Raw genomic sequence first — 144,179 nt, 5'->3', positions numbered from 1 at the left:
AATCAATAGAAAAAATCAAACCTTAAGTAATCTGAGCAAGTACACAACTACAGATGATACAGAAATCTTAACCACAAAGGGTTAATCTCTGGATTAATATTCTTTAAGATATGTGTGTTATTAGAAAATTGAACCATGTCAAGGAGGAAGTAGTTACATGCTAAGACTTAGAAAAAAATAGCCTGAGAGAAAATGTAAGTGGTGAGAAAAAGTGAGATGTGAATCATTACATCAGTAAAAAAAAAACATAAACTACAAAATTGTGTTAATTTATGCTGGTTTGAAATGGGAAAGTATCTGAATTTAGTTATTTTATTTTCCAGTTGTTCTGAAAGATGGTATGAACCCTACAGTACAAGGTGAGAGAGATGTTATAAGACATATAAGTATGTAAGGTTGTTTAAAATAGTAAATAGATACTGTTTGTAATAGTAAGCAGCCTTAGTTGTTTGCAGACAGGGGTCTAGAAGTTTAAGAGTCAGCAAAGTACCACACACAGTGCAGGATGAGGAGCAGCACAGTTGTTCCTCTATTAAAATTTTACTTCAACCTGAGAAGTTGTGGTGCTGAGACAGAGGACTTATAAATAACTTTGGAAAAGGCAAGCTGCCACAGCCTCTGCAGTCATTGTAGAAAATGCTCATCAGCAGCGCCCAAAGGCTGGGTGCAGGAGGCTAATCACTGAAGCTGTCAAGATGATATGGGAGATGCAGAATCACAAGAGCTGACCTGGAGAAGACCCTGAGGGTTCAGTAACACATGCAAACATCTGTCACCCAAAAACCTCCAGGGAGAGTCACATTCAAAGTCCTCCAATCTCAGCTGAGGAGTGCTAAGCAAGCTTATATTGTCGAACACCAAGCAAAACAAGGTTTAATTTGGAAGCCTCCATTAGCTAGTGTTCCAGTGTAAGAAAATTTTTGAGTCATCTCTCAGCTGTAATGTTGAATATATCCTAATATGCTAATGGCCTCTTCATAAAGCAACTTTTCAACAGTTCTGCATACTATAAACTTTCTTAAATTGACGCAATCCCCTACAGTATCAGGACACAGAAGTAAATTTTACTTTATAGTTGTGCAGATGTATATATATGGAAACTAGATCAAAACCTAAGAGAGTATATAGTTATCTCTATTCAAGGAATGGTGTTGCATTTTCTTACACTTTCTCAGAAACTTTCCTTCAATCATATTGATTATAGACAACATTTGAAATTATACCTGGCCATATGTTTTGGGCCAACCACCTTTCCAGCAATACATTTTATGTAAATAACTTTGACATTTTTAACATTTGATGAATTGTTATAACAAGGAGAAAATGCACTGATTTCTACTACTGCGTTTGTTACATGGTTCACGGAAGTTATGTCTGTGAGTTATTTATACGCTGTAGTTCCACTAATTGCTGTGGGTGGTGCGATCCTCTAAATCTGATAGTTTGTTTCTTCTCCTATTAGGGAGTCTGAAATGTCTTAAACAGAAGTACAACAAGTATTGATTGACAGATATCAGACAATGAAATACCCTTCTCCAGCACAAACTAATAGATGAACGATTATTTGTTCTGTTATTCTTGAAACATGCTGGACTTAGCAGGGCAAATTCACTGCCTGTTGTCTGCAACATCTTTTGGAAGAATTTGTTTAAATCATGGAAAAGGTCTAATTTCAAGTATAATATCTTCTGTTGCACAGAGTTTATAAACCAATATTGTTGACTGAGGGTATCTAAATAAGCAGAAGCACATATGTGACTATTTAGATCTGGTAAACAACTTTCGTTTAATTTTAATCACATTTCATTCTTTAAAACTGCTCAATTTTTTCACACTAAAGGATAAGATGAATGAACTTCTTGACATGACTAGATCTGTTCTTTAGTATAAACATTATAAATGCTTGGTCTCTACGTATAATTTAAAAAGGAGCAATTTTGGTCTATTTATTGTCCCATTTATATCTACCCCAAAGAGAAGAGACAGGGATGAGACATGGATTTCAGCTTCTGAATGTGCATAGGGCAGATCCTCAAATAGGGAAGCTCAGAAATATCTAGTGGGAGATGCACATGACTGAGGTATACTCCTACTGGCAGGTACAACTAGTAGGACCCGTTCTCTCAAGTTCTGAGAATCAAAGATGAGAAATTTTTTTTCTTATGTGCATATCACAAGTGCCAAAGAGTAAGGCATTGAAACTAATGTGCTCTGATGGAGCAACATCTCTCCAAGGGTCTCCTTTGTCACTAGGTCACGACATGATTTGGCAAATTCACTTGCTTGGAAGGAGATTCTGTTCATCACTTTATCTGCTGAAGACAAATAACACAGAATATATGATATAATCTTATGATATGGGGAAAGAGGAAGAGACTCATGAAGCCAAGATACTGAAAAAACAACATTCTTTTTGGATTAAAATGATGTGACAGTTGTTCTCATAAGGGAATTTGCCTTAACAGTCAACCAATATTTTAGTTTGTCCTTGTGATAGCTGAAGTTGCTGTTTTGCCAGCTTCTTGACCTCTCAGGTATGGCTGAATCTCAATGTCGATAGAAGTGAATCCAGTTTGTAAAATGCTGTGAGATCATTTGGGTTGAAAGATGATATACAAATATGATTTTTTTAAATAAATGTACTGTAAATTATGGGACAGCTTTGATTTACAGCTACTTAAGAGGTTTTAAATGTTACATTTTGTACAGTCACTTTGACAATTTGGATGCTACAAGACTTAGTAGCCCCAGAGCAATACAAAGCCAGAGGGAGGGGAAATTAAAGGCCTGTGATTTTTCTTTCTTTCTGTTTGAGGATATGGTTCAGCAAAACTTACATTTAAAACAAAATGGCTTTTTCATTGGTCAGTCATTTGAGGAAATAAAAGCAATTAAATGGCACATTGATTTTAAATTTCCTTCTTCCGCACTTCAATTGTAACTTCTCTAGGAACTAACAATGAAATATAGTTATTTTACATCCACTTCTATCTATGGCGCAGTACTTCACAAACCATGCTTGTACAGCATTATGAGGCGAATTAAGCTGACATCCTATTCACCTTAAGCAAATAAAGTAGTGAGGGGTAAGATGACATTTTAAGGATAATTGTGTTTGGGTTAAGCTAGGGACAGGCAGCTCAGGTAGCTTAAATGTTGTGTTGAAAAATTTGTTGAAACAGATCTTCTAAATAATGATGTGCACTAGACTTCATCTTTTCTCTCCTGTAGCAAGGAAAGTATCTATATGGACCCTGCCTAGATTAACCATAAGGCCAGAGAACAGCTATATGCAGTCCAGAGGGAGCACATGGGTGTGCCCAAAGGAGGCTGTGACCCCGTGGGAAGCCCACACTGGAGCAGGCTCCTGTCAGGACCTGTGGGCCCATAGAGGGAGGAGCTCATGCTGGAGCAGGTTGGCTGGCAGGGCTTGTGACCCCATGGGGGACCCACGCAGGAACAGTCTGTTCCTGAAGGACTGCACCCCATGGGAAGGACCCATGCTGGGGCAGTTTGTAAAGTACTGCAGCCCGTGGGAAGGACTCACATTGCAGAAATTCATGTAGGACTGTCTCCTGTGGGGGACCCCGCACTGGAGCAGGGGAAGAGTATAAGGAGTCCTCCCTCTGAGGAAGAAGGAGCAGCAGAGATGTGTAATGAACTGACTACAAACCCCATTCCCTGTCCCCTGCACCACAGGGGGGGAGGAGGTAAAGAAAATCAGGAGTGAAGTTGAGCCCAGGAAGAAGGGAGGGGTGGGGTAAGATTTATAAGATTCAGTTTTATTCCTCATTATCCTATTCTGATTTGATTGGTAATAAATTAAACTATTTTCCCAAAGTCAAGTCTGGTTTCGCTTATGAAGGTAACTGGTGAATGATCTCCCCCCTGTCCTTATCTCGACTCATGAGCCTTTTGTTATATTTTCTCTTCTCTGTCCAGCTGAGGAGAGGAGTGACAGAACGGCTTTGGTGGGCACCTGGCATCCAGACAGGGTCAACCAATCACAGTGATAAACAAAATTTAACTTTCCTTAGATATAAGTGAACTATGATCTTCAGGTTATAAAAACAGCTTCCAACTCATTTGCTTCTTATGTGGATGCACCCCTGAACTCAGATCAGTTCGAACACTGGAGTGCAATCATAATTGACAGACTTGTGATGGATACATGTCTCTGCATTTTCAACCGCAAAGGTTGCTCTGTCATCAAGTATGATACCAGCTTGCACTCTTTGACAGACTACTTTGGGGTATTCACTTCCACTGTAGGTAGACAGCTCAGATGATTAAGGAAACGCTACTGTGTGTGAGCTATCAGTAATCAAATCCTTCATGTGCCCTTATTGAACAAAAATAGATTTTTAAATTCAAAGTTAGACATGAGGAAATAAAAAAGGAGCAATGAAATCTCCCCCATCCTCATAGTCAGAAATTCAAGTTTAGAATCATTATTTTGTGTTTCCTTTCCCATAAGAGAGAGGAAAAATATAGTTATCATCAATAAACACAACAGTAAATCCAAGGAATTATACAATGCTCTTCATCTCAAGACCCTGAGTAGCTTATAATCACTAATTAATTAAGCCTTGCAGCATTTCTGGAAGGGATATGCAACTTGAATAATGCATTTCTCAGGGGAGCTAAATTGTAGGATTTTTGTGTGGCCCACAAGTTAACTGGAAAATTCTGGATCCAATGTATCTCAAGACCTAAGATGTTAATGTATTTTTAAACTCTTTCAATTCCAGTGAAATAGTCCCACTGTGACACCTGCCCCACAGAGGTGGAGGAAACAGAGTACAAACAGGGCTGTGCGGTTATAGCGACTGCAAAATAATAGAGAAGGAAAGTGATGGGAATTTAGAACTCATTTCACTTTACTCTACATGCTCAGAATTTCGTTTAAGGTTTGGTTGTCAGGTGTGTTATTCCAGAGAATTTCTTATCGTGCAAAGCAGCCCTGTAAAAATATCATATGATGATTATATGTGTCCCACATTCATTACTTGCTTCCATAGATAATAAGGTATAACACAGCAACTTTGCACCTAAGGGTCACAAGTACTCTTACAGATAGCATGTTTGCGATATCAAAACTCCAGTCTGATGTAGAGTCTTCTGTCACTTACATGATCATTAATCTAGAATTACTTTGGTGAAGTCATTAAGTGGGTTCAGATCACCACATATGAAGTCTAGTCCAAGTGTAAACTGACCATATGAAATAATAATAGTCTCTGAGAGAGAGGCAGAAAAAATATGAGTATTTGTGGCCTAAATACCAACAAAGACATTCAGTAAACCAATCTCTGATGCCCACTCAACAACTGGATTTTTTTCCTTTCACGTATATCCAAAGCACAAACATGCCTCTAAGGTTCTTCGTCTATCAATACATCTAAATTCTGCTGATGATTTCTAAAATACTTCCATATAGTTTAGACTACTTACAGGACTATAGATCCAAAAGTGTACAGAAAGATTCCCTGAGCTGCTGTTACAGTAGAAGTAGACATCTCTTTCACTTAAAATATTATCAGATCTATCATCAGAATTTGAATTAGAGTGTTAAATGATATAGTGATGATCAGTTTGTAGTATTGATTTATAAAAACTTGAACGACCATCTCAGAGGCTGGCAGAAGGGAAGATTTATGTAAAATTATTACTGTTCTAGTAAAATGTGTGCTAACCAGGAAGAAGACAATACACATTTTAAACACTGCACTGATTAATACATTACAGATTATAAAAGGGAAAAATAAAGCAAACTGTGAAACTAAAGGAGTGATCTGGATTCTTCTCAAATTAGATACATGACACTTGAATGGTATTTTCTCCAGGTTAGCAGAAGGAAAGTATCCTTCTCTGGTTTTATACCTGGTCCTCACCAAAACTGATTAACCTAAGGAAAACTCATACTTTGAGGAAGCGATTGAAAGTTCCAAGGTAATTAAAGGTAAAAAACAAACAAAGAATCAAGGATGTTGACTGTTTATTAGTTTATTATTTAACAGTCCACCAGTACATAAGTAGGTGAGATAATCGGTTGTGTTTGTTCTGTTCAATATATCTCCATTTTGCATGAATCCAACTATGATCTGTAGGTCTCTTGGATTCATCTTATGATAAACTTAAAATTTGACTTTTTTCTTTAATGTATGTGTTAGCTACATGCATGGCTGCATCACTATGCTTTGTAGAAGCATTAGCTTGAAACTGTCCCAGTCCTAATACACTTTCATGTTAAGTAATTGGTATACAATTACTGCATGCAGTCTAGTCAATCTATTTGATAATCCAAACATCATCCTAATTTTATTACTCTCAGATCGGGATACCTTCTCTGCATATCCAAAACGATATCAGCCTCTTGGCAAGTGTTCGGTATGCTCCTGTCCCCCTCCCTCTGTTTTAAACTAAGACCAGACAAAGTGTCTTAGTTTGGGCTGAAATAGAGTTAATATTCCTTTTCAAGGACAAGATGAGTGCTGTGTTTTGGATTTAGCTTTGGGTTTGGTATGGGAAGAATGCTGATAGCACACTGATGTTTTCAGCTGCTACCGAGACTTCAAGGACTCTCCGACTCCCCATGTCCTGCCCATGCGCAAGGGCACAGGGAGCAGGGAGGGAGCACGGACACAGCACCTGACCCTAACTGGCCAGTGAAATATTCCATATCATGGAACGTCATGCTCACTATATAAAGGAGGGGTGGTTGGGAAGGAGCTCTCTCGCTTCCGGGATTGCGACTGTGGGATCTTGGTATCTCGGGGTTGCTGGCTGGGAACGGGCTGGGTATTGGTTAGCGGGTGGTGAGCAGTTACACTGTGCATTGCCTGTTTATATATTTATTTTTGTTTTTCCCCCCATCATCATTATTGTTCTCGTTTTATTGCCATTATTAAACTGTTCTTATCTCAGCCTGCGAGTCTCCCTTCACCCCTCTAATCCCCTCCCCCGTTCCCAGGTGGGGAGGGGGAAGGGAGGGTGATTAGCTGCTGCATTGTGGTTGGCTACCAACCAGGCCTAAACCATGACACAAAGAAAACCACAGATATGTACTTTGGAAAGGTCAAGTTCTGCTCTCCATGACAGCAGCATACTGGAATATATATTTAGGACCTAATGGCTGCTGTCTGTCAGACTCTCTGTTGTCTAAAAATGGCAATAATTTCTCCCTTTCAGTAGTTACTGAGTTATAAAAAATAACATTACAACAAGAAAAGTGCTGCTGCTGAGTGAAGCTTTGATTATAAGGACATAAATATGTTCACATTGATCTAAATACAAAAGTAGTAGAAGAACAGTGATAGTGAGTATACCAACACAGATGATGCCTCATAGCTTGCATAGCATATCTTTGACATGTATATCCCATAGTATATTTGCATAAATAGAAACAAACACATATCATTGTACCTCAAATTTACTCTGAACTAGACCACTTAAAGGCCACCACATCGTGATATGGTTGTGACTGAGTTAAACCATCATCATCACAAACCTCTGTAGAAGACATTTAATGACTTGCTTTATGCAAATCTATTAATTGACTTCGTTGCATAAAGATTTTTCTTCTTGTTATTGCTGATATTTTGCGAATTCAGATATGATTTATTTATTTACTTCTCCTTAGTCTTGCAATATTGAAACAGATTTAGGTTTTCTCTATGTCTGTGTTCTGTAGAAGCTTTTGTTCTAAACCAGTACATTTCCATAGGCCTCAGAGCACCATTCAGACAAGAGACAGCCGTGCCCTCTGCTAAAATGAAATCATACATGTCAGTGCTTTTTCAATGAAAGTCAAAATAAGTAAAAACTAAAACTGTGAATTCTTTTTTATTTTTGCTGGGTCTGGCATTTATGCATACAAAGCTTAGAAAGTATCAGCTAGGGAAAAAATGTGAATAATCAAAAAAATCAACGTCTATTTTCTTTTAATGTCAGCTAAATGTGAAATGCATCTTCTGGAAGTAACTCACAACAGGTGAAAAAGGTACTTTAAATTCTGTGAAAGAATCAGACATGTAACCTGAAACTTGGGGCTGTGAGATGAAACCAAATGGAAAGAAGGGATGCATAGGTCTGATTCTAGATGGGGGTAAATTAATGAAGCTCCTTTGCAGTAGGCCTATACCAGAGGAGAGCAATGAGGAATGTAATGACATGATGACATATGGGGTTTGCTATATGACTTCTTTCTATGCAAGATTTTTCTATAGAATTTTATGTATTCTTCTGTATTCTTCAATTGAGATATTTTTAAATATGGTTATGCTACTATTTTATTATTCTTATTTATGTCATTGTTTGTATTATGTATTACCAGCAAGATCCAGATGGGTTGGGACATCACTGGTTGCAGGCACTTCAGGTTTCATAAACCTGAACTGACTGTTTTCATTCATAAGAGCTGTTCAGACAAGAACAGTATTTGGTTTGGGGAAAGGTATATAAGGTATATCCAGAGTAAAAACTATGTCTTGGCAATGGAAAATTAATGCTTCTCTGCTCACGCAATTAGTGGTATTGTTATGCTGTCTCTACTCAATTTTTTCTAATATTTTGATTGGCAGCTTCTAGAATTTTTTTCTGGGCATGTGATCACACTATTTTTGAGGTAGGCTGTCTGGAAAAGCAGACTGCACAGTCTGAAAGGGGTTTCTTGGATTTTATTTCTCAATTACAGAGAACAGTACCTCTAGTAATATCAGGATTGTGAATATGGATTCCTAATCACTGTTTATGTTTAATGTTTTGTATTTACCTCTTGATGTATCTACAGGTTTCAAAGTGCATTGCATCCAGGATGCAGGAGTAGATCAGTGTGCAGGAAGTAGGAGCAAGCAGACCCACTTATAGCTGTCCTGTGCCACCTTGCATCTACCCAGAATGCACACGCATGAGCACATGGTACTTGCCTGTGTATTTATGGTAAGAACCCATGGCTTTGCTCAGTAATTGGGGTCATAAAATGGTTTAAAAACACTCTTTGAGGGCCTTCAAAAAGTAAAAAAGAGAAGTCTTTCCCACTCATTAAGTCTTTGTTTTCCAATCTCAGCAGGATGTTGGTGCAGAAAGCTCAAAGAAAGAAGATGAATACTCCTGCTTGATACTGTGTATGGTTTGGGTATTACATGGTCAAGGAACAAAGGCAGTTGCAGCCTTTAGAGCTTGAGTATGCATCCTGCATGATTTTAGGTACTTCCAGTAAATCCACAGTGCTGTTCAGGTTCTCCTGTGTATTCACCTACATGAATATTCTTTTGCTTCTGTTTTGATCAAACCTAGGTGTGCTTCTGTAGGGTCATCTGCAGACCCTGACTGACTGCAGGATTTCCTATGTTTCAGACTTTGGACTTTCTACCTGATGGACTTTCTACATATATATTGGTGCTGGAAAATTAAGAGGAATGTAGCCCCGATATTTAAATGTCTTGATGTTGCATGCACACTGTCTACAAGTCAGGGAGGAATTGAAGCACACCCAGTATCACCAATATTGTGAAGCTGAGTATTTATTCAGAAGAAAGACTTATATTCCTGAAATTGCCAGAACAGCATTTTCTCACCCCTAACTAACTTAGTTCCAGGAAAAACAGAAGAGTTTTTGATCAAACTTTGCTGGTGTTGAAAACAACATATAAAGAGCAAATTTGAAAAATTCAAATTAAGCAGGTATACTGTGATAAATTTACAAGCAACTGAAACAAGGGTAATAATGGAAAGTGATGGCCTCTTAATGTATCTATTTCTACCAGCTTCAGACATACTCTAAAAAAAACCCCAAAACAGATAAACAGATAAAGTCACTCAGACAGCTTTGGTCTCCATCTGGGCTTCCTTCAAGTTCTCTGAGCTCTAATTGAAACAACAAACAATTGCGTTAGTTTCCAATGTGTCACTTATCTGAAGTCACAGAAACATCATCTTCACTCAACAAACTGTACTTTGCTTTTGAAAATCTGTTAATTGAACCAGATGATCTGTTGCTGGCAAGACTAGATGGAAAAGGATTTCATGTGCACAGTATCTAGTTGTTCAAAAATACATAAAAACTCATTTATTTCTATTGCTTAAACTGTTCCAAATATTTCCCATTCACAATAACATTTGAAATGTGGAATAGAAAACATAAAACTTCAGCTTTTTCCAGTTTTCATAATTTGGTGTAAGCCTCTGTATTGCTTGCCTTACTAAAAATAGAAAATACTGAAATGATGTGCATTACAGCATCATGGATTTGTCAAAAGGCCATGAAATCTTTCATTGATTTAAACAAAGGGAGATTATTTGATATGGGTATTCTTTAGGCACAATACTATTTGCCTAAAATTGCATAGAGCCTGAAAAGCAATTCCATAGAAGCAAAGAATTTATAATCATAATTACAAAGCCATACCTCAGAACATGATTAGTCCTCAAAGTGAGTTGCAAATTGAAAAAAGCAAATATACGAAAGGCATATTTATTGATTATATATTTATTTTATATTGTGTTTTAAATCTTATACAAAATTGTTCCTTAAAGTGTATCTGACAGTAAGAGATCAAAGTTTTTGTGTCTTCTTTTATAAACTATATTTGTGATAAAGTCTTGCCACAGCTGATAAGAAGGAACATTGAAAAGACCTTAGTACCTAGAAATAAATTCAGCCCTGTTGTATGGAGTAGCATATTTCATGTGGGAGAAATAATACTCTATTTTTAGTTCAGCTGTACTCCTAAGAAATGCACTTTTCCTCCCACAGCAAAAACTTATTGTACTTTCACACCTCAGTGGACTGTTAGTAAAACATTTCAAGCACAAAATCCAGTAAGATTCAGTCAAGTGTACTACAGACTTGAAAGTCACTGAAACTTGCAGATGCTCTGTATGAGTTAGTTAAGTCCAGTTCCTGATTAGTACAAATACTTCATCTCTTTCTTCTCATTCTTTGGTCAAATCCCTCATGTTCAGTATAAATCCCTTTTTGTTTGTTTGTGTTTTGTCTTATGATATTAAAAAAAATCATTCATTCAAATTCTGCTTGTTTCCAACAGCTTTCTGTAGATAATATGTAGCTCAAGCTAAGCTTTCACATACCATGTTATATCTGATGAATTTTATACAGAAATTTTTCTACTTCTAGCAATAATATTCTCTCCTCAGATTAAATTAGGCAGTTATTTTTCACATTGGAAAAAACCCAGTAACATCAAACATTTTCATCATATTAACTCTTTCTGAATTGCTTATAATGGGCATAATAACTATTTGAAATGAAAACTTATGATTGCATCAAGTTGGTTTTGGGGGTATTTTATTGAAAGTAGTTTCTCCATGGTGAAATATACAACAATACAGTTCTGTCAAAATTTAAGATTTCTTTAGCTGTTTTTTTGAAGAAGATAAGCAACTTTATGCTTTGGAAGATGTGTTTTTGAAGCTGGCACAAGCGTAATCCTAGAGAAAGTGGGAAGATAATCAAACAAGATTTGGTCAGGCTGCACTTCTAGGAAAAACATCCATTTGCAGAAGTTCAGTACTTGACCACATGTTTTTTGCTGAAGTTCTCTTCAGGTTTAACCAAAATCAGACAATCTGCATGATCTTACCAATGTTAAAAATTAAAACAGCACTAGACTACATCTGAGCAGCAGCAGGCAATCGGCTGTGTCCTCTCATAACCCACATTCTTACAAGAAATTCATAGGAATGGCTGAGTTTAGCACAGGTCAGGGATGAGTCCCATATATATAGAAAAGTTGGTGTTACTCTGTCATGCTTCTCCAGACAGATTCCCCAGACATATCTTAGCAGGCCTTGCCTGTTCACATGCACATGCAATCCCAATCCACCTGTGGGAGTGCCGGACATGCCCTCATTATTTTCCATGGCTGAGCAGGCAGGGAAAATGTATGATCAAAGGAGACCCTCTCCTCATCATGGAGGCTCTCCACTGGGCTTGTTCCAGGAAGTCACTGCCTGGCATGGTGTCCTGGGTTGAGTGAGTGGTGGAGTTTTTTGGTGGCAGGGGAGGGGGATATTGGGGCGGCCCCCTGTGAGAAGCTTCTCGAAGCTCCCCCAGCTCCACATCAGCTCCACTTCTGTTTGGGAAATTGAGCCCATCGGCTGCGCCTCTGCGACAACGTATTTAAGAAGGGATGTGGTGACGTGCAGTGGGACTTGGGAGGAGGAGTTGCTGCAGCTGTGTGAACACCAAGGTCAGTGGAGGAATGGAGGAAGAAAGGAGGGGGGAGGTGTGTTGGAGCAGAGACCCCCCTGTATCCTGTGGTGAGACGGCAGGGTGGTCCCCCCCTGCCACCCATGAAGATCTACGGTGGAGCAGACAATGATTTATGTCCTGTTGCTCCTGCTCAGCTGATCAAGGTTCTGTGCCCGAAGAAGGCCGGGGTCTTATAGGAAAAGGCAGCCCCCCTGCTGGTATTCAGTGCTGGGAGGATTGCAGTATGCGGGGGAGTCCCACGCCAGAGCAGCTCGGGAAGGGCTGCAGCTGTGGGAGAGAATCCATTCAGAGGAAGTTAGTGACCCATGACAGAGCAGTGTGGGGAACGCTGTGGCCCATGGGAGGAATTCAAGTAGGAGAAAGTTTGTGGAGGACTGTCTCCTGTGAGAGGGGGACCACAATGGAGCAGGAGGAACAAGTACCAGAAGCTCCCCCCACTGAAGATGGAAGAAGTGGCAGCGCTGACTGCACCCCTCATTCCCTGCCCCTGCGCCACTGGGGGAGGAGGTAGAGATATCGGGAGCAGAGCTGAGCCCTGGAAGAAGGGAGGGGTGGGGGGAAGGTGTTCTCAAGATGTGGCAATGCTTCTCACTGTCCTACTCTGTTATGTGTTGTTAGTGTCTGTAATAAATGTATGTTCTTTTTTCCTTCCGCTAATGAGTCTGCCTTTTGCTCATGATCATAAAAGGGTGATTTTTCCCCATCCCAGTCCTATCTTGAACCCCAAGCCTGGCTCTCTGTCCCTTCTCATTGCCGGAGGGGAAGAGAGAGAGAGGTGCTGCATTGTGGTTGGCTGCCAGTCAGGCCTAAACCACGACACATGGACTGGCTGGGAAGCCTAAACTGGATATGGTCCTCCCAGCAAGGTCTCAGATCGGCCAAAGAGAATCAGCTCGCTTGAGTTGCTGGCTACACCCTAGTCACCCACAGTGCGAGTATCCTCCATCATCATAGAGGTGCACTGTTAACTTGTGGTCAGCTGCTTCTCCACCAGGACCCAAAGGTGTTTTTTCTGCAAGGCTGATTCCCACCCAGTCTGTTCACAGCCCACAGTGCTGCATGAGGTTGCTTCATCCCAGGTGCAGGACCCTGCTCTTGCCTACCCACCTCTTTCATTCATGTGTTTTCAATAGTCTGCAGCCCAAACTTTTTTCAGTCTTCCACAAAACCACAACTTCCATTGCCTTCTCCCGTACCTGATACATACCTTCCCCTACACCCAGTTCTTTTTTTTTTTTTTTTTTTTCCTGGCATCTGCCCCAGTTACCACTCTCTAACAGAGCTTTGTAGAGTCCATATTTGCAAGTTAGGCAGCAGGCCTCTGTTTCATCTGTCATTTAGGGCTCAGGTCCTCAGACCTTCGGATAGGAAAGGCTCAGGGTCCAGAAATGAAGAGCAGGAGAGGTAAATTTGATTGTGGACTCTTCATTAACCATGGACTCTCCTCTGCACCCTCCTTTTCTCATGAATCATAGTATTCATTGTTATTTATAGAATAACAGCCCTCTCAACAGCCCCAGGAATTCAGAGGTGCTCTGAGGTGTGTTGGCAGTGACAGTGAGCAAGGTTCTCAAAGGGCAGCCTCCTAAACCTTACAGGCAGGTTGATGTGTCATCAATGGGACAAACAAGAAAGGAATATATACTCTTAAGATGTAGGTGTCAAGGTCAATGACAACTAACAGAGTTATGACAGGTCAGTGACTTCAAGGAATAATGATTTTAACAGCCCAGGTGTGAGCTATCAGCTGCACCATGCCAATTAACTTCAAGAGCAGAGAACCGTTTTGGACACGTTTTATTTACTAGAGTAAACATAGCGGGAGAGTTCCCATCCCCAGTAACTTTCCTTTATGAAAACACTGGTTCAGGGCATATAACAGCAGAAAACATTTTGTTTTGAAGTTGTACTTGGTTGCACGTCTTGAGGACGCCTGTTAGTCTCAACTTGTACAGTAACTATTCTTTACTTTGTGCATTTAGTTGTCCTTTTTCTAGTAAGACTTCACATCGCTGCCTTATAAAACAAATAAGAATGTAATTTATGTGTTAGAAAGAAGGTTGAAAATTAATAAGAAAGTAAGACAATCAGTAGTTTGTGCAAAATTATACTTTCTAGTGTAGAAAATCTAGGGCTCACATAGCCTCAGTGCCTTTTGGGATGAATGGGGCACAGTTTGGAGATTGACTCTGTTCTCTGGAGTAACATAGTTCATTCCTTCCACAGGTTCATTCCTACCCACTTTTCAGTGTTTCTCTGATCTTTCACCAGTAGTTTCTACATGGTTAGGAAAGTGGGGCATGTCCCCCTCGACTAGTTAGTACTGGTTAAAGGTAATACTACACCTACTATGTATTTGAAGGGGATCTGTGCTGTATTAGGGGCTTGCACTCTAGTCAGCTGATAAGAATGTGTTAGGAAATTAAGGCAAAAGAGACTTCCAAGTTCAATGAATCCAGTCTCCTGATATTTCTGGCAACTATGGTGATAATTTGCCTAACTTGTCATTGATAACCATTAAATTAATTGATTATTTTTTTTATATTTTTTTTTTTTATTCTTGCTGCATTTTTGGTTTTGGTAATTTCCTGTGGATGTAAGTTCCTCAGCTTACAGTTAATGAATGAAAGTTTCCTTGAATAATTTTTTAATTGACAGCTTTTTAATGTCATCATATTTCTTTGCATTTGCATTATGAGACAAATTAATAGAATTTTCTAATTTCTAATGCTTTTCTCATATAATGTACTTCTATCATGTCTCTTTCTTCTGTTTCTTCAGTGATCAGTTTCTAAATGCTCAGTTTCTTTTCATATGCAAGCACTTCCAGTCCACTGGTCATACTTCTCAATATCCTAAGAAGTAACTGAAATTCTGCAATGTCCCTTTTGGGACAGGTGATCAGCACTGTGCACTCCAAATGAGGTCATATCATTAATTATAAAAAGTCATTATATGCCAATGTTAATTACCCTATTAGTCTTCATGTAACCTAACTTCTTGTTAGACTTCCAGCTACAGCTGCATATCAAGCAATCTATAGCAATTTCCAGGTCTGCTGTAGGAGTTACTTCCATAAATTTAGAGCCCTCTGAGGAGTTGAAGTATGAACTTTTCTTTTCAATGTGAAATGAAACATTTATTAAGTTGATAAGTAAACTACTTGAATTAGTTTTCCCTAAAGTTTCTTTCAACCTCTGTGACCTTTCCTGACTTAAATGACTTAGTGATATCTGCAAATTTGAGTAAGTAGAATCACTACCATCCTACAGTTTTTTTGAAACTACTGATAGACATTAGACAACAAAAGTTTGAGTGCGGTAAAGTGCTTGCTGTGTTTGGGTGTTTGGTTTGGTTTTTAACTGGTCACTTGATTATGCTCTTTGGCCTTTTCTTCATGACAATGTTGCCACTCCTCTCAAGATTATTCTGTTTCATAGAATCATAGAATATCTGAAGTTGGAGGAGACCTATAAGGATCATCGAGTCCAACTCCCTGCTCCCTGCAGGACTACCTAAAACTAAACCATATGACTGAGAGTGTTGTCCAGATGCTCCTTGAACTCTGACAGACTTGGGGCCATGACCACTTCCTTGGGGAGCTTATTCCAGTGTCCAACCACCCTCTTAGTGACGAACTTTTTCCTGATGTCCAATCTGAACTTCTCCTGATGCAGCTTCATTCCATTTCCTCATGTCCTGTTGCTGGTCACCAAAGAGAGGAGATCAGCACCTCCCCCTCCACTGCCCTCCTTGGGGAAGCTTTAGACTGTGATGAGGTCACCCTTTAGCCTCCTTTTCTCCAAGCTGAACAAACCAAGTGAGTTCAGATGCTCCTCGTAAGTCTTGCCTATGAGGCCTTTCACCATCATGGTTGCCCTCTTCTGGACACACTGTAATAGTCTGATGTCCTTATAGTGAGGTGCCCAAAACTGCACACAGTACTCAAGATGGGGCCACACCATGCAGTGTAGAGTGAGACGATCGCCTCCCCTGACTGACTAGCTATGCTGTGCTGGATGCACCCCAGGACATGGTTGACCTTTTTGGCTTGTTTCTTCTATAGAATCTTATTCAGGACCATGTCAAAGGCTCTTTAGTAGTTTTATTAAATCATGTGAACTGGTTCTCCTTCATCTATCCCTTTATAGATATGTTCAAAGAAAGAAAAAAAAATATATTAAAAAAGATTTTCCTTTGCAGAAACCATGCTGGTTTTATTCTACTACATGATCTCCTAGAGACTTTACTTTTCTCCTTTGGTAAGAGTCATTTCAACTAATCTGCTAGGTACAGACTTAGGCCTTAATTCTCTAAATATTTTTAAGAGCTTTTTGAAGAGTAAAATTCTTATTATGAATACAGTCGTGCGGCTAGTCTAAGAATTCTACTGAAAATAGAGGCTCTACCAATATAAGACAATTCAGGTAATTCCTAAAAGAGTAGTAATGATGTGATGGCTTTAATTCAAAATAGAAGAAGACTAATTAACCTAGAGAAGGCTCTGTGCTAGTAAGTACACTAACTCAGGCCTTATTCTCTCTCGCATTGCTTGGAATAGTTGTACCCTGAGATTTCCACTACTTAATATGCTTTTATCTCTGAAGAAGAAAACAAGGACAAGAAAATCATTGTCTTAAAAACTGTAAATACCTTTTTCCTAGTATAAGAATTGATCATACCAAAGGTTTATTGAGCTGAACAGCTATGACCACGGTCAACAGAAGATATCTAACACAAAGTATAAGGACAGGACAAATAAGCAGTGATATTTCTCAAAAATACTTAACAGCTTTCAGAAATTTGTACTTACAGATTTCTTCAGCTAGATAGCATAACTGTCTGTTTAATAACTCTCAGTGGAATTTTCTATGATATTGTTCAGTCACTCTAAACTTCTGTAAACTTTTAGCATCCATATCATCCTTACTAGCTAGAGATTAGGTGCTAAGTTCATCAACTCTGCACTTTTAAGTTCAACCCTTCAGTGAATCTCAACAAAAGTAAATTAAGTTTTGTTTTGCAGAAGATGTTCAAACCACTTTATTGATGATAGAAATAATTTAATAAAAGAAATACACCTTTTTTCCAGCACAGAAAAGACCTTAAGATTTACAGTGTAAGTCTGCCTTGTAGGAGGGGTGGCTTCTTCTGCCGTTAATGACTATTTTGCACTTGGAATCAGCACAGAATCAGTCCATTAGACATCAAGGCTTCTGCAGAATAAATTATAAGATTTCATTATTTGACCATTAGAGCCAGTATATACACAGAGGTGCTTATACTCTTTTTAGCATCAATTTGCATATATTCCTCCTGCCTGGTATAGTTCCAAAGGTGATTAGTCTTCAATATAGGCACTGAGTAGCAATTTTAGCAAGGCAGAAGAGGCCTCTATCATATTCACAAAGCAAACCTTGTACAAAAGGAGAAAGAGTGGAAGAGCTCAAAGCTGAATATTATACTGTAATAGCATCTGGTATAGTTTCACTGCAAATAAATTTTCCAATTTTAGGGTCGTGTTGCCCTCAATTAGTATGTGAAACTTCAGTTGACACTTTCAGTGGTGTCAAGAATGTCACCTTTGAGGTATCAAGAAGCACTTTCAGTTATGTAATGACAGCTTCACTTGGCATCAAAGTTTTGTTAACCAGAATCCCTCCTGTCCTTGCTTCATAAACAGACAATCAAATCAGACAGTTCTTGACTTTCTGAAACTGAGACCCACAGATTTCTTCCTTTTTGAGAACAAGAACATCTTCTAAGATTTGACCTCATTTTTGATGGAGGCGATAACAAACAAAAGCAAACATTTAGTTAAAAATAAAAGATCCTGACATGCTCTAGAGAAGTGCTACCAACATGATGGCAAATCATTTCACTTCTTTTGCCTTCTAATTTGAAACCTACAAATTGGCAAAGCTGTTGCTTAAGACATCTTTCCATGTAAATTGCTTTAAAGTAGCTACATGTAGAGATTCACAGAAAGAATAAATAGTAATTATCGTTGCAGACAGCTCAAGCTGAAGAGAACTCTGCACTTCACAGCAGCAATTAAAGAAAGCAAACTTGGTAAGATGGATAATGAACAGGATATAAAGCACACAAGTATCACATTGGAAATCAATGGACCACTCTCTTAAGATTTGATCCTAAAAAGGATGAAGAAACAGAGAGTGTTCAGAAACAGTGAGAATTATTAGGTGTATGGCATATAGAAAACTGTTTTACAAAGAGACATTATGAGATCAAGAATGAGTAATTTGGGAAGCTGATTCATACAAGCTGCCCATTTAAACGTATATCACAGAGAACCATAGAATAGTTTAGGTTGAAAGGATCTTTGGAATAATCGCTCAAGACCCATATTCAATCAGGGTCAGCTAAAGCAGGTTTCCCAGAAGCACATCCAGTCAGGTTTTAAATATGTCCACAGAAGGAGACTCCACAACCTCTTCAGGTAACCTGTTCCAGTGTTTGACAAACGTCATTGTAAAAAACAGAGGGGAGGAGTGAGAGAAAGATGTATATATAAATAGATAGACATAGGTAGATATATATATAGATATAGCTATATAGATACATACACATCTAATATATCTATTCATCCTTCAGTCCCACGCGAATAGGAATGGTATGTGTGGGCAGGCAAGATGAAAATAAATTTATGTAATAATTCCTACTTACTGAATCTTTGTTTCTTCCTGCTATTTTATATGTGAAATCAGGCAAAGAGGTTATCAGAGCCTGTGAGTTTGCTAAGAATTTACTTTCAAGTTCCAGTACCTATAAAGAAATATGAATTGGTTGAGGTGTGTATTAACTACATGAAAATGTGATTGCTTGTTTAACTAATTCTCGAAAGATAACTGAGGTCAGAAGCTTAGTAGGACACTAAGTAAAGTAATTGCTGATGTTCTTATTTTAAATGGACATTTAAACTTATAAAGAATATGTCTTTCAGAATCATATGTAGAATGTTTTTCTGTTAAGTATGAAAATATTTTTAAGGAATACTTCCAAAGATAGGAATATTTTAACGCTAAAGCAGATTTCTCTGTAACCAATTATTGAATGATTTCAAAATCTTTCCCTAAAATATCAGCTACACTTTAGGACCAGAGATTTGCCACTGTACCGTGAAAATGCTGTCTCTGCTCTGTTGTAGTCATTCCTGGGTAAGCACAAACATTACTGGATTTTTCCAGAAAAATGTTTTGAAATATTTTAACATTTCTCTTGATTTCTGCCTGTAAATAGTAATTTTAAAAATATAATTGTAAATTTTACATAATGTGAGAAATATCCCATGTCCACCTACCAGCATGTTTTCTCACTAAATGACATAGAATGGTTTACCAAATAATACAAGGAAAGTGTGCTTTTTTCCAGAATATTTAAAAAGAAAATTTTACAAATCCTTTTCCTTTTTTGGTTTAGGTTTCTTAGCTATCCAAATTTATCTGGCCAAAATTAATCTTTGCAGCCCCTTCTATTATACCCATGTTCTATTCTGATCCCAGAGAAGTGAACATTTCTCAGAAAACAAATGCTTTGTTTACAGTGCAGAAAAATAGGAAAGTATCTTGGGGCATTTCCTGTATATTAATTATAGCCCTGGTTGGTTTCCAGGAACAACTGTTTTAGAAAACTGCCTGTGGAAAGCAACATTGATGAAAGAATTTGTATTGAAAATACTTATTAAAAAAAATCAGATGGATTACTTTCAGACAGAAAATAGAGTAGTGGATGCAGGGATTTAGACATAATAGTCATGGAGAAAAAAGAAGGAAATAAGCAAGTCAAACACTTGAGACATCTTTAGTGACATAGCAGGAGATATATAGACGTAAAACGTATACATAGACACACACAAACACACACACACACATCCTTCCACTTGTTTTATTCTCTGGGCATTGATTATTATCTTGTCAAACATTACCTGCAAATCTAATACAACATATTGAGTACTAACCTATCCTCTGGTACAGAACTGTGCTACGTGACTTGGTCACATATTAAAACTTTTCCAGAGCAGCTTCAATTTTTACATCTGTCTCAGATTTTCAGTATGATGTTTGAGTCTGATTTAAAAAAAATTGAATATTCTTATCCATAGCTGGAGAGGACAGCAGCTGCAGAACCCTAGAGGTGGATGAGAAGTAGACTTTTATTGGGCATCAAACACAGGCTGAGAAAAGAAGAGCTTCTTGACCCACTGTGCCACGGTACTTGAGGAGTGCATGCAAAAACCACTGAGTTATCAGCTGATATTTACGAATTACGGATTATGTGGCATAGCTAGACATAAGAAAGATTTAGCTCCACCACACTCAGAAATTGCTCTTAAAACATCGAATCAACTATTCTTCCCTAATGTAATCATCAGGTTAACTGGGAAAGGTTATCCCTTTAAAGTGCTTCCCATTACAACAACCACTAAAATATTCATCTCCTTTGATACCACACTGTTTATTAAAATAGTGGTTCCCTGGTTTGCAAAGGGATTTGTACAAGTTGCAGTTTCCAGCATAAAGCTATGAGACCCATTTAAACTCTGTCTTGACTGTTGTATGTTCTTGTGCAAAAGAAAATGGCATGATCTTGCCATGTCAAGGTAGACATAAAACCACAGATTTGCCCAGAAGCTGCAGAGTGTAGTGCGAAAGGATTACTGACACTGTCCCATAGGCTCTTTCTGAAGAACTCAAACATTTTATGCTTCACTCATGATTGTTCAAGACTTTTTTCTGGGATTCAGAATAACAATTAGCTTTCATTTTAGGAAAAATTCCCAGTCTCTCACAACTGCTGGTTTCAACATTGCTGGATTAACACCATTGTTGCAAGACAGTTGCAGTCCATGAAACCTCTGGTGACAGAAGGACCACAAGGATGGTGGTTTACCATAGTCAGCTCTGCTGCAGTAGCATGCACCTAGCCTGTAGGTGCTTATTTTCTGTAACTCACAGTTTACAATGGAAGTACCAAGTTCCCAACTGTTCAGTTTGCTTTTTGTCTAAACAGTTAAGAACAGAGTACTTTTAATCACCTTATACAAGTAAAAAATTATGGCCATCTTTTGTTCTGTTTTCACTTCCATCCTATGAAAAAAAAGTTCTTGTCTGCTTCTTTGAGGGAGGATGAAAAGGCATTTTAGTAATTAGTGTTTGCAAAGTTCTAAGAAGTAGAAGTCCTAAATTTCAGTCACCAGGATCAAAAGAATATGAAAAATTCTGTTACAGAACTTCTCTAAATGTCCCCAAGTATACACAGCCTTTGATCAAATGATCAAGATGGTTCTGATACCATTACTCATGTGGAGTAGATTATTGCACAACATAAATAATCCTATAGACATCCCAATGGAAGTACTTGTGATTTGCCGTAGTATTCAATGCATGTGTCTACTACTAATTGATAATGTGTAAAGAAGGTCCACCTCAATTTTAGTTAAATCATTAGGAGTGTTTCCATTTGTTTCACTGGACAGGTGCTTTTCCTTTTTTGCAAGCTTTTTAATAGTCCATTTGAAAATATGTTACTCTCTAGTGAGATCAAAATGCATCCTGTACTGTCATAACAGAGCACATTCTCACTGTCATTCTTCGGATCAAAAAGGATTTTCAATGTGGCTGCAGTCATTGTGCTATCTTACAGAGTGTAACATTCATGATGTTTAGCACTTCTTTGGTCATTTGTGTGCCACTGAAATAATGAGACAGACACACAGTATGGCATGCAAATAGTAAAGAATGCTTTCCTAAACTATGGAAAGTATAATAATATGTTCAGCCCCTGTAAATAAAAAGCATCATGTTTTTAACCACAAAAGAATAGGAAGGAAAAAAATATTTTTGTTACATTGAGTAAATAATGTAAAGGATGCAGCACCTCCACACCTGTCCTGGTTGGGGCTGGAATAGAGTTCCTGTTCGTTTCAGTAGCTGGAGGAGTGCTGCAACACTGAGACCCCAGGGGCTCCCCAGGTCCCAGTGCCCTCACCTGTGTGCGGGGGCGGGGGGAGCACAGCTGGAGGGCTGGGCCCGGATTGGCCGATAGTCCATGTCATGTGACATTGCGCTCACTATATAAAGGCAGGAGAGGGCTGGGAGAGGTTGCCACTTCTGGGAGTGTGGCTGTGGGGCCTTTGTGTTCGGGATTGCTGGCTGGGAGCGGTTGGTCGGTGGGTGATGAGCAGCTGTATTGTACATCACCCGCTGATAATGCTGTCACTGTATTGTTCTGTTACTGTTATTAAACTGTTTTTATCTCAACCCGCGAGTCTCCCTTTGCCCCTCTGATTCCCTCCCCATTCCCAAGTGGGGGGAGGGTGGATGACCAGCTGAGTGGCGTTCAGCTGCTGAGTAGGCTCAAACCACAACAACACCCTAGAGAGTTATTAAAACCCAATAGGCCTTGGAGCTTGACAAAGCTTCACACTATTTCAGTACATGGTCTTTTTTTTAACTGAAAAAACCTTGGAACAGACTCATTAAAGTGTATGCAAATACTCAAATGGAACCTTCACCTAGTAGAGTTTTCTCTTTAAAATGTAAATGATTTGCCACTTATAAGGTTAGCAGTTTAGAAAAACAAAACAAAGCCCTTGAACATTTTTAATAAATATCTCCATTATCTGAAAGTGATTGAGGTGGATAGTGCTCAGAAGGAAAGAAACTGATGGCTTGTATATATGCTAATATTTGTGCTATTGTAGCCTATATACATTCCTGACAGCAACTGTTTATGTTGTCTTCAGACTTGAAGAGGAACTCTTTGTTTTTTGGGGCCATGTTGTGAAATAATGCCTTGAATTCTATTAGGCCAACCATGCAACTTCTCACTACCAGACAACTACCTGGCTAACATTTTTTAAAATAGCTGTATTTTCACAGCCAACAATTTCTCTATTTAAGGTTAATTATTATGACCCTGAATTTTAGTTTGCAATATATGGAATACAAGGCTACTAGAAACCTACTGAGGTTTGCTCATTTCTAATTTAAATAGTGGACAGATTTACTCTTCCATAATTGCTGGAGTGAGTCACTCAGTGGCCCAGTGTCACTGAGGCTATACACATGTAAATGAGAAGACAATTTGGCCTGCCGTCTGGGCTTTGCGGTCTTCATCTATGTATGTTCCATGAATAAAAATGAGTACTGCTTTCCTTTTGTTAAGCAGGCAACATACTATCATAGTTATTCATTTAACAGCCTCACACTACTGTCTGTAGCAAGCAAGTAGTTTTCAGTGTCTTTTGAACAGATTCACATAGCAGCCAGGCTGCAGTTCTTGAGCATAAAATTTGAGGAAAAAATATGCACATGATGGGTACATTTTGTGCATGAAGTCTATGTGTAAGTAAAAATGTTGTAGGAAAGAAGGTTGAAGTTCCTTGAAAATTTTAGGAATTTTTTAGTATACTCCATGAATACCAATTCCAAGTTCTAAACTTGTCTGCCTATATTATTTTGGTAATCTAATTTAAAGGTTTTTATGTTATATAAGACCGGATTCTACAAAGAGACAGCCTTAAAAAATGTGAATGCACTGTTTGAACTCAATTGAACTAGATTACTGAGAATAATAACTATAAATGCCTTCAGGAAAAGGAAAAAAAAAAAAAAAAAAAAAAACAAAAAAAACCAAAACCCACAACATTTCCTTGATTTACTTTGTTACAAATATGCTTTTTCATAACTGCAACTAAAAGCAAAGTCCTTGTCACATGCTTCCCTTGAGCACTCTAACAAACAATGTCAATATAGGTAATCCTTTAAAGTGGACAGTGATAGATCAGTTTTTCTCAAGACAGCACGGGTGATATCCGCAGTTCAGTGATGGCACTGTAGGACTTCCAACCATCTATGAAATCCATCTGAAAAACTTGAGTAGACTCTCAGGTGAGTAACACACTCTCATCTCTGTTTTCTGCAAAAACACAGCTAACCAAGTTAGTCTAGGTATATTTACATGAGCTGCAGGTGTGCAGTATAGAAAACTGGATCTAAAATATGTAAGTATGTGTGCAATATTATTTTAAATTTGTTGTGAATTAGTGGTTTAGATGGCTGAAAGAAACACCATCAAATATATTAGCAAAAGTGATTTTAATGTGAATTTGTAAAAGTGTGACTTAACAAAATTTGATAGTAAATGCGATCATGGTTTAACAAGGTTTGATGGCAAGGCTCACTTGATTTTTACTGCATGGAAGACAGAATCAGACAAAACTGTCAGGGAGACCCCTCCTGTTGAGTCACAAGGTCCAGAATGGACTCCCTTGTCTTCTAAACTCCTTCTCAGAGAGGAGTCTAAGTTCAGCTGGATCCACTCCTATTCCCAGATTCAGTAAATGGTTTATGTCTAATGGAAAGATACAAACGGTAAGGAAAACCTTCCGTTAAGTTACTATACCAATTAATACCTACCAATTAGGTAGGTTATACGTGCAAAGGAAGTTTGTTCTAATCAAAAATCACTTAATACTCTGACAACATTAGCAAACCACAGGTTCAGGATGTGAGAGGAGTTAGTTACTGCACAACTGACTTAAGAATTCTTAAGCTTTAGAAATGCTGACCCAAACTGCACAAATCACTCACCTAAAAGACAGGGTTCTCAACCTCAAGGAGTTACCTTGGGTAGCATCCCAATCCAAGGGACAGTCCCCAACTGCAGACCTGCTTCTCTGAGGAGGACCAACTTCATTTGCCCTCCAGTGGAACCTCATTTATACCCTAGTCAGATGTGATCTCTGATCAAAATATGGTCATGTTTGTCCTCTTTGGCTGAGGGTCTTAGCCTTCAATAGAAGTGTGGGTCTAACAATAGCCACTTCTGCAACCTTATTGTAACCAAAATCAGCAGATGTTGTGGATACCCAAGTCAGACCAAAGTCAGCAGATATTTGACAGAAATAGCAGATATTTTTATAATTTGCCAGAGACCAAAGTCAACAGATGTTTTTATATTTCACCAGAGTTAGCAAATAGTGTGGCTCAACGGTCTTGACATTAGGGTGGGTGCACCTGCCACAAAATTACATTCAGAAATCTGAAATAGATTTTTGAAGCTGCTCTGCTGAATTTGATATTACTCAAACTATGTCTCCTATGAGACAGAAGACAAGCACAACCCGAGTTAAAACAAATGGGTTTGGTAGGTTTTTGCAGTTATGGTACACCAAACTCTCTCCACAACCAAGTATTGCAGAGCTTATAAAAAAGGACTCTCTTTTCTTTGACAGATTGCCACTGACTATTTCTTTTCCACCTCTCCTTAAAATTGTATTTGCTAGATCTTTAAACCTGTAAGAGCCTACTAGTTGCAGCCCTGAGGGAGACATTATGTATTCTCACAATTTAGTGGTGGAGCCTGTGATTTCTTTTCTCTCTGTCCACTAAATGTTTGGCCTTTTCATGGTGGTGGTTGGTTCTTGTCTCCAACTGCTGGTAACTATTTGTGTCTTGATGTAGTTGTTTGAATGTTTTGGAAAAGGATTAATTTTTCCATGGGGTGATTTGAGGGCTTTGGTACTTTGATGTGTTTGGGGTGAGTTTGATGAGAAGTTTTTCCCCAGGTGTTCGTTTTGCCTCTGCTACCCTGAAGCTCATACTGGAGACAGCAGGGAATGTCCTCCTGACCTGTATGTGTATAGCTTGTTCTTATTAGAGGGGTTGTATATTTGCTCTTTGTTTTATTATATGGATAATTTACCTTGGGCTAAAGTAAACTCCAGGTTAGCTCATGATCCTACATGTGCAGGGGGAAGCATTTCATTGCCCTCAGGCTTCTGTGGGACTTTCTACAAATTCAAGATAAGGACATAAACTATATCTGGTGTAAAGAAGTTACTACTTAGAAAACTTAGAAGTGTTTGTAGGCTGATGGCTGAATATTTATGACTGAATTCTCTTGGTGCCATACAAAAGTAAGAGTAGGATTAAATGAGATGTGTTTGGTACAATTCTTTTCTTCTACTGTCTGCATCTCCTTTGTATTTTCTCTTTCAGTTTAGTATAGTTTACCGGGTTGGCTTGGATATAAGTTTTGTCTTGATATGTCAGGTTCTCATTTATTGTCCTAATATAATATTGATTGTGTTTGGTTTTTGTCACTTTACAAATACTCAATGATTTATACAATATAAGCAGTCAGAAGGATGTAGAAAAAGAAATCCAGCAACACGGGCAGAAACAGAATACACATATGCCCCGTATGTTTTCCACTGGTAAATCCTCTGGTAGCAGATTCTATAACTAGTGGGGGCAGTGTTCTTAAGTTCAACATAATTTTATTTTAGAAATAACAGGAATCTTGATTTTCAAAACATATAAATAGGAATTTTAGTTGGCAGAGTTCTACTTACTACCCTAGGACAGGCCCAGCTATAGTCTTTTTTCATTGAGGAATTATATATTTATTAAGCCATTACAAATAATTGGAAAGTGTCTGAAGAACTGCCTTAAATTACACAGTCAGTTTAATCTGGCATATGTTTGTGCTGCTGCTGAAAAGGTCATTTCTACTCTTGTCTTTGTGCTGGAGCTAATGTTCATGTGGCCTCAGCATGAACTGATTAAAATGAGGTAAGGTGAAAACTAAGGCAAGGGTTGGTGGGGGGAAGTTTTCTGGGGATGAGCAGCAGTTTCCTGAGGAAGTTTGCTGTGTGGCTGCAGGAATGCCAGCCCTGGTACGTGGGAACATGGAGAAGGAGCTGCAAGAGACAATGGCTGTGACTGCTTCTTTGGGCACAGCCTCTGCCAGATTTAAACCTGAACCACTGAAAGACGGCATTTTGCTCTGTTTCCATAGCCTGTTCTATGCTGCGCATCTATTCCTCTGCCTCAGAGATGTGACTAAGCTTCTTTGTACTGACCCACTTAAACATGAAAACAAATAGCACCCAGCCAAGAAGCAATTTCTCTGGCAGAAAAATAAAATGGAAATCTTGATGTAATGCACCATATTCCCCAAACCCACAGACTGGTTATGCTTGTAACCTAGCAGACAGGGTTCTATGTAATTTTTATTAATTTAAGTGATTTCAGACCATGTCAGTTTTGTTTGATGGTAAACTAAACATATAATTTAAGAGTCCAAATAGAGGGAGGGTCTGCAAAAGCACGGCTAACATTACTGTGAATCTTCGTGAAACAGTGAAGATTCTGTGTTCTAATGTGAGACTCTAATCTGAGATAACACTGTCTCTGCCCACTGTGTTTATTCTTCTTGAACTGAGCATAACTGAATTTTAGCTCTAAATTCTTTACAAATTACAAGCATCTTCCTTTGACAAATATTTTTGGGTTTTGTTTGGTTGAGGTTTTTTACATTTAGACTGAATCAATGTGTGTTCATTTTCTAAATCATAATCCCATTCCTTTCTCCAATTTTGGGGTTGTTTTTGTCCCCTGACTTTACAAAAATGTAATTTCAAAGACTCTGAAGAGGTATTAGAAAAGTGTACTGTTCCATACATTAAAAAGTACTCCCTTTATCTTCTATCTAGGTGATTTATAAGAACAAAGAAAAACATCTGTTCACTACACATGAAAATCTCTAGTGAGTTAAATATTTCCAGTTAAAGTGCTGGTTTTGAGTGATTTATCATCTATGATGCATGAGTGGAAATATAAAAACAACATTTAAGAGGCTTGTTCCAAAACTCAAGCAACATAAGAGACACTCAATATGGATTGTATATGTTAGATGTTGTGGTCAGTATTTAATCTTATGTGTAACGACACATTACTTTATGACAGTAGCTGATGTCAACATATTTTGACTCACAGAAGTAAATTTGAGGGGTTTTGTGCCCACTATTCCAACCAGAGTTTTCTTTTAAGTCTTGCAGGAAGAACATATTTCTGGCTGTGCTCACAGTGGAGGTTTTGTGTTTAAGTTAAATTGTGTGTATGGTGACGATTGGTGAAATGTACATAGTTTTTCTCTGTGGCAGTGTCTCATGCTTACAGGCATTAAATGCCTAGTGATGGCTCTAAAATAAAAATGCAGTTCTGTTCCAGCTTGCTGTATGTTGCTTTTGTTAGACTAGGGACAGCCTTTCATTACTGCTTCTGCACAAACCAGTAACATCTTAAGTGTATTTTCATTTTCCTTCTTGATTTACAGCACTATGAATGGCTAAGTGTTTCTGATTGTTTCTACATACATATGTACGTACTTCCCCTTCTTATAGTTACTTGTGACATTATAGCATGAAATCAACAAAAGTAAATGCTTTTTCCACTTATCTTCTAGAACTGATGGTTAAAGCTTTATCTATGCTTTTAGTGTCAAGAGATCGTATGCCATATTGTCTCTATTGCATTGCACATTCTTTCTTCTTTTTAACACAGCCACACTGAAAAGAAGGGCAGGTAGCATAGTAAATGCATGCATAATCATTGATACTTGAAAGGTGAGAGGCTGAGTCAAGACAAAGAACAAAATCTTAATCTATCGATCAGTTTTAATACATATTTATTCACACAAAAGCTTTATAAAAGCTTTAAAAATAACAAATGACACATCGGTGATGGCTATTAGCCTGTTCACCCAGACTATACTAAAGTAAGATATCCTGTGGTGCTACAAGGCTAAAATCAGTGAGCACTTTTCAGTCCTCAAATAGGAGGTGCCGTGCAATAGCAGTATACAATATCAGATGTTATACCTTTGATGTACCTTTTGACATTGATAATTTTGTGAACCTATCACTTTTGTAAGCAATTAAGCTTACAGTTTGTTTCTAACTATGTCTGCACACAGACACCTTGGGTCCAATAGAAGTGATCTGCTGAAATGTAGTCCTACGAAATTCATTAGAGCATGAGTGAAGCTGAAGAGATGGTGAGTTCTTGTATCGACCATATGAACTGAACCTTTAGAAGCGTAACAATTACAAGATGGTAATTGGTATTTCATTGATGATGCTATTGAGACAAGAGCTCAGAACAGAATGCGCTTTCACATACCCCCTTCACTTGAAACACTACTGATTGGGAAATAGATTGAAGTGCCTATAGCTGAACCTTGATTTGGTCCCATACTGAATGCATGTATCATTTGCTTTTGTATTTAGAATACAGTTATCAAATTGCCATGTATAGATGAGAGTGGTACAAGCATGGGAAAGAATTACCCACTTAATTCCAGTCTGTGAACATGATCTGAATTTAACAGAAAACCTTGCTCTCTTGTAAAAGTTCTCAGGGTTGAGGAATTTAATAGAGCCTCCGTACAAACATCCAAGATTCTGAATTTGGTTTCTTTCTTCAGGATTATAGACAGAATATATGATTATAATTAAAATTTTCTTATTCCAACTGTTAAAAAACCCTCCCACTTCTACATACTTGTGATAGAGATTTCATTTTCAGAAAAACAAGGCTCTTTAAATGCCTCAATAGCAGATGTTGTTGTTAACAAAGTATCCCAAGGTTACATGCATTATGAAACAATCACCTGGAAAGGATGTAAACTGAGCAAGGGAATTTCACTGCAGATTTGTAAATATCTCCTTCTGCAGAGAGTAACTGGCTGTTATTGCTATCTATATAAAACTATGGCTGTAACACAGAAAGAAAAACAAAAGTAAAACAAATCAGCCATAGGCACCTGGTCAATGAGAAGAACTGTTGTCAAGGCTAAATCCACTAAAACAAAGCTGCACGCAGGTCAAGAACCCTTCTAACAAGGCAGACCTGACAAGCCTTAGTCCTGAGGCCTTGCAAACTCACTACAAAGTACTGGTAACACTGTATTACAGGGCTACTTGGTTACATATGTAATCATATTAATGGATGAAATTTAACAGGAGAACATGTAAGGACTGCTGGATCCTTAATGAATTAAATTAACAGATTAATATTCCGATATGTAATTTTACTTCTTGTTAATGGCAAATGTTAAGTCTTAAACGGATGCATGTAATTCTGACCCTATAGCTATTACTATAGTTGATTAACTCCTTACTGCAAGTCATGATCTTTCTTAAGTCTCTCTGGATATTAGTGAGTGATTTTGTGTTTTGCATTAGCACTGCTAAAATGTTTGAGGTGAAACAGAAGTCAACCCCATCTGTGTTTCAGGATATAATGAAATAAATGCATTGCACTTGTCTGAACTTGGCCTTGTTTATAGGTTTATAACCTGCAAAGACAGACTGATCTTCCATGGCCTTTACAGAAGCAGAGAACGCTGGGGAAGCAATAAAGAAACCAGTCCTACCTAGGCAGCCAGGAGGAATTCAAAAGAGGATCTGAATGGGAATGCTGATTTAATCTCATTAGCTTCTGTAATCTCTCAGGTCCTTCATGAGCTCGTGAGTTTCTCTTATTCTGTAAAAATGAGTGACATTTCTGTAAGGAACCTCTACCTCCATACACGGTTTGCTTACAAAACCCTCCATGGCTGTCAACAAGGAACAATACTATATAAAAGCTCTATGATGTGAGTTGCTCTTTTCCACCTTTCATTTTGCCTTTCTTTCATGTGTGTGCTTCATAGTCCAAGTCCATTAGTTTCTGACAGAAACCTCTCTTATAAATTCTTTCAAAACTGCAATGCATTCAAATAGATGCCAATTTTCCTCCTACATTTTGGGCACATATTAAGTTGCCAAGCAAGTGCTCTTGTTTTGGTGTTCTGTGGTCTGCTCAACTCTTCCACATGAATAATTTCAGATTTTACATTAATTTTCTCAATAAACATCAAGATCTTAGCCTCTATCTCTCACAGTCTGCCTTTGGGACTTCTGTTTTAAACCTTTCACCATCCCTTCTATTTTGATATCAACTCTCTCCAAATACCTGCAACTTACTGCTATATCAGTGGCTCCAATTTTTGAGCATTCTCTTTGCTAGGACTGTGTATAACTAAAAGTCTAAATTCAGTGTTACAGCAGCAGTCTTAAACCCCAAAGCACAATATGTTGTGTCGGGTTTTAAGCAGAAGACTCACTCTTCCGCCTGTTGCCTTGTGCTCCCCTACCATGTGGCTTCTGGTGCACTATCTCTGCCTCTTCTTGCTCTGGGTCTTCTTAAGCTAAATGAAGGTCATTAGCAGATCTGTCATGCACCAACCAAGTGAGGCTGGTTCAAGGAGTCTGAAGCAAAGCGGAGAAAGCTGAAAGGATATTTTAAAGGAAGCCATACTCCCTAAAAGTAGCTTAACCTTGTGAACCCAGGCCCAGATACGATACATAAACTCATATGATACACAAAGTCAGTATATAGTTTTTCTGCAATAAGACATCCATGACAAGAGTTGAAGGTCAAGTCTCTCAGACTACTTACTCTTCCAGTAGTTCAAGAAGCATTGACTTCTCTTCAGTCCTCTAAATGGAACTGTAGTAGCTTTAACTCAATGAGTAATGTATGAGTGCTTCTGTCATGCTTTAAGAGACTAATTTAATCTCCTGTACGGGGTTAACTCATCCTTTCTCCACAAGAAACTATTATGTTTGAAATAGGGAACCCCTTGCTGAACATACGTAAAATGGAAGTACACAGAAGGTGGAAACAGGGGTAGGCTGCCCAGGAGCAATAGAGGAACATTGCCGGAGCATGCAGGGCAGGTGGTATGGACCTGTGAGAGGTGGACAATGTCATCAAAAGGCTGCTGTCTATCATCTTTCAGAAGTCATGGCAATCAAGGAAGTTCCCAATGACTGAAAGAAAACTGCTATAACCATCTCCAAGAAGAACAAAATAGAAGAACCCAGCCAGCATCACCTCAGTTCCTGGGAAGGCCATGGAACAAACCCTTCTCAAAGCCATTTTTAGCTCCATGAACAACAAGGTTATTGTGAATAGTTATCATGGATTCACTGACAGCATATCACACCTGGCCAATCCTATTGCCTTCTGCAATGAGATGAATGTCTCTGTGAATAAGGGAAACAGTATAGCTTGACTTTAGCAAGGCCATGGTCTTCCATAGTGTCCCTAGGGCCAAGGAATTTTTGTCTGGATAAGTGGACAATAATGTGGATGGAAAATTGGCTAAACCATCATGCTCAAAGGGTGTTCATCAGTGTCACAAAATTCAGCTGGTGCCCTATTATGAGTGGCATCCCTCGGGGATAAGTACTGAGGCCAATAATGTTTAACATCTTTCTTAACGACCTGTGTAATTTTGTAAGTCTGTGAATTACACTAAAATGGGGAGGAGGAGGTGGAGGAGGGGGTCTGATATGCAGGGGGGAAGGACTGCTATTTAAAGTGTTCACCATAAGGACACATTTTGCTTAGTCAAAATTGTCCAAGGTCCTTAGTTTTTAATTTTATAAAGCATTTTGGCTGAGTCATGATTTTCCAAAAGCAGATCTCTGAGGATTTTATGGAGAACAGCGGCATGGGAAAACAGCACTGCAGTTTGGTGAAAGCTGACTCTAAAATAAGCAGCAGAGAAGTCAATCCATTTCTAATCCCTAAGGAGCTGTACCAGCAATTACTGATTTGGCCCTAAGAGCAAAGAAACTATCCTCTTCTTCTCTTACTGTATTTTCTCCACCTGATGATGAGGGGGAGGAGAGAGAAGAACAATAGTAATCAAGACTCATTAATTCTGAATCTCAGGGGAATTGTCTCACTTTATTTTATCCCATGACCCATTATTTTTCCTAGTCTCTGCTAAGAAGAATCTCTTAGATTTAAAAACAACAAAATCTCAATTGAAAAACCTGCAGAAAAATGTGACCTATTATTAAGGATAAGAATACTCAGTGTTCCTAAGATAAGTTGGGGATGAGAAGACAACCTGACTGGCTACATTTATAGTTTTATGTATTATATCAGCTTTGCTTAGTTCCAGTTTAATTAAATTATTTGTGTTTATTAATAATCCAGAAGAAACATTTGAAAACATTTCCTTTAAAATTGAAGCTTTAAACAGAAGAAAACATAGGTGCTTTGATCTGGGGACTGTGTATCCAGCACTGTGCTAGAAGAATGCCCAATCCATTACAGGATGCTTATTCAGATATGAAATGGTACCATTTGCAGCACAGTTTTATTACATGAATTATTTTAAGTCAATTATTATTTACTCTTGGAAATTAACACTTAGCTGAAGGCTCTGAAGGCAGCCTCTGGAGAGCTGCTGCCTTTACTCCACTCGCTTGGTGGTTGCCTACATTTAAGATAATCAGCTTCTAGCAAACACCGTGGCAAAAACAGCAGTAAAGGATTCATGACATGTAGTTGGGCAAAATTCCAGCCGTGCTTAATGTCAGCAAAGTGATGTATTTGGGAATCAGCACAGTCCCTGGGTATAGACAACAAAGCCAACAAGTGTTTAGGAGGGTAAGTATGCAAAGTCTGGGAGGAAGTTTCTAGATGAGAAAATGACATATTTGGTGGGGAAGGGAAGTTACAGACACTCTCTCTGAACTGATGACAGTCTTTGATTTAGTGATAGAGATTATAATTTAAGAAATATGAGTCAAAATGAGACTGTAACCAAAACCCCAGGGGACAGCATGGGGAGAGTGCATCATCTAGGCAGCAGAAGTAATTAGCATCATCCTGGCCAGAGCCTGCAGGTAGGAACACGCCTCTCAGGAGCATGTCAGCAGTGGGTGCAGCAGCACGATGCTCAGAGCAGCTAGACTGAATGCAGCAACACTCTGGACACACTTACAGATCTGGTTCTCATGAATCTGTACAAAAGGGTACATAGTAAGAATTTATTGAACTCCTGGAGGTAGTACCTCCAGAGCTGTGCAGCTGATTTAACACTGTCTTCAGAGTGGTGACAACTACACATTGCAATGCAGCCTTCAGTTCTGTGTGCATATGTACTTGGAGAAAGTTAAACACTTTATGTTTGTATCAGTGTTTGTCCTGTGTTGTACTTTTTCAATTTCATCAATTTTGTTGTCATGGAATGGTAGCAATTGAGCAATCTGACTTGCTCTGTTCTACAACCTAAACAGCAATTCAGTTACTCTTGTAAGACTGGTTCTGTGTGGTGTGGGCACTTAAAGCTGTCACTTATTTCACTAGGGGAAAAAATATCCTCATTATCTATCAGAATGTGTCCCTCTCATTGATTGTCTACCCTTCTGCATTTGATTTTCTAATATTTTTCTTACTGCATAATTGAACACTAAAGCATATTGTAATACGATTTTCAAATGTAATTGATGGAGTTAAAATTAAGAACTGGCTTCAATGTGCAAAACATATGCAGTGGGTGAACCTGAAGTATTTTCAATTTCAACAATCTCTTTTCGTTCCAGTGATACTTAGTCCAAATCACTAAATTCCTCCTCTTGGTTATTAGAATCTTCAAATCTAATAGTTTCCCAAAACTGATAGAATCTAGCAATATTAAATTGCATTCTACTTAAGTCAATGAGTGGAATATTTGTTTCCTTATCTGAACACAGTATGTAGCAGAATATTTCTCCTGTGACTGAACTTGATGATTCAGGTCAGGTATTTTCGCACCTGTATCATCTTTTCAGATATGTGCTCCATGCAACTTGCTCCCTTTCTCATAACCAGTGCTTACAGTGGCATGAAAAGTGGTGTCAGCGTTGGTGCCAAAACTGCTGTGGTTTGGAAGCTACTACATCACACCTGTGTGTGTGTGTGTGATGCTGCTTCTGCCTGAAAAACCTCCCTGAGAGCCAGGAGCTGCTGCCACATTTCCAGCAGCACACAATTAACCCATGAGAAGTTACTGCCACAAGCTGCAATCCAGAGCGAGCATTTCCAGTATCGCTGACTCATTCTGAAGACGATGAGATAATTCATCGTTTCATAGCACGAGATTCCCTCTCCAGCACTATCTTTGGTTAAAGAAGTAGGAAGCTGTCTGTGATGCTGTCAGTGCCAAGCTGTGGTTCGAAGTACTTTCTACATCTCTGTTCAGAACGAAACAAACTGTTTTTTGGACCGCAGAGCTGTTGTCCTGCAAAACAAACTGTGAGAAAGAGGAAGGAACCTGGAATGGACCCGATAGGAAGGAAGCCTTTGGGTGGAGCAGAACAGACAATGGCAGGCCAGTGGGAGTTAAATTAAAGAGAGGTGGGAGGAAGAAGAAGGGAAGGATGCCCAAAAGCTAGTTAGACAGATGGACAGTGTAAGTCAGCAGGGAATCTTCCTCGGAGATTCAAGCACCCTTGCATGAGAAACAAGAGAACAGGACTGACATGTAAAATACATTAGTCACTATCCTGTTTCCACAGATCTCTATTATTCTGTTTTTTTAAGGATTTGGACAAACCTGCAAGGACATTAAGCAAACTGAGAACAGTTCTTTGGATAAACATAGAGCTCGGAGGTTAGAAAAATCACTACTGACCATAGCTGTGCTTCTCACACTCTCCAATATGCCACATTACCTGTTCTCCCTCCTACTCCCCAGGCTTTAAAACTGCTTCAACACCATCAGAATGGGTTGCATTATATCAGAGCAAGGAACACATGAAGATTTCAGGCTTTTGATTTTTGTGGGGTTTTTTGTTATCTTTCTTTAAAAAGTCTCTCCTCATTGCTTGAAAATGTCATTCTAACCACAGATCTTCTATAATTAAAGAGCAAAACTGTCCAACTAATTAGAAGTTTTCTCTTGCCCTGAGCATAGCTCTGGGCATAGAAACAGGGAGTTTAAGGCAAACTGCACAGCAGTAGGAGTAATTGAATTATTTAAAATGAATGTCTACTTTCTAAACCATGTTCAGTGGGAAAAACAAAACAAAACAAAAAAAAAAAAAAACAAAAAAAAAACAAAACAGCAAGATCAGGAAAAATAGAAAAACGATAGGGGACTTTCTTTAGGAAATTAATCAAAGCAAAAGTTACAAAAATCCTCTCTAAATTGCATTGAAACAGCAGGATTTTGTGAAAGCCACTGACTGTCAGGCCCCTAGGGCTTCTGGCCTTGATTATGCAATTTCTGCACAGGCAGGACTGGCTGCCAGCAGTGGCTTTCATATGAATTTCCTGAAGAAGATAATACAATAAAATACACGTTTAGGTGTTTTTCATTCAGAAGATATTGCCTGCAGTAGAAATCCTTGGGTTCCTTCTCATTTTCTGATGATGGAGGGAGAGAAGAGACTTGTCTAATTAGGTATATCTTATCCAAGATTCCCTCTTGCAAATCTCCCATCTCTGATAATGAGGTGTTCCTGCTCCCTCTGCAGGGGCTAAGCAGGCTGCAGTCATAAAACAGCCAGCATTTGCATGCCTGAGAACCAGGTAAAGGCACAACCCCACCCATAATTGTCCTCTCATTAGTGCAGCATTGAAAAATTTGTTCAGCTGAATATCTGGGGCAAATACTATTTGGGGTATTTTAGAACTGCGTTTCTCACTGTTTTTTGCAGTGTGATAATGGCAAAAACCTAAGTTATTTTATTTTGTGCTTGTGCTGATTGCATTTTCTTTTTTGCTAGGCTTGTTTTCAGAGTATGGGTTGGTATGGAATCCTTAGGGACCAGCAATTTACCTTCTTTCACTAGTGGAACATCAGTGCTATCAATGCTGCTTGGTAGAGAGGAGACAGTTAAAGGTGACACAACAAAAGAGAAGCAATTTATAAGCACACCTGTGCTAGCTGCCTCAAAAGTTCCTTGTAGCAAACTTTGAACAAAACTCTTCTTGGTGTGCAGTCAAGGTCCTGGACTGCACCCATGCATTTCAATAGAGTTTCATTCCTTTAATGAAGCTGCACTACACTGATTTACCTTAAAATACATATGTGGCTGTCACCCAAGTGTTTGAAATACCGATAACAACTACTCCCTTTTCTTCTTCCTTGGAGACAGGAGAAATGGCTTGATTAATTTATTACAAGTTTTTGTTTGCTTTATGTTTGTATGGATGACTGGGCACAATGTGCTGGAGACTGGGTGGGAATAAATTTTCAAAGGCAAGCTGTAGCAGAGCTGTAAAAAGCACAATCTGTGTATGTTCATATCACCTGAGGGTGCTTTCCATAACCTGAAGTCCTTCTCCTAGTGAGTTCTGCTACTAATAAGATGTATTGCTGCATTTGCTAACAATTTTGAATTTTCAGGCTGTTTGGCTTCATGTCTATATTTTTTTTGCTACTATCAGTTCTGGCAACCATCACCCATATTTTATTAGTTTATCCTTTTCCTCATAACACTCATCACAATTTTTTGCCACTTGAATTCTTTGAGCAACCAATCATGTACATACTCTTAGACTTTGTAGAAAAAAGACTTAGAATTAAATTCTTATTTTCTATGATGTAAATATAGTATTCTGGAACAGAGGATAGAAAAAGGTATTCTTTCTTTTAACTCCTTAGCTGTGACAACTGGAAGAGGAAATTTATTTCTTACTCCCCTCCATGGGAGTGGAAGAGGAGACTTCCAATAGAGAATGAAAAGATGCCCATCTCCTAAGGGAGATTTTAGCTGGAAAAGGGAGATTTGAAAATGATCTTTAAATGATGCTCCACAATTATTTGGGCCCAAAATGGTGGAATTTTGTCAATAAACTCAGTGAAAACTTCATCCTTGGCTTTGAAGAAGGTTTCTTCATCCAAACCTAATAAATCCCTTTTCAGTGGTGAACAGGATGTAACAATGCCTCTAGGGTGAAGAGAAGCATAAACAGGCCAGAGAGGCCTTTCCTTATCAGACTGTAAAGCAGTGATGGGGAAGAAGGGGGGAGGCATCATGATAAACCACACTGCTACAAGGGGGACTTACCTGCGCACAGAAAATTATGTGAATGCTCGTTCTTGACATCCCTGATGCCTCTTTGGAGTATCATATGCACACCACACACAACTATCAGCCAGCTGCGCACAAGCAGCACTAGAGACAAAAAGCCTAATCTGGCATCAGGTAGAGCCTGGAAGCAACTATGTTAAAAACATCATGTAAATTTAAGGCCTTGGCCTCTTGGGGTTTTATAACACTTTAATGTCCCAAACTGCATTCACCTAAATGTCTGCACACACATTTCACTAGTGCAAGATTTTAATTGTTTCAGTATTCGTCTAAAAGCTGAGGCAGAGAGAGGAACTGGTAAATGCTCAGTGAACTCTCATGTCCGCTTTCAAAGATAGCAAAGATGACTGAGTAGTATGAAATTAAATTGTGCAATCATATTAAAACCTAGAGATATTGTAGACTGGCTTATCTTTGTATTCAAATTAGCCTGTGATTTCCTTTAGTTCTTTAGTTCATCAATGGGTTTGTGTTCACCCTTTCTGATTATGTTTTCAGCTGTTCTTGCCCCTGCTCCAATAGAATACATAACATAAACAAACACTGTAAAATCAAAAAATTTACAAGACTAAGAAAACAGGCAACCAACAAGTTAATTTGGAAGAAGCAGAAAGAATTTAAAAGAGGAAGGAAAGATAAATTGAAAGACGACTTTATTGCTAAATTTATACAGGTACTTAAGAAACAGATTGTTATTTTGAAGCAAACAAACCCTCAGACTATGGCCAAAAAAAAAAAAAAAAGCTAGTAATTTATATGAAAAGGAGATACCAGATAAGTACAGAAGTTTTTAGGGATAAGTGGCTAGAACCTTCTGAAAGGTTAAAATTTGGTATCTAGATATTTAAACACTAAATAGTTATGAAATTTTCAGACCATATTTGTATGATAGGGTATTATTATTATTTTGTTTATGGTCTATAAGTGAATTGGAGAAAACTATTTTGGGTCACATAAGATTCTCTGTTTTCCACAGTCAGCCTTTCAGAGCTCAGAGACATATCCCAAAATTCAGGGTGCTCGTTCAAACAGCCATGTAAATTTTCAGTGAATATATCTCAAAGGACCGGAGATCTGCATTAACTATGTATTTGAACCTCTTTGTGGAGATTCTAGGCACTTTATTTCTGTTACATTTATTCTTCCCCTTGAGGAGTCAAATGAGATCTATAGATCTTTTGGGGAAATGGTTGACTTTATAAATTATTGAGGCATAACTGCAATAATTAGCTGGCTTTTGTGAGCATCACACTCCATATATAGCAGAGCTGCTAATCTTTTACTGGTTTTCAGGGCTTTTGTCTACTTAGTAGATTGTATCTGTATGATTGGTTTTGATCACTTTGTAATGAATATTGAATCACAGCATGCTAAGTAGACTAGTAACAACATGTAACTAACTTCTTTAGGATTAAAATGTATGTAGGTAGTTTTAAAAGGTATTCTCATTGACTGGAAAAATGTGTGTTTTCTAAACAATTAGATTCTGCAGATTAGGACAGTCTTTGTTTGTAACGTGATATTACTCTGATGTTACTGGACATAGTAAATCCAAGTGAAGCTGTTTCAGTTCTAAATTGGCTCACAAAGACAATTCATCACTGTCTCCATCCTGAGGTGTACACAGCCATGGTGTGCTTCAGGGGATGGTTAGCAAGTATTTTAATCCTACTCTACAGATATAAAAACTCTGCTATGAGAGCTGAACAAGTTTATCAGACATCACAGCACAGGCCTAGTGAATAAAGAAAAGTAGCTATAGGATACTCCAATGTCCTAACTATTAGAAGTATGGGGCCTTCCTAGAAAAGTTGGATAAAGATGAATCTGCATTTTATTTAATTACCTAGACTCAACTTTTGAGAACTTCTGGCTGAAAAAATGAATCCAGTTTTTTTCATCATGCTAATAGCTGCGTCTCATGCAATTCACTACATCCACCCTCCTGGCTTTTCTCCAATGCTCTTTGTGCTTACACAGTGTTAGCTGGGGTTCACTTATAAAAACTCCAAGGGCACGTACTATTTCTTTTCTGTGGCAGACGATGTTATGTTTGCATGTTGCAGGACCAATGCTGTGAAGTGATGATCTTGCTGAGTGTGGCCTTATAACAGTCCAGTGGTTTGTTTTTCCAGTCACCATGCTTCAATCGGTGATAGAAAATAGCTTGGGCAACCTGTTGGCCAACCTACACACTGAAATACGGTAGAAGGTAGAGAATCAAATGGTAGATATGATGCCCGGTAGCCCCCTGATGCATCTGGCAGATAAAGATGAGGCCCACGAAACATTGGTCAACGTGTGCTGAACTGAGCCTACAACTTCTGTACCTGGCTTGGATTCTCTTCTAGAGTTGAGCAGACATCAAGTCCCAAACGGCAGAGCCATTTGTCACCACCATCCGAATCATTCTTTCAATGCAGATGGCCTGTGAAATGAATCAAAACACTGCACTCAAACTCTTGAAAGCATTTCACACATAGAGCATTGCTCTGCTTAACACATTTCAAACTACAGTAGCTGCTAATAAGATAAAATCAGTGACAAATCAGAGAATATCACCTCCAACAATCATGCATGACTTACCATGGCAAACACATCCTTGCTGAGTGAGGAGAGTGCTCAGCGTCTGTTGCAGGCCTCCTGCTGCAGCCTTTTATTCTTTTTATTTTTATCCCGTTTGTCAAAATAACAGCCCTTTATCAGTGCTGATTGCAGAGATTTTGACTCCTCGCCTGCTGGGTTCCCCCTTTTCTCCATGGGGGTTTTCCTAATTGAATATTTCCCTGGTGAATAGAAAAGCTTTGAATAAGAACAGGAAAAAAATTAACAGTCTTGAAATCTTCCCCAAATCTTCCACCCCAGTCCTGCACAGAAGCTCCTTTTCTCTCCCCAAAGTGTAGAATATTATTCTTTCAGTGAGCAGCCTCAGCTCTTTCTCTGAAGGCATCACATTTATTATACGTTGAACACTCTAAATTAACTGCAATAAAAGCCTAGCAGGAGGAGGAGGGGAAGGAGAGAGAGATATTAATTCAAAATAAGTTGTAAAATGTGTCTGGTTTGTTTAAAGTCACTAATGTCTCATTTCTCACATTTGTGAGCCAAAAGCAAGGAATTGTTTACTGCTTGTGTTGAAACCTGGCATTAACAATTTATTCCCATGTCTTGGTGGATGCCATAGGACTTTGAATTCATCGAAGGATGAATTGTAAAGTCTCTTTTCTGGCACTATTATTCCTACTAAAGCATCTGCTGGCTGCATGCTGTGGTTCACTTGAGGAAGAACCAAAATCTTGTGTTTCAGCTCTCAATGTGTGTGAAAGCTGGCACTTTGAATTGGGACAAAAGGAGGACTTTATCTGCCAAGTTCTTACCCTGACCATGACAGCTACTGGAAATGCTCATGTCTACTTTCTCATCAGAAGCCACCACTCAGGTGTTCCTGCTGCATCCCTCAGCAGAGGAGGCACGAAAAGCCACAGCTTCAAAGCCACCTATGCGGCGCGGAAAATGTCTGGCTTGTCTGTGAAAAAAAAAAAAAAAAAAAAAAGTCAATGAGGCTGTTGTGCACATCTGGCTTCTTCAAAGCAAGGCAGGCTTTTCTACAAAATGGAGGCTCTGCTGTATTGTTCCCTGAGATTTCTCAGCTAAGTGTTTCCTGAGTTTCAGGAAGCTCCCTACACCTCTGCAAACAAAATAAATAGTAAAATGGAGGGGGAGGATGTATGCAAAAGGAAGGAATCAGAGAGGATAGATAAAAATAGGAAGGACTTAAAAGGGCTGAAGGGAAATATTTCTCTCTACATCCCTGCTTCTTCAGCATCTATGTCATCACGGATTTTTTTTTTTTTTCTTTTTTAAAGGGGGATTTGTTCTTCAGATGTTTGTGGAAATATTCTCACAAATATATTCCTTGTAATCTTCAAATTGCATTAGCTCATAATAATGAGAAAACCTGAGGTTTTCCCACTCTCCAATTTAGGCCAGTTTTATACCATCAAGGGAGGGCAATCTGCACATTCTGCTCCCCACCTCCAGGATTATACAAACTTTAATGCCTTTTCCCATATCATTTCCCCACTTTATGAAGCCAGTTGTGAATCCATTTATCTGTTATCCAGCTGCACATGCTGCAAGAAGGTTGCAGCTGAGAGGTATCTCTCCTAGTGAGATTGAGCAAAAGGGCAACCCTCAGTACCTGTCATCTGTTCTCCTATCAAGTGACCTACTGTCAAATTTCAGCTTGGAAGCAAAATTATCTTGAGAGGAATGCCTGTTAGGGATAGTTAACTGGACTCTGGTATTCTCGTAGATCAGTAACAAAATTAATTACGTTCTAATTCCTTGAACAAGCCAGATGAAAAAAGTGAATTTCAGCAAGCTTCCCTATGTGCACATTGGCCTGCAAAGCCAGTGCTGGTGCAATCAGAAAGGGAAGACCCAGAGAGACCTGAAACCACTGCAGACCAGGCTCAGGTGTGTTCAGGCAGGTAGGCAACATGGGATTCTGGTTGCAGGACAGATTCAGACATCACCTGAGGAGGAGGATGGGCTGGGTGGGATGACCAAGGTAGGAGGGGTCCTCTGGCATCAGGCTGAAACTGCTCTGGACATCAGGTTTAGGGGAACTCCTGAGCAGCTGAGTCTGCTGCCTCTCCCGTCAACATGAGGGTAGGAGACAGGTTGTGATTACTTCTGGGGAGCACTGGAGGGAGGCTGCCATCTTATTACCCAACTCTGCTTCTGTCTCTTACCTGAATAAGGCAGCAGTGGCTCTGGATTTGTAGGGTGTATGAGCAATGGGGAGAACAAGGTCCTGCAAATTTAGCTGCCCCTGAGAGTTTGCTGCCAGTTCTGATTGTGCCTGGAAACAGCTCTGGTGTCAGGCAAGAAGAAGTAAATCGTTCTTTTGTAAATGAAGCAGTTTGATACATCTAAGTACAGAGACCAAAGGTGAGACCAGAGCTTTGAATTCCCACAGGTGCTCTTTAGAGTAGCACGCCTCTTCTTATGAGATCCCACCAGGTATGTGGAAGAATATAGTAAATGTGTTTTGCACTGTGTAACCAAATACATTGAGTAGTAGAAACATGGTTAAAGGCCATAGCAGAAGGGCACGTAGGGCTACATCCCTGTGGTTCTTCTGGCTGTTCACAAGTTGCCCAGTAAGTGCAGCAGGGGGGAATGAGCTGCACAAGGCAGCTCATCATGGTTGCACAGTGAAACACCGTAATCCTAGCACAAGGGAATATGTGAGCCATGAACTGTAAAGGAAAAACTTCAGGCACAGAAGACAGCCTTGAAACCATGTAATATTTAACAAAAGAGGGAAATAATATGTTTAGTAGAGGCTATTCATGAAGCTACAGAACACCCCTGCATTAAATAAAATGTATACAAAGCCTTGCACCTGAACCAGAGAGCAGAGTGTCCCAACTCACTCTCACAAACTCTGTAAATGTTTTTGTGAACAGATCAGTTAAAGTGTTTGGCACACAGGTGCTTAATAAATACTATATTTTGATACATGTCCATGTCTTCATTAGAGTTCATGTGTGGTTCTACAGCTATGAACTATTTCTACAAGTCATATGCTTTTAGAAATTGTTGGCAGAAGAGTACAGGCCTGAATTTCTATCAAAAACATTGATAGAAAATGCATACACGATCAGTTTGACAGTGTCCTCAGATAGTAATTTCCACTGGAGTCTGCGATAAAATAGTACGTTTTGGTTATTTGTACATGCCAAACATTTACATAAGCACACATCTAATTTTAGTGCATAAAGTGTATTCACAGTTTCCTGAAATTACCAATGCTATGATCATGACTCTCAGGCAAGAATAAAATCCTATTAGCACATTCCCACAGAGAAAAACAGTATGTTTTGGAATAACAGTAGCTACTGAAGGCCTTGAAGATATTATATGTAAGACATAATATTTGAATAAATATAACAATATTTGTATGTGAGTATTATGCAGTATATTTATGAAGAAACCTTCTCTGTTAAATGTTTATACCTTGATTACATCCTGTAAAAAATGCTAAGTATATTTCCAGGCATATTTCTATTACCATTTTACAACATTTGGATCACTTGTCTTCAGAAGGTATATAAATGGATCTAGCTGGGTCATTCTTTAGCTGATATTTCTAACAAATAAAATGCCATGGGACATTCCTCCTGTCAGAACACATTCATTTTATTATCTAGATGATTAAGGCTGTATGTTTTCCTCACATGTTCTACCCTGATGATATGCTGAATTCTCAGATTTCCAACAAACGCTTACAATGCAATTATTTTAAAAATAGTGTCATTTATGCGCAATTTTCACAGACCTTTAAAATTATTAAGTTTCTACCAAAACTACCAAAGTGAAAAAATTGGTTATGGCCCTTCTACATAGGTGGAACTATCATTGATATTGGGCCAAAATATTGTCATAAATATTAAAAACATGTACAATGAATTATGCAAATGCTCACACACAGAATTTAGAAAAGATAGAGGTATAGGCTATTTATTTCAACATTTCCATTTAATTAAGAATAATTCCAATTTATATGAAATGTTATTGTTAAAGACTTTGTTTTAGTTCAAGATATGGAACAAAAATAAAAAGCAACTCATACTTTAAAAATGGGGAGTTGAATGTGAGCCCTCGCCTTCTCATATGTCTTGCTAATCAAGCTCTAGTGCCATTTCTATTACTGTTTTAACATGAACAGTCACTGGGAAAACAAAATAAGAAGGTATTTGAAATCATGTACCCCACATTCTAGCTGATTGACTTTTTAGTTGCAAGGCTAATAATTATTTTCTAATGGCTCTCATTTGTTTTGCATTCTCTCAGCTTTCTATTAAGGCTTTATCAAAATTGTTCTTTTTATTTTTAGTTTTTATTTTAATTCACTCTCTCTCCAAATGCATAAACATTAGAGTTTGAAAAATAGCCTGGCTAGGAGAGAAATATATTTGTAGTACAGAGTGTAAACTGTCTTGGATAAGGTTTCTCAGAGGAGAAAGCACAGGATTATGAAAGAATAAAAAAATAAGATATACCAGAAGCAGGGTCTCTCTGAGTCACCATGCTCCACTAGAAATAGCTTACTTGCAATGAACAGGAAAATAGATGTAACATAAGTAATTAATACCAAATTCAGCTAAAACTTGTGTCAATAACTTTATTAATAATGTGAATAATACACTGTAATTTTTGTCCTGGTTGCAAAAATTACGATCAAATATTAATTAATCCTTCTATAATGAATAATGGGTAGGATTAGCAAAATCTGCCTGGACTAAAATCTACACGGCCTAACTCCAGGTGAGGTCCTGTCAGTAGAGTTCTTGTAGATGCCAGTACAGGAAATGCCCTAGCTGGGCAACCTCTATTAGAGTAGAGCCCTTGACCTTAAAAAACAATTAGGGTGGTTTTATTCTCCTGTTGGGCAAACACACTAGAGGCATGTACTTAAATGCTGTCTATTTATGGCTATTTTATCAGTTTGCTATGGGCAGTATGAAAATATTGGAAAAAGAAAAGTCTACAATGATATCAGAGCCAAATAAAGGTTTCAGAAATGGATCCTGAGTGACTGGATCTCTATTTCCATCTAACCGTGATTGCAAAGCATAGAGTCTGCGCCAGTGGTACTACAAGAAGGCTACATCTCTAGGGAATCTAGTCTCTGGTCTTTGCTTGCCATAAAACATTCCCATAGGCAAGAAGAAATCTTTTGAATGTCCTGGGGGGGGCTGGGGTTCCATATTAATAGTAATACTGCAGGCCTTTAACTTCTTAAGCACCTAGTGCTGTTTGATTGAGAAGGAGCTCAGTGGAGGACAAATGAGGATAAGACTGTTTAGGGCAGCACCTCTGAGGGTTGCAGATGATGTTCGTGTCTGCCAGCATCTGTCTTTGTGTGGCTGCTACCCTCCCTCCGTGCCGTGGCACTGCCTCGTGGGCATGGCCCTCCTTGGGGCCCACAGCAAGAGAGGGGCTGGCACCATCTAGAGAGGAATAGGACATCTGGCAAACCGCTTCCATTTTCTTTCACTGGCATAGCATGTTTATGAGAAGAAAACATTCTCCAGAGCAGCACACAAGCACTAAATATTCACTTGTTATCAAAAAAAGAAGAACAAAAAGTTTAATTAATTGTTTCCATAGTGTAGATGTATTAATCCCTGTAGCTTAGACTGGTATCAGTCCTTCCCACATTTTATATACTATCTTTGCTTATTAAAAAAAGATTTAAAACTGAAAGAAAAGCTGTGATATACAGTGGCATGCTATTGTGCTTGAGCCAATCCCTCTGAGTGGGGCTTGTAGCTGTGTGATGTTAGTCAACAAGGGAAGAACAACAACAGAGCTGCTTTAATTACTTGAACTATGCACCTAAAACTACAGATAAACTGACTTTCCAAAGAGAAGGAAATCACTGCTTTGTCTGCTATTGGAAAATGAAATGCTGAGCTTAAAAAAATAAAATAAAATAAAATAAAATAAAATAAAATAAAATAAAATAAAATAAAATAAAATAAAATAAAATAAAATAAAATAAAATAAAATAAAATAAAATAAAATAAAATAAAATAAAATAAAATGAAATAAAATAAAATAAAATAAAATAAAATAATAAAATAAAAAGCTTCATTTCCCTGAGGTTTCCACTCAGAATTCCTCCCATGACAGTTATATAGGAGAAGTGAATATACAAGATGCACAAAACAAGGATCCCATTTTTGGCAGAAAAGGTACTGCCAGCAGCACCTCCTGCACTGCAGCCTCGGTCTTCTATCACTGAGAGAAATGACATGAAGCTGGTGCCTCTGTGTGATAACATGCAATACCACTGTCTTTTTGTCCCACCATTCAGGAACAGTCTTCCCTACTCAGATGCTAAAAGATGTTAAAATCATGACACCTGGACTAGTTTTTTTTTTTCCCAAGGGGCTTGAGACAGTTTTGCCTAAAGGCACCTCAGATTTGTAGAACAGAAAACTGTGGTCCTGGAGAACTGATAGAGGCCAGTGAGATGCATTGTTTAGTTGCTTAGAGGTAAGAAATCAGTCCAAAGGTCTCTGTTTTGCCTTTTATCAGTAACACCCTGTGCTCTTCTCTTTCTGCGCTTGAGTTCATACCTTTCCTACCTGCAGACAGGTCATACTATGTTTTTGCAACTCCTTTATATTAATGCAGTAAACTTTGTAGAACAACTCTCCTTTTCTGAGTAGCTGTGCAGCAATTGCATATTGATGGAGACATGTCAGCAGGCATCATCAAACAAGGCAAGAGAGAAATGATATGGCAAGGTAACATTTACTTACTAAAAGCCAACGTACAAAGGGGGAAGGAGTTAATTGCTGCTCAGGTTGCTTCTGGTGAAGGGTGTGTTTTATTTTTCATATAACTAGTTACTGTGTTTCTGCAAGTTGAGGCTGCATGTTCCATAATAGATGATTCCTGAATACTCTAGAAACTAATCAGGAGCTAATTTCAAAGAAATAACAAGATGTGGAGAGCTAAAGTCTATTGTCATTGTGAAATCCTGTTTTTCTGAAATATTAGTCAACATGGCTCAGCCTTTGAGTATAAATTTTTCAATTTACTTTTTCCATCTGAAGATGCTAGAAAACACACATCCCATTTCAGAATTATTTGAAGTACAACACACAAGAAAGACAAAGTCAAAATCAAATTGCAATGAATTCTGAAACCGGGGCTGAGGAGTCATGCAAAACAAACTACTGAAGCCTACAGAAGCCCCTTTGGCCCAAAGAGGCTGACAGACAGTCTCGTAGGCTGTCAAATAAAACCAGAAAGAAAGTTGTATTGTTGACATTTCAAGTTGATTGCTGTGAGAATGCAGGTAATTTCCTTGCACTTGACAAAACAGACACAGAAGAGAAAGAAGACAATGGAGCAAGAAGTGGGGAAGCATGGTTTTGTGTTCATGTTCTCAGGGTATGTGGCAGCTGGTCAGTCACAGATGGATGCTCTGGGCTGGCAGGTCAGCCACTGTTGCTTTAAACCTTGGCTTGCTTCCCTGGTCTACAGCATCATCAGGATGGGTTGAATAAATCTCTTTCCTTCCCTCACTCCTTATAGGCTAGCCCCAAGTGAAGGGGTCGCTCTGTGCTGTGGCGCTGGTGCGGCACAACGCAGCTCACTTCCAGGTCAGAAGGAATGACAAGAGAGGGGACAGGACAAGGAGGGAGACAGTGAAGGACATAAGCCATGGGATAATGGAGCAAGAGCTCATGTACTCAGAACATCTGAGATGGATATCCCAACAGCTGAGGCTTGTGCATAAAGATCAGAGTTATCCAGCCCTGCCAGACTTCTGCCAGTGCATCCTGCAGCAACGCATCACCTCTTTGTTTTGGTCTGTAGTGTTGTGTTTCTTTTTGGGTAAGCATATAAAAAGCTCCTCAGACTCTAAACTGATTACTGATAAAAGCAAAGTATGATATACTGGGGTCACCAGTTAGACCTAACTTTTATCCTTCGCTTAAAGGTCTTGATAACGCCACAGCCCCTGAAAATTAATAGTTTGTTATGTTTGAATTATCCTATATATGTCTCCTCCTTGTATTCCTCCTGTCATTAGTCATTAGAGACTGTCTAATGACTACTGACTACTGCCACAGGTAATGGCATGTATAATGAACTTTCACCAGTTTCCTACAGGTGAGCTAGCAGGTCAGTGGCCTCAGTACCTGTATCTTTTTCTGTTATACGACTGCTACTCAGAATCAACCATTTGTTCATAAGACAGCAATCACAAAAGAAAGAAATAAGGAAAATATAACTGATAGCTCTTGTGCTCCTGGCCCCGTATCACTCCAGAGACAACTATGTACCAAACTTTTATAATGCCCTTTTCCTCTCCAACTTTTGAATGCTTGCAATCCTTGATCCAGCAATTGCTGCCCTGATGTCACTAGGCATGACTGGCTAAATGATGAGCATTTTTAAGTCTCAGCTTCGGCCTTCCTAAGCCTCAGCCCCATGGTATACACCTTTGCAGTGAGGTATGCTATAGTGTGGGATGTCTGATGTGAAACCATTGCTAAAAATATCAGCTACCTGTACTTCCTGGGTAGGAAGCCCCATGAGGAGAAATGTCCTCCCTTGGATGCAAAGCTGTAACTTCTTTATTGCTTGGGGACCACAAGAGCAGCTGTGAGAATCTGTGGCAGAGAAGGTGAGATGTAAGGCAGGGACAGCTAAATGAACCCTGTGCCTCAGGTATAAGACATGATATCTCATGTGTCGAACACTGCTGAACAGAGTGGGGAAATATCTGTGTACTCTGGGCTTGCAGCTGCCAAGACAAAAATGTTTTATTTGTCATTTCTATCAAAGTCTGAGAGCACATGCAACCAGAGGAGCTCTGTTGCCTCCAGGAAATTCTAAAAAACTTCTTGATTTTGGTGAAATCATGACCAGGAAGCCCTGAAAGAGATTTGCTTCAGAACACTGTGCCCTGGGACAAATGTAAATGTCTCATGCTTACTTTCGCCACCTAAAATGTCATCTGTCTCACTGTCCTGGTAGTAATTGTCGGGGTATAGGTACAATCACAGTCAATGTTCTCTAAAACATACTGCATAGATGCCAATATACATACATAAATAGTGCTACAGCATGGCTAGTATTGAATAAACTAATGTTTGCAGTTCCACGTTGGTTTGGAATTGGAATATATTTATTAATTTGTATTATTTACACATTTATATTATTCAGAGCACACACAAGAGCAAAATATGACATTTGGCCTTCCAAACCTGAGAGAATATCCCAGTTGAGAGGAAATGGGGGCCAAAGCACTTCAGCACTTAGAGAATGCAAATTACCATGTAGCTAATTTAAGCTGAGCAAATGAGCTGCATTACCTAGAGGGCTGGACTTCTCTCTAGACTAGAAACCACACAGATTAGATCAAGTTTACATTTATGAGAAGGAAAAGGTAAATCTGATTACAATTTTTTTTTTCTTCCCTTGTATAAAAAAAGGCAAAAAAAATGCTTCTCGTGGTGCTCTTTGTTTACTGAATACAGGGATTTTCCCATATGCAGAAAAGGATGTCTTCTGATTTCATTATTGATGTTCTTTGCCGTGCTGGGACTTGGAAGCTAAGCAGTGCTTTTCTCTGTTCTTCTAGCCTTGGTCCACAAGACACACAAAGAAATTCTTGGCACCCTTCATCTAATTGGGGCCACTGCAGAGATGTTGGCCAGCCTGCTTGGTTTTGTTGCCTACCACAGATAGAATAAAAATATAATGACAAACTGGGATTCCTGGAAGAGCAAATCTGATAACCTGGACATGATGGTAGCAGAGAAGAGATTTGTTTTTCTGCCACACATTGCAGCTGGGCTGCCCTGCAAACGCAGAAGGAGATGCATTCTGTACCAAAACCTGAGTGAACTGCACCCTGGAGATGTCCCGATGAGGCAAGCGCAGCTTGCTCTCTGCCCTCTGCCCAGCAGAGGGAGAAGAGGGAAAAACAGCTTCTCCCCTTGTGACTTTAGAACCTTGCTGACAAGGAAAATAAGTTGCCAGTTCTTCAGTTTCACAAAATGTCCTGGTTTGAGCTGGGATAGAGCTAGACATCAGGAGAACGATGTTTCTCACACGGCAAGGCCTCATTTGTCTTTCTGCAGGTTTTCTGTGGCAATTTTTTTTTTTTTTTTTTAATGTAGAAGTAAAACTAGAGTAACTTTTCTCTAGAGAATGAGATTATGCAGGGTTAATTTCTATTTCAGTGAGGAAGATGAACTGAAAAATGCTGAAAGCGAATACATGTATAAGAATTTCTTCAGGGTATATATTCCTCTACAGCAGATTGTGCAGCCAGGCTGTGTGTAAGACTTTGCCTGCTGAGGCTGTGCTTTTTTTCCCAGTTTTATTTTAAGTAGCATCCATAGAAATCTTGCCAAGAAAGACTCTGGTGCCAACTCATATGCTGCATATGGCCTGAAGTGCTGGGCTGTTTGGGGTTTTGTTTGGGCATGAGGAGGAGAACAACATTGTTTTGGTTCACACACACAATCCCCAAGTCCTCCCATTTCACTGAGTTTTCAGGAAATGAACATAAGGCTTTGGAAAATCCAGCTCTTCATCCTGGGCTGTGTCAGCTGAAATGAGGAGAGGAGTAGCACAAAACACAAGCAAGTCACTCACACATATGTGTCTAGCACAGGAAGAATACCTTCAAAGAAAGCTGAAGGAGTCAGATATTTCATTTGGGAAGACAGCACTCAGATTTGGGTACTAAACTGTCATCATCTTTTTGGAAGTCATCGCTGTATGCTTTCAAAATGGGCTGCAGAAGGGGCTGTATTGATCTGTTGTGCATTGTTAGTGAGCAATTCTCACAATCTCTTAATTCACAAATCAAAAAAATGGTCTTCGGCAGAAAAAAAAATATGTTAATCTTTATGAGGATTGGGCTTCAAGCTACAATTCATCTGTGATGCTGCTCAAAAAAAGGCCACAATTTCTTTTTTTAACATAAGGAAATACCTTCTCTTCCACCTCTTGTCCACCAGTGGCTGAAACTGTGTCCTGGGTTGAGTGAGTGGTGGGGTTTTTTGGTGGCAGGGGTGGGGGCTATCGGGGCGGCCCCCTGTGAGAAGCTTCTCGAAGCTCCCCCAGCTCCATGTCAGCTCCACCTCTGCACCAAAACTGAGCCCATCAGCTGCGCCTCTGCGATAACGTATTTAAGAAGGGACGTGGTGAGGAGCAGTCGGACTTGTGAGGAGGAGTTGCTGCAGCTGCGTGAACACCAAGGTCAGTGGAGGAACGGAGGAAGAAAGGAGGAGGGAGGTGTGCCGGAGCAGAGACCCCCCTGTATCCTGTGGTGGGACGGCAGGGCGGCCCCCCCTGCCACCCATGGAGGGATACGGTGGAGCAGCCATTGATTTACGGCCTGTGTTTTTTTGCTTGGTTGATCAAGGTGCTGTGCCCGAAGAAGGCTGGGGTCTTATAGGAAAAGGCAGCCCCGCTGTTGTAATTTAGCACTGGGAGGATTGCAGCACGTGGGGGTGTCCCACACGAGAGCAGCTCGGGAAGGGCTGCAGCCGTGGGAGGGAATCCAGTCAGAGAAAGTTGGTGACCCATGACGGAGCACTGTGGGGAATGCTGCAGCCTGTGGGAGGGACTCAGGTCGGAGGAAGTTTGTGGAGGACTGTCTCCTGTGAGAGGGGGACCACGATGGAGCAGGGGGAACAAGTACCAGAAGCTCCCCCCACTGAAGATGGAAGAAGTGGCAGAGCTGACTGCACCCCCCATTCCCTGCCCCTGCGCCACTGGGGGAGGAGGTAGAGATATCGGGAGCAGAGCTGAGCCCGGGAAGAAGGGAGGGGTGGGGGGAAGGTGTTCTCAAGATGTGGCAGTGCTTATCACTGTCCTACTCTGTGACGTGTTGTTAGTGTCTGTAATAAATGTATGTTCCTTTTTTTCTTCTCTTAACGAGTCTGCCTTTTGCTCATGCCCACAAAGGGGGATTTTTCCCCATCCCAGTCCTATCTCGAACCCCAAGCCTGGCTCTCTGTCCCTTCTTATTGCCGGAAGAGAAGGGAGAGAGAGCCACTGCGTGGTGGTTGGCTGCTGACCAGGCTCAAACCACAACAAACTGTGATATTTTCAAACTTGGGAATGCAACAAATATAAACAGTTGAAACTCTAGGAATTTTCAACTTGATATCTGGAAATTTTAGCAAGCTAAGTAAAGAAAATAGTATTATTTAGTGTCTTTGTACACTGCAAAATAAAGGGGAACTGTGCTGTCTGATACAATAGGTACAGATCAGGCCATCCACAAAATATCACTAGCCCTGCTGCTGCATGTTGTATTAAGAGAGTGAAAGCTTGCAAATAATAAGAGAGAATAAAATTCTTGCCTACTTAGGTTAACTTCAGTAATTATTTAATTTCTGCTTTTCTTCCAAACTCCCCAACTGAAGACTCGTATCACAAGTGTGAAGAAAATAAGCATTACCCTAGGAATTCCTAAGGCTATCAGAAATGGGAAGTGCTGTATTGTAAAATCCATCGTCATTAAACTAAAGCTCAATAACTGATAAATCCCATTATTATCCAAATTTGTGGTCCCACTATTAGAGGAAAATAGTCAGTACTTTGCTACTCTGCTTCAAGCCTTGCCAGTTAAATGATTGCCTATAACTTGTTATTTCATGCATGCTAACTTCACAATTTCTACCCAGTGAACTTACAGGGTGGACACTTGAAATGAAAATGTAAATGAATGAAGTCAAGTTCCCAGCACTAGGCAGTAAAGACAGCTGTAGTTCTGAGGACTACAAACCAAGATCAGTGACATTTCAAAAGCACCCTGAAATTGTTTACTGCCATTAAAGCACAAATGCCTTTGACTGGTTGCAAAACCAGAGTATTAGATGTCTGCTCTTGTTCCAATGTATCTTAAATGAACAGCTTTAAATACTTTCCTTTATATGCTTCACTTTTGTTTACTTTTACGTAATGGATTATTCAGAGCACTTACTTTAGGATAGAGTTTGTCAGTCAGATGGAAGTTATTTGATTTCACAAACACATTCACATAGCAAGATGTATGTCTTTTATACTGAATATTAATGCAAATACATACACTCTACCTAATTCAAGGAGATGTCATTCTGTTAGAGCTCTCATGCTAATCTGCAGCTTTGCTCTGGCCCCTTTATGCAAAATCAAAGTGAAGAAAAAGTATGAAGGTATTCAAAAGTCCCTGGCAATAGCAACAGGGGAACTCCTCTGACCATGCACAGCAGAAAGCAGCCATGAAATTGCCCTTTGAGTATTTTATGCAAGTTTAAACATGGAAATGATAAGTGTAAGACCTGACAGACAGGTATCAAATTATACAGTATTTTAGGGCAAGTCTGTATTACATGGGACAACCACAGGGAGATGACTGGAGTTCAAACATTCCCAGAACTGTCTGAGTTACATGGCCTCCAGGGCAGACAGAAATACCTAATTATGTATGCCCTGTTTTAATGACTTGATCTCAGTTTCAGAGCCCTGTTGTTCTGCCCACCTGTAGACAGCAGGATGAAGCTCATGATGATTTTTTTTTTTTTTCTAGCCAAGAAGAGTGAAAAATCAAACCTTCTGCAGTGTATTATGTAACTTCTTTTTTATTTTTTTTCTCCAGATGAAAAAGTGTTGATTCTTTCCGTTTTCACAAGCTGGGTTCCCAGCTGCTGGCTTCCTCACTTTTATTACACAACTCTACCACTTTAATCTGATCTTTTCCTTGTGCTACATCAATCTCTCACTTTAGCTTGTGAAGTTTGTTCCAAGTGGACTTCATTCATTTTAAACAAATTGACTGCTTTCAACTTTAACCAGATTGAAGTTGTGATTGTGGGTTGCTTACCTATAGTATGAAGGGGAAAAACACTTTTTGCTTGGGAGAGATCAGAGGAGATCATTTAGCTTGAACTGTCTCTACTCACAGGACTGAGACTTTCTTAGGTAAGCTTGATGACATGTGGATCATCACTTTCTTTACTCATCTGCATTTTTTCCTCTGTCATTTTAATATTACACACACACCCTCAACTATCTATCAAGGTTATACACTACTATCCTGAGGTGTGGCTTATTTGCTGCTGCAAATAGTTAAAGATTTTGTAACATCCTACATTATTTCTTCATTCACTGCAGACACAAGGTCGTATATTTTCAAACAGTTTCACTGGTTTTTCCCCGAGAGATTTCCATCCATGAAGCTGCTTTCTATGCAGCTACAAACATTTGAAAACCTAAGTCTTATGCATAGCAGCCAGAGCCACTTGTAAGAGGTGCTTCATGGCCCATTAACAAAGCTGTCATATGCAGCTTGCCTTTAATTAAATATTGATAGCGATTTAGTCTTGGTGCAACATTTCAGTGTAATATGGAAAAATCCTTTTAATCTGCATAACAGATCAAGGTGCCACTACATTGCTCACCCCTGTACTTCTGTCTGGATGAAGCTGACACAAAAAATGAGAAGGTTGTTCAACTTTTGGTGCCAGTTGAATCCCCACTGTCTTTACTAGAACTATAATTAAGGATGACAGTTAATGTCAGCAATGGTTTATGTGAATGGTGGTTTATACACTACGGGATTTTAAATCCCATGAGGGGAATCACCAACCTCTTTCACAACAGTTTATCAATAGGGTTTTTTCCTGGGTTTGAATCTACTCTTGCAAAATTAAGAGGACTGTAAAAGTTTTACAGTTCAGTATCAGCCTTACGCAATTAAATAAATAAATAGTTTCCAACTGAACAGTTGTCATACTGCAAAGAATTTCATTGCACGCTGCCCACTCCCTTGCACATAACAAGTACCTCTGAAGATCACACATCTCTCTGGAACACTTCCCTGTAAGTGAATTGTCTTCATGTGCCATTGCCATAGCTGCTAAAGGGTCTCGTGATTTAGATGGTCAATGTTGTAATGCACAGGAAAGAGAGGCAACTAATTTTTTTTTAATCTGTAGACTATGTGCAGATTCTTTCACTTTTAGGCCTGCCTTTTTTCATAAGCCATTTAATAAGTATTTACAACTCGTTAGCTCTCAACATTTTTTTATTACTCAAAGAAAAAAAAAAAAAGATAATATGCTGACTGTCAATTTGAGTGCAGTACTGAAGAGTTCTTTTTGGTTTTTTAAGAACTCATTTCAGGCTCAGGAGACATTCCACAGAATCAGCAAAGTCTGACAAGTATGAATGATTCACTTACACTGTATTTTTCTATTGTGTGGTGTTCATTTCTTCTGATGCTCAATTTTACTGGCAAAATTGTCTTTGAAGAGTACAAATGAGCTACTACCTGGATGTACAACATGCTTTGTATTGCAACTTTGCATGAAAGGCTTAGTCTACTTCTAACATGGATTCCTTCTAAATTTGGTTTTCTTCACTATATTCAATCTCACTTCAGTATTTTCCTTCCTGAATTGATAAAAATTTTAATAAAAAAAAAAAAAAGGCTTTCTTCTATCACTTAGAGCATTTTATTCTCTTCATATCTCATCCATAGGAATGGCATTCTTTTCTCATCCCTACGCTTATAAGCATCAGCGATAGCAGTATTGTATAACATAAGCATAAGGAAAATGCAGCTCTAGAAACATTTAAGAACAAACAATTTCAAGTGAGTTACTTATTGGAGTCTGCTCTGTAAATCTGGTCCTGGCATTTTGCTCAGGAACCGTTTCAGGCCAGTGGTGCCTGACAGAGGTCCTGTTTGCTGGTATATTTTCAAGTGCTGTTATTACTAGACCATGGAGTTCTACACCTATCTTCCTCCAGCAAGGAAACTAGTCTTTTTAAAGGACAGATCTCTAGTGCCACAGTCAATGAATTCTGTTTCTTCATGCACTTACCATGTGGTTTTTAGTTGTACCAAATGAGCAAATCCTATAGCACTAGGTTTTCCCTCAGGATCTAAGCACTGGCTGAAGGTAAATCCAGCTCTGCAGATGTTTTGTTTTGGCAGGGCTCATATTGGCAGAAACAGTGCTTTGATTATTGGGAACACATCTCCCAATAGTCAGTTCTGAGTTGTTAAGTTTGTTGAACCCTGTCCTGAGATATAAAACATCCTTACTTTATTGCCAAATCCCTGAGCAGTGGGTAGTATTTTTAACTGTTTCAAAACTCTTCCACATTTGTGTTCTTTTGTCCTGCTCTGCATCTGGATGCATTTGCATCACCTTAAATTAAGGAATAAAAAATACACAAGCCAAAACTTAAACTGAACTCAAAAAAAAAATAAAAACCACCAACAAAACAAACAAAAAAACATAAAAGCTCCCAAGATACTCCAAAAGGTAAAGAAAATAGTAAATGAATAAATTCTAGTTAAGTGTTACTTTGTATTGGGAGCGTGCTGGACTTAGTTGGAATGGGGCTGTGTTCTGGATTTGTGCTGGAAGCAGCGTTGATAACACAGCAAGGGATGCTCTGGTTGCTGCCGAGCAGCGCTCACACAGCGCCAAGGCCTTTTCTGCTCCTCACCCCACCCCCCCAGCGAGCGGGCTGGGGGGGCACAAGGAGTTGGGAGGGGACACAGCCGGGACAGCTGACCCCCCCTGACCCCAGGGATGTCCCACACCGTACGGCGTCATGCTCAGCACCTACAGCTGGGGGAAGGAGGAGGAGGAAGGGGGGGACGTTCGGAGGGATGGCGTTTCCCTTCCCCAGTCACCGTTACGCGGGATGGAGCCCGGCTGTCCTGGGGAGGGATGAGCCCCTGCCTGACCATGGGGAGTGGGGGATGAATCCCGTGTTTTGCTTTGCCTGTGTGCGTGGCTTTCCCTATTAAACTGTCTTTATCCCAACCCATGAGTTTTCTGACTTTTACTCTTCTGATTCTCTCCCCATCCAACCTGGGGGAGTGAAGGAGTAGCTGTGTGGTGCCAGTTGGGGTTAAAACACATCAGGGAGTCAGAAATGTTAGTCATAAAGGGACAACATGAGTATATCTAATAATTCTGCAAGGCATAGTGGTAATGTTGGTCTATTTAGCAGCTATTACAGAGCAAGGAAGCTGAAAGAAACTCACAGGAAGCAAAATAAGTGGTAGCACATTCTTTTCAAGAGAGCTTAAGAATCCTGCCTATTCTGTAAAAACAAATTTTATTCAGTGAAGCTGAATAGCACCTGTAAAGTAGAAGACTTTTCAGTATGAGAGGATTAATATTACAGCTTCGAGAATGCATTGATTACTGCAATGATAAGAGAGGTTGTGGCAGTGAAACTGATATGTTCATTCTTCTGAATCCGAATAATGGGATCATGTGATATGCCTCTTGCAAGAGGTATTTGAGCACATGTAACATTCATTAATGTGTCTGTATCATCCTCAAACATGTATGGGATAGATGAACAGTTTCCCTATTCTGTGCACATGGAATTGAAAGGTGGGCTAGATTAAGAGACTTGCCCAAGGGCATAGAGGAAGAATGAGTCCAACCATTGCTCCTGTCAACTGGTGCACCATTTATCAGGTTGCTGATTAAGTGGAGGGTCCTACATTCTATTATCGGTGATGCTAGTCTGACAAGAAGGATGCATTAGTCCTGGTAAGGTAGCATACAAATGAACCATGTTAATTTAAGTACCCTTAGAAACAGAAGACAGAAGGAAAAAAAAAATCAATGCTTTGTTTTATAGTAAAGGAAAAATCAATAAGGAAAAAAATGGCATTTTCTAAGATCCCAGAAAATGTGTCGGACAATGGGGAATAGTTAGAGGGAATTAAAACTATTTAATATAAGTTGCTTGTGCCCTTTTAGAGAATGGTTGTCTAGAGCTATCATTCTGTAATAAAAACCTGAGTAAAATCTGAAAGTACAAAGTTGTGAGAAGGAAATAATATCAAGTAGAGGCTGGCTGTTGGTTGTGTTGCTTTTTGTTTTTTTAAATTAAACTGGCAGCCAGTTCAGTGAATCTGTGAAAATTGCGGAAAAGCTGTTAACAAATAAAATTAAAAAAAATAAACATGTACAGCAAATGAGAGGCTATATGTAATCCCAAAAAACACAAGGCAGGTTTACATAAGAAAACTGCCAGAGGTCCACTTCTGTTCTTGTTTTTCTGTCTCTTACAGTAGCCCATAGCAGATGGCTAGGGAAAAAATGTAAAAACATGCCAAAAATGGAATAAAGTTTTCATGGTATTGACTCTTTCTCTTGGCAGTCTGCAGTTTAGAGACCTCCTGAACCAGAGGTTGCATCTGGACCATCCTATTTAATAGTCTGACATTACTTTCATAATTTTTTAACTGCCCTTTAAGGACAACATTCTGTCAAAAAAAATCCCACCATTTAAGTATGTATTATATTAAAAACCAGTGGGTTTGGTTTGCTTTAAACTTATTTACTTACCATTGGGTACCCCTACTTCCTATAGCACGACAAATGCTGAAAAATGGTTCCCTTAACTCCTTCCTCATATAGTTTCATAGTTATCCAACATATTTCTCTTTCCCCTTACTCCCTGTGCCCAAAACTTACTTCTCTGTTAAACTGTTGTGGTCTTTGATATTTATTTTCTAAAATATAAATCATCCAATACCTCTAAATATAATTTTGCTCTTCTGCTTATCTCCATAGGTACCTTTAATAGCATTACATACTATTTGGGATACAAATTTATGCGGTGCCATAATGATGGTCTCCTATGTGTTTTCTGTTTCCTCCTAACAGTTCTTAATATTTATTTTTGTCTTTTTGACTGCCAGTGAGTTTGGTACAGTAGCTTTCAAATACCTACCAACAGTGCCTTGGCAGTCTCTCCTAAGTGATAATATACCTGATGTTGAGTCCATTGGCTGTTTGCCCTTTGTTTTAATGTTGATTGTCACATTATATGAAACTTTGTCATTCCTTTTTTTCACTCCTTCTCCAGATATCTCATTATGGTGGAAAAAAAAAGAGCTGTCCCAGGGAATGCTGCCACTCCTCTCTATCCGTGTTTTTTCCTGCTTTTTAACTAGTTTTCTGTACATGAGCAGGTCTGTCTTCTGTACCACACTAGTTTAATTTTTCAGCACTTTTTGGTGAAGGACTTTGTCTGAAGTTTTACGGAAAAGTGCAATTTAGTCCACTTCACTAGTTGGATCATTCTTTTTCATATTTCTGTGGACCTTTTTTTCTGAGAATTTAAAGAAATTTGTGAGGCATGATTTATTCCTTATCATAACACATTTGCCATCTGTTTATACATTCATGTATGTATTTCCGCTTCACATAATTTGCACGTCAGATGAATCAAAATTACTGATCCATAAGTACTTTTGGATGTCTTTTAAAAAAATGTGTAACTGACATAATAAAAATACCTTCTCTTTCTCTGACAACAAGGACAATGTAAGTGTTATACTGCACACAGTACTGAACTGTTACCAGTTTAATATTTAAGTTCCTTTAGAATTCCTGGAATTCCATTAGAAATCTTAGAATTCTGTTCTGATGATTTATTAAGAATTTTATTTATTTATTGTAAATGTTCTTTTGCTGATATTTCATAGTTTCATCAACTAGCATCCTGTAAAGGACTCTGTCACAGAAATCTACCTGAGGTTGTCTGTTTTATGGCAATAAAATAAGATTACTTTGGGTTTTTTCCAATAGTCTTCTTCCCCCTTGACTACTCCTATTGTATCTCATTTTCTATTTGGCATTTTACTAGTTTTCTTATTTCTAATGTTTTGAAAAAGCTTTTAACATATTTTAATTGTTCTCTTAAGTGTTCCTCAAATATCCTTTATTTGGTCTGTCATGTTCTGGGTTTACATTTGAATTGCTGATTTTGTATTTTTATATTATATAACATCTCTGTGTTAATATTTTGTGTTAATATATCTCTATAATACACTCCGTATTGTACACAATATATTTTATATTTTATTCAAGTTCTACATTTATACTACCAGTTTCATATTTCTTTCATTTGAACAGTTTCAAACTTTGAAGTAGTCTACTAATTCTGTTAACCTCCTCTTCCTTGCTATTAAAACTATGCCATCTTTTCCTTGTTGTTCAAGTAATTTCTTCTTGATAGTCAATCTTGGTGTGGGCCGAAACACCACCAACATGCCTCTAAATAGTATTCCTGATACCTGAAAGCATTTTACCCTTTCTAATGCTTCTTTCAGTCCTTTTTCATAGCTTTTTATGTAATTCCCTTTTTTGAACCTAAATGTTATATAGTGGATGTTTTGACTTTTTAACTACTGTGACAGAGTGAATCATCGTCAGATACACATTTACCAGGTTCTGCGTTACCTGGGATTAAATTTTTCTTTTGTAAATTCTTATTGTTCCAAGAAATAATTTAACATACTATGTAAATCGATTATAATGTCTAAAAATTTAGTCTATGCATCACTACTTCTTGTGAAATGTATCCAAATGCTTATCAGTGGGGATAAGTGAGTTCTTCTATTATTAATTTTTCTATACTTACAGTCTATTAAATAGTTTTCAGCATTTTGCAGTCTTTATCACCATCCTGGTTGGATGGTAAATTATACTGCATATAACACATGTAATATATATTGATTGCATTTAGGTATAGAATTTTAATATTTAATTATTCTGTATGGTCAAAGTCTCCCAATTCTTTCATGTTTTATCTGTATCCTTTTGCTCCATTCCACTTTGTTCTTTTTTGCTTTTCTATATTGTCGTGGTTTGAGCCTGGTCAGCAGCCAACCACCACGCAGAGGCTCTCTTTCCCTTCTCTTCCAGCAATAAGAAGGGACAGAGAGCCAGGCTTGGGGTTTGAGATAGGACTGGGATGGGAAAAAAATCCCCCTTTATGGGCACGAGCAAAAGGCAGACTCGTTAGAGAAAGAAAAAAAAAAAAGAACATACATTTATTACAGACACTAACAACACTTAACAGAGTAGGACGGTGAGAAGCATTGCCACATCTTGAGAACACCTTCCCCCCACCCCTCCCTTCTTCCAGGGCTCAGCTCTGCTCCCGATATCTCTACCTCCTCCCCCAGCGGCGCAGGGGCAGGGAATGAGGGGTGCAGTCAGCTCTGCCACTTCTTCCATCTTCAGTGGGGGGAGCTTCTGGTACTTGTTCCCCCTGCTCCATCGTGGTCCCCCTCTCACAGGAGACAGTCCTCCACAAACTTTCTCTGACATGAGTTCCTCCCATGGGCCGTAGCGTTCCCCACACTGCTCCGTCATGGGTCACTAACCTTCTCCAACTGGATTCCCTCCCACAGCTGCAGCCCTTCCCGAGTTGCTCTGGTGTGGGACACCCCCACGTGCTGCAATCCTCCCAGTGCTAAATTACAACAGCAGGGCTGCCTTTTCCTATAAGACCCCAGCCTTCTTTGGGCACAGCACCTTGATCAACCAAGCAAAAAAACACAGGCCGTAAATCAATGTCTGCTCCACTGTCGAGCTCCATGGGTGGCAGGGGGGGGCCGCCCTGCCGTCCCACCACAGGATACAGGGGGGTCTCTGCTCCGGCACACCTCCCCCCTCCTTTCCTCCTCCGTTCCTCCACTGACCTTGGTGTTCACGCAGCTGCAACGACTCCTCCTCACAAGTCCGACTGCTCCTTACCACGTCCCTTCTTAAATATGTTCTCGCAGAGGCGCAGCTGATGGGCTCAGTTTTGGTGCAGAGGTGAAGCTGACTTGGAGCTGAGGGAGCTTCAAGAAGCTTCTAACAGGGAGATGCCCCTGTAGCCCCCACCCCTGCTACCAAAAAACCCCACCACTCACTCAACCCAGGACATATATATAGGAAAAACAGTCCTAAATGGCATATCATTATTCTTCTTGGCAATCTATTATAATCTGTCTCCAAATTTAGAGAGGTTAAAGTTGATCACAAGCACTAAACTAATTTTCAAAAACAGTTAGAATAATCGAAATAACAGACATTACTGTGTGGCCCAACACTGTAAGCATTTTTGAGACAATCCTAAAATCATAAAACATGCAAAATATGACAAGACAGTATCTTGTAGAAAATTGGAGGTAAGTACTGCATTGTGCCAGAAGTTGCACTGAAACTGGAAGCCTCCCACCACTGTGAACATAAGATTAACTGTTGGGAAAGAAGTTCAGAACATACAGAATAATTCATGAAATAGCACTACAGTGGCCTCCCAGAAGAGATGGAAGATATTCAACTCCTTGCTAGTGCAGTAAAGGACACAAAACCAGCTGCTTTGTGTTAGATTAAAACTCCAAAGTTGGGCAGCTTCCCTCTGAAAGGGGACAGTAGTAAAGGACAAGGGGAGAGAAGAACTATCACACTGTATAGTTGTCTGTCTGTATCTAAGTAAATTTGTTTCCTGAACCCATTTCCACCCCAAGATATTCTGGCAATCAATTTCACATTTCAGTATGGAAGGTATGGTCAAAACATGTCTTCATTTGCTTTCTTTTCATTCTGATGTTATAAAAAAGGGTGAATCATCATTCTCCATTCAACTTCTTCATGTCACTCCTGACTATCATGTTTTCATAGTCATCTCTTTTAAAGGTTGAGGAGTCTTGGTATATGCAGTCCTTCCTTCTTGGTTGAGTTCTTTGTTCATGCTTGTCATATTTTTCTGTCCCTTTCCTCAGCCAGCTGTATTCATTAGGAGATGATGGAAATCAAAACTTCAAGTATGGCAGTTCTCCATACTTTTCAAAAGAATGTCTAACATCCTAGTCCTTTTTTGATTAGCATCAAGCTGATGTTTTCTTAGAGCTGTCTATTATAACTCCAGAATCTCTTTCCTGAGTGGTAGTAGCTACTTTAGAGTTCATCATTATGGACTAGCTAGAATTCTTTTTTTTTTTTTTTTCCACATGCTTTACTTTGCTTTACTGATGCAGAATTTCATCAGCCATTTTATTGCAGAATTTTTTTTCAGTATAAGACATCCTCTGCAATGGCTCTCAGTCAGCTTGTTTTTACCCCTTAGACGACTTTCTTCCTACCCAATCCCTTTTCTAGATCATATATGAATACAGTAGATTGAATAGACCCCAGCACAGATGCTTATTTCCTTCCACTGTGAAAACTAATGCTTTATTCCTGTCATTTTTTCTTATGCTTTAGTCCATTATTAGTTCATAAAATTGGTTTCCCTTTTACCCATCTTAGTTAAAGTCTTTTAGGAAAGACTTAAAATATTTTTTCCCTCCAGATTAATGTTATCAGCTGGACCACATTCATCTACATCTTCCTCGGTTTCCTCAAAGAATTCCAATAGATTTGTGAGGCATAAATATGCTGCTTGACTGTCCCACAGTGTATTATTTTGCTTATATGCCAACCATTTTTATTCTTCAGTGTTGTTTCAGCCAGTACATAAGTCAGATTTCCTTCTACAGATTTTCACATTATGTCAGGCTTTTATCATGAATGTTATCTCTGGAACCCTGTGAAACCCTTAAAGTTCACAATACATTCTTCTAATAACAAGGCTGATGTGAGAAATTGCACGTTGCTGTTATAGTTCTGTATTAGACTAGAACTCTGGGCTGATTCCTGAGAAATGGTTGCTGTAATTTATATCGACTTTGTTCTGAAACCTTGAGTTTGAGATAGAACCTCTGATGCACCCCTGTAAAGAAAGATTCTCCCAAAGTGAATAGATGAAAAATGCTTTTAGCTTCTCTGTTATGGCCTTGTTTCCTCAAAGAGATCCTGATGTCGTTTGTTTCAAAGAGATGTCTAGGTTTCTATTTCCCTTGCAAAACTAAAATATTTTATTCTTCTGTGAGAGGAATCAAGGAATAGAATACTCTGTCATCCTGTTATGGTCAGTACCAAGAACATACATTCACTGACACATACATGCACTCTTGTGTTGCACCTACATTTTGGATACTGTGGAGGACAAGGGTGTATGGCATAAAAGGGGGAAGATGGGAAGATTCATTCTATTCTCACTTTACTTTACATGAACACAGGAGTAAATCTGTCAAAGCAGCTGAATGAAACCAGTATTGCAACTAATCCCAGACCCTCAAAGAACAGTGGAAGAGAAAATGTCTAATAGGTCTATCTTGAGCTAGAAGTGAAAGCAAGAAACAGAAGTGATTCTTTTGTCCTGCAAATGAAAATCTTACAGTAGAGTTCTGCACTCTGCTGAAAGGAGACGTCTTAGTGAGAAGTCTCTGTCAAACAGTCCTGACTGATTTGAGTCAGACTGAATGCAGCCATGGAAGCGTAGCTGCTTCACTGGGATTTTCATATGGAGGTATTTGGGAGGCAGTAGAATAACTGTTACTTGGGGGTTAGGGCAATTGTATAGGATGCAGGAAATCTTGATGCTTATGCTTTACTGCCCTTACAAGTTGCCAGTGAGTCAGTCCCATTGGGTGATCTTTGATGCATGTATTTCTTTCTCCACACTTATGTAAATAATCCTTGATTTGGAGAGAGTTGTTGAGGACTATAAATCATAGATGCAGGGCTGGATAATATGAAGATGCAGCATTGAGAGTGTTACTGAAGTAACTGTGGCTTTTGAGAATGAAAATCAGATATTCTGGGATGGCCTTCAGCCCTTCACCACCAAATACAATTTAATATGAATTATTTAATTTGATCAAAATCCAACTTTCTACTTCTTAAAAAGAATGAGAAATCACTCTACTTATTATACGTCAGTGATCCAGAAACACTGCAGAAGTCTGTCTCAGATGTGTTCTCCCTCCTGAACACATACTTTCATATTCTACCTTTCATGGTGTGATGATCTCAAACAAAACTGTAAATAGAGACAGTAAGCTAGAAGATTGGGCTAGTTCAGTGAATTTTCCAACATACTTTTCTGTGAATTTACATACCTGTCAAAAATCAAAGGCTTTTGCAAGCACAGTGTGATGATGCTGAAATTTCAGCCAAACCCTCTCCGCAAAACCTGCCCACTGGCCTTCTGCTGCCTTCTCGCTTCCCTGTCTTTCTCCCAGGCAGGCCACTTGCTGTATTGCCAGAGCAATTCTACAGGCAGAGTTGAGACATTTTTTATTTTTCATTCCAGTGAGGTTTTATTGTATCGGGGAGGAAGATCAGAGGAAGGAAGAGGATTTTTTGGCTTAGTTTTTGGGGCGTCTGCGGAGTTTGGTTTGGTTTTGTTTTAATGTTTAAAGTATGCAATTCTGGGATGACATTTTCAGGTCTATTTTCCAAATTCTTCTTAGATGACTAGAATGAAAAGAATTCATTATTTATTTATCCTAGTTCTACTCCTAATATGAAAAATCCAAGTTGTGATGCCCCAGGAGGTTGGATAAAGCTCTTGTATTACTCCTTTCTCTCCATGATGCAGCATCAATGCAGCTGGCAAAATATTGCACATATCTGTGCTGAGAGACTTGACCTGAGGTTTGTCATCAAGATCCTACAGACTTGATATAATCGACTGTTTGGCTTTGACATCCCTTTTCAGCAATTGTATCAATTAACCCTGGGGACTGAGGGATCCTCATATTGTCACAACACTAAATTTCTCTCCTCTGTACATGTAATGGATTGTCTAAAGCAGGTTTCTTCCTGAATCACCTACTGAAATCTCTGTTTAAGATGAAGAAGAATGGTGGGCCCCATTTGCCATAACTCAACAACCAAATAATAAAACATTTCTAACAATTCAAGAGCCCTTGATCATCCAGTTGCCAAGTGGCAAGTAAGAACATGGCTTCTTTTATCCTGTTGTGTGTTTGGGAATCTTGAGTTGCTAAGAATAACAACAAAATTGAACCCAACTTCATGGCAAATTAATCTCTGTCAGGTACACATCAAAACCAAGTAGCTTTTTCTTGTGTAATCCGAGCATTACAACACAAAAGAGCACAGAAATTAAATTACAGTTGTGATCTGTGTGATGCAGACTCTAAAAAGCAACGTATAACACCAAACCTGGAAACCAAACATATGAATTAAGGCAGCAAAGGAAGCTGTAAACATATTCTCATTAAATCTTGTTTCTATCAAAAGCCTGAGTCAACCCATCAAAGAAATCCCATTAGTACCAAAGCAAGAATCTAGATACAGACCTGGTGAACTATTACTGGATTTTTGCTTTTGCTTCAGGGATTTTTCTTCCATCTACAATTCACCATGGATTTGTTTAACAGCAGCCACTGTTTGTTTAAAACCTCAGGTGTGCTTGATATTTTCTTTTTCCAAATGCAGTTATAACCTCTGTTTTTCTAAAGAAAAATTAATCCCAACTGAGAAAAAAGCATTGGAGAAGGAGGTTTGTTTTTTTTTTTTTTCCCTTAACCTCATTCAATTTTGTTTAATTGAAAAAGTAGAAAAGGTCTGAGAGCCTATTCTTACATGTTTACTCCTTATTTAAGGCTTCACTAGGAAAAAAAAAAAAAGGGGGTGTGTGTTTAAAATAAACTCGAGGCAAAAAGCTTTGCAAAGGAGAGTTGGGAGCCTGTTCTATAACCAACCACCTCACTTCTGTGAAAAATACAAAAGTGTTTTTCACTAGACTTTTAGCCAGAGATAACTAGCTCATATTAATAAAACATTCATACTTTGGGAGAAATCCAGCCTAGAGGTCTGAGCTATAAAGGCAGCAGTCACCTGCAGCTCTGATCAACTTCAATGAGAAGTAGCTGTCTCTGTAGATCAGAATTTACTGGAACAGAAATTCAGCCTCAGGATAAAATGAGACTTTTTAAAGAAATTTCATTTACAGAGAGAAATGTGTCTGCTTAGGGTGGTTGCAAGCTGCTATGTAAAGATCTCTCCAAAGGCCCCAGCCAGTGTTTGATGGAGTAGTGGCATGGGCATCTATTGTTGTGGCTACAACTCATATCAACTGTTGGTCTCCTTAATTAAAAAAACAAAACGAAACAAAAAAAACAAAAACAAAACAAACCCACCATTGGAAGATTTCCAACAGATACAGGAGGAAAATGAAAGTCCAACAGAATATCAGGCATAAAAGAGTGACTGGTATGATAGCTCTAGTGCTAGGGAATAATTTAGGTTCTGTATTGAGTGATCTTCATGTAGAAGTTACTGGTGTAAAATAAAAAATAATTTCTTGAATAAAAGTTCTAGAATTCATCCCAACGGTCCATAAAAATTTCAAATGTGCAAATAAACACCTGTTCTTGAATCTGTCAGGAAAATAAAATTTAAGTGGAGCCTTGTAACGAAAGGAAGATAAAAGATGACATGAGTAAAAAAGAACTGTAATTGCCCAAGTTTCAGAAATCAAACAGGTATTGAAACAAAGCTCCTTTCAATGTCAACACCTAGATTGCTTTCTCAGCTGATAGCTATTTTTGAGAAAACAGTGATGGAGGCTGAACTGTGGTTAGGAACCAAGTAAAATAACTGGGCAGTGGTTTTAGGGCCTGTTAAGGGCTAAATTTTCATAAGTCCTGGACATTCGTTTCCACCGTGATACAAATCGCCACATTTTTCAGAGCAGTTCAGTGCCCAGCAGGCTGGGGTCCTCTGACACACTGGCTCCTTGTTATTGCAGTTACTTGCTAGGCTAGCTAGGACTGTGGAAAGGCTTCCTGAATCTTGAAGGTACCAGACATATTTATCCTCCTTTTCTTCTTCTCTGCTGCTGTTCTTAGGCAGAAGCTGAAATATAGCTCTCTGAAATTACCACATTGGTTCAGCAGCCTGAATCTGCTTTAGGAGTCAGTAATCATGTTAAAGCTGCAATAATTTTAATAATGGAGAAAGGAAGGATGTATTTGGAAAACCTTTGACAGCAAGAGTTTAACAGTCTGTGAGGATTACCAAGTTAGGGCTGGTTGGTTCAGGCAAACCAATTTATGGCTGATTCAGTTTAATATCCTTATATGTCTCTAACAACCATTTTACCCCTAGACCAAGATGCAACTTTTTTTTTTTAGATGGAGTTTTTGGCAGCTCTTGGTCTGTGACCTATGTTCTAAAAAACAAGTTGAACAGGCTTTGCAGAAGTAGGGTCTGACACCTTAGAGCAAAAGGCCCTGTTCACATGAACATTTCTTTGGATCATGTTTTGGGGTTAGATTTCACAGAACTATTGGAAGAAAACACATCTCGAATCAAATCTGTTTCTAAGCTCTGAGAAGAGCTGTAGACCAGCATTAGATGAGGCTTCCTTATGTTTCCCTGTTGAAGTTGTTCTGCCTTGACAGCAGTGATGACTGTATCCTGGTCTCTTCTCCAACAAAATGTTTCATATTGTTGTGGTTTGAACCCAGAGGGCAACTGAGCACCAGCCAGCCACTCACTCACCCCTTCCCCCATGACGAATGGGAAGGAGAGTATGAAGCAGAAATAGCTCAAAGAATCAAAGAACAGGCAGTGGTAGCTCACCCATTACAGTCACAGGCAAAAGACAGACTCTTTAGGGGAAGAAAAGAAAACATAACTTTAATTCAAAGGCTAACAAAGACAACACTTAACAGACAAGGTGGAGACACTGAGAAGCACAATCACATCAAAAACACCTCCTCCACCCCTCCTTTCTTCCCTGGCTCAGCTCTGCTCCCATCTCTCTACCTCCTCCCCCAGCAGCGCAGGGGATGGGGGTTACAGCCGCTCGCCGCTCCTTCCTGCTCGGGAGCTGGGGGGAACGTTGCACATTCCCCCCCCTCACTGCAGACGGTCCTCCATGAACCCTCGCTGGCGTGAGTCCTCCCCACAGGCTGCAGCCGTTCCCGAGCTGCTCCACCGTGGGTCACCCCCGCGTGTTGCAGTCCAACACCCAACACCCAACCACAACAGCGGGGGCTTCTTCTCCCCTCAGGGTCCCAGCCTCCTTTAAGCACAGACACCTGCCCTGGAGTGGTTTTCTCCTCAGGTTTCAGGTCGGCCCCTACTCCACCGCGGACCTACATGGGAGGCGGGGAGGGGTGGCCCTGCCGTCTCCCCCAGGACACAGGGGTCTCCATTCCCACACACCTCCTCCCCTTCTTCCTCCTTCCTTCCACTCATCTCAGTGTCCATCCCCCTCCCAAGTCCCCACCCTCTCCCAGGTTCCCCTTATCGCAGAGGTGCAGCTGATGGTCTTGGCCCTGGCCAGAGGCGGGTCCTACTTGGAGCCAGGGGAGCTTCGAGAAGCTTCTCACAGGGGCCAGTGCTGTAACCCCCTACCCTGTTACCAAAAAACAATGGCACCACAGAAACCCAGCACACGTATGTATAAAGCAGAACTGTACTACATGAGAAGTTAATTACCAGTGGGCCGGTGGTTAGGGTTGTTAGGACTATGGGGTTAAATATCCTCAGGCTGAGGAGAGAGGAAACTTGTAGTTCTGCATGGTGTTTGGTCCCTGGTCGGTCACTAGTGTCACAGGGTAGTTTTTGTGAGCATCTAAACTGTCACTTTCTTCACTGATCTTGCAAGCACCTAATCCAAAAAGTCAGTCATTACCGGGCCTTGCCTGTAATAACTCTCAAATAGTACTGTGGGTACACAGGTACATGGTGGTGTTCCCTGTTATCTTCTTCCAACAAACAGTAAACTCAACCAGCATGATCAAATTGAGTTCATTAGCACAATTACAGAACACCTCTATTTCTTTCATGTTAGACCTTTAAGTACTTAAGAAATTACTTTGTACTTAAAAAATATACAAGGTGCTGGAGGACACTGCTTTCTACAGTGGTCCTAAGGACACCAGTGGGCCAAGGCCTGGTGGTAACAACTGAACAAGGCACCAGGTTTTTTGCACAAATGAGTGCCTAAATTTCATTACGGATATAAGGGACGCAGTATATATGCTATTCACTATGCAGTCAATACCTTACTAGGGAATAAAGTCAACATGGACTAGTAAATGGTGCATTGAAAATGGAAGATGAGAGAGAACCAGGAGCTTTACAATAACTTCTCAGCTCAGTTACTGACCTGCTGTATGACTTCAGTCCTCTCATTTCTGCTCTCCTTTCCCTTCTTTCCTGGTCACTGGAGGATGTACAGTTCTAGCGATACCAGCCAATTTATTAAGCATTTATGCAATGCCTACACCTGGGGGACCCAGTTGTGCCTTGGGGTGTCTAGGTCCTAGGTGGAAACACAGAAAAATAATTCTTGTTTGTCTGCTTCCTGACTCAAGTTCTAGCCCAAAGATTGTTTACTCTTTTTTTTTTTTTTTTTTTAACTCTGCTCTGACATCTCATAGCCTAAATCATGATTTCTGAGCCATGTAACTTTTTGCATTAGAGAGAAAACTGTATCACCAGACTCTGTGATTGCGGAAGGTCCTGAATGTAATCATCTCCAGTAATTAGATCTAAAGACAGAACACTTGGGAATCTGCAATTCATGAAACTTTCAACATGTTACAAATAGTAATTTGCCCAGTTTTTATAACAATGACATTATCAAATGTATATGAATTAATTTAAAAGCCTCACCAGGCCTTTAATCTATAAAGAGCAAGAAGATAATCCACTGCTTACCTGGTACCCTATCAGAGGCACTTGTAAGGGATATAGGGATTTCTACAGTAATGTAGGGAAGGGTAATGACATGAAAGCAAAAGGATTTGAACACCAGAATTAGCAGAATTTTATTATAGATTGCTGTCTTTAAATAAGTTATCTCCAGCATCCAAGAAGGTGTAAACTCTATGTGTCTAGTGCAGCCTGGGCATTTATACTGGTACTGTCTCTTGTGGAGTCACTGGTGTGTAACAAGGCATGAAGTTACAGCACATCTTCACTGACAACTCGTATAAGGTTGCTCTTCTCTACCAATCCACCTCTTTTTGTGAAGCTTTAAGAATTAATTTCTTTGTCAATTTTGGTTGAACTTAGCCAGCAGGTTCAAAAAGTATGGGAGGGCAGCAGGATAACGTGTATGTGCTATGCATGATGCATCACTGGAAAAGCTTGTTTTTAAAAACTGGATAGTAACAGTGAGAGAAAATGAGAGCAAAGTACAGGAAAAGTTTGAAGATGTTTATGAGAAAGCTTATCACTGAAGGCTTCATATCTAGGGGTTTATGTTCAGTAAGTTTTGGAGAATAATCCCACAGAGGCATGCTGGTTCTCCAAGTCTGCAAACAGCTCTGTTACAGGATCAGATGTCTGGTGGTTATACTCGAACTCCCATAAACCATGGGAAGAATGCAGACTTTTGCACACATACTCTGAATCCCTTAACTTCCAAATACTTGACTTGGCAAAATTAATATCTATTTCATCACATTCTCCAACAAAAACAAAACCAAACAAAAACTAACAACAACAAAAAAGGTTGAGTCGTGATACAAAGCATTTCACATGTTTGATGATGCAAAAATTGTAGAAGAAATTTTTAAAATTATTTTTTCAATGCTCATCTTCGTGGGAGACAAAAATTTATAATTACCAACCATATAATGAATGTTTTTACTCTACACCAATAATATTAACAGCATATTTGAATAAGAACAACATCTTCTAAAACATTTTCATTTCATATATGTCTATCATTCAGAAAACAACCTGTGTTGTTTTTCAAAAAAATTAAAATAAAATACTAAACTGTATAATTCCTGTTATGGAAGTTTTAAAGAAAGTTAAAGAACAGAAGTAAATATTGGTGTATTGGTGTGAATTCCAGCGCTACATCAGTTTTGATAATAATAGCTTTTATTTTTTCCTGTCTTCCTCTAAGGAACATATGAATTTCTTTCTTCAATTCCATTTATTAAATTTAATTCAACATTTAATACAATAAAAATGAAGAAATCCTGTGAGAAATTAAGAGAGAGCAAACCTGGGGTGTTGTTTTGGGAGGGGATGGTTTTCCTCCAGTAATAGTAAAGACCAGTGAAAGGATAAGATCTATTAACTTAAACTATGAAACAGTACAGGAACAGATTTTTTCTTTTCATAAACCCTGTGATAGCTGATGTTGCCTTTATTGAGGAAATTTTTACTAAACACAAATGTATCTAGAGAAGATACAAGAATAATTATAAATAATAAAGGGAAAAGTAATACTGGTCTGTTATTTCAACTGAATTTCCGATTCTATCTGAAGAGAGCTAAACACAAGGTTAAAGAATACTTCGTTCAATTTTCCAACTCAATGACAATGTAAAAATTAAAAATGTTGGTAGTGCATCCTTTGGCTCTGCGAAAAGGAAGAAAAAGGTATAGTATTAAGACTTCTCTATACATAATGTTTTGTGTTATTGTGTACATGTCCATGCAAAAACATTTTGTTACCTCTTTTCAAGCAAAAAGGCACAAATATCAAATAACGTTGTGAGCCATGATTAATATCCAATTTCCCCAGGCTACTGAAATTGTGGTGAAAATGAGTGCATCAACATCCATTTATAATCACTCTCGTGTCCTGTAATTACAAGCACAAAATACTGCACTCTGAATAGACATTTTTTCCTCAGAATGAGCCCATATGCACAGGTCCTGAATTGAATCCTCCTCACTTTCCAAAGGTTTCACTATGCAATTTTTAAAATTACTTAACTATTGTGGTTAAGATGGCAATAACGCTTATTCTGAAGTTTATATTGGCAAAACCTCCCTTAGTAGATGCAACAGGCACGTAAGAACAGAAAAGTGATTTAAAGTGTTAGAACTTCTAGACATCTTGCATACAAAAAGGCAGCATGTATTTCTTTCTCTCTTTCATGGACATGGAAGGGAACTGTTACTGAGGTGGAAAACGTGCATTAGAGTCTCCTCAGAGCTTACAGGGCAGAGAAACTGATCTCATTACATAATGAGAGCTTTTCTGAGTTGTTGTAAATAAAACCAGTCATGTTTCCCACACTTTGGAACAAGCATTATTTCTGTTTGTTGTGGTTAAAACTCAACCAGCAACTAAGCCCCACACAGCCGCTTGCTCACTTTCCCCCAGGTTGGATGGAGGAGAGAATCAGAAGGGTAAAAGTCAGAAAACTCATGGGTTGAGATAAAGACCGTTTCACAGGGAAAGCAGAAGCCGTGCACACCAGCAAAGCAAAACAAGGGATTCATCCCCCACTCCCCATGGTCAGGCAGGGGCTCAGCCCTCCCCAGGACAGCCGGGCTCCATCCCGCGTAACGGTGACTGGGGAAGGGAAACACCATCCCTCCGAACGTCCCCCCCTTCCTCCTCCTCCTTCCCCCAGCTGTAGGTGCTGAGCATGACGCCGTACGGTGTGGGACATCCCTGGGGTCAGGGGGGGTCAGCTGTCCCGGCTGTGTCCCCTCCCAACTCCTTGTGCCCCCCCAGCCCGCTCGCTGGGGGGGTGGGGTGAGGAGCAGAAAAGGCCTCGGCGCTGTGTGAGCGCTGCTCGGCAGCAACCAGAGCATCCCTTGCTGTGTTATCAACGCTGCTTCCAGCACAAATCCAGAACACAGCCCCACACTGGCTACTGTGAAAAAAACTGACTCTAGCCCAGCCCAAAACAGCACTCTATAATATTTACATTTTCCTTAATAATGAGAAAAATCATGTACTAATGGTGTAATTCTTAGGACATCAACCAGTAGCAGCAAAAATCTCATTTCAAAGATGTTTCATAAATTTGTAACTTCTGAAGTTTGCATCTCCTACTGGTATACAGCGATATTTTTTTTGCATTACGTGTAATAAACAAAATTTAAAATAAAAAAAATCATTATTTATTTCCCAGCATGCAAATTGTGATTTACAGAAGTGAAAAGTCCTTGTACTGAAGATCCTAAACTCGAAATGACAGAGGATTTTTAAATTTTTTTTTTATGCATGCAAAGCAGAAAAAATGTTGCAACATACCATTATCTGTGAAAAACTGAATAATTTAAAAACAATTAGGACATGGTTGTAACTACAGCTTGTGTAATACTTCTTCAATAACTACTTATCAGTCAACTAAAAAGACATCAGACTAGTGAAAAAAGAAAGAATTGGAGCACTATGTGTTCAGTATCCTTTGACAAGTGGCATAAAGAAAATAGAAGAAATAAAAATGAAAAGATGAAAGCTAACCTAGTTTAAAAATAGTTATGGAAGCTTGCCTTTTTTTTAAGAGTTGTTTAAACTGCTTATTTATAATTGAGCCTTTCAAATACACATGATTTGTTATAGTAATATGTACGTTGCTTTTGTCTCTCTCTTTCTGTCTTCAGACTGACTGCTATTTGAAGGCCTTATTTTATATGGCTGGACTAATACTATTGCACAAATTGCTACCTTTTGCAGGCGGTGATGTGAACCCGCCAGAACAACTGCCACTTTAGCACCACAATAAAAAATACCTTTCATATAAGAACCCTTTCCGTTTCAGGAATAACGATGAAACGAAGCAAAATAAAAAGTCACAACCATCCTTTTTCCCGGAGGAGTCACGCTTTGGGGACGCTTTCTCCCCTCTCATAGTCTGGAGGAGTTTCAGAGCTGCTGAGCTGAGCAGGGCACTGGCAGCACACGCCTCCCGCCGCACGGTTCCCCCCAAGCACGCCCTGTCCTCTCCCAGGGCTCAGCAGACACCCTGAAGCCAATCTCGCTATTGTGGGGGATTTTCTAAATGCCCCCCCTGCTCCCCAATTGCAGTGGGGCTCCTCTTCTGTGCTCCTCCTCCCCCCATGCCCTGCCCTGCCCAGATCCGCAGGCTCTCATGGAGCTTCCTCCTCTTTTCTCTCCCCATCGTCTCACTGAAGACAGGGGACACTACGGGACACTTCTTTTATTAATTTGGGAAAGAACTGGCATGCTCCCGCATGTGTTAGGTGATCCCCTGCTGTGTGGGGTCTGCATGCCTATGCTGGGCTGAGTATGGGCATATCCTGGGCCTCACTTTATCCATATATTATGCTAAAAGTGATTGTCTTCAATGCTCTTAGATGTCCAGATAGGATCTGCAGAGCTGTGAGGTTTTGTTTTTATATCGTTATTAACCAGGCAGACAAGCCATTTTAACTTGGTAAAAGATACATCCTACGTATGGGTTCTCATTCACACCAAGGCCACTCTTAAAAAATATATTTCAAAATTTTAGTCCCCCTAATCTCATGGAGTAGATGTTAAAGTTTTTCTGACTAATAGCCAGCTACCTTCAGCATAGATGCCCACTCTCACCATTCTGAGCCTGGTCTAATGGAGATGGTCATCACAGCAGCTTAACTTAAGTCATTCCCCACCAGCAGCATTTTTATTTCAGCTACTGAGTTCCTTTTTGTTTTCTATTCAACTGCCTCCTGGTACAATTAAGCTAATTCCTAGTAAAATTAAGCTAAAATCAGCATAGACTGTTTCATACACATGACAGCTCTGATTTAGCTAATGCAAAGTTCTCATCACGCAGACAAGACCCAGCAAACTGGAAAGCATCCTGAACGGAATGTAGAATTTGATTCTCATCCAGAGATGCAGTTGTCCTTGTTACTGTTGCCTAGGGGGAGAGCAGAGTGGGGAAACTCAGACCTGTGTTTTTATGTCGTGTATATCCTGTGAATAAACAGAAGGACTTCAGTCTCCAGGGCCTTTTATGTTATACCAGGACTATAAAACTCACATTGAAAACATTGTTAAAAGCAGCCTTCAAATAACAGATTTTCGTGTTTCTCTCCTCTTCTAGTTCAGAATTCACACTGAAGAAAACACCAAATATTTATTTCGTATCTGCTGTTGGACCATTTGGACCATAATATACTGCAGTTTGATACTAGGACGCTAATGAAGCAGTCAAGTGTCAGTTCTGGAAGGGCTCTAATGTGAGGTACAATCCATCAACTTAATACACCCATGAATCTGAATAAACAGAGGCTGAAGTCCAATGAGAAGTCCTTTAGAAAGCGAAATGAGGGTATTTACCTCATACTTTGCCAAGAAGGCTAGGATGAGCTGCAGTTTGTTGCTAAGAAGGTTCTCTGAGGCTTTCTCCTTCTTGTTACACAGTGGTATCTCGAACCTTCAGCCCCAGCTGGTCTGTGTGCCACGCAACTAAGTCAGGGAGAGGCAGAGCTCCTACAAAGAGAATCCTGGATGCTGAATATCTCAGGTTTTGTACCAAAGTTTCACCTGGGAACATGTGAAAATGTCAGAACCATAAATTGGTTTCCCTCTCCTCTTTATCACAGACATAACATCGCCTTCCCCAGTCCCCTCTTTCCTTCTGCCTTGCTCCAGCCGCAGCCAGCTGCTGCTTGGCAGCAAAGCAAGGTCGGTCTTTCCAGTTGTTCTTCTAGAAGCAGCGATGCATGTGTGCTGGCAGCTCAGTCCATGGCAGGGTTTAAGCTATATAAGGCATAAAATGACTGGTTTTAGAAAAGGCAAAAGATTCAATTCTTTGTTGAGAGGTAATGAGATAACACTGTGAAGGCAAATACTTAATGATTATTAGTCAGGTAATGAGAAAGGTGTAGCTTAACTCTATAAAACTTTGTCTAGAAACCCCATAGCAATCCAGAATTCCATTTTATTAGTGCAACCCATGGAAACATTTGACTTGTTCGTATCCTTCAAAACTCTAGTCTTGTATTTTAAAGTTTCAGAAGATTAAAACATTATTTAGCAGGTGAATATCTGACAGAGATATATGCCACACTGTCAATAGAAATAATTTTGTAAACTAGATGGGACTCATAGATGCTTATAGTGAGAACTCAGCAGCCAGAAGAGTTTAGCACCTGCATCCTCCTGTGGAAGAGTTTGTGTCTGGGTTTTCACAAATAACAGGTGCTCTGCTCCTGATGGTACTTAACAGTAAAATATTAGTATCCAGCAAATTTTCATTGCTCTCCTGAGTACTGATACTGCAATGCTACCGTTTTAATGAAACAAAATCTGAAAATTTTACCTAGCCTAAAAGTTTCAGTTATAGCACCAAGCAAGTACTTTGGGAAATCCAGCCCTAGGCACCAGCAGAGCTCAGCAGGCTGCAGAAGAGCTACTGTGGCAGAAGGGTTAGTGCAGCTGGGACTGCTCTGGAACATCTGTAAAGCAAAACTCATAGAAGATTATAGTAGTATGTCATCTAATGCAGCTTAAAAATACATAAATAACCTTGCTCAGATCCAGGACAAAAGCACCTGTAGTCCTCCCTTTGCGCTTCTGTCCCAACAATCCGACCATCCGTGCTGCAGCCATCATCTTTGTAACAGAGCATTCTGTCCCTTTTTCTCTACCCGAAAGCATAAAGGCGAAAAAGGCAGTTATGTTTAACTACAAAAACGTCCACCGGCCCTTCAAAAGCCTAAGTATTGCAACTAGTAAACCACGTACCACTTCCCTGCTGGAGAAGGCCGGCGGGAGGGAGGTGAGGCAGCGGGGGCGGCCACAGACGGGCGCAGCCCGCGCTGCCCCCGTTAACCGCGGCCGAACCGCCCCCGCCCGCGGCCGGGGCTCGGCTGCAGCGCGGCGGCCGGGCCCCCGTGCTCCCGGCCGGCGGGGCCGGAGGCCGCTGCGCGCCTCGGGCAGCCGGGACAGCGCCCGGCCCCGCCGCAGCGCGACCCCACGGCCCGACCGGGCGCCTTTTCACACCGGCAAAAAGTTCCAGCCGCCGCGGCGCGGGGCTGACCCCAACCGAGCCCGCCTTGCCCCGCTCAGCTCCCCCCCCCCCCCCCCCCCCCGCCCCGGCGCCGCCGCGGGGCCCTGCGGGACGCGTGGAGTTGCCCCGCGCCCCGACACCGGCGGCGGGGAGGGGAGGGGAGGGGCGGGCGGGCAGGGGCGCTGCGCGGCCGCACCAGGCGCTGCCGCCCCACGGCGAGCGGCCAGTCCCCTCCCCACGCCGCGCCCTGCGCCCGGCCCGCCGGCGGCGGCGGGAGGGAAGGAGGGAGCGGAGGAAAGGAAGGGGCGCCGCGTCCTGCCCGGCCGCCGCCGCCCCTGGGCTCGGGGGCGCACGGCCGCCATGTGAGAGAGAGGAGGTCACGGCGGAGCCCGCCCCCGGGGCGGCGGGGCCGGATCGGGTGGCCGCCGCGCCGCAGCCTCTGCGGGTCCGCCGAGGCGGCGGCGGCGGCGGCGGGCGGGCAGCGAGGAGGCGACGCCGGCCGCCCGCCCGCGGCCCCGCCATGGGAGCCGGGCGGGGGGCGAGGCTCGCGGCCCCGAGCCGCCTGCGGGGCTGAGCCCGGCGCCAGCGCAGGTAGGGAGGCGCCGGGCCGGGCCTCGGTGGGTGCTGCCGGGCTGGGGAAGGGGCTGGCCAGCGGGAGGGGGGGTCGGCCCGCCGGAAAGTTTGGGCAGGCGGCGCGGCGCCCTGGCTCCCCCGCGGCGGGCGGAGCGCGCTGCTCCGCCGGGCCGGCGGTGAGGGCCGGGGGGGGCGTGCAGGCAGGGGGGCTTTTAAATGGCTTCGAGGAGCGGTACCTCGGAGGTGGGGCTGTGGCGGCAGGCTGGAGTGCCTTTTTTTATCGCGGCCGGAGGAGTGTACGTATTTTCGGTATGTTTTTTTTTGTTTTGTTGTTTTTTGTTTGTGTTTTTTTTTTTTTTTTTGGGGGGGGGGAGGTTGTTTTGTTTTGTTTTGTTTTCCGATTTAGTGTGCGGTGGTTTAAGGAGAGGAGGCGGGAGTGTTGCTGAACTCCTGGAGGATGTGGGCTAAACGAGCCTCTGCTGCGGAAACTCTTAATCGGCTCTGCTTTGCCGTTAAGGCACGGGGAGGAGGAGGTGGTGTGTGCTCGTTCAGGTAGTTTGGAAGAGAGGTAGTTTGGCTCGTCTCGCTTCAATGTGCTTGTTTTTTGTTGTATTTAACAGAAATGTGCTCACTGGTAGGTATTTAAAACAAACAAGACCAGCATAGTTCAGACTGAATAAGGGGTTAATGAAAATCACCGTGCGTGCAGGCAGCAAATAGGACTCTATTGGGTGATTTCTGTTACAGACTCTGCTATGTTTTGGGGAGCTCCATTTAATTCAGCGTACATCCATCCTCTCTCTTCACGTGTTGTCATTTCAAAGTAAAAATAACCCCTGAATGTGTAGGGTTTCGCATGTGCCCACCTCTGCAAACCCTAAGTCCCCACAGTTCAGCGTGGTGCTCTCACGGGGCCGAAGAAGCCCGGTCTGTGTCCAGAGCCTGGCTATTTATAAGACTTGGCAGAGCAGAGGAGGAGGAGGAGGGATGCAGCACCAGGCTGTTTGCCTTTTGCATAAACTACTGAGACAGGTTGCATATTGTTAGAGATGTTGCATCGGTGGAAGGGGGGGGGTGGGGAGGGGAAGAAGTGCTGAAGCTGAAGTGTTGCTAATCCTTCTCTTCCTAGGGACTGTGGATCTGTGAAGTGCTTCCCTCCGGTGTGAATGCAGTGTCCCCTGTGGGATGCAGTAGGTGATGCCCAGCTCTACTGCAATGGCAACTGGAGCTCTGTCTAGTTCTCTTCTCGTAACCTGCTGCCTCATGGTTGCCCTCTGTAGCTCCACCATACCTGTACAAAAACTGGCCAAGGCTCAAGACAAACAGGAGATAAAGGCGAGCCAGGAAAAGAGGGATCACACGTCTACAAGGGACAGCCAGACAGGCCCTGGGAAAATGAATGAGATCGGCAGGAGCGGGAGGGAGGAGGGTAGCAGGGACTGGAAGAGCAAAGGAAACAGGAACTACTCGAACAAGGAGTCTTGGACTAAGCAAAAGCAGGCTTGGAGCAGCCAGGGGACGAGCAGTAAATCGGGGAGCATTCAAGTGCAAGAGCAAAGGGACACCGCTTCCGAGGAACCTCAGGTGGCTGAAGATTCGTCTCTCCCAGAAGCTGTTGCGAGCGTCACGCCCGAGCCGCCGGAGGAGTACGCCTATCCCGACTACCGAGGGAAGGGCTGCGTGGACGAGAGCGGCTTCGTCTACGCCATCGGGGAGAAGTTTGCGCCGGGCCCCTCCGCCTGCCCCTGCCTCTGCACTGAGGAGGGCCCGCTGTGCATCCAGCCCGAGTGCCCCAGGCTCCACCCTCGGTGCGTCCATGTGGACACCACGCAGTGCTGCCCACAGTGCAAGGAGAGGAAGAACTACTGCGAGTTTCGAGGGAAGACCTACCAGACCCTAGAGGAGTTCATGGTAAGGGCTGAAGCCAAAGGCCGTTTTGCGGGTCCTTCTCTTCTTTAAAGTGGCGTTGTGTTCTTCAAGTGCTTTCTCAGCACTGGGTCCCCCCCTTCTCTTTTCGTTTCTGTGTTAATGCTACTTTTGCAGTGCTGTAAAATACTCCCCTTAAACATGACCTTTCTTGCTCTACAGTACTGTAATGTTTTTAAGTGAGGGGGCTGATCTTTATTACTTCCTTTGGTATTTACAGTAAAAAATACTACTTGGAAGGATGCTGCTCGGTGTTGATGTGGATTTTATGAAAATTTTCAGCAATACATTTGTTTCTTTATTTAACTGTTAACTGTGAAACTTCTACCTTGCAGGGTTCGAGCAGGGTTTTGTGGACTTACTTCTATTTCTAGTAATCAGTCTGTGGTGATACTTTTTTTCGTAACAGTCATTTCTCTTTTCCTTTTTAACCATTTAAACTGTGCTGCCAAGGTTGCATAATGTTTGCTTTCTGAGAATGACTAGGGACTTCTTTTTAACAAGAGCATGGTTCGCAGTCTGGACTACAATGATACTTAAACAAAGGATTTGAAAAGCTTTATGTTTAGGGAAATCCTTTTAGACTAGGGCCTTTTTAGCCTTATTGTGCAAAGTCATTATCATTGAAAACTTAAAACAGTGCGCTGGGAAGTTTTGGAGTTGGGACCAATTTCCTGGTTGCTTACCTTGCCTTTCTCCCTTTAGTATTTTATTGTGTCTGAGATGTGCAAGCAGGCTCTACGAATTTGCTAGATACAGGGCTGGTCCAAAACCCATTTCTGAACACACCTGAGATTTTTGAGCTGAGTATGTTGAGGGGAGAACAAAATGCAGGTCAGGCTTCTGGAAGCTCGAGCCCCTCTCAGGATGGAGGAAAAGAAAATATACTTGCGAAAGCTGTAAGTAAGTTTCCAGCTCTGCTCTCTGGGGTATTTGCATGTTCTTGCAAATGTAACTTTGATTCGTAATGTCTTTCTATGTTCTTCAGCTTACTGAAAAATAAATAAAGGATCAGAATTACTTTCTCTGGGTTAAATCACAGTGTTTCCCCATGCTCTCTTCAGGCAGTAATGTGTAGAGCACTGGCAGATTTCAAAGCATGGCAGAAAGCATCGTATCATCCTCCCTTTTTTTAATCTCACCCTCAAGGATTGAATTCAGCTTTGGGGTGACAGTTTTCTACTTTAAGAGGGAGAAGGTACTTTTAACAGCAGCTAGTTTGGTGTGACCATTTCAGAGATGGATTGTGTGATCCTTCCTTTTCCAGCAAAGTTAATTCCGAGGAGTGGCCAAACCAGTGGTGCTTTCTGCGCACATTCTCTGTAGGTCAAAGTTTTCTGTGCTTCTCCCCACTGTCCATTTTATATAGTGGCATGGTGTTAATGGCTGTAAAGCAAGCCTAAAATCCTTTATTGTGTTAAGCATGTAGTGAGAGAATAAAATCTTCAGGCTCCCTGTTATATTTGAACATGGCAGGCAACCTTGGTAAAAAGGGAGTGCTGAACAGTGACATTTACAGAAATGTTCTGAGAAGACTTTGGCTTTCAGCTTCATTTTAACCCCATTCAGCCTTCAGCCCTTGTATTGATACTCTCCTGTAATGAAACATTGGTTGCCTTACCTCTTTGTGTTAGCCAGCTTTGGAAACACAAGTGAGAAGGGATGCCTGCTCAGGATATGCAAGGAAAGTTACCGGCACAGTTAGGCAGTGGAACTGCAGCCTGTTTATTTTTGACATGTGAGGACCTTGTTTTTTAGTTGAGCTTCAACATTGCTTCCAATATTGTGATCACAAAACTGTAAATGCAGCTATCTGCCCATGCCACTGCGATCAGTGGAGATGTCTGGTGAGGTAAGGTACAGAAGTAGTCAGATTGCTGCTGCTCACTGGAAACAGTTGTAAATGCAAGTAAATGCACATAGTTTCAAAGGTCATTTTACAAGTTTAAAGTTGATGATGTTAGAGAGGTTACTAATACGCTATCTCTTGATTAAGGTCAGGGAAAGAGTCATAAATGGGTAGCGATCTGATTTTTCTCTGTCTGCACCTACTGTTTGTGGCAAAGAGTGCCAGACATCACTGAGGGAAGAAAGAGGTGACCTCCTAACTTTTAAGTGGCATCATCTACATCATTTACATATAGATGTGTAAATATGCACGCAAGTTTGGGAGTTTGCTTATATAAGATTCATATATGGCTTGGTATGGCAAAAAAATTGCCCTGACTGGAGCTAGTGCTAGCTCGGAAGCTGAGTGTGCCAGATAATGGGAGGTTTGATGCATTTCTCCTTTGATTCACAGTCCTTCCTGCAGGCTTTGCGCATGTGTGTGCGTGCACGTGCTTTTCTATTTTCAGAAAAGACATGTATGTTGGCACAAAGCATAGCTTGGGTGCGAGGGAAGGCTGAAGTCTCGTAAAGCTGTCTCTATCGGCACCACTCTACTCCCGTGTGGTTATTGTGAAGTGGGATGGCAGAAGGATCACAGCATCTGTACAAATGGAAATGAGATCAAAAGCCTCAGTTGGTGAGATGCAGTGAGGGTAAAATTCTACACTGAAGCTGGAAATGGCTGAGCACGTGCTCCAGAAGAGGTTTTTCAGTCTTACAATAAGGTTGAAAATGCAGGCAGACTTATAAAGTCATAGCCCTACAAGGACCATAAATTATCTTCAGAACTGTAATGTTTGGGAAGGACCTACATTTTTGAAAGCTGTTGCTTCGTGTGTCTTTTTTAGAGTTTCTCTGCTACCAAAACCTGTATTTATTTGAGAATAAGTTACTTGGAAATCTGGGAGGCAACAAACCCAGATGGAATTTGAAGGCACAGAGAAGTCAAAACAAGGCTGGTATGTTTATTCTTGTCAGCCTAACCCCATTCATGTTTTCCTGAGATGTAAGTGGCAAGGAAATATTTATAAACATTCCATCACAATAGCAAATAAGTTTGGGATTATGATTGATTTTTTTTTTTTTTTAAACTTAGATGTTTTCAAGGCTCAAGGAACCAAATGTAGGGGTTTTTTTAATTCAGATTTTTTGTTAGTTTGTTTTTGTTTCGTTTTTTTTTAATTAAAGTTTGGCATGTGGAAAAAGGGAAGAGAAAGTTCAGATTACTTTGGACCACAACTTCAATGAGTGCAAATGATTTGTCACTTCTTAATTATGACAATTTACACTAAGTTACTGGAGAAATCTGCTCCCCTTACTAAGCTACAGTCTTCTTCATGCCCCACAAGTGGGAAATACCTCTTTACACAATGGTGTGTTTGCTTTTCTGCAACATCTGCAACTCCATTTATACATCTGCTCATTAATTTCCCTTTAAACATTTCTAAAGGAATTGTTGTTTTTTTTTTTTTTTTCCATCTGTACTCCTATTTTCTACAGGTTTTATGGCTGCCTGGTGAATACGTAAGACTTCTGTGCCTCTCGCCTTCCCAGTTTTTGCATAGGCAGAACTACTGCTGCTATAGAGTTAATAGCTTCATCTGTAGACCACAGAGACATGATATCATTAGTCTTCGGAGAGAGGTTGATGAGTGGTATTATTTCCAGTCCAGCCTGGTTATGTCAGTTGAACTACACATGAGTGCTGCTGGGCTGGTTGTCTCCCAGGTGAGCAAGTGGGATTCTCGTTGCACTGGCTGCCACTAGGAACTGCGCTGCAGGGAATGCACTTACCATATAAGAGTAGAAGGGAGGAAATGAAGGACCAAATGATGTGTCTTCTCATTGTGATTTATTCAGCTGTTGCTACATATACACCTTGTCTTATTGTCTCTCTCTAGTGATGATTATTATGTCTCCAAGTATTAAGGTGCTATTAAGATGCAGAAAGAAGTGGTTTTTTTTCTACAGTTCCTGCTACACCCTGATGATATATAAAAAGTAATGCAGTACTGTTTCATCCAAAGAGGAACAGATAAAGGTTGACACTAATACCATTTTAGCAGCTACTGTGGTTCACTTACATGCCTGAAAAGAGCTTTGTAGAAATAAGCACATGGAGATCTTCCTTAATTCTGCTACCATTACTCATATTGGTGGATTGTACAGATGACAGTACTTATTAAAGGTGTACTATATGTATTCCCCTGGAAATCCATGATGTATTACATAAGAAGGGTATTCATAGCTGCAGTATCCCGTTAACAATGTACTCTGTTCACGAAAGATGTAGTCTTCAACTGTATGTGCTGTATAGGACAGAAATGCATTATTCTGAATCATCATTAGATAAAGATTAGATCAATTTTGTTTCTCATTCAGTAGTATTTTCAGTGCTGCATTAAATGTTTTCTAGTTCTAGGAATTTCAGGCTTCTGTCAAATTTGGAATTCTAGTAAACAACCTATTTAATTAGAATATGTTTAAATTTTACAGATGAGAGATTTTAGGAATAACATCTGTGTGCTGTCTTGTTTCCTGATTATCATCAGATACTCTAGTTTTCATATCACTTAAAATATTGAATGGCATAGCTACTAAGCTGTGTCCTGGGAGAGGGAATATCCGTTGTGATAGTTACTGGTCTTGTTGAACTGTGATGATTGGAAAATTTTCATCTTTTTCAAGCCATGGCAAAAAATGTTACAACCAATTGAAAGCTATAGGTTTGTCTTCTGAATCTGATCCTTGGAATTGAGTTCTGGTAGCTCTGATCCAGTAGGATTCCTTAAAAATAATAATAAAAAAAATAATCAGTCCTCCTTAAAAAGCATGTTTTCATAATTAAGTAAGTATTGTTTCTGGATATAACTCCGGAGAGAAGGATTCTTATTGTTGACTTGCAGATAGTTAGGAGCTCAGGTTTGCTGACACTCAAAATTTACATGCAGTTCAAGCCATCACCTGGAATACCTGAGCCTCTTGACTTCTGAACACTGGATCAGAAACCTCCTCATCTGCTGACACTCCAGCTCTGCAAATGAATGTGGCAGTTTATAAACCATTACAGGACAAAATTTCTGTTCCAAACCCTGCAATAAAAATCTGCAGTATTGGGCTGTCAGCCTCCTTGCAGCATTTTATAAATGTATGGTGTGGTGTTACCCTTGGTAGAGTGTAAAGCAAAGAGAAGACTGAAAGTGAGTAGCTAGCAAAGGAAGCCTGCAATAAGTAATAAAAACAGAAAGCAACACAGTAAGAGACCCTACTTAGCCTTTCTAAGTAGAGGGGACAGCATGAAAGATGCGTGAGTGCATAAGCAAATAGCAGCCCTGGCAGGTGGGAAGAGAAGTGGCAGAGCATGGATGAGCATTTAGTTGGAGATGATGCTATACAGGCATCATCATGTTTGAACTTTGGAAGTGAGAAGGATGTGAAAGAGACAAGTAAGCAGAGAATGGATTTGATGAATAAATGTAATGGGCTGCCTGAGAAATAGGGAGAAGAAACAGATGATCTGCAAGTTAGACATCTGGATGATTCTTCACAGAGAATAGTTGTGGTTTTTGGTTTTTGGATTTTTTTTTTCTTTTGTTAGGTTTGTGGTTATTCTGCTTTCATTGGAAAAATGCAACGGGTGGCTGTTTGTGTCAACTGGAAGCTGGAATGAAAAAGGGTCCATAAAAAAACTGCCTCATCTTAAGTAAACCAAAAATCTGTACAGATTATAGATTTTAGAGGATCACTAATAATAACATGCAGCTGCATTTTCATCCTGCGCTCTAAACGTGGATGCCAGTGTGGTTTATTTTTTTGGAGTACAGCAATGAGATTTACAGTCTACCATTTACTGCTCTTTAGCACCCTTACTTCCCTCTGCCTCCAGCTCCTTGTGTGGTATGAGGACGTCAGTGATGCTATGCGCAGCGCCTGGTCAGGGACACTGAAGAGGGCAGCTGGAACTGTACATGTGGCAAATGCAGACATTTGAAAGTCCATTTTTTCCTAAATAGGACGTTGATGCTGTTTTGCTTGGAATTAGTTTTATTGAAGTAGGTCATTGAAGTAATAATCTCATGGGTACTCCTATTCTGTAGAGTTCTTCAAAACCAGTAGCATTTCAGTTGGTAAAAAGGGTGACCTGTATTTTGCTTCACCCCTTTCTTTGAATTGCAGTTTCTTTTCAGAAAGTTGTAAGTATTACAAGAATGGTCCAAATACAGTTAACCCATGGGAAATACCTGAACTGAAAGGAGGTTTTTTTCGTTATTTCTCTTTGAGAAATTATAATTTTCAATAAAATGCAACTTCTACCAAAAGCTTTTGAACCTGGAAGACTTGCAATAAGAATTTCCATTAAAAGAAAGTTCATATTTCAATTAGCAACATTTCTTTTCTTTAAATACAGTATCTTTTGCTAAATTACTTTTTGAACCCCTAATAGAATTAAAGCAGATTTCATCTAAATTATAAACTTAATTTGCTGGAAGTTCATGAGAAATATGCTAGGGAAATTCTTGCTTTATTTGTGTTAAAAGTCTAAAGTGCTCTTGTTCACAAGATCCCTTTGACTTTTTGGGTGCACAGGTTCAGAGAGGAACCTGTGTTATTTTTCTGCTGTGGTTCTGTAATTTTGCAGGAGCCCAGCCTCACTCTCTGCATTATTCGGACCACAAAAAAGCATTTTTTTTAAAGTGGAGAGGAAAATGGGATGAAGGAAAGAGAAATGCAGATGGGAAGGTAGGCAATGCACACTTCAGGAGGGCATTAAGTTAAAAAGAGACTGGATTTGTGTTTCAGGTTTCTCCGTGTGAGAAGTGTCGCTGTGAAGCCAATGGTGAGGTGCTTTGCACGGTCTCAGCTTGTCCCCAGACTGAGTGTGTGGATCCGGTGTATGAGCCCGATCAGTGCTGTCCTATCTGCAAAAATGGTAAGTGACAGCTTCAGAACCAGAAGGGGGCTTCTGTCCGAGAGATCTGTGTTGCTCTGTTCTGGTTTTGAAAAATAATTCCGATATTTTCCTTCTTTCCCAAATGGAGACACAGAAGGATTCTGTGTGGATGGTGCCTTCCTGGTGTGAGGAGTCAGATCTTCCCTGGACTGGGATGGGCTCAGTTATGACCGACAGGGATTTTTGTTACCCAGGAGACAATTAGGATGTTAATACCAGATATTCATGTGACTTCTGGATATAAATTTTGCATGAATTCATTGTGGATATGTTTTATATAGTCACACAAAACAGAACTCGGGCTCTTCATGTTATCCACCTTTCAGTGTGAGCAGGAAAAGTTACTTTTGTTCTCCTTTCTTATTTGTTCCCCTTTCAGAGATTCTTCTCCTTTTTTTTTTTTTTTTCCCCCTCCCCCCCCCAAGGCAAATCAAATGTACCTTACTGAGCTCATTTAATTTTCATAACTAAATGAATTAAACTCCCAAGTTTAATTGAATATTTTTCGTTACTAAATTAGACAGAAATTCTCTTCAACTCCCAGCAAGGGCTTGCGTTAGATCAAAGTCTTGGTCTATTTAGAGGAAAAAATTACATGACACTCTAGCTCATCACTTATAAAGAAGAAATGATAATTTATTAATAGAAATGAAAGCTGCCAAATCTCAAATGAAATTATATTTAAAATGAAAAAAGACATTTAAAAATATTCAGATAATCTGCAGCCGTATATTATTTCTCTAGAATAGGTAGGTTTCATTACATTAGCTAAAACAAACTGATTAAAATTGTGGAAAAGCTAGGGGAGGAGAGAGTATATAGCATATGCTTTCCACAGATTCAACAGTAGATGATAAGGGATAGTTAATTGCATTGAAGGAGTTTCATTTGTATTGGTACAAAAGTAATTGCTTCACATCCCTTAATTGGTTGTTACAACCCTGAAGGAATTTGTTCTTGACTGTGCAGCTTAAGGGCACTCTGCTTTTGGAGATGAGGACATTTTTTGAGGCATTTAGGGACAGTGAGAAAGGATGAATTTGGGAGCTAGTGGTGTGATGCTAGCCAGTCCAGAGGATCCTTTAGCACTTGTTTGATGGCAACAGCCTTCCTGAGGTGCTCACGGGCTTTTTGTGTACACAACGCTTTGCCACAGCTCCCCAGGTCGGAGTGACTCTTGGCAAGGAAAAGTCTGTTTTCAGTATCAGGGATGGAGTTACAAGCATAACACGTTAAGTCTATGTAGTCTTTCCCTCTGAATTTCTCCATCAATGTTAACGCTGTTTGGAGCTGGATTGACTTTCCATAAGTTCACGTTCTCCCACAAGCAGCAATGTAATGCACTGCGGTGGCCATCTCCCAGGGGTGGCTTGCCTTTGGATTAAGGTGGTGCGGCTGTGTGGGGCTTGGCTTGGCTGTTCTCATAGACCCCCTGGCACACTTCCTAGAAATGGGGCCTTTTTGAACAATGGTACCTAAAACATGCCTTAGTTGTGAGGAGGCTTCCTTCTCTCAGCAGTAAAGCTGAATTACCGGAGTTCTGCCTGCAAGAAAAGGGTGGTCTTGGCCTTGGCACCTGAATCCCCGACACTACTTGCATATTCCTTGGGTATAACCACAAGCTGGCATCCCTGACCCAGTGTCAGACCAAGGTGACCAGAGCTGCCTGCTTCCAGTGAGCTGTACGGTCACTTCTCTACATGTCAGAGAACCAAGAGTGGCTTTCCTTGTTAGCTTTTAGACAAAGAAAAAAGCCATTAACAATAACAACACAACCAAGGTAGTTCAGAAAAAGCTTAACTTTTCTGGTTCAGCAGCTTTGGTATAGTATTGTGAAGAAATTTGAGGAACCCTCTCTATCTGGGGAGTGCATTTTAAGAAAACATAAAAGCCTGTTTGTTTCCAGAGCTTATTTTAAAGCACGGGACATTTGCAGTTTGCAAGGAACTTCAGTGAGTTGCTGAATGTTTTTAATTAAATTCAAGCAAAAATCTACTCAGCAGGAAAACCTAGCCTGCCTCATCCCCTCATTTTCAAGCTGACTGGAACAAATGCACGGTGAATGTGAGCGGGGAAGCAATCATCGCATTGTGCTGCAGGCTTGGCTGTTGCAGCGATGACATTGACGACATTGTGTTAGTGACCCAAAAGAGCTTGGGTGATGTACAGGGAACTTGGCCGTATAACCTGAGTGGTGGGAAAGGTGGAGCTGTGGAAAGCATACAGGTGAGGTGACTGCTATTGTGATCTGCATCCCACCCTTGGTAGAGCAAGAAGGGGAAGGAGGTGAAGCTTGGGTTCTCTACATTTACTAACATTTGTGTGTGAAAAATGCACACAGTCCAACTCTGATTTCCCTCCCTTTCCTGGCACTTGGTAACATATAACACTTCCACAACTTGCCTGGCCTGTGGATTGCTGGCAGTGAGAACTAAGCAACTACATCTATCACAGGTAAGACCACATACAAGTGACTGGTCAAGAATTATGGAGGAGATCTAGTGAAAGCCTGTCAATATTAGAAATTAATTAATTCAGTCTCTTGGCAGGTGTGAGACACTGTGCATTATCCCTTGTGGGAAGGAGGAAGTATAGTTGACTTCCCCAACCTGATTCCACAAAAGTGCTGGCAGCTCTTCAGATGAGGGATGGATAGGGACAGATAACTGCACATCAGGTTTATGCAGCTGCGCGCACATATAGGTAACAGATTTACTTTGAATCTAAGAAGTAGTGAATGGAAAATTGCAGAGCAAAGAATAGTCTTATGTGTAGGATTTAATCTTCTATATCATGACTTTCAGGAAGGAGCCAAGATGGCTCCATAGGTGAAGATGTTATTTTCTTCTTTGTGGACAGAGACAGAGAGTACTTAAAAGAAGTATTTACTCTGAAAAGTGGTCTATAGAAGGGATAAGAGGTGGTACCTCACTGAGAAAATCTTGGGATGAGGGGGACAGCTAAGGGAGCTGGTTTGTGTTTATCTTATATACCTGCCCTGCAAGGAAGTGGGGTGGGGACAGAGGGGAATAGAGGAGCTTTCTTCTTCTGTGGGTTGACGTGTTGAGCTTCATGCTTTCGGTAACCAACAGCAGCAGCAACAAGAAAAACATTCAGAAAGTTAAATCTGACTTCAGAGAGCTGTGTTAAGTAACAGGTGTCCAATTCAGATCTCCATCCTGCTTTACAGTACTCGCAGCATAGTTACTTCTGTGGAAGCCATACCTGTTCACAGTGGTATCTGTAAGCTCAGAATCAGATACAGACATTGCTACAGTTTGTATGGAGTGAAGGGTAAAGATAATGGGCATACAGTTCCCTTTCCATTAGGAGAAGGTTGAGCACTTGTCACTGATTTTTTTGGGGCAGTGGGAGCGGGTAAGGGGGGTAATACTGAAAGTGAATTATCTTGCTAGATTAAATTACCTTGGTTGCCTGTTCCACTTATGTTTCCAGTATTAGAGCCCTAATAGGCGTACACAGCTAAACGCCGCTTTGCCTGAAGCGTGCAGCCACAGAGCAGTCAATGGAGTTAAGGATGGGCCTTCTCCTGCCGATGTCTTTGCAGGAGGATGAGATTAAACCTGCAGACCACATGGAGCCTGGAGGGGGAGATGTGGTTTCTAGACCAAAAACCATTTTGTTCAAAGATTCCCGAGAGATTTTCTTTTCATTATATGGCTGAAAGATTGCCCAGATAAGATGAAGCTGATCCTGGTGCTTTCTTAGCATTTATTTATCTGTTCATCAGTGTTATTTCTCTGTCTGCAGCAGGGAGAGCTGGGCTGCTCCTGTCAGCGAAGGCTCATGGCTGCATAGTTGAAAATACAGGTGGTGATGCCCAGGGGGTCAAGTGTGTTCTCAGGGCTGTAACGTCCACAGGAGATATCCTGTCTGTTCTCACTGGCCATGCAAGAGGGAGACTTTACTCTGGATGCAGTCATCTTGGGTGCCTTAGGTGGGATGAGTCAGAACCTCATTTCATGTTTGGGTTCATAGTTATGCTTGAAACACGTGCGTAATATGGTTGAAACGGTTGTTGCTCATAAGGCGCAGGTCAAACATGATGCAGCCAGAGAGGGTGAGCAGTCATGGTTTTGTATACCCGTATTGTGAGGTTGACTCACTGGAACTTGCTTTAGCACCTTTATGTACACTTACAATGTTTAGGCATGATGTGACTTGAGGGTGCCTCTGAATGGCAAGTGGACCTCCAACTGTGCGAAGGAGCTTTCAAGGGGGGCAAAAACCTGATAAAGACTGACAGAGCTGCTGTCCCCTTTTGCAACTTTTCATATAATGGGACTTAGTCTCACTGCGGGACTCAGATCTATTAAAAAATGGTGCTTGTCAAGGCAGTATTGTAGCCCATGTGAGCTGTCATCCCTCCGAAATCCAGGTGGAGAGAGGGTGTACTGGGCTGAGGGACCTGTCTGGCCATAACAAGGCTGTGGATGTTTATTCTGAGGATAAAAGGAAGCTGCACCTTAGTGGCTCTCAAGTGAGCTGGCTATTTGCTTTTGCCTGCAGACCCAGCTTTGCTCAAGCACCACAGAGAATCTGACCTGTAAAATTTAATGTCCTTCTGCAGTGTTTTTAAATAAAATATGATATGCCCTCGACTGTATATGCCTCAATCTCAGCAACGAAGGAAGTATCATAATGCTGTCCAAGTAGAGGTCAAGGTAGGACTACTGGAAACATCAGGAATTCAGTTGCTCTGAAATTTAAATAAACAGTGCCTTAGATTGTCACTTCCTCCTATTTTCATTTTACATAGCTTTTTCAGTCATGCTTTAGCAGCTAATTTATACATAGCAAAGAAGACCCGTAAGTTTTAAAGGCTGAGAGTGATTCTTCAGTCTACATTAAGGAAGGGATCATATCAGGTGGTCATGGTGCTCTCTTCTAGGTGTAAAATATACAAATCATAAATTGTAAAGTGATTGTAAAGTCTAGTTTATAAGATTAAAACAATGTTTCATTTATAAATAAAGGAATTTACATTAAAAAATAATAACCTAATGAACAAAAAATAATTTAAAACTAGTCCCAGTTCTACTTATATTATGTGTGCCAATGCGATTTGTTCGCTTCTGATGTGCTTAGTTCAGGCATTTGTGTGCAGGGTAGTGTTTGTTCCATGTTTCTGTGTGCATGAGTCACTTAGAAAAAACTTCTGCAAAAACTTCCCACTTTAATAGCGTGTATTTTACAAAATGATTTATAATATGGGACTGCTAACCAGGAAATATTAATGTTTCAGGGGGAGAAAGACCATTAAAGTCACATAAACAGCTTGTTGTGATTAAAATTGCCCAGTGCATATACAGGTAGGTTGAAAAACTATAGGAAATATTTTGGCAGCTATTTATTGAATACAAAGAAATACCAGGCTTGCTTCCTTTTGGTTGCATTGGGTGTTTAAAATGTCTTCTAAATCTAGTAGGTGAAGTTGATAAAGTAGTTGCAGTAGTTCTTGGTTTTGGTTTCTGCTGTAGAGGAAGTTCAGTCTTTGTCATCTGAATTCAAGTAATTCCTTTAACCCTGTTTCATCTCTCAGTTCACATCTCTCATTTTCCCTCTCTAGTCTGGGAAAGTTGGTGGCTACACAAGCTACGCCTGCTTCCTGTGCAGAAACTACAGAATTTTCTTCTTGTGCCATTTTTTCCACTTAGATCAGAACCTGTTTAAATGTTCATGGATTACCACTGCAGACTGGCCTGAGCAAAAACTTGTGCCAAAACCACACAGACTTTGTTGTTTCCCACTCACATATGCGTGCATGCATGCACACGCACATGGGATCTAGTGTTGACTTGGTATTTTCATGCTGAGCTGGCTAAGTAGTAGTAGATGTTGTTATTTCATCTAAAGGTATTTATTTAGTATACAAGTTATGTTGACTTCTGCGGTCATGATTTTTTTTCCTAATAGTAGAAAGCTGTCAGAGGATGAGAAGGATTTGTCTGAAGGGATGACAAAAGTATCCAGTTATAATGAGCCTAGACTGGTTACCAGGACAAGGCTATTTATATGGTATATATCTATTCATTGCATATACATATTGTGTGTATATATTTTTTTTTTTTTTTTTTTTTTTACCAAGAAGCCAGAATGCTTCCAACTGGAAGTTCTGCTCTCAAAAGGCTGCAGTAAGGGTCCCTGAGTGTATAGCATCCTGCCATTTCAGACACGTGAGGACAATGAGAAGTTATACCAGTGTTCAGTATTTAAACTAGTACTTTATACTTAAGTAGGAGGATGTAGAAGGCCCTATTAAAATATAAAAGCAATGTACCCTATAAGCTTTCCAGAACTCATTTTGCAATATTTTCTCATTACAGGCTGCTACAGCGAGCCTGAGATGCTCTTCTTTGGCAGTCAGTTTTTTTCCTTTTACCTGATACTGCAGGCTTAACTCATATATCACAGCTAAACTCTGCTATATCAGTCACTTTCATGGCAACTGCTTTCAGGGGATGTCACTTTTCTGGGGGTTGAAGCAAAAGTCAATGATGATGTCCCCCAAACAGTTGTTTAGCAGTGACAGTCCTAGGTGAGTGTGGGAAACAAACTGCCAGCTCCTCATGGTGGAGTCAGAAATTCAGTGTGTCGTGGCTCCTGGGTTCTTCCAAGATGTCCTGCTTTAGCCTCTGGAGCAGAAAGATAAAAATGCTCTCTGTGGTGATAGGAAAAAAGAAACACTGAAATCATTGGATGAAGGAGAAGAATAACTTTTCTGGCAACTTTTCATGTATTTTACCAAAAAAAAAAAAAAAAAAAAAGCCAGAGAGAGAGGTCTGATGTACCTTATGCTGCTCGCCACAGCAGTTTCATGTATCTGCCATGGTGTGTAGTTCTGGATATGCTGGTTCTGGTTCAGACAGGAAAGTGCCTTCGTGCTAATATCCACCAGGGTATGGGAGTAAACATTGTGCTATTGCTTGATGTGTTTTCCCCGATAGCTTCTCTTTTACATAGAGATGCATTTGTGGATTTGCTTGTTTTCTAGTGAAATGTCTAATCCATGCTCCTCAAATTGAAGCTTTGGGGGTTTTGGTTGTTCTTTTTTTTAAGTTTTTCATATAAGAATTTTCTGAGTTTGTATTGCAGTTTTATTTACATCATATATGGAGATAGGTAAGATGTTAAAAAAGAAAAATAAAATCCTGGAGCTCACATTGTGCCCCCTTCCTCCTTCACGTGCTGCCCTCAGCATTTGTTCTTTGCTGTTTGAAAGAAGTTCAGAAAATTAACATTAAGGGAGTTGAAGTTTTTCCTATGTTGTGTTGTTCTTTATGCTGTTCATTAGAGAAAGTATTCCCAGTGTTAATTTTTCTTCCCCATTCTGCTATTGGATGTCTATTTTAATTTTGTATGTGTCACTAATTGTAATTGTGTCAAAGATAGGAGGGGCACGTACGATTCCAAGGTCTGAAATACTTGTGCACTTCTTGCTGTATGCTACATCCTTGGAATAATATTCCCTATCAGTAGAACACTGTACTCTGATTAAATTATGAGCTCTTAGATTCTGAAACCCTGTCTTGCCCCAGATTGAGTTAGTGTAGGTTAATATTAGCTGAGCCTGATGTTAGCTGAGCCACTGTCACTGTGTGAGCTCTCAGTTGTACTTTGCAGATAATGCTGTTTGTAAATAGAAACTATTTACTAACTAGGTTCTAGAGCAATACAGTAATAGGACTACATGGCTGGTTAGTATTTTGCAGTGTGATTAAAAGGAGCAATGAAGAAAAACATATACCTTGTGTGTTTTGCTTTATATTCTTATGGATTTTTTCACTGCTATTTCATTATGTTAAATGAAGCATCCAGGAGTTTGCTTGGATTTGAGGGAAGGTGGATATTTACATTAAAGTGTTGTGGTATGTTAGTATATTGTCAGTGCATCCCTCTGATGATAAATTATATATTCAAAATCTCCTTTTACTTCTAAGTGCAGTGTAATTTTATCTGCTTATTTTTCACAGGAAGTTAATGTTTAGGCATTAAGGAAGAAGTGAATTGATCCAGGTGACTTAGTGATTGATGGAAGCAGGGAATTGGCTGATACCTCTAAACATCATTTCTTAACACTTTGCTTCTGTGGTTTGTGCTTTGCAGCCAGGGTGGCCTTTCTGTGCAGTGCAGGATTGCTAATGTGAGGTCTGCCTTAGCTCGTTGTAACTCCTCATTCTTTGTGATATATGAGCATTGTTATATGGTCTTCTAAGTCTTATGTGAGCATGACAGCAATCTCAGAAGTTTTCTTCCAGCGCTGTTTGAACTGCATCTGTAAATGAAGCACAGATCTGATGAAGAATGAGAAAATGAGCATGACAGCAATCTCAGAAGTTCTCTTCCAGTCCTGTTTGAATTGAATTTGTAAATGAAGTACAGATCTGATGAAGAACAAGAAAACAGGTTTCCCTTCCTGACATCAGTTTGACCAGGGGCTGACTTGTATGCCTCTGCCTGTGTTTGGAAAAGGATTCTGAAGGAAGAGGAGTGATGGGTTCTTAGGGGAGAGGCTAAAAGCCTCTGGTATTTTTCATTATTTGTAAAATTGCAGTGCTTGTTTTTCTTCTTGCTCTAAACAGCGTCTTACTGTTTCAAACTACTGCACTGGGGATCTCCCCTACACTGTGTGCTGTGAGAGTCCTGAATTAAGTCCCTGACAATTACCTTTGCCCAGCAGGTCAAACATCTTTATCAGCTGGAGACTCGAGTACTTTCCTAATTTAAAACCTTGATCTTTTAAGTTGGAAGCAGCTTTTACTTTGTGAACCTTTGGATTGCTTCCATGGGGGTAATTTTCCATGCAGTTTTGCTTCCTTGAGCTTGTTCAGCTGTACAGCAGTGATTAAAAAATAAAAAAAAAAAAAAAATGAAAATAACAGTTTTTACGTAATTCCTTACCTTCACCAGCACAGTTACCATAATGATTAGCATCCCAAAGCTTATTGGCAACCAAAAACTTTAATTGCTATTTTCATTTAGGAAAACTTTCTTAATGTTTTTGTTTTTTTTGCTTCCTACACTGATGCTAGTTAAATATTCGTTAGAGGAGAGACTTACTACTGGAAAACATCACTTTCTTCTAAATGCCCCATTCTTTTGCTGAGTCTTCAGCTCTGTTTGCTTCTTTCTGTGCCGGTAGCCCTTGAATGGGGCGCTTCTTAAAAAGTGGCACACATAAATCCAACTTATTTTACAGTCTTGTAGATGATGAGTGTTTTTCTCCTGCATCATTTCTTCTCAAGTTGCAACACATTGCTGTTGCACACTGGTTACTGATCACCTTTCTTCGAAGTACTTGGAAGCAGCAAGTCACATACTGTTTATCACCCATGAAAGAGATAAGTGTATCTTCACTGCATGCTCACCCAACGTGTGATTTAATTTTTTTTCTTTTCCGATGGAATTGATCAGATGGAGCAGTAGCAAGAAGAACAGAACAAACAATGCATTGTAACATGACTCAAAATACTATTTGATGTGAATAGCATTCAATAAAGAAGATCTATATCCAAGCAATTCCTTTTGGGCCTCTTGTGTTCAAAATACTTGCTCGCAACAAGAGTGTGGTGTTAATTGCTTTTCCCAGAAACAGTAAAGGTATTTTACTCCAAATATACCCCAAATATAATTCCTTTTTCTTTTTGATACTGTGATCTCAAACCCTCTCGAACATTCTGAGTTCAAAAGGGAAATCACTGGTTAAGCTGGGCAATTTTGAGGGAGATAATGCAGTTAGTGAGTCCTATTAAAGATAGAAGAGAATGAAGTATTGACTGTAATGATATCTTAGGAAGCCAAGTAACAAGACAGCAGAATGGTAAATGAAATTCAGCAAAACCGTATGTCAGGTAATGAAAGAAATTGCTTGGATATTTTGATGACCTCTTGTTAAGATTTTTGCCAAGTGGTTTTAGTTAAATATCAATGTGAAATGCTGTATGTAAACATCTGTCAGACATCGTTAAGAAAGGTTTGCATTTATTAGAAGTATGCTACTATATAAAGAATGGTTCCTCCCACCTGATTTGTGTAATCTTCCATGTTTACTGAGCGCTCAGCAAGAAGAGGTTGCAGAAGTACAAAGAGCAGCAAGAAAGCTGTGAGAATAGACCAGGTCTCTACTAGTGATAGACATGAGTTAGAAATCATGTGATAAAGTGTGGTGCTGAGGGAGAGGGATAGTACCAATGAAAATCTTCCCTGTGTTCACAATACAAAGTTAAGAGAGAAACAAGAGAATCGAGCAACACTGTACATAACAAGGTCTTTAATGCACCCTATAATTAACCGATGAACACACTGCAGAAGATAATGCTGATACACAGTTTTGTAAGATTAAAATAAAGGTAATTTCTTTGATAGAAGGAATAAAATACCTTAACCTAGCTGTGGTGAAACTGTTTGGGGTAACAAGCTGTAGAGCCTAGTAGAAACCTGCTTATAGGAGTTCATTTTCACCTGAGCAGAAATGTAACGTTTCCATTTCCTGCTGTCCACATATTAGAATTTCCTTGTTGAGCTGCTTCTTTTTAAAGCACTTTGCAGAAGAGTGGTTAGGCTAGCTTGACTTTAGCCCAGCCAAACCCATCCAGGATGTACATGTACCTTCTTGTTAAGGCAAGATAGACCTAATTAAGAGATCATTAGAACAGCAGCAGTCCTTTTCCACACAACCACTGCACAGTCATTGTGGTGTGTGCTGGGACACAATAGCACGTTACTGAGCACATGCAGATGATAGAGGCAAGACCTGATGAGAATGTCTTTTGGCATGGTCTGCTTTCAGCTATTCTATCAAGCTTTATTTAAATAACCTGAAGGTAGGTCACTCATAAATTGCTTGTGTAGTAGCTTTCCATACTGTCTAAGACTTATGAGATTGGTCAGAGGACTCTCTCTAGTTATAATTCATGTGTGTTTAATGCAAACTACTGAAGGGCTAATTGAGAAAAAGAAAAGGCTCAGAAGCAAGTACGTAATAGCAGTTTATGGAGTTATTTGTTACGTCAATGCGATAGAGAATGTGCCACCCCACAATGGAAAGCTAAATATTTTCCTGCCATGGCAGCTTGCTAACCTAATATATTGCTAATGAATGGATTAGACGGCAGTTTGGCAGCCGCTAACATGAGCAAATGATTATTTTTAAGACCAGTTCATGTTGATGCTGAGGTCCAAGCCAGGTAATGATTATGACAATTTAGAGGCAATTCTGCATCCATTATTTAGTGTATCTCTCTCTCTTTTTTTTTCCATAGATATATAAATCTAATTATACATGCACATCCCTAAGCACTCATATATACAGCTGGAATATGTGAGGAAGTCTCATTACCTAGTTTGTAGCCTAAACATGAAATCTGTAGGTTGGGTTTTGATTTCAGTGTGTTTAAATAAGGTATGTTTTCCTTCTCCCATGACTGTCGTGTTTTGCTGTGATTGGCTAAGCTGCTAAAACATGGAAGATTCGTCAGGTCCAAGCTTTGGGGGAAGCAAGGTCCAGGTGTGTTGCCAAAGACTGCCTGACTTGGTGACAAGCAGGCATTCATCAACTGCACCTTGTATATGCCTATGGTACTGAAAAATAACTGCTTTGATTTTTCTTGCTGGCAGCTCATTCAGCAGGGAAGTTTTATCTGTTGTGCAGTTTTCATTGTGAGCAGGTGATGTATTTGTCAGGATGAGAGGACTTCTTAATTTCACATCGGTCCCATGTTTAATCTTCAGTTTTCTTAGTTAAGTTTGTTCTGACAGCTGATTCTTTCCAGTCAAATGACTGGCGAGTCAAGTCAATTATCTTGAAATACATGGGTTTGTATTTGCGCCTACGTACGATGGTTGATTTAGCTTTGGCTCTGAGGTCTGTTGTTGTGCACAGTCCCTAGTGCTCTCCCCCTGGCTATGCTGCTGGCTGTGCAGTCACCAGGCTATGTCTGCACCAGAAGATGTTTCCATAAAAATCCCTGTGGTATCAGCTAAGTGCAGGACCAGCCTGAAAACCTTTACAGTACTTGAAGCAAGTTTTGGGGAGAGCAGGTTTTCTGGACTCTGGTTTTGAGGACTGCTACCAGAGACAAATATTTGGGATGGATAGTTGGCGGAAAGTGAAAATCTCCCCTAACACAAGTCACGTTAGTGTAAATGAAATACACAGATTACAACATCTGGATAGTGCAAAAGGGAACTTTATAGATTCAGATGGCATAAAACCCACTCATGTTTACCCCAAGCTGGGATCAACTCATAGTTCTTGTAGTTCTTACCCTTTGAGGTCCAGCTGGCAGATTTCTAGCCTACTGACTAATTATGTTCTTTACACATGTGTGTGTGTACATATATGCTACAGGGGTCATTGGACACCATGTTTAGTGAAAGCACCTCCTACTTTTGAAACTCCTTGTCAAAATGCTTCCCTGCAGTGAGCCATGGCCATCACCCTCTTACTTTACCTCTCGGACATTGGGGAGAAACTTTTTAGTAGGGCCTGTTGCGGTAGGACAAGGGGTAATGGTTTTAAACTGAAAGAGGGTAGACTTAGACTAGATATAAGGAAGAAATGTTTTACAGTGAGAATGGTGAAACACTGGCCCAGGGTGCCCAGAGCAGCTGTGGCTGCCCCCTCCCTGGAAGGGTTCCAGGCCAGGTTGGATGGGGCTGGGAGCCCCCTGGGCTGGGGGAAGGGGGCCCTGCCCGGGGCAGGGGGGGTGGAACTGGATGATCTTTAAGGTCCCTTCCAACACAAACCATTCTGTGATTCTATGTGCTAAGGCAGTAAGGTAGGCTGTGTACTAGAGTGGCAGCTGTAGCTTCCTCACCACTTTCTTGAGACAAAGTGGTTGGCAACTTGCTATAACATGCTCATCCTTCCATCTGGACTATATTGAAATGGATGCACAGGTGAAAAACCTGCTCCTGTGGGCACACAGACCATCACACCCTCATTTTGCAGAGAAAGCTGCAGAAGTACCGTATCAAGAGCTGCAAGGCTACTTTTGCTACAGAGCATTAGAGAAGAGGCTGCCTTGGTATTATAGTCCCTGAGATGAAAGATGATGTTTTGGCTAGCTGCCTGACGATGTGGGCAGTTGTCATGTCATTAGCTGTGCCTAGCTTATGCTGTAGTACATCTGTTACAGTTATGAGGCTCAAAATCTAGTGTTTGTATTTCATTTTTGTTGCCCATTCCTCTTCTTAATAAGTGAAAGCAGGTTTGGATTTAATTATAAAATTTTGACAGACTGTGATCTATGACCCATAATTCACCCATGACTGTAACTGTTGCACGGGAGCTGGAGAACCCACCTTGGCTGCATGCTCCTTGCAGTGGGGGTAGCTACGGATTGGAGATGCAAGAGTGAGCTCTGTAGTTAGAGTGGCCTGAAGATTCATTCCCAACTGGGCAGCTCCATAAAAAGATAAATTCCCACCTATTGTCACTAGAGGTCAGTGTTAAAGTAATTTTAAGGTCAAATCACTTTTTACCGTATAGTGGATTGTCTGTAAATTCAGGCTGTGTGTGGTTGTGGCACAGGTGGGACTTGCATGAAATGTATAAAATACCGAACTTAAATAGTTGGGTGGAGTCATTTCATACATTTTTGTAATTCCTCTTGTTTTGAAGGAATGACTAGTGATTTACCTCCAGACCTATGACAAGATTATTTGATCTACTATATCTTGCTTTCCCTCCCTGCTTACTTGCCTGCTTTATAATTAAAAATGTGTCCCTTTTAAAATTTGTGGGTTAGTTCATTAGCAGAATTCCGATTGAATAGTTGTTAAAATAATTTTCATATGGGGTTTGGGAGCAGAAGTTAGGTACACAGATACTGTTATGATTCTGTGGTGATTTGCTGGATTTTGCACATCGGCAGCTGGATATATAGGAGGTAGTGTCCCTGTGTATGAGTGCATCTTGTGTGGAGTCCAAGACATAAAACTTTCTCACCAAAGCCCTGCCTCTAACTTTGGAATAGGTCCTTTCAGTCACATTTGAATATCCCAGCCAAAGAAGAACTCAGTGTAAAAGGTGGATCTTGCTGCAAGTTGAATTGGAGTATTTAGTTATTTTGGGTTTTGGAGTATGTGTGTTTTGTTAAAATAAGGACTAGATTTTGATGCCCAGTTTTTCCTTGTGGAAGTAATGCATATAGATGTAAGTCTCAAATAGCAAGATGGATCAGTTCATGCAAGAATGTCCAGTGCCTGGGCAAGTGGAGCTGCATGCCAGTGTTGCGGTATGTAACACGTTTGTAGTCTGTGCTCATAGCAGGCTTCTGGATAAACTAAATTTCTGGCTGCCTGAGAATGCCGGGCCACAGAAGAAAAGGAAAAGACACTGCCAGTCTCCGTGGCTCGCTGAACCAGCCCTAATCTCCATGGGAGTGATGGGACTCTTGAGGAGTTGCTGTTTTCTTCCACCTGTGAACTTCCAGAGTTGCTTGTCTTTGGGGTTGCTGTGTGTGCTTTGCTCACAGCAGATTGCGCTTCACAATAATTAGCACTCTGTCTAATCCTTTCTGGTTTAGGGCATATTGTCATGGAAAAAGATTATATGACACGACAATGCCTGGGAAATATCAGAGTAGCTTCATGAGAATGTGGTTAATCTTCAGTATGGTTTTGAACATTGTGGTACACATCAAGGAAAGAAAAACAGACTTGGTGGAGAAAGGAAGGAAACCTCCCTGATTTCAGGGAGAGCGCAGTGTCTCATGTGGCTTTCGTAAGTCTAAAATAATGAACATATTTTCGAACATAAGATTATTTGATTATATTTACCTTTATAATTCCAGATAAAATAGTGTTATTTAAATGGGTGTCATGTCTTCCATTTATGGAAGGCAAAATGACATTTGCATTTTGTGCTGTCTCAAAGCCTTGACTTCCCCAAAATTGTTTGTGTGACAAACCAGCCTCAGTGATAATTAAAGAAAGAATAGCTTAGCATAAATACATATATATATGTGCTTTCATCATTTTCATAGAAAGACAGCTGAGTAGATCGCAGCAGTGAACTCTCAGTGTCTGTTTTCCATAAAGAAAATTCAAGAAATACTTAGGAATACCCAAACCCCAAAGATTTCGGCCCCCATGAGATGCACCCACAGGAATACCAAGCTGCTGGATGTGTCAGTACAGATGGCTTTCCATGGATTGCTTGGGAGTTTGATAACATGACACAAATTTATTCAAGCTCTGTTTCTGGGGTATTTTTATTAGGAAGGTCAGTGATCTGTCTGAGCCTAATTATCCCATCTGGTGAGTGCGCTTGAGGCACACAAGTTTCCTGCAGTTCATGTGCACAAAGAAATTATGTGGATAGCATGTTATTTATTCAGTTCTGACGACTCAGCTTCATGGAGAGGTATCTGCTGCCAGCTGCATTGCCCAGGGCAGCCTTAGATGTGGCTCTGGGAAAGGACTCATTGTGTCTCCAGCTTTATGAGGAGAGCTTCTTCTGCTCCTCTGCTCTTGGGACTCTCGTTTTCATCCTGTTTTTTTAACTCATTCTTTTAATGTGTGTTGGTTGGTTCAGAACTTCTTTTCGATTTTTCAGAAGTTTCTTTCATTTTTCTGGTACCACTGAAACATTAGGTGGGCTTTTCAGAAAGACCTCCAGGTCTTGAAGCTGCAGCATCATACAGCTAGCATTGTCTATTTTAAGTCTTTATACAGACCTCCGCAGGCACACTATATAGTCAGCCCAACTGTCTCCAATGCATTTCAGACACATGGTGCCTCTGTAATGCGTAGAAGTAATGTTGGAGAAGAATGCTGGTAGAGCAAGTACCACGTCCATGGTCATGCACACACAATACATGGACGAAAAAGGAAATGAACATGTTAATTCTTGGGTTATATATTAGCATACAAACTTCTAAACCCCTCCAATTCTTTCCTAGGGCATTCATTCAAAATACCAGCCAAAATGAATATGGATTATAGGCAGTATATTTAAACTTTCACCAAGACTATGTGCAAAACCGAAATCTTCAGAGACATCATTATTAATGAAGCCGCTCAGTCATATGCAATAATATAGATATATTTTTAAGACATCCATTTCCATGCTTTGTAATCTTATTTCAGCTCTGAAAAGAATGTAATATAATTCTTGCTGGAAAATGTTTTAGATAAATCTATGAATTCAGTCAAAGCTGTATATCCTTTATCTGCTGCAAAGCTCTTTCATTAGTGGCTCTTGACAAAACAGTGCTATGTAAAAGGTGACAGTCAAGCTGATAAAAATCCAATTTTCTTTGTTTAACCAGAAACAGGTGTGCAGTCTATGTATTTTCTCTATGAGCTTTGAGACCACTGACAGGATTGAGACAGGTCTGTAGCTATCAGGTTTGCAGCTTGAATTCTGTCACAGGCCATTTTCCCACTAGTATGAACTATATCTTCTGGTGGAGGCACAGAAAAAAAGTGTTGCCAAACTGTGGTAAAGATTATATGCACTATAATGATAGAAAACAAAATACTGTTGTATCCCAGGAACGTTGTGATATATAGAGGTTTTGAAAAACTGTAATAAGGAAGGGAAAACTCAACTAAAAGCTTGCTTTTTTTTTCTTTTCCCCACCTCTGTCTAGAATAATTTCTTAAATGAGTAAAGCTGAGTGTGCTAGCCCTTGTTATGTCTGTGTTTATAAACATGAAGACTTGTAGAGAGAATAAACCCATCTCATCTAGTGCTGCTATTAAAACGTGAGTGCTTTTTCTAATATAATCATTGAAATACGAAATGTTTCAACAAAAAGCTTATCACTCCTGTGTTTGGAAGATAACTCAGAAAAAGTCTGGGATACCTTGGCTATATGGGACAGAATAATATTGTTTACCTTCCTGATAAATTTGATTTGATACACTGTAATTCTCAAAGCAATTGACGATATTTCTCCATCACCTAAGCTGATCTTTAATTCTGCCAACCTCTTAGTTCAAATAGTGCTTAAGTAATTTAAGGAAAGGAGATGAATGGTATGGGAATGAGGAAGAAATTAGGGTGAAGAATGAAGAGGAAGAAAGGGTGGAGAAGGAGTCAAGGAAGATGGAAGAGGGAGAATTAGGCTATGGCAGGCTGAAGAAAAAGGTTGTGTACCCATAGTGAGGTACTCAAGAGGCACTCTTACTGGCAGTCTGATGTATGTTCTTGTTATCTGTGTTTGGGGGAGAAGAATATACTGTGATGAAGGGTCAAGTCCAGATGTTTGCAAGTGAAGAATGAGGGTGTGTGAGGCATGGTGTGTGGCCGCAGTGGCCGTATATTCTGCACAGATCCTGCATCCGCTTGGCTAACTGTAACCCTGCGAGGCAGACAGGAGCAAACTGCACGGGGCATGTGTCTCTGTCTTCCCTGAATCCATCCTGCACTCCTGCAAGCGCCGGATTTATTTCATTGTTTTAATCATCCTCAACAAAGTCATCCATCAGCATCTTAAAACTTTCCTCCTAGGATAGGAGCTAAGCAGCCATTTTATTGATGAGCTTATTGAGATTTTATATGCGTCTGACAGTGGCTTTCATCACAGCACGGTTCCGTTGCTTTGGCAGGAGAATTTTATCTAAAATGTATGAAACAAAGCGGGGGCTTGGCACAGCTAAGCGTTTATTAAAAAAAAAAAGGGAAGTTGGTGGAGAGATCTGTAGTCAGGAGAGGCACTGGGGTATTCAAGAAATAGAACTATTAGCTGAAAATTCATAGAGTTTTTTTGGTTTTGGTTTTTTTTTTTTTTTTTTCTCTGTGTGTTAATTAGTTATTGCCTTTAGTCATAATAGATTTTTCATGACCTTGGAACTAATTGTGAGCAGCAGAGGAACTTAAGGAAAGATTGAATGATTTAACTTCTGAGCTGATTTTCCTGGGTAAACAGACACGATGTTTTTTGTTGTCGGCAAAAGGTTTCAGTGCTGCAGGTTGTAAAGATACAATTTTGATTTTTACAAGCACAAATATCACAGGGAAATTGGTTTGTTTTTTTTTAAGAGAGTGGAGGAAAGAGGAGAAACTATAAGATGCAGCCCTACATGTAAAGTATCCTCTAAGTTCAGCATCATATACAAATTCCGTGTGATGTACTTCATGGACTCCCAGATTTTCAGTATCTAGGGCAAACATCCCGAGCACGAGAAACTCAGGGAGTGGGGACCCAAGGGTGTCTCATCCAGTATGAGTCCATGATGTCCCTATGTTCTATTGTTCTAGGGAAGACCATGATGCCCAGATCTGTTTGTCACCATCAAAGCTGGTGTCAGTTGGAAAAAAAATATTTGAGTTTTGGGGAATTATTTGCTTTTTCTTCATCTTTCATTTTAAGGAAATGACAACCATTTCAAAAGGGAAGAGTTGAAACAAGCATTTCTGATCTGTCTGGCGACACGTGTATCTCATGTGAAGTTTTTGGAAGTTTGCTTGCATAAATAACTCAAAAAAGGATTTGTAGCATAGATTTCTTGACCAGATCAAGCAATGTATTGTGGCATCTCAATGCCTTCTTCCTCAAACCACATGGTCAAAAAGTCTCTTGCTTAGGGAGACTTCCAGTCTTGGGGCAGCTTTCACTACATTTGTGATTGACTTGTTTATGCTGGCAATAGCACTAAAGACTGAATCCATGAACCAAGACTGGATTAATTAGTATTATGTGAGTGAAAAATCAAAAATAAATCCCTGCTTTAACAAGTTTATAGTCTAAGTGCATATTTGTCATAAGGAGTATGTTGTTATTTTTGTAAATACAATTATTAATGCCACAGTCCACAAATTGTCAGTTCCTAAGCTATATATAATATGCCTATCCCATACACACAGTACTCACCCTGACATGTCATGTTTTATAGCCACAACATAGGGGATTTGGCTAGCACTGAAGGGTATGTATCCAAGTATGGAGGGGAAAAATTTGATCATTACTATTATTATTCATGAGTGGGACAATTTAATAGAGAATACTGATAATGCTGTGCCAACATGAAGTTTGAAAATACTGAAAAAATAGTGAATAGCGTCAGTCGTTAATCTGGAAGCTTGGCCAGTGAACAAAGCAAGGAACCTTCAGGACAACTTTAAAAGTAATTATTATTCATTAACATGCTTATTCCAGTTTAATAAGCTTGCTTATTTGACCCTGATTTCAGTTTCTTTAATTACTTCAATTACACCTCAAAGAAGGTGTAAATGTTTAAGTAAATAAGGAACTTTCCACTTCTTTGTCCAATCTGTTAAGGTGTGTACTCAGGCATTTATTAGTGCCATCAATATTGCCTTACTGCCTTGTTTATTTGGGGAAAAAAAAAATGTATAAGAGGTATTCTTAGGTAAGGATTTACATCCGAATGAAGGTGAAGTGTCTCAGGTTGTTTTCTTGTTTAGTGTAATTTTAATTGTCAACCTTCTGACTCGCTGGTTTGGACTGTAGCCAGGTTTGATTTGGGTTATTGCCTATTTATAGCATTTTCAGAATAAACAGTGAAGGTTTTGAGTTGTGTGTATGCTTATAAACATTTCCTGGGGGTTTCTGCTATGTGCAGTTATGCAGAACAGAATTCAGATTGCCATTGTAACAATTTTACAGATTTTATTTAGCACAGTTGCAAGGAAGGAGTTCCTTGTCCTGTATATAGCCATGTAGATATAATGATAGAACTTCGAGATACCAAGTCTCATCTGGCTGTGCTGCATAGCTTGTGGTCATGTAGTCCCGACAGATTGAAATTAGGAGAGAGTGTTTTCTAAATTTATCTCTGGAGAAAAAGGAAACAAACAAACAAATAAAACACCAAAACCAAAGAAGAAAACACCAAGACAGGACAACAGCACTGTAACAGGATCCTGATCTAGGACAAGGTCTTCTGTTGCTACGCATAATAAACATCAGCACTTGCATTTCACTACAGAAAAAAAATACTAAATTATCCACATTACTATATTGCATCTGCTTTACAGTAAAGACAGACTTGTATTTCATTTTGTGTTTATTGATAACAGAAAGGCAGCTGTGAGGTCAGAAAGCAGACAGTCCCTGCTCTGAACAACTCAAATAGTTGTGCAAACATAAAGAGAATGGGAGAAAGACGAGGGTGACACTGAGTTTGCGCACACACCGTCTTGGTGTGTGAAGGTGCTCTGTAACTCGGTTGTTCTTTGTGCTGAAGGTGTTCAAGGTGTTGAACTGGTTTTCACCTCTGCAACCTGTGAGCTTAGCTCTCTACCGAGCTGTTGTCCTATATGTCAACAGCTGACTTGGAGTGTGTCCCACTGTAGGAGATAGCAGCATCTGTCTGATACGTGGATTCTGAGCACATTCCGAAATGTGGATGGCTTGGAAAGGTTTTACTGGGGACATGTCCCTGCACCCTTCCTTCGAGCGAGGCTTCAGGTTCCCTGCAATGCTGCCCGGTCTTCTCCAAGCTGTTCAGGCTTCTCCATCTTTGGCCTTCAGATTTCCGCACTTTTCAAGCTGCTGCTCACCCACAGAGATGTGGTGGGTTTTGGGGTGGGAACCCTTTTCCCTTCAGCTCTTCACACGTGGATTGGTGCCACCTCCTCTTCTGGCTTCCAGGTGTCCTGGCTAGCAAAACAGGGTGAACCTTAGTCCTAGCAGCTCATGTAGCATGAAACAACTGGCAGTGGAGTAACCAACACCCAAGAGAAATCTAACGGGACTGCAGAGGGTGTTTGCAGGAATGGCTGGAGCTGAAGGCATGAGCGGCTGTGGTGCTGGGAGGAGCCGAGCTGGCCAGCAGCGCTCGCCAAGAAACAGCTGTGGCAGCAGGAAGCCTTTGGCATGCTGTGCGGGGTGGAAGAAAATCATCTATAAACCACCTTGTGGTTTAAAGGATATCCATTAGTGAGTGGCAGTGTGGTAGTCAGGTGTGCTGTCAGATCAGTCGGTGACAACTTTGTTAGGCTGTGATGAACATCAGGACAGTCTGGAAAGTCATCTTTGGATTACTGATAATTAGAGGATATGTTGACTCATTTGCCTGTGCTTTGAAGTTAATGCTTGTTTGAAAAGGAAATAAAGTGACCTTTGAGTGAGGCAGTGCTGGCTGCTCTGAACAGGGGGTTGTCACTAGGGAAATCGTGCACCCAGCCATAGGTTTAGGATTGCATGTCTGTCTTTGCTGCAGGTTTAATGTAATTTTAAATAAACAGAAAGATTGAAAGGTGTGTGACAAAAAGAAAAGTGCAGTGGAAAACTTGATGTCGTTAAACTGAAAAACACTCTGTTAGAAAGTGTGCAGTCTTTGATGTCTTGATTGTTTAGATCACATAGCATTAAAAATGGCATCAAAACATGTTCGTTTTATACATCATATCTCCTCTATCGCAGGCACTTTCAAGTTGCAGTCAGTTGAAGAGCTTTTAATGATAATGACCTAATTATTTTTAAGACTTGGTAATAAACATATGTTGATATTTTATGGGTTTAAATTAAGTATTTCAGTTTTACAACTTGGTAAAAGCTATTGTAAGAAGTAAACATGCCATATGAAATTCCATTGGCCAGCCACACTTCAATCATACCCTATTCTTGTTACAACAGGAAGCATTAATTAAAATTGGAAGCCTGTGAGTAATTATTTCTTTCCTTGTAGTTTTCTTTGAGTGGCATTATTACATTCAAATCCTGCATGAAGATCATGGTTAAGGTGGTTTAAACGTCAGTGCATACTTTTCAGTCTTTCAGAGAACAGCTACAAACTGGTGTTTCCCTACACAAGGTGCTGTCACAGTTACACTATTCTTCATTTTCTTTAATTTGATTATTAGAGATTCCAATTACTTCTGTAAAAGGGGAAGAGGGAATTAAAATGGATATTGTATAGTTAGTGTAAGATGACCCCAGACTCTGCTAATAGTGTTTTGGGGATGATAGTGATTCTGGACAGGTGGTATTACAAGTATCGTCTCCTCTGTAATAATTGCCCATAAGCACATGCCCAGTAGTAATATAACTAATAATAGTATAACTAGTAATATAACTAATAATAATATAACTAGTAATAGTAAATAACTCGGAAATAGTTTACCCCTTTTTTTGAGTTTTGAGAAGCAAGCAGCAGCATTACTCATTGCAGGGATCAGACTCCACTGCTGCTCTTGGCTTCTTGGCACAACAGCCCAAGAAAGTCCTGAGCCTCAGTCAAACCTGTAAAATATTCTCTTGAATCAGGTGGAATTGCTGCTCCTTAAAACAGCTGCAGTTTCTCTTTTAGGCAAAGGTTCAAGAGAAGGGGCTAAAGAACTAAGAAAAAGTTAATCTATATTTTCCTCCTGTTCTCTTGCATGCAGTTGTTTTGCTCCAGTACAACACTGTTGAAACAGAGGTATCCAACATGATGTGAGTAAGAGGTCTGTGCTGGCTACATGGAAAATAAGTCTGTGCTTATGCACTCATTTATTTTGTAAGGGAGGCTGAACACGTCTTTGATGTTTTCTAAAAACCAAAACAAACAAAAACCCCAGCAAGTCACAATTAATCCTATAACTTTAAATTTTGTCTTGCAGAACAAAGACTTTGTCAGTCTTTGTTTTCATGCCAGGTGAACCAAGGCTGTTTACTCCTGGGATCAAGTATTCAGCTTGCACCGTGGACAGATGAATGCTGACAGAGCTGAGCTCTCTTGCAGTAATGGCTTTAAAGTGAACCATGCAGAGCCGGTGGCCTGAACGCCCTTCCCACAGAGTTTGGTGTTCCTCTTCTCAGGGTGGTTAGTGGACAGCTAGAGCATGTGTATATCCCTGCAACTTGTACACTGCTTTAGTGTTAGAAAAAATTTCAGTTGTTTGTAAAGAAGCATAGTACAGCAAACCCAGATCTTGTCAAGTATGTAAAGGAAGAAAATATTGTCACTGGCGATCTTCTATTTCCTACAATATTGTAATATTTTAACCATATAATTTTTCCTCTGATTTAGAATATAAAGAATACTATCTTTCTGTCTACACTTTCTGCAATGTAGACATACAGTGCAATATATAATAATTACATATACAATACATTCTATAATAATGTACTATATAATACACACAGCATATAGTTATATGTATGTGTGTATATATATATATACACACATGTATATGTGCGCATACATGTACTCTTAATTTTGAAAACCCTGCTCCTGCAGTGAGTTTTGCTGTAATTTCAATACCTCATTGACAAGGACAGGGTATAAGTTGTGTATAAAAATTATCTACTTATAACAAGCTAATGGCAGGATCACAGCATACTCCCATTACTAATGTCCCCTGGTACGAATTCTGTAATTGCTTTAATTGTTCTATCTCCTAGCTTTCCAGAGCAGAAAATGCCACCGAAAGTCTGCCATAATACATGCTAAATATATTTCAGTCCATGCTTCTAAACAGGTCAGTGTCCTCCACCAGTCTGTTTTAGTCATTGAGCTGTAATCAGAAATTTCAACTTGTTACAGCCTGAGGTGACAGATTTCTGGGTTTTTTTCTGGGTTGTGCCTGTTTGTGTGTTCAGTTTTGGCCTTGATGGCTACCTCTCAGTGGTAGTCTAGGAGTTATGAATACAGTCTTAATGATGGCACCCACTAATATATATATATATATATATATATATATATATATATATATATAAATATGCTAGAGACTATTTTATTTAAATTTAAAACCAAAAAGCTTCACATAAGTATCCATGGATGACAATTTTGAAATACCAGAGGGGAACTAAGTAGTTCTCTGACTGATTTGGCAAGAAGGAATGCAAACTAATTTTGAAAGCTACAGGCCACTTTAGGATCCACTGAATTTCCAGTCTTCCTTTTAGTATTGGCTATCCATCCATAACTTGCTGGTCCTGGCAGGAGGTGTTTGCATTGCAGGAGATGTCTCCAACTGATCCTTCCTTCTCTATGCTGGATGAGTAGAGAGTGAATCAGGTTTTCTTTTGTCAAGGGAGAGTTTGTAGCCGTGTTAAATGATGACAGTCATTGTGCTTTTAGGGATGTGGAGGTGGCATATGAATTCCTGAAGTTTCTGCAAGAGAATAGTGGCAGTACTATGTGCATTCACACACATAAAAAGGAGTATGTTGCCCGATAAACATTTGTCCAAATGTGTAGATTTCCCAGTTTTCTTTACCTGCAGGTACACTAATCGATTCTCACTCAAAAAAGGCATTTTGATCTGTCAGTGCTTTGCAGATTTTGAGCCTATGTATTAACAACGTGATTTATCTTTGGCTATATTTGTGACGCATGTTCTAAATTTCTGGTATACTGGACATGTTATATCATTGCAGAGCCCAAGCAGAATGCCATGTGTGCACAGATGTAGCACTAACATTAGGAGTGACTTGGGTCTATTGTCTGTAGGATGAAGTACAAGCAAATTCATTTGTGGTATAGAGGTGATTTGAGAAGAGGGATTTTCTTGCAGGGATCTTTGATTAGCTGGAAGAACAACTCATCAAAGATACGGAGAAACTTGTTCTGCAGCTCCTCTCTGTGGTTAGATAGGTTGGGCTGGCTTTAATTGATTCACAGGTTCATGAGCCTTCAGTAAATGTTGATGAGATGATAGATTTATTTTTTCCTCTATTTTTGTAACCTGCAGCTGTTTGCTCCAAATGAATGGTTTTACTTCATCCTGTATTTTATGTTAGAACATTTTAGGGAATCTCCTTTTAACATAAAGTATGATGTAAGTTCAGAGATTGTTTTGTACCTTCCTATAGAGCTGATTATTGAACACATTCCAGAAACTTTACAGATGTTTTGTGAACACCATCAATTCTTTGGATCATGTTCAGTATATCAATAATTTAGAAATATGGCCCTGGAAGGTTTTCAGTAGGGCTTGTGCTGAACAGTTCTTCTAAATAAAATTGCCCATTTTGTTTTTTGTAGAGCCCCATCTACTGTTAGCAGCATGGTAGGAAAGGGACCAAGGCAAGTATGTCAGGAGTCTTTCTTCTGTCCAACTCTTTCTGTTTTAAGTATTATAAATAAGTCTGAAATCATTTTTTCTTGAGATCTTTGCGGACCTCTTCCTTCAAAGCTCTTAACATGTATTTTCTATTGGGACACCTGATCAGAACATTGAAGTGAAGGAAAATGTCTTTCAAGGTGATTAATAGTGAAGTTACTGAATATTTGCTTTTCTACTTTGTGTAGTGAGTGTATCACTAGCAACATCTGGGTAGAGTTAACTGATGCATCAACAGACAAACAGGACCTCGAGCAGCATTTGTTGAATTTTTTCCAAAGTGCTTAAGAACTGCAAGAAAAAGGCCTCAGTATCCAAGTGATCTTTTTCGATACTAAACATCTACCCAACTTAAAACAGTCCTGTGGGATTATTCAGTTACAACATGTCCCTCAGCAGTCTTCAGTTAGTGCTTTGGCTGCCAAAAAACCAGCGGTATATCTGTGTAAATTCCCGAGGCAATACCAGGATCCTTATTCACTAGTATTTCACCTTAATTCAAGGTTTTGCCAGAGGTGAAATTGCACTTTGCATGCAGATCTCAGCAACTTCTAGCAGAATGTTCTATGAAAATATGTCTTCTGGTGACACCAGCTGAAACTTGCATCTTCTGTAGTGTGCCTTGTACTGTCCTGCACATTTGGAAAAATTTGTTGAGAATGTAGCTGCAGAACAAATATGTGATGCACTTCAATCAGGTCTTATTTTTTAAATAGCACAAAAACTTCCAAACACCCTGTGGACTGGTAGTAACTGAAGTACAAACAAAATTGGCAAATAAAATGGACACTACGGTGTTCAGCTTTCATCTCGGTGACCATCTTGAAAAGGTACCCTTGTGGCAAGTCAACCCTGTACTGAAAGAAAATTCTGCCATACAACTGAACCTTGCCTGATTTAGAGTTTCAGCTCAGATCATAACAGTTGCTCTCTCCTTCATGATGACTGAGAGGTGGGGACATGGAATAAGTGTGTGGCTATCATACAGAGTTAGTGCTGCTCAGTGCGAGAAAAATAAGGCTTGTCATCATATGGCACAAATGATTTGTGGTTGATTTTTATACTCCTGTTACTATATTGTAAATACTGTTGCTACTGTGACTGAGAGTTGGCCGTAGCTCCCAATGATTTTAGTGGTTTGGAACCAAAACTTGGCTTTTATTGCTGTCTTTTTTTTTAACTTTTTTTGGAATTTGCTTCTAGTATTGATTTCAGAATTGCCCCGTAATGAACGAACCAGTAATACCTGATTTTGCAAAGGTAAGACATCCATGCAGAGTGATCTATTCTCCAGTAAATGAGAGAACAGGGTATATAACTGATGGACAGTATGTTCTCATACCAGATATCTGTTGTGTGCTTTTGTGACAAGAATCTATTGCTCTCTGAAAATCTGCCCTAGACACAGCCAGATTCTCCTTTCTCTGGTTTCTCATCAGCCCATGCAGAGGTAGCAGGACCAAGTACCTAGGTATCAGTAGAAGAACATGAGGCCGAGGGACACTGGCTTTCAGTGCAGTTTTTTTCCCCTGCAAGGTGCTTCACTGTGTGTATTTCTGTTGTGAGCATGATCCAGCACACAGCGGCGATTCAGGAAGTTAAAGGCTGGCACACTGAGGAGACCCGTGAGTACCAGCTGGGCATGAGGAGCAGACTGATAGCCGGTTGTGTTTTCCTAAAAGTTCCGGGACAAGTTCCATGTTTTGAGCAAGACAGACAAAACTCATATATCCAAGAGCAGTCCTTGAGGCACTTTTTAAGTGCACTCTCCAGCCATGTTTAATTACACCTCTAGTGGGGTAAAACTTTCCTCAAGTTTTAAAAGTCCCTGGCCCATACCTAGACTCATGCAGCTTAAGGGATGTGACGCTGTTTCAGACTTGCTACCATTTATCTTCTGATCCTTCAAAGAAGCTTTCTTCTTTAATCCTTTAAACAAACATATTTTCAAAACACTTTATAGTCAGCTGTTAGAACAGCTTGGCATCTGTGCCGCTTTGCATCACCTACTGAGAGAGCAATAACTGCGAAACAAATGCAAGTCTAGTCCAGCATGTCCAGATGAGGTCCTGAGTGATTACTACATTTCTCCTAAACTCCCATCCATCTTTGTAGAAGCTAGTGCTAATTAATGTAATTTCTGCAGACACTATAAAGCTCTGATGGGGAGAGGGGAGTGATTTTTTTAGAGACGTTCTTTTTTAAAAAAATAAATGTTTTTGCAGAAAATCATTCTAATAATAAAACCAAGGCCTCGGAGTTTTACTGTCTTGAAATATATAGGTACCAGTGAGACAAACATCCCAGGTACATACACCATAAAAATTGTCAGCTGCAGATGCTACAGTTCTTTGCAAATCCTGTATACAACTGCTATGGGCAGAGCTGAGGTTATTCGACCTGCAAGCTGCTCTTGTTTCTACTGATGGTCCAAAGTGTCTGGAAGCTTCACCCTGAGACTAGGACAGCTTTGCAGCCACCTTAGTACCCAGTGTTTGTCCTGTGCTGTTCTGTTGAGCTATGCAGAAAGATGAGAGAGATGCAGAAGCTGGTCTGCGTGTAGCCTCTGTCATCAGCTACCCCTTTGTCCTGGGGGAGCTCTTTGTGTCCCCTGCACGTTCCTATTTTTTTAGTTCAGATTCCTCCAGCTACTCCTTGCAAGGTGCCTACCATGAGCCCCAATGTGGCTCTTCCCTTTCAGGGGCAGTGGTCACTGGGAAGGACTGGAGGACATCCTTGGCACACATGGGCCCCTGGAGAGCTTGCAGCTAGGTCTGGTGCAGACTCACATTTGAGTCTGTTTCATACGTCCAAGAAGTGCTTTGAACCACAGACCTGACCACCATGTGTCTCACCCTGATCCATTCCAAAGCCTGATCCGATTGTTCTTCCCAAATTATCTGACAACACAAAACAAGTATCTGCATTGGACATTTCCTACTGTGCCAGGCTGTGTGTCTGTGACTGTTCAGAAATACGCACCCCCTCTACTAGTTAGGCATCATTGCACCTGGCAGCTTTGTCTCCCTCATGCTGGACACAGTTAGCTTTACTTCTTTTCCATTTGTAAAGGTGCTGGTTATATGCTGAAAGTTTAAGTTTGCCTTCAAAAAGAAAATTCTTGCCCTCATTCATAATCATTTGGTTAACAACTACACAGCAAAATAACATTGGTCTGCATTCTCAGCAGGGTTCTATTAATGCATTTAATTCAAGCTCATACCTGAAAGTCAGTGGAGATAATCTGGTGTATAACACCCATGGATCTGGCTCATTTTCCACATGCTATGAAGTGCTAAACATGTTCATACAAAGCCCTGCTGTGCCACAGAGCTTCCTTGTAACCTTGAAAGAAAAATATTTTAGAACTTCCTTACGTTTAAAATGATGAGAATGGAAATCTCTTTCCACATGTGTTTTTTCTTACTTGACAGCGAATTATGGAAGAACAAGTTTTATTGTACAGTAGTACACTGTATCATGATTAGAGTCTTTGATAGAGCATTAAATGTTACTATTCTATATAATCTCCGGTTAAGCAACTGTTCTCGCTTTTCAGTTGCTTTCCATGGTGGTCCTCTGTCTGACTATATGTATGCATAGATGCTTCATTTCATATTGCATAGATAGGTAATGTTATATTGCCTAATAATTTGAGCGTGTGTGTCTGTGTGCATGCCACCTTAACACAGAAACAATGATATAAGTTACATATATTATCTAAGACTAATCTATTTAATGAACAGAAGTTGGGGGCGTGGGGTGATCTGTCTTCTGAGTGACACATTTGAATGTGACTCCAGTATAATCTCACCAATGCAAAGCCTAGGTAGAATTTTATTGACTTGGTATGTTCATTGCAAATGCAAGTTTCAGATACATACAGAAATTATTATATCAAGCAGCAGTATATGTTCCTATTTGCACTTGATCAGTTTCTGAATTGTCCATATATAACATATTAGTGAAGTCAAAAAGCTTTGATAGTGTGAGTTTGGGAAGCCAGGCTATTCTGTTCTCCCTTTCTTCTCACCCTCGTTAAAAAAACCCTTCCCTCCGTTTGTCCTGTCACCTATTTGGTGGAATGTGTAGATGCACCCTAAGTCTGACATCTCGTTTGGTCTTCAGAATCATCAGCACAGCCCGCACTGCACCGTGGTCATCAGGACAGGCTGCTTGCACCACGTGGTCTCTGCAGCAGAAGCCCAGTGTCCAGGGTTCCTGGGGAGGGACGGATGTCCCTGTGTGTGGTGACAGGGTCCACGGCACACCCCAGGTGTAAGGCTATGCTGGATGAGGAGGGAGCGGGGTCCTTGGGACACATCATGCTGCACAGCAGTGCCACAAGCTACAGCTTCCCAAAATGGCTCACAGAACAAAAGGTTTCATCCTTCATACTATTAAAACAGCTAAGCAAAATCGTGCAGAGAAAATAACATGCCCTTGGAGGGATCTCTGGAAGATCAGAGCACCAGAAAGTTCATACTTGACATGATGTCATGGTTTTCCAACCTGTCAGCCTCTTCTGGTTAAACATACATGAAATTACTGTAACTCCTGTAAACCTGACCTTTGTCACAGTCATCTGTCATTTTACAGTATAAAGCCATTCTGTGTAAGAATGTGTTGTAGTTTAGGCCCAGAGGGCAACTGAGCACCACCCAGCCGCTCACTCACTCCTTCCCCCATCAGGGATGGGGGGGAGAATATGACCATCTAAGGAGCAGCTCACCCGTTCTGGTCACAGGCAAAAGACAGACTCTTTAGGGGAAGAAAACATGACTTTAATTCAAAGGCTAACAAAGACAACACTTAATAGACAAGGCAGGACAGCGAGAAGCACCAACCACATCAAAAACACCTCCTCCACCCCTCCTTTCTTCCCTGGCTCAGCTCTGCTCCCATCTCTCTACCTCCTCCCCCAGCAGCGCAGGGGCAGGGGATGGGGGTTACAGCCGCTCGCCGCTCCTTCCTGCTCGGGAGCTGGGGGGAACGTTGCACATTCCCCCCCCCTCACTGCAGACGGTCCTCCATGAACCCTCGCTGGCGTGAGTCCTCCCCACAGGCTGCAGCCGTTCCCGAGCTGCTCCACCGTGGGTCACCCCCGCGTGTTGCAGTCCAACACCCAACACCCAACCACAACAGCGGGGGGCTTCTTCTCCCCTCAGGGTCCCAGCCTACTTTAAGCACAGACACCTGCCCTGGAGTGGTTTTCTCCTCAGGTTTCAGGTCGGCCCCTACTCCACCGCGGACCTACATGGGAGGCGGGGAGGGGTGGCCCTGCCGTCTCCCCCAGGACACAGGGGTCTCCATTCCCACACACCTCCTCCCCTTCTTCCTCCTTCCTTCCACTCATCTCAGTGTCCATCCCCCTCCCAAGTCCCCACCCTCTCCCAGGTTCCCCTTCTTAAATACGTTATGGCAGAGGTGCAGCTGATGGGCTCGGCCCTGGCCAGAGGCGGGTCCCACTTGGAGCCAGGGGAGCTTCGAGAAGCTTCTCACAGGGGCCAGTGCTGTAACCCCCTACCCTGTTACCAAAAAACAATGGCACCACAGAAACCCAGCACACGTATGTCAGAAGGTCCTGCATGGCAGCAGAAACTGAAATGCCGACTCACCCGAGAGGCATGCAGGGCAATTGGGGATAATGCAGAAAGATACTGGTTCTGCATTGGGATCGCTGTCATTGAACAGGCTCACAAGACAGGGATTTAGGAAGCATTTGGGTGGCCGTGAGGCCTTTCTTTGGGAAGGTGTACGTGCACGGTGGCACCTGGCATGTGCATCCCTGTTCATTATCCAGATTTCATCATGATCAGTTTTTATTCCTGAAATGTTGTTACCATCTTGCTGATGTCATTCTGTCTGCTTTGCTCTACCTTAGAGGCACCTGTATTTCAGTATTGGATGATGTGATGTTAATAGGTTTATACTTACAGACTCATACAGAAGTGATGGGACTTTCAGGTCTGTGGAAGATGCTTTGTAAATTTATCAGTATTAAGTAGGAAAAAAGCATGTGTGCATAGGATATTTCTTTTTACAAATCTTTCTCATATAATACCTGTTTATTGCAAATGTGGGGGTTTTTGGTTTTTGAGATTCAGAAGTTTTCCTACTAAAACTACTTCCTACATCTTTTTTTCCTTTCCCACAGCTAACCTTTGTTCAATAAAAGCAAAGAGAAAGAAGTGTAAAAGAAGTATGGAGAGGCATAAAGATCTTAATTCTTAAAACCAAAAAAAGATTAAATTCTTTTTAAGTTTTTCAAAACTCTTTTTTGAAAGGAGGGCTGATTAGAAGGAAACAAATGTGAAATATTTTTTCTCTTCTATGTAGAAAAAGAATAATGTTCTAGTATATGTTCAACAGATTTTTAGTCATCTCTGGTAGAAATTTTCTTCAAAACCTCAGATCATGTCTGAAAGTTGATGCTTTAGGATACTGTTTCTGGTCTTGTACTCACAATCTGTAGTCTGAAATTACTGAAATGTTACAAAGTCCTGTTACTGACATTACAACAAGAATGTCATGTATAGACTCACATATGATAACAGTGCTATGATGATTTATGCCATTAAATATGGTACAGGCTGAGAAAGTCGTGTGAGTTTTCATAGCAGCCCTAGGCTTCTTTTTGTTAACTGTCTGCCTATAGAGCTTAGGATAGTCTGTAGCTCTGAATATGTAACAAACCCTGTTTTGTGCTCACATTGACTTCTGGAGGTCTGAAATACAGCATAACCTGTAGCTCTGTTCATTCATTTTTTGAGGTTTTGGTGAAAAAAAAAAAAAAATGAAATATTCTGACAATGAAAATGTTTTCATTCAAATGAAAGATGAACTTTGTCATAAAGAATGAATGCTTGGGTAAAATTGGTTTAGACTCCACAATGAGCAAAATTTTCACTTTCTCACTTCTTTTTTGCCCTTTTCCAAGTCAGTGAATCTGTCTCCTCTCTCAAATATAAACTCATGGTGGAGTATTTAATAGACTTAATAAAAACCCCTACAAAGCTCAGATTCTACAAGGAAAAATTGGTGAGGTGGCTGCTCCTCTGGGCTGCAGCTTTGCATCAATAGTTGATATTTACTGTTTACTCCAGGAAGGAACTGACAGTGAAATCTCATCTCAGGACCTTATTAAAAAAATAAAAATCAGCTGTGATGCCACTGCCTCACTTTCAGGAATGAAAGCAGACTTCTCCACAATCATCTGGTTCCTGCTTGAAGTTATGGACCCACTCAAAAAAGATATCTGCAGTCTGCTTGACTGGTTGCTGTGGGCAGCTGCAGAACCTCCCAACCCTGTGTGCACCTGGTTCACCTCTGGCTGGGGCTGTCCCCATCCAGCCCTCAGCAGCCCTCCCCGTTTTGCAGAGCTGAGGTGTAAAACTAATGTGCTTGATCCAACCTATGGGCCGTAAAAGCCCACGGGGAGGGAAATTAATCTGTCCTGCTCACATACCCAGTCCTTCTGCTTGCACATCCTTGCTTTTTAGAGTAAAGGCAAAAGTTTGGCTACACAAACCTACCTTCTTTAAATCTCTGGAATGGAAATAGCCAGAAAACCTGAGTTTTGTTTGATTAAAGAACTTTCCGAATCCTTCAACAGCTCAATAAAGCTTTTACAAACCAAAAATCAGGAAAATGGCTAGGGCAAGTTCTTAACAGCCCTAAGAACTTGCTACTAAGTATGTTCTGACACATTCCTGCAACCAGGAGCAATCTTTATCACACATTTGGATAGTTCTGCAACAGTTCTGTAATACCTTTGTGGTATGTGGCAGTTTGGGACATAGGCAAAGGAAGTTAATTCCATTACCAGAAAAAATAACCTTCCCACCCCCTGCTTATACTGGAAGGAAGGAACGAGCCCCAGCTATGTCCTGCAGCTCCATTTAGTTCCCCATCCAAATTGAGATTCTTACAGGAGTTTATCCTCCAGTACTTCTGATGCTCTGACTGTTCATACATTTTGCTTTCTTATGTGCATTAAATCTATGCCAAAAGAATCCTGAAGCATTTCTATTAAAAGATTACAGGTATCTGTCTCTTCCTTGAAAGTTCACAGGCAGCAACTACTGCAGAATTGTTCTGAAAGAGGCTTTACATTCTGCTTTGTCTGTGATTTCTGCAAGTACCATTATTCCACACGCATGAATTAGGGAACATCCAAATAAATGTATTTATAATATACTAAAATCATAGATTAGGAATGCCCAAATGCTAAGAATTATTCACTGTGTTTCTTCAGTGTCATCCTTTCTGGGAAAGGAGATTTGAGTCCTCCTCAGTTGGCTGAACTTCTTTGGAGTTAATAGTTTATATGAGTGTGGGCACAGGTGCATGAATGCATCCATTTTCAGCAATGTGACATCAGTGTTTTGGAAGTTGCATGTGCAACTTTGTTAAAACCTATGGGAAATCTTTACACTTCGGATGGTTCAGAAAAGTCTGTTGAAAGACTGGAAAAACTTGAGCAAAAATGTAGATGGTCACCAGACATTTAGCATCTAAATTAGCAGCTCATTCTCAGAAACTGTAATAACCCTAGGGCAAAAAGTCAAAGACCTAGAAACACCTGCAGCTGTGATGTGACGCAAGAAAAAAAAAAAAAGAAAAAAATTTCAAACTTTTTTTAGGTATCAATATACATTTTGGGTAAGCCTTTAAAATAAAATATTAATGATTTAAAAAAATTATATGAAGAAACTCTGTATTACCCCAGTGCTATCGAAGTCAATGTCTAGCCCAAATTAGAAATATCGAAATTTCAAGAACCCGAAGCTTTCCTGAAAAAACAGTAGACTATATATTTTTCTAGATTTCCATTAGAATCTTAATATGAGTCTTTGGTTTGTCTTGGGGGGGAAAAAATGTCTGAAACCCCCATGTTGCTGTTGGAAAGCACTAAAGTGGTAGTGGTGTTTTTGAGTCTGCCTTGAACATACCTGGGTGGGTACGTTCAGGACAGCCGAGGTGTTAGGACTAGTTTTTTTATCAGTGTTCTGCAGGAGTTTGGGAGATGTATGGGTGAATTAATGCAACATACACTCATCTAATGAAAACTGCAGTGTCCATGGTGAGAAAGGAAATCCCTCACCAGGACCCGGTATACCTGGAATCGATGTGCAGCTCAGTACGCGTGCAGTGCCTGTCCACGAGAAGGTGATACAGTGCGCCATTCTGGTCAGGTCTTCTGTCTGTGCTTGGACAGGCAGAATGAGCTTGTGCTGTTGCTCAACAGAGAGGGTCCTGCAGCTTCTCGGAAATCAGGAGGGGTTAAGGGTGAGAAAGAAAATAAAGTAAGACTGACTGGAGTGAGAAGAGATGGAAAGACTAGAAGTGAAGATGGAAAGATAAATGGAATGAGAACTTGGAGCTCTTTGGTTACAGTAATTTTATTTTACAGAACACAGCTATTAAAAGGTAGGAAAATTGAATACAATATGTTGCTTCTTGTATGTATGTGGAAGGTGGGGTACTTAGGTAGTAAGAAAAATAATGTGCCAAGGGCGATGCTGGGGACCACAACGCACATAGACTTGGCAGTGGAGTATATTTGAGGAAACTCATTTAGGTATGAGGTGCTCGTGCCCTGATAGCTGGAGGAAGAAAGGGTGCTCTTAAGTACGATTTCTATTACATGAGCTCTTTTGAAATCTTTCTAATGCCTTGGGCCCGGTTTCCTGAACATGCTGACATGCACATTTCTGTGTGGGAGCCTTGCTTTCTTGTTTGTTTAATTTCCTCTTCTATTTTTCCACTGTTTCTTTTACCATCCCCCATTCCTCCTCTATTGCTGTGTGGCCAAGGTGCTTGACTCTCCTAAGTAGTCTGTATGGTTGAATGCCCTGCACAATCTTCCTGCAATCTTTTCACAGAGCTCACATTTGAAAATTGAACACAGGGCAGAGGAGCATCTTAAGGGGAAGAAACAGATGTGGTGGGGGTGGAAACATTTCTTAAAATCTTTCTTTTAATAGAAAGCAAACAAATAAGAAACCAATCCCTAAGAAGTCTGTCCATAACTGGAGTTGAATGTGGTCAGATATGACTAGGCAGGCTGACCCTCTCCTTTAGATGTTTTTTCTCACTTTTTAACAGCCTGGAAGTGGAATCTGGCTTTTAACCAGAAACCTGTGTTAGAAATGCTCTTTTAAAAGCAATGTCATGTGCAGTAGGAACTTGCGATAGATTAGTTACTGGGAAAAATAAGTGACTGAGTGCAGCTTTTAAAAGCTCCACTTTGAAAAGAAATGAAGGCTAAGGAGAGGAAGTGCCAAAGAAATAAAAAGAAAAGTTCTTCTTGCTGCCTTATATTATATCTGACATTTTATCCTATTTTAAGCATTTGCCCCTTTCCGACTTGTAAGTATCTGTACTTGTCAACATAGTTTTATTTAACATGAATAAATATGCCATAATTAACTAAAATATGAGTTTCATAATTACAGGTGTAGAGTTGCTTTATTTGCTAAGACTTTCTGCCCAGGGAAAATGACATGACATGCTGAGAAGGCTTAAAATCTGAAATCTAAATTTATCGATCTGATTATTTAACGATGATTAGGGTATTTTGCCTTAGTTCCAATATCCTTTGACAGTTCTGGTGCTTGCAGCACTAGCCAAAGATGAAAATGCATTTAACTGTATTTTTTATTACTGGCATTTTGAAGAGCCATTCCTTGTGTTTGCATATGATTCCCTCAGAGAATTTTATCTTTGCAACTGGATTATTTTGCCCTGCTGCTGGTATTTTTTTACCTGGAGCAGTGTTCCTAATAGAGTAGAAGTCAACTAACACTTATGCTTGAGGAAGGAGACTCCTTAATGTATTTTATTCCTTGATGTAATTTGCCCAGAATTATACAAATTCTGTGTAAAACTTTCAATTCCAAAGCGCTTTAATCTATTTTAAAGCATTTAAGTGGTCTTATGCACAGCATTATGATCAAGACTTCCCTTAAAATTTATTCTGTTTTTTTTTTTTTTTTTTCTGGTTTCAATTTAGAAATAAAATGATCCCCTGTTAGCCTGTAACATAGTAATACTGGAAACATTATTTCCACATGCACTTTAGACAGCAAGAGTATATTTAATGGTTGTTAGAAATTGGTTAGTGTCTCTACTGCAATTTTAAGAAAAATTGTCGCTTTCATCTAAAGGATTTAGGTGATTTTCCCTTTTTCAAAATATAAGGGGAAAGAATATTTTAAAATCATTGCTATTCTTGTGCTTAAGAAAGTGAAAGATCCTCAAAATATAAATTCATAGACCTCTGGCTAATCTTGCAGCATTTAAGTCGCAAGACATGGTTTGAAATCCATGTCTGGAAGGCATTGTAAAGGAGAAAATCCTTATTACCGACAGCTTCAGCTGTTCACCCTCTGAAAAACACCTTTGCTGTCTCTCACATTAAAAGAACTAGTCTAGCTCAGTAAAATTAATTAGATGAAGGCTCAAAGCAAGCAAAGGGATGTAGGTACTTTTTCATATATGGCAGAGTAGACTCTGGAAGTCATCGCCATAGTTTCCCCCCGGCTGTCAAGAGTTTGCTTGGATTTGAAAAATGGTTAGATAGATTCATGGAAATGAAGTCCAATAAAATAAAATGCAAGGAGCCTGGGATTCCCGGGGGAATCGACATCTTCATCTGTGAACTGATAACGGGGAGCGTGCGGTTGATTTCCAGTTTTGGGTGGTACGATGCTCTTTAGGACAGTTGGGTGCTGTGCCAGTGGCAAACATCTCCAGAAGCAGCTCACAAATAGTTGTGGCTCCGGAGTGGTCACTGAGGGCTCTCGGAAATCACCAGCTCGATATACAGCGGCAGGCAACAAAGCCAATGAACTGTTGCCCATAGTCAGAAATACTGTCCGTAGTCAAGAAGAATAACGAGAATAAGGTAGAAGGTGCCATCTTTTCCCCACCAGTGCACCCAGGTGTGAGCACTGTGTGCAGACCTGGTCTCTGCACCCAGGGAGGGCTGTAGTGGGCACAGAGAGGTGTGGAGACGAGCAGCTAACACACTGGAGGGGATGGGGCTGGTCGATGGGCAGAGACTGAAAAGGCTGCCACTCTTGCTTTTGGAAAGAAGACGGAGGAGGGAGCGCGTGAGCAAGGTTTATAGAGTCACAGAGTCTCTGGAGAAGCTGAAATACTTGTCAGCTCCCACTGCAGTATGAGTGGGTTTTTAGTGTTTGGTGGGTACAGATACATATGCAACTCAATCACTGCAGAACCACAGTGTTAATTTTTGAGTGTTACCATGTGTGGATATGTTTATGTTACTAATGTTAGAGCCCTGAAACCTCTTCTGACTGTGGTTGTTCTTTGTTTCCTTCATCTCTAACACACCTGTGAGAGAATTCATTTATCTTTTAACTTTTTGTCATTGCTCAATAGTAATGTCATATAACTAGCAGTATTAGGAATGTCAGGCAAAGCCCTAAATGGCCCTGTAGAAAGAAAAATATTGGTCATGATTATTGTAATTAATTTGCAAATTAGGATTGGGGCTCTAATTTGCAAGATCCTATGCAAAAAAAAAAATGCAAGAAACAGCCTCAACCCTGAAGTGTTTACAATGCAATAAGCAAGAAAAGGTACAGATAAAAAGGGAATGGAGTCAGTGTAGATAGCATATGACACTTAAGCTGTTTGCTGTTTGTGGACTGGATCTTCTGTCTTCTAGTCTATGTGCAATTCGTTAGTGGTCCTCTGACCATTTCCCCATCCTCTTTTGAAAACCCATCCAGAGCTTTTGTTCCTCAAAGATTCCTTAGAGAACTCCTTTTTTATGCACGTTAATACATGGATTTCAATGGCACATGCATAAATTACTCACAAACTTGGAAAAAAGAATGAGAAAATAACTTACTAATTCATTAATGGTTGTAGATTTTACAGGTACATACTGTGCTACTAAAGCTTCTGGTATCAAGTGCAAGGGGAATATTTGCAAGTTAAGCCCCTGAGCAAGACAGGAATAAATCACACCTTGCAAAAGGGAATGAGTCAGAGGAGTTGGTGGTTTCTTCCTCTTGGGCTGATATTCCCCCCTCACTAGGACGTGTATTCTTCTCCATGAAACATTCCATTTCTGCGTCTCTGAATCCCACATATCTTTCTTTGATCCACTCTGTAATGAAGAGCTCCTCCTTTTAATTTAGTTTTGTCTTTTAGGGGGTTTCTGTAAACTTATATTCCACACCGGCTTCCCAGGTCTTCCTTATGTTTATGTTGTATATGTGGCAGGTGAGCAGTGATCGTTTTTATCACCATAGAGTAGAAGAATACCCCAAAGACAAATGAAGTAGCTAACACTGTAATCATAAATCAAATGCTTAATTGTTGGTTGTAGGACATTTTTGAGTAATAACTTCATTAGAAAAGTAAAATGTAATTTTTAGTTTTGACACTTTCATTTTATTTACTATTTTTTTCCTAATGCACTAATCTGAGTTTTATGAAAATAAGTTCAAAGTGTCTTGGGAATCATTTACAGTTTCATAAGGCTCTGGTTTTGCCTAGGAGAAAACAAACATAGCTTTCAGATAAACATAAAAGCACCAGCTGTTTTTCCCCCAGAATTTTTGTTTTCATAATACTTGCCTTTGGAGATAATTTTCCAAGAAGAAATATATAACGTGGAAATGCTTAATAGTAGGTTTACAGTAATTTTATTACTGTAAATACAAAGACTGGCTTCCATGCCTCAGTAACTGCTCCAGAGATCTGATGTGTTGGAAAAAAAAAAAGAAGCGACACCTAGGAAGCAGCCAAGACTCCCAGTGCCAGCTTGGCCATTTCAGGGACCATTGCCTGGAAACCAGTTTGGTTTTTGTCAGGACAGAGTTTTCTGGAGTGTTAATCTAGTGAAAGGCCTGATCTGATTTCTTACTTTTCCCAGAGCACCTTTGCTGGAGCTTGATGGCTACTCCCGTGAACAGGAGCTTCGTTAATGTTGGTAGTGCCTGCCTCCTCACATCCTTTTGTCTTAGTGGTAAGACATTTAAATAGTTCAGCCACTAACTGGGAATATCTTGTCTCTTCCTTCTTAGAGGAGCAGACATCTTTACAACCTCCATTATATGACTTTCAGCTGCTTAGATTGTGAGCTCATGTCAGCTAAAACCAGCGGGCTCTAAATGAGCCCTGATTTCTTTTGAAGGTGTGTCTGTATCCTGCTGTTTGACTGGGATGAACTGTTGCATCTTCCTAGCCAAAACAGCCTGCCCTCTGACATGGCAGCCGATGGCTAAATATGGAAACTAGATCCATTGATACCTCTTTAAAAGTTGCAGTAGGAACACTGAAGGAAACATTCAGTTTATTGTCATCATCATCATCTTACATTTCTTTCAGTAGACCTTTCTTTCAGCTGACATGCATCCACGTACATGCAGATCTGGCTGCTCTGAGGGGACTGATTCCTTTGCTGTGCTCTTCCCAATTTCACATGCCTGTGTAATGGAAAGAAAGACTGTGTGCTAAGAACATCATAGGAGATGAGCACTGCAGTATCAAATGGTGGTCTTAACTTTGCAGTACATGGGAAAGAAAGTGCTGGATTCAGACACGAGAAATTAAGAAGTTGAGCGATACTGTGTGGAAGATTTCTTTTGGGACATGCATACTCTTTTATGTCTGCCCTTGTGAGTGACATGCAGTTTCTGTGCTGCTGCACTTGTCTGAAAAGAAATGACTTGTATAACTCACAGGGACAAACTTTGCATTTAACAAAACTGGTTCCGGTATCTTTCATAATTCATGTCCCTCACTTCAAATCACCTATCTTTCCATCTCCACAAAGAGATGATCCCTTAAAATCATTTTGCCAGTCACCCTGCCTGCTTTCCTGCCTTTTTCCTTCCTGCTTGCAATCCCACTAATTTGGTTTCTTCAAACACCAGTAGCTTCCTACTCTTTTGCCTTTGCAGTGAATCACCCTTCCATCTTCTGTTTTCCTACTCTTCCTAGCCCAAAGCATCTCTGTTAGCCAGTTGTTGATTCATGAGTTCTGTAAAGGTGATGCAAATGGAAAGGAGAGGGAATGAATTTATGAGAGGCAGTGATGGATTTCCACCATGCAGCTTAATATATTTAAATTTTCTTAGTACCTGGTTGCATTTCTAAATAGCTGTCTTTAGACATGGTTCTAAGTTGAGTATGTGAGGAATGGGGTCGTAAATTTGCAGCTCGGACTTGTTGACAGATTCTCATCAACAGAAATTATTTGGTGCACCCCTTCCTATCCTGAGTATTTCTATGGTCTAAATTGCTATGCTATTTTAGCATCTCAGTCTTTATTCTGTGCCAGACCTCAGTAAGGTAAGAAAGCGGTATGAGCCCGTGGCAGAGATTGGGCTGACACGCGAGGAGGGCATCTGCATGCTGGTGAAGGGGACAACCTGTAGACCAGGCTCGTGACCCGTTGTGGCAGCACCTGGACGAGGGAGGTGCGATGACCTGATCCCTGGAGGTGCCTCTTCCTTTCCCTCCATACACAGGGGCCGCAGGTGTCTGGCCTGGACCTGATCCCTCGGTTTTAGCTGGCAAAGATGGGTCCTGAGTGACTTACCGCCAGGTCTGTGGCTGTGGCTGGGCGGGAAGAAAGCACTGGAGTAGGGTCTGACACCAGACTTCCCCTGACCGGCTGTGGGAGCAGAGCTGCCCGGGGTACCAGGGGCAGGAAGGGTGTGCTCTCACAGCTACATTTTTCTGATATTTTTTCTTTAGCTTCCTGAACAGGTACAAAATACAGTCTTTCCAAAGCAAGCTGTCTCAGTGCTGTGTTTCATAACCACTGGGGGAAAATCACTGAAGGGGAAGAAAAGGTAGAATTACTGATTGAACAGCATGGAGGGCAAAGCATAACCTCTCTTCTGCTCATAAAAAATACTGTGATTTTTCTCAGTTGTGGAGTAACCTAGGTGCATCTTAAAGTTGATAAAGGCATTTTTCTTGGGAAAATTTAACATCTCTGTTCTTTACAGGTATATTCACATAATATTAGTATTATGTCAAAACAACCAGCAATTACAACTGTAGACTTTGTAACTTTTCACACCTAGAGGTAGTAGTAATTAATTAATTAGGACTGGTGAATAAACAGGTTCTTTGGTTTCCATTCTGATTCCCATGCATTACACCTGCTTTTTAGAAGTACAGCTTTTTATTTCAGTCAGCGAAACTAACAATGCATGCCAAAGGATGCTGTTAGAATTCATTATATTTTAAAGTAATGTATGACATGCCGACAACTGTAATTCATTTTTCAGCATAGATTCCTGTCATTTCTATCCCTGTAATAAAGAGTATTATTAATCTATTTTTAGGAGGCAGATTTTTGGAAATATTCTAATTAAGAAAGGTAGAATGGGGAGAGGCGCTGGTCAGTCTTCAGTACGTATTAAAGAAAGTCCTTTGTGGAACTGGGGTTTTTTTTTATGTTTTAAAGAACAGTTGCACTGGGATCGGCCTCGGCTGGGTTCTTACCTTTTGTTATGTAACTCAAAGGAAATGGATAAAATGAGCACAGCATCGCAGATGCGGTTCAGAAACTGCCGCAGGACGAAAGTCTCGGGGTATGAAGCTGAGCAGTTCAGATGTGATGGACCACTCACTTCTGTTACTGCACAAGCTTTATTCCCTTTCAGAGTCTCAACTTCTGTTCCTGTTTTCTGCAGCTGACAATGTTGCTCACAGCTTGTCTGTACAAGAGGGTTACACGGGTGTCTTAAGACACCAAACCAAAAAATCTCATTCAGCGGAGATGCCTTTTTCTAGGTTAGCACATTAGGACTTCAGCAGCAGATTACCCAGAGAGAGAGACATGTTTGGTACCTCTGTGGTACTGCAACCAGAGCAAAGCAACTCCAGTGAATTTGCATGAGGGGCTAGAAATCTGTCTATGTAGGCAAACCCCTAAGGTCATAACTAAAACAAAAAAAAACAAAGCATGGGTTACGAAGACAAAACCCAAAATAACAACAAAAAAGCCAACCCCTTATAACACATCTAATTTTGCAGGGGGATTGTTTAATTGGGAGAGTTGTCACCGTCTGCAATGACAGTCTTTCTGGAATTGTGTGATGCTGCATTCAATATTTTGATAGAAATGGTTCTCAATAAGACAGACAATCCCTGATTTAACAGTGTTCAGTCTGTTTATTCTAAAACAGGGTGAAAAAACAGCTGATGCTTGACTGACAGTGTTTTGTTGGTTTCATTGAATAATTCCTTGTAGCAGGAAGTAGCCGCCGGCCATCCTTGTGTACCATATTCTCGCTGCCAGCGTTTTACAGTGACTGGAAAAATACACTGATTTAGATTCCACTTCATTGCCAAAGCAGCATTACACTGTACTTTGGTACCAATTTAGCTTTCAATTTAGTTGAAGTCTAGGGATTTTTCCAAATTCTCGAAATCTCTTGCTTCATTAGCATCCCACATTTAGTATGTGTTTCCGGATGCATACAATCCTGTGCATTACTGCTTGAGTTACTGTACACTTCTCAGCGACCTAACTAACCTGCCTGATAGATGCTACAGCACAACAGTGCTGCGGTTTTTGGCTAATTAAAATGTGCTTTTAGTTCTAGTGTTTGCAGCAGATCTCTGATGCATTAAATTACCGGCCTGTAGCGCATGCTTTTGGAAGTGCAGAGTCTATTTAAATTTGCATAATAGTTTTTAGGATAACTTGTTGAGGCATTTCACGTGGCTTGCTTAGTCTGAAGCTGATGTTTCCCGGTGCAAAGAAGATGGCACAGAGCTGAGCGGGTCTTTCACCAGGCCTCCAGGAACGCTGCCGAGCCCAGCAGGGTCGCCAGGATGAGCAAACAGCATAAGAAAGGGAAGGATTAGCCCCGTTAACCTCAGCAGCAGAGCTTTTAAACCTCCATGCAACGAGTGCTGGGACAGGCAGCAGCTCACCCCTCTGCGGCCCACACAGCGTCCCACCACCGTTGTCAGTCCATCTGTCCCCGCAGCGCCTGGCAACGCTTCTGCATTTCTTTAACTGAGGGAACACTTGGCAATGCATCAGTTTGTTTTCTTAGACATGACCGCCCTCTCTGGGCTTCAGAAATAGTTCCCAAGCAAGTAGCCAATGCTTTTGCGGCGTACTCGCGCTCCCACGGAGCTGCTGGGCTCCGCTCCACCACCAGCATCTCTGCAGGACGCTGTGCTGCAGGGCATGTCCTGGATCAAAACCATCCTCCTGTCTTCCAGGGCGGTTTTACCCCAGGCCAGTTCACTGTCTGGCCTGGCTAGTTCAGGGGGTTGTGGCGGGCTGGGGGGGGGAGGCAGGCAGGCAGCTTTCTGCGAGTGTGATGCTGGTGAAATCCTGGTCCCAGCGGGCAGGACCAGCGATGAGCTGGGCTGTAGGTGAGCAGCGCTGGCCCCTGAGTGTTTCTGTTGTCTGAGACATCATGAGTGTTCCTGATGTAAACCTGGTGTCTCTAATTTCCTAATCATGTGGGTGGTGACTGAGCTGCAAGAAAGCTGAGCACAAAATTGATGCACAGCCTGCTGGCTTCTAAGTGTTTATATAATTTTCTGTAAGATACACACAGTGTTCAGCTCATGTCTAATTGGTGCTGTTTCTGGGTGGAACACAATATCCCTTTACAAGTCATAGGACTTTTGAAAATCATTTTAAGTAGAGTATTCAAATCTTTCTATATTTTTTCTGATAAAGGAAGTTGTTTGATGTATTTTATTTTCATGACATTTGAGCCTCCTATTTAATTGGGCCTTTTTATGCTCCAAGGCTTTCTGTTTGGCTCATGTGGTATTGGATTGTGTAGTGTTCGATGTTCCTTTGCTTCTTTTTGTTCAGTACACAAAAGCAGATATCTGAAATTCTTCTCTCTGAATACACATGAAAATCCAAGGGGATGGTGGTGGCAGCAGCAAGATTATGGACTGTTCCCTTCCTGCAGGCAATTTCTACCGAGGCAAAAGCAACTGTGCAGCTATGGTTTCAGTAGCATTTGGTATTGCCATTCCAGGGCTGCTAACATCACCACACAGTGCAAGGCGATGGAGAATCAGAGTTGGGAAGGAGCAGTGGTGGATAAGATCAGTCCTGTGGCCATGGTGGCTTTGTTTTGTGTTCTGTGGGATTTTTGGACACTGCTCCAATTTCTTGGACGGGGGCTAGAACAAAATGTTAATCAAGAGTGCTGTCACACATGATAAATGAAAAAATAAAACAACAGAACTTAATCATAAACAGGGCTTGTGAGTCTCATAAACAGAACACTAAAACCCAACTCTAAGTAAGATTATAGCTTGTTTTATCTTCCGTAATAAAGCACATGCGCGCACACACACACACACAGAGGCACACTTAGACTACAGCAAGTGCCGGAGCTTTAATACCCACTTTGTCACAGCAGTGCCACAGAGGCCATGATCAGCCCTTTTAGTTAACAGAAGAACTTCACCAAGCTTTCTTCTCTCTGTCCACTCACAGCAGATGCTGCTATACCCATCCTTATAAATTAGGTGGCAAAATGTTATTTTTAATTGTTTTGCCCTTGGCAGATTTTCTTCCAATCTGTCAGTTCCCTGTGCATTTAACAAAACACAACCCTAACAGAGGAAGGGGTGTTATCATTCTTAAAAGCACCAAGGCTCTATCTAGCATGAACAAAATGCTGCTTTCATGAAAGGTAGCACATTGCACACACTGCCTTTTTGTTACTTCCTGTAGCAGCTAAGTAAAATCACAAAATGGATGAATACTTTTAGGTTTTTTTTCTCCCTGTAGTATATATACACATTTACTGGAAGTCTGTTAAGCTATTTACCATGGTTCTCTGGCTGCCAGTATCTTAAGGCATTGATAAACCACAGAAATAGTACATGGTTCTTCAGGGTCCCAAACTGCTCTTAAAATTGCGTCTACCTGAATCCTTCTTCTGTAATTGAAAACTCTCTTTTGGACTTGGTTCAGTAGTGTCCAAAGGTACTGAGGCGAGTAAAAGGTTGCACTGAATTGGTAGCAGTCAGAATTGTGACAGCAGCAGGGGTGATGAACTCATTTTTGTGAGAGGGTGACAGTCTGCTGTAATCCTAGTCACAGACTACTTCTGCCAGCTGCTTTTTGTGCTTTATCTTCCAAGCTGACGTTTTGCAAAAGATAGACCTGTTATATATATATCCACATGAGAGGGAGGCAAAATCAAATCGGGGAGATACAGACCCTTTAGACGAGATCAGAAATTGGAAGGGCACAAAGTAGGTACTGATACCATCTCTGGAGGAAGTGATTAGATGCGAGAGGGATAAGGGAGGTAATGCCTGCTTCTCAAAAATCTTGCTGCTGCGGTGCTACGTGGCAGAGCAGCCTTATTTTGATCTCGCCATGCTGCATTACCAAGTTTTGAAACCCATCCCAGATATCCCTGCAGGTGCGTAAGTCACTGTGTCCCAGGGCACTGGGAGGGAAGCAGGCGCAGCCACCCTTAATCCATGGCTGGGTCCTTGGCTGTCATCGCTCCCCGGTGTAACATCCAGCTGGGAAGAGTCCTTGGTTGTATGCTGTGGCATTCTAGGTCATCTGCAGCAGCAGACAGCTTGAAATGCAGGCAGGGAGCTTGTCGACATCTCTTCATCCAGCTCGATGTTCCATTAGTCTCTCTGTCATCTGCAATAGATCCTGGAGGAAGTCTTGAAACGTCAGAAAGAAGAAAGATCTGAAAGGTGGGAGGGAAGGCTTCACTTTCCCTGGCATGTTCCTGAAATTACTGAACAATGGGAACACTTACTGTACATGGAAGACTGTCAAGTAGCATTGCTGTAAAATGAAACTTTTCTGTAACACACAAAGGCAGCAGCAGATTTGACATGAGTCTAATGAAACATTTGTTTCTATAAGATTTCTGTCTCCTACAAAATACATGGTGTCATGAAAATGTCAGCTCAGCTTTTTCATCAGTGGTCACCACAGAAAGGCAAATGTCAGGAAGTAGGAGGGAAATGGGAAACAAAACAGCGAATATCACTGGGTTACTGTACAAGCACATGGTACTTCTACAACTTGCGTGTGGTGTGCAGGTCCAGTCCTCACTGCCCAAAAAGGAGGTAGGAGAACTGGGAGAGGTCTGGGGAGGTCAGCAGGGATGATGACATGCAGAAGCAGCTTCCTCAGGCTGCAGGTGAGGTGAGGTGATGGAAGGGAAGCATGATACAGGTCTATAAGCTCATGAATGGCATGGCAAAGGGGGGGTTGTTACTACTATGTGTTGTTGTTCCAGTATGAGGATTTGGGAATACCAATTTTAGGTAGCAGGTGGAGGGCATCAGACAGCAACAGAAAACTGTTCTACCCTGTGTGCAAGACCTGTGGACCTTGCCACCAAGTACTCTTTATATGGGTTCAGCAGAATGTTGGAGAGCTTAATCATAAAGAAACCTACTAACTCCATCCATTAACTCATCACACAGGAGCCATTTACAAAGTCTCTGATTCAGAAAGTGCTGGAAGCTGTGTATGGGTGTTTGCTCTGTCCCCATTTACTTCCCCGTGCATCTCCTTTTTGCTGCTGCAGGTACAGGTGGACCTCTGCTCTCACCCAGCACAGCTATTTCTTCTATAATGTCATGGTTCTCAGTACTTCCAGGACAAAGTGTAGGATCTGTCTTTTCATGTTGTAACCGCTGGAAATCTCTCAGTGAAAAAAAAAAAAAATAGGAAAAAAATAGGGATTTAGCTAAATGTTAAGGTTATGTCATTTACAAGGTGGTCTAATACCACAGTGATGAATGCCATAAAACTGTCGGGGTCGATGGGACTGCTATCATGTACCTTGGAAGTGATCTGTTTGACTGCTGCAAGCTGCTAATAAAGGGGCAGATAGGGAATTTAGTATAAACCGGAGCGCAAAGCAATCTTCTATCAAACTGTTATATTACGGAGGTTATCACTGTACTTCTAATTGGCAAAAATTTGCTGTGACTTACTCTCCAGGCAAATGCATTAACTTGCAGTTGAACAGATTTCTTTGTCCATAATTTGGTTTAACACATGATGAAAACAGTTGATTAAAACACAATTTACCAAATTGCTGTATCTTACATTTTTTAACTGATCGGAACACGTGCTCATGGAGAAGCAGGGGCAGGCTGCAGAGGAAAAGGGCACAACTCTGTAGCATACAGCTGTGGTTTTGTGGCAAGGAGAGGAGAAGGAGGAGGAGGAGAAGCTTCAGAGAGCCTCTTGCGAGGTTGTCAAGGTTACAGGTGCTATTGCTACTGTAGGTGAGTGGCTTGGGCATTCTCTGCTGATAATTGGTAACGGCTGTTTTCTTCCCAGATAACAAAATTTGCATTTTAATTAGATTGTTGCATTTGTCAACACTGAAGCATAACATAGAAGTCATTGGAAGCTTTTCACAGGACCAGTATAAGGACTTTAAAAAAAAAAAAAAAATTACAATAGCAGCATTTATCTCAATAATATGTTTGGGTTGTTTTTTTTTTTTTTTTTTTTTTTTGGTTTTTAAGCATTTAAGAGGTGAGGATTCCATTATAAATTCTCAATGAATTAACCACCAAATATGCTGTGGTAGGTTAAACCTGGCTGGATGCCAGGTGCCCACCAAAGCTGCTCTGTCACTGCTCTCCTCAGCTGGACAGGGGAGAGAAAAAATAATGAAAGGCTCATGGTCCAAGGTAAGGAGAGGGAGAGATTACTCACCAATTACTGTCATGGGCAAAACAGACTAGACTTGGGGAAATTAGTTTAATTTATTACCAATCAAAATGGAGTAGGATAATGAGAAACAAACCCAAATCCCCCCAACTGTCCCTTCTTCCTGGCCTCAACCTCGCTCCCAGTTTTCTCGACCTCCTCCCTCTGAGCCGTGCAGCAGTGCAGGGGATGGGGCTTGCCGCCGTTCATCACGTTGTCTCTGCCACTGCTTTGTCCTCAGAGGGAGGGCTCCTCTCACTCTTGCCCTGCTCCAGCGTGTGGTCCCTCCCACAGAGACACTCCTAGACGAACTGCTCCAGCGCCGGTCTTTCCCGTGGGCTACAGCTCTTCATGAACTGCTCCAGTGTGGGTCCCCCCCAGGGTCACAAGTCCTGCCAGCAAACCTGGTCCAGCGTGGGCTTCTCTTTCCACAGGTCCTGCCAGGAGCCTGCACCGGTGTTGGTTTTCACAGGGTCACAGCCTCCCTTGGGCACGTCCACCTGCTCTGGCGTGGGGTCCTCCCCGGGCTGCAGGTGGAGATCTGCTCCACCGTTAACCTCCACGGGCTGCAGGGCACGGCCTGCCTCACCGTGGGCTTCCCCGCGGGCTGAGGGCGCGGCCTGCCCCGCCGTGGGCTTCCCCGCAGGCTGCAAGGGAATCTCTGCTCCGGCGCCTGGAGCACCTCCTCCTTCTTCACAGACCTGGGTGTCTGCAGGGTTGTTTCTCCTTTCTCCTGGCTGCGGTTGCTGTTGCATGGGTGTTTGGTTTTTTCCTCTCTTGAATACATTATCCCAGAGGTGCTACCACTGTTACTGATGGACTTGGCCTTGGCCAGCAGTGGGTCCATCTTGGAGCCGGCTGGCACTGGTCCTGTCAGACACAGGGGAAGCTTCTGAGAGCTTCTCACAGAAGCCACCCCCAGCTACCAGAATCTTGCCATGCAAACCCAAGACAAATGCCTTCCTAGTTCCTTAGATCCCAGTATAAATGTTCCTTTTGGGAGCTAGGATTCATTGTTTTGGATGCAGGGAAGCTGAGAGCTGTGTGCCAATCTGGTGCTCAGTGTGAGTACTGAGGATTTGCACTGAACTCGCTGCTTTGAAACATCACTGAGACAGCAGCAGCTGTGCCTTAGCGCTAGGAAAGAAATCTCTCCTGATCCTAGCATGGTATGGCTCAACCAGGGTCTGATAGCACCAGTACATACTTTAGGAAGACAAATGACTTCGTGGTAGATTTCAAGCTGCACTCAGAATTGGTACAATATGTCATATTGAATTTTCTGCCAGATTTGAGAGTGATATGGCAAGATCTTCATCTACTGTGAAGAAGTGCAGCACCACTGACTTCCTTAGAGCTACGTAAGTGTATGCAGTTGGGGATGGAACCCAGGAGGAGGTTGATACTATAGATCAAACTCAAACAAGCTATTGCTGCACTGAACAAGTATTGGGTGCTGAAGCTGGGCAAAGCAGCAGTGCTCCCAGGCAGGAGCTCAGAAAGCAGACAGCCCACTTTGTAGACCAAGGACAAGAGATTTCACTGCTCCTGCAACAGCAACATCTGGTCAGAAAGCCCACCACCAATTTGGAGTTGGAACAGCCCCCATTTACTTGGAAATGCTTTTTTATGTGCTAAGTCAGTTAATTTTGCAAATTTCTTAACAACTAAGAAATGTCGTGCCCTTTGTGATGGGAAGCTGAAAGTCTTGCTAAATCAATATAAATGGCCCAGTTTTAAGTAAAGCAGTAGTTTCAGCAAATGCCATGCCTTCAGGGCAGCTTACCCGCTCTGAATGTGGAGGATACATTTGCTTCTGCCTCCCTCTACCAAGGGAGAGAGAAAATGGCACTCGAGTCTACCACCAGCCTTTGTGTGCCCTCTGCCTCCTTGCCCCGTTCTCTGCTTAAAAATCTTCAATTCCTCAGTTTCCTCACTGTCTGTTTAGGCAGACAAAGAACGGGATCATTAGCTGCTTCATCAGTACCATCCATCTGACTGGCCTGGGCTGGGGGAGGGCTGCTGGCAGCACCAGGGCGCCCCGCACCAAGGGTCCCCCCCCTGCTGCCCCATGTGTCCCCCTGTCACCTCTGGCCAGTTCAGCCCTCTAAGTCTGGTGTCTGTGACTGCTCCTCAGAGGAAAAGGAAGGGGATGAGCATCGCCTGCTTGGTGGGAAGGGAGCCACACAGGACACCAAGAGCCATCACTAGCTCATACAGCTTCAAAATTGAATGAGGTTTGGGGTAAAGCTCAGAGGTTTTTTCCCTACAAGTATGAGGGTTGAGAGAAATGATAAAAGGAGAGCTGTGGAATTATTTTTCCATGTTTGGACACTATTGTACTGACATTTATGTGCATGATGTCAGTCAGATATATACAGTCAGATGACCTTTTCTGTAACATTAAACACAATATTGTGCATATGCAATAGTGCAGAGAAAGGTGAGGCAAGGATGCCAGTTGACTGTTGCCAGTCTATATAGGATTCTATATAGGATTTGTAGTTACAGTTATGGTAGGTGCAAATGCAGAACCAGAAAGTAGCCAGTTTTTTATAGAAGAGTTACATGATACTAAAAAAATGTTTGTTGTTGTCATTTATTTTTTTAGAGTCCCTTTCTCAAGTAGATGGTTACTGCTCTTCTGTAGATTTACCAAAGCAATGACTTTCCCCCATATTAAACAGTTTAAAAATTTAGGGCTAACTCGTGTCTTTACATTTAATAACTTTCTGATGTAAGAAGGACTCGTCATACATGGCATTAAGGTGTTGCTAATTGTGAATGGAGGCATTTACATTCTGAATCCTAGTGAATTATATTGTGTGTGTTGCACTATTTTTACTTCATTCCCTGGTTGATTTTTATAACCAAGTATAGCCTGTAACATTTACTTTCCCAGAATGAAATAAATCCTGCAAGTGGATTGACATCACTTGTTCCTCTTGTGCCTTTTACATAGTGTTTAAATTTCAAGTGGTCTTGTAGGTTTCATACAAATTCTCCATGGAAAGTAGATTCTGCTTTTAATATTTTAACTCTTTATATCATATAGCTTTGTAAATTATGGGGCTGTTACAGGCCAGCATGCAAAACATTCAGGGATCTTTAGCTAATGTGCAGGTGAACCCATCTTGGGATGAAAGGTTATTAGGTACAAGAAGAATACAGTATTTAACTGATTAGAGTTAATTAGAATTAATAGATTAGTATTGAAAACTTCTACAGGTCCACCGAGGACAGCATAGTTAATAATGATGATTTATCTCAGTTGAAAGCTGGGGCACCCTGAAGTCTTTCTTCCTGTGTTGTCCATCCCAGTGATATTTTGCATGGACAGACTGAGGGGGCTGCAAGCACGAAAGTATCAAAGTAACATTAGGTTAGTAAAGCAGGTAATTTTACATGAGATACGCTGTATTTTGCTCTCCATTCTGCATCCAAACCCTTGAATGGGCAAGAAGCCACCCAAAACCATGGAAGAAGTCACATGTTAAAAAAACTTGTCAACAAGTCAGTCCTGAATCAAAATGTTGCCTTAAATATTCAGAAGATTGATGGGTACAACCTGGTGAAGCAAATTTCTGCAAGTCTTGCATGTCTCTTCTAGACAGTAACTCTTCAGTGAGGAAAGGCTTTTATTATTGTCAGTTTGGCATCTAATTCTCAGGCTGCTGTGTCAGTACACAAACACATAACCTGATCCAAAGAGATAACTATTAAAATTGATTTGTGAACTATTTGGTTTGTGCTTTAAAGTGCACAGCATGCCCCTACCTTTGGTTTTCAGAGGAAGCACTTAATAAAGACATTTCATTAGAAGACGCCATACTGTTTGACTTAGAGTAGACCCATGGCAGTGGAAGCCTGAGCCTCATCTGTGGTTTATTTACTTGTGTGGCAAACAGGTTGGCAGTCGATAGGTGTTTTGCACACCATATTCTTCCAAGAGTTTCAGCTGGCCCCTGGTGCACATCCTGCCCTGATGGACAGTGGTACCGAAGCACTGTTGACTGGTCGGGCTCTCCCCGAGCAGCTGTGTGTGTGCTTAGTGAATGGGAGGGCCAGGCTCCCCTGAGGACATGACAGTGTGTAGGTAGGAGGCGACTGGTAGGGTTTAGTGCTGCTTTACAACTGCGTGTGGATTCTCAACGCAGAAGTAGGATTGTTTTTTAACAGAACTGTAGATAATACAGCACTCACAGCCTTCTCCAGCAGAGAGATGCGAGGATGTCACCTTTTGAAAGAACCAGATTTGTGTTGTGAACATTGTGCTGGTGGGTTGTTCTCCTGCCTCATCCTTGGAAATTAAGCTATTTTGGTGTACTATGAAAAGGGGTGTTTGTAGACTTGCTGACTTACATGAAGTGGAATATTTCATTTTATCCACAAAAAGCATCTTCATTCAGAAGAGGCTGAAGCTACTCCATTCTACTGGAAAAAGACTATTTTCTCATGAAATGGAAAAAAAAGACTGATCTGATACTTTGATTACTACACAAAATACAGTATTTGTTTACATTGGAAAAAAAGGAATAACATTTATAATCTGCTCTCTAGCAGCCTACAGGAGCACTGCTGCATTATCAACAGCTGGCTTTTTCTCTAGCTTAAATCTGTATTTATCTTCATTGTCAGTTCGTGCCCAGGTCTCTGAGACAGTCACATGTTTCACAGAAAGGCTTTGTTGGACCTTCCCTGAGGGAGGACAGGACAGTCCGTACTGAAAACACCCAGCCACATCAGAGGGCAGTGTCCTGACTCCCTCTGCTGCTATTACACCTTGTGCACGATGCTCACCTTTGTTTGATGTGCCCAGCACTACTCACTTTGTGTTAGGTTTTCTGTGCTCGAGACTAAAACTGAACCATGCTGGATTACAGTGTGCCATGGGTATCGCATAATAAACTCTTTCCTTTTTTTAGGCCCGAACTGCTTTGCAGAAACCATTGTCATTCCAGCAGGCCGGGAGGTGAAAACTGATGAATGCACTATATGTCACTGTACTTATGAAGAAGGCACTTGGAGAATTGAACGGCAAGCTATGTGCACTAGACATGAATGCAAACAAATATAGGAAATCAACAAATCTAAGTACTTTTCGTGGTTTTTATAAAATATCTCACAGCAGTGAGCACCCTAGATGACCCAGGGAAATCTGAATGAGAAGATTCTGGTGAGGAGCAAAGAATAAAATATTGATATTTTGTTTTTCAAAGTAACATAATACTGCAATGCAAAGAAGTGCATATATTTAAAACATCTGGACATAAGAATACCTGTCTTAATAAATGTGTTATTTTCTCAGTGAGTACACTAAAATACACTCTATAAAATATTCTATGTATTTCTATAATACCATTATAGAGCTTAAAAATAAATGTTTTATATAGACAATACAGATGAAAGTACTGTATCATTGCCTGTCCTGTTGTATACATGCACCATGGCCAAAACATTACATTTATATTCTAGTTTCATCATATGAGGGTTTTTTGGGTTTTTTTTTTTTTTTTTGGTTGGTTAGTTGTTTTTTATTTTTGTTTTGTTTTCTTATTTTCAGCTTAGATGGCCAGGAAAGAGCCAGCATATGACAAAACGTTGATGTTCTTGCTTTTGAAAAAATGGGCTAGAATATGCTTTCAGAGAACATGCTCTCATTTATGAATATTGTTGTAGTGTAGAGGTGGCTCAGCTCCTTCTCTTAGTTCCACTGGTTCATATCTACTGGTCCACAGCCAAGATAACTTGGAGCAGTGGGTAATACAAAACTGGTCTCTCGTAGCTGTTGTTATGAAAAATGAATCAGACAAAATCAATTCCTAATACTCTGTTCAGACATAACACATTTCAGCAGAACAACCTCCTCTGTGATGTAAAGAATATAGCATCGCTCAGTTGGTGGGAATGATGATGAGTAACCACAGGGCATTGTTAATGTAATGCATAATGGATGTGACAAGTGCAGCTTGGAAGGGCTAGCGCAGCCAAACAAGCCTCCACTGATGTGGCTCCACATTGTTAATCCGGGGGTAAGAGAGCTGGTTCGTAGCTGCACCATTCCTCAGACCCTGCTCTTGCCACCTTGCTGGTGCTGGTTCAACTGTTTAGTTCTTTCTGGCAGTCTGTATGGGGTCTGTGACACTCTGTGTTGAGGAGGAAGGTTTTGAACCAATTCTTTGAATCCATCAAAGTATTTCTAGCACTGAAGCTGACCCAGACAACATGTGAGGTGAATCACATCTCCCTGCTTCAGCCACCAACAGCCTTTGCTTAGATTCATTTTGGTTTTAGTTTAGTTTATCACCAACTCCTACATTACATCTGCTTTGAATACCTGTTAAGGCAACAGCTCAAGAAGACACTTAAACATGTGATTGTCTTCTTCAAGCTCTTGCTAGAGGGATGACTTAATGAATCAACAGCTAAAAGCAGATGACTATTACTTAAATTCCTGCCTACCCTTTGCTACTTACTGCCATGGTGTAACCTGGTTACCAGGTTTGCATCCATACGTAGTATGATTTTCTGGTACTTATGAAGACCATGGGATTTTTGCCAGTGACTTCAGTGGATTCCAGTTATCACCTCACATCTGTACTTTGAGCATCTGTCTGCCATCACTGGGTAATATTTTCCCCAGTGATGGTACAGGAGAGGAAGAGGAGTGACAGAATGAGAAATCAAGGAACTATCCCTTGCACAGACGGTCCTGTGGAAAAGTCATGCATGGTATTAGTCTAGTCACAAGAAGAACAAGAGAAGAGAACACAGATTATTGGATTTAAATAGTTTTAAATCACACAAAAATCAAGTAAATAATAACTTGCCCTGAAGTGGCTGTGCACGTATGTCAACACTGTACTGGAAATTCAGTTCTCCGGTAGCTAGAATTCCTAGCAGGGATACAGAAAATAATACACCTGAGCTGTCAGTCTGCTGGTGGCAGTAGAAGATGACACAGGATACAGATTATTTTTTTTTCTTGGAAGAGGGGAAGAAGTATTTCATGTGTCATTTGTACCTAGACCATAAGTACACTTCCAGATACAAATATAAATAACTTGATTTTGCCATTTTATAAAAAGAATGCCTTGTTCATTGTATACATCTCATTAACACAGTGAGGCACTGCTTATTTGGGAGTAAAGGAGTTATGATTTGGCTAAAAATTGTATTATTTTAAGTGTACTTATACATTTCATAAGATTCAGTAGTTGTATGACAGAAATCTAGCTCCTAAATCAGTAGGACCCATGCCTCATGGCTCTGTAGGCTTCTGCTTACTAAAATAGAGTATCTGGCCAGCTCTGAAAAAGTGCCATGAGTGCCAGTGGCCTTCCATGCCTCTCTCCTTGAGATGAGTGGAAGTACCCAGGTAGGAAGCAGATGTGTGATGTAAGAGCAGAGAAGGAGGACTGGCAACTCAGTGTGGAATTGCCTTTCCAAATAGGCTGCTTAGTGTCTCTTAGAGAGAGACACATATTTTCAGTGAAATTATGAGAGACTTGGAATTTGTATCAGTGTATGGCCATAATGTTTAAGATTTTGGAAATCTCACCTCAGACTAGTCACCCTTTGCTTCTCCTTCATTGGAGGTTCTTGTTATGCCTTACACTTCCCCTGGGCTTGAATTTCTGTTCTTTTGGGAAGTTCTGTCTTCACTGAAGTAATGAATGCAAAGTTAAAGGATATTTTAATGTGTGTTTGTAGTATAACTTTTATAAATATTTTCTATTGCACATTTTTTCCAAAACATTTTTCTCTTTCAGTCCTGGTACCAGCATATTAATGTCCTCTTCACTGTCAGTCCTTTACCATTTCATATGGAATTTCCTGGGCAGTCATCTTGACACCCAACTCTGTGGATGGTTTCTTAAAGAGATTTTATTTTAAGATATAATCATCTTTGGTTTTGAGAAATAATCTTCAAGTTTTTTGAGTTTTTTATTTCTTTTCTTAATGTAGTGAGGTAGAAGTCATAATGAGCTTTGAACTTTCATTATGCTGAAATGACTGGACACATCCAACTTTGGCCTGTGGTATTACCACGTGAGAGCTCTCTGGTTATCCCTGAGATGGAGAAATGGGCTGAGTGACTGTTCTTGGGCAGATCTCACCCCATTGTGGAACCACAGTTGGCATGCAAGGTGTGGTGGGTTAACCCTGATAGGCAGCAAAGCACCACACTGCCGCTCGCTTACTCCTCCACCTCCCACCCCCAGTGGGACAGGGGAAAAGAAGGGAAGAGTAAAAGCAAGAAAACTCATGGGTCGAGATATAAATAATTTAATAAGCAGAGAAGTGGAAGCAACAAGAAAAAAAAAAAAACAAAGTGGTGCAATGGCAATCACTCGCCACCTCCCGTGGGCAGACCAGTAGCCAGCCAGTTCCCAAACAAAAGGTTGCTAACCTTACCCAAACCTTGCTCCTCTCCATTTTACTGCTGAGAAGGATGTTACGTGGCACTGGATATGTCTTTGGTTAGTTCAGATCACCTGCCTGGTTGCGTCCCTTCCCAAGCTCTTGCGCACCCCTGTGTTACGTGCTGAGCACAAGTGAGAAACAAAGACGAACTTGATGCTGTACACACCAAAGCCAAAATAATTGCATGTTATCAGCATTGTTCTGGTCACAAATCTACAAGAGAGCACCATACCACCTACTATGAAGACCAAGTCCATCCCAGACAGACCCAGTACACGGTGATACTGTCAGCAACTCCCGCACAGAGGCAAACACACCAAAAGACCCTGAGAGCCAAACTCCAGCATGTGACTGCACCAAGCACCGTGTGGACCTTCAGGAGTGGAGTTGGGGAGCCAAGATCTGCGGTCTGCTGCATAATGTCACTTCACATAGACAGAGGCAAAAACAGAAACCTTCCTTTATAGGAGTAGAAAAATGAAAATGTGGAAACCAAAAGGTTTAAAGTTAAAAATAAGCCATTATGGGATGCAGTTAGAAATGATTCACCTTTAAACTAATCTAATTTCCAGGCAAAAAAACAGAACTGCTGTGGTGGCCACACATACTTATACCTAAATGTTATGATTTGGTCATGTTCGTATTTAACCTTAAAAAGTAAAAGAAAGGACGTCTGCATCATTTCCAGTGAACTAAACTCCAGAGAATATCGGCTCCCCTATTGAAGCCTAGGTACTCAGCTGGTTTTTCCTTCA

At 40.6% G+C, this 144,179-nt stretch overlaps 1 protein-coding gene and 1 long non-coding RNA gene across 5 annotated transcripts; one reads left to right on the top strand and one right to left on the bottom strand.

Moving 5' to 3' along the window:
• Nucleotides 1-75,931: 75,931 nt before the first annotated feature.
• LOC116963249 lies at nucleotides 75,932-78,038 on the bottom strand. Of its 2 annotated transcripts, XR_004408050.2 has the most exons (3): nucleotides 77,688-77,770; nucleotides 77,263-77,586; nucleotides 75,932-76,700 (listed from the first exon to the last, which is right to left on the bottom strand). It is a non-coding gene; the product is annotated as an uncharacterized LOC116963249 (long non-coding RNA). The 2 variants fall into 2 exon arrangements; XR_004408051.2 differs by lacking the exon at nucleotides 77,263-77,586 and having other exon boundaries at nucleotides 77,688-78,038.
• Nucleotides 78,039-78,210: 172 nt separating this feature from the next.
• Nucleotides 78,211-140,413, top strand: VWC2 (von Willebrand factor C domain containing 2). 3 transcript variants are annotated; one of them, XM_032999369.2, is made up of 4 exons: nucleotides 78,211-78,543; nucleotides 79,655-80,436; nucleotides 87,142-87,271; nucleotides 87,381-87,436. In XM_032999369.2, exons 2-4 carry the CDS (start codon nucleotides 79,723-79,725, stop codon nucleotides 87,419-87,421), a joined length of 885 nt encoding a protein of 294 aa, XP_032855260.1. In that variant the 5' UTR covers nucleotides 78,211-78,543; nucleotides 79,655-79,722; the 3' UTR covers nucleotides 87,422-87,436. The 3 variants fall into 3 exon arrangements, with proteins under 3 accessions (XP_032855260.1, XP_032855258.1, XP_032855259.1); XM_032999367.2 differs by lacking the exon at nucleotides 87,381-87,436 and adding an exon at nucleotides 139,923-140,413 and having other exon boundaries at nucleotides 78,215-78,543; XM_032999368.1 differs by lacking the exons at nucleotides 78,211-78,543; nucleotides 87,381-87,436 and adding exons at nucleotides 78,767-78,834; nucleotides 139,923-140,413.
• Nucleotides 140,414-144,179: the final 3,766 nt, after the last annotated feature.

This window comes from Tyto alba, unplaced genomic scaffold (assembly GCF_018691265.1).
Source record: "Tyto alba isolate M040663 unplaced genomic scaffold, T.alba_DEE_v4.0 Super-Scaffold_27, whole genome shotgun sequence".
Taxonomy (NCBI): Eukaryota; Metazoa; Chordata; class Aves; order Strigiformes; family Tytonidae; genus Tyto; species Tyto alba.
Note: the sequence above shows the minus strand (reverse complement) of the source record. Positions and strands in the feature narration are given on the sequence as shown.

Bases quoted from the DNA above. Each gene is read 5' to 3' on its own strand.
- VWC2 (XM_032999367.2), top strand. From the start codon at position 79,723: ATGCCCAGCTCTACTGCAATGGCAACTGGAGCTCTGTCTAGTTCTCTT. The intron at 80,437-87,141 runs GTAAGGGCTGAA...TTTGTGTTTCAG, and splicing joins AGACCCTAGAGGAGTTCATG to GTTTCTCCGTGTGAGAAGTG. The intron at 87,272-139,922 runs GTAAGTGACAGC...TCCTTTTTTTAG, and splicing joins CTGTCCTATCTGCAAAAATG to GCCCGAACTGCTTTGCAGAA.